This window comes from Eucalyptus grandis, chromosome 11 (genome assembly GCF_016545825.1).
Source record: "Eucalyptus grandis isolate ANBG69807.140 chromosome 11, ASM1654582v1, whole genome shotgun sequence".
Lineage (NCBI taxonomy): Eukaryota > Viridiplantae > Streptophyta > Magnoliopsida > Myrtales > Myrtaceae > Eucalyptus > Eucalyptus grandis.
Genome location: NC_052622.1, coordinates 11148996 through 11291149, shown reverse-complemented (window position 1 = coordinate 11291149; position 142154 = coordinate 11148996). Strand labels below are relative to the sequence as shown.

The window sequence follows — 142154 nt, the reverse complement described above, 5'->3', positions numbered from 1 at the left end:
GGAAACAGAAAGGAAGTATTGTGGGATTTGGAACTGTTAAAATTGGAAATCTCACAATAAGTAATGTTTCCTTAGTGGAAGGACTCAATTACAATCTTCTCAAAGATCACCAATTGTGTGATACTTGGTTTCAAGATCTTTTTCAAGAAGGAATATGTTCGAATCGAAAGACTCTACTCAGTCTTTCATGGGTCGTAGACATGGAAACATTTATCTTCCGGATGTGAAACCAAATGAATCGCAATGTTTTATCTCAATTCAAGACGAAGCAAGCTTATGGCACGAAAGCTTGGGCATGTCAACATGAAGCAATTAGCCAAAATCTCATCAAAGCAGCTTGTTCGAGGACTACCCAAATTACCTTATCAAAAGACTAATCCATGCACTCCATGTATTCGGGAAAGTAGGTAAGAAATTCATTCAAGCCAATAAATCATGTCTCTACTAATCATGTACTACGCTTGCTACATATGGATCTCTTCGGACCAACCGAACACGAGTAGTGGAGGTAAGAAATATTGCCTAGTAATTGTGGACGATTACTCCCGTTTTACTTGGGTATATTTCCTTGCAAGTAAGTCCGAAACCTTCTCGTATTTTGAAAAGTTTGCTAAAAAGGCTCAAAATGAAGGCTGTGTTATCTCTTGTATAAGAACAGATCATGGAGGTGAATTTGAAAATCAAGATTTTACAAAATTTTGTGATGAATCGCTTTAATCATGTGTTCTCCTCTCCATATACTCCTCAGCAAAATGGAGTTGTGGAAAGAAAGAACATATCCAAAACTCTTTTAATAGAAAGCAAGATTTCTTCACGATTTTGGGCTGAAGAAGATATCATCAATAGAGTCTTCTTAAGACCTATTCTAGAGAAAACCCCTTACGTTGTTCAAAGATAAAAAGCCTATTGTTTCATACTTTCATGTATTTGGTTGCAAATGTTTTATATTGAAAAATGCAAAAGATCTTGTTTGAAGAAATTGAACCAAAAAAGCATAGAAGAAGCAAATTTCAAGACTCAACACAAGATGAATCAAGTCGCTCATCAAGAAGAGTCCGAATCTGGATTGAAGCTATGCAAGAAAACCAGAGGATGTTCGTGAAGATTCAATCAAAGAGAGAGATCATCAAACAGAGACATATCAACAAGTAACCGGAAGCATAAGTCCAACAGTCATCCCAAAGATCTTATAATCGGCGAAATTAATGAAGGAATTCGCACCATCCAAAAGGCGATCCAAAAGGCGAATTAAGATCCAAAAAGGCGAAGAGTCTAGTGCCGTAGCTCTTGTTTCTGAAATTGAACCAAAAAGCATAGAAGAAGCTTTGTCAGATGAAATGATGTATGCAAGAAGAGCTCGGGAATTAATGATGTCATCCAAAACCAAAAGGTAAAACCGTTATTGGAGCTAAATGGGTGTTCGAAACAAGATGAATGAGAAAGGAAAAGTCGTACGAAACAAAGCAAGACTCGTGGCCAAGGGATATACGCAAGAAGAAGGAATAGACTATGATGAGACTTACGCTCCAAAGAGCAAGGTTAGAAGCTATTCGACTATTACTTGCGTTTGCTTGTTATAAGAATTTCAGGTTATTCCAAATGGACGTCAAAAGCGCCTTCCTAAATGGAGTCATCCAAGAGGAAGTTTATGTGGAACAACCACCGGGGTTTGAAGACCCAAAGAAGCCGACTCGCCTTCGGACCGAAGAAGGCTCGTATGGTTTAAAGCAAGCACCTCGAGCTTGGTACGACGATTAACTAAGTTTTTAATACAAAATGGTTTTGTCAAAGGTAAAGTGGATACAACTTTATTTATCAAAAAGGAGAACAAAAGTTTCTTACTTGTTCAAATATATGTGAACGACATTATTTTCGGATCTTCTAATGAAAATATGTGCAAGAAATTTTCTAAGTCTATGCAGGATGAATTTGAAATGAGTATGATGGGAGAGTTAACATTCTTTCTTGGTCTTCAAGTAAAACAATTGAAGGAAGGAACCTTTATTTATCAAGAAAAATATGTTAATGATCTTGTCAAAAGATTTGGACTGGAAAAATGCAAAAAGACCAACATACCGATGTCAAGTTCTTTGAAGATAGACAAAGATGAAGAAGGGAAGAAAGTTGATCAAAAGCTGTACAGAAGCATCATTGGTTCACTCCTTTATCTTACTGCTTCTAGACCTGACATCTTGTTGAGTGTTTGCATCTGTGCTAGGTTTCAATCAGATCCTAGAGAATCCCATCTCAATGCTGCTAAACGCATCATTAAATATGTTGCTTCATCATCAAGCATCGGTCTTTGGTATCCTAAGAAGGGAGACTTTAATCTTCTGGGATATTCAGACGCAGATCTGGCCGGTTGCAGAGTTGATAGAAAGAGTACTTTGGGAACTTGCCGGTTGCTTGGAAGGGGACGGTGTCTTGGTTTTCAAGGAAACAAAGCACTTTGTGTCTCTTTCAACAACGAAGCAGTATGTAGCCCGGGAAGCTGCTGTTCGCAAATTCTATGGATAAAACAACAGCTAAGAGACTTTGAAATTGAAAACTCATGCACCGAGATTAATTGCGACAACACCAGCGCTATCAACCTCACCAAAAATCCAATTCTCCACTCAAGAGCAAAGCACATAGAGATTAGACATCATTTTATAAGAGACCATGTTCAAAATGGAGATGTTTCAATTCAATTTGTTGACTCAAAGAATCAACTGGCAGATATATTCACAAAGCCTTTGGAGAAAAATCAATTTGAGTCTATACGCTCAAGACTCAACATTTTGAGGTATGAGGATATCAAAGTCTAAAGACTTTCAGACTCAAACTTACAAGACTTTATCTGAAAGACAGTCTTGGTACTTCCGTCAGACTGTAAGTCTTTCTCTCTTGAATCTCAACTTGGAAATGTACGATTGTCAGACTGTGTTTAAATTGTTGCTATATTTAATTAACAAAATATTGCATCGTTTCATTTTCGAAAGGGAAGTTATTTTTGAAATGGCTATTTTTGCGGAAAAAGACAATTATTTTGAAAAGGCATATTTTTATTTCCTTTATGATGGTTCGTTTATCCCTCTTTTAACCGATCTTGAACTGTCGATTCCTCTTCACTTTTCTCTAAAAAAAAAACCCTAGAAAGCATCGATCCTCCATTCCCGTTTGTCTTCTTTGCTCAATCCTCAAAAAGTTGTCATCTTTCCTGGGAAAGTCAAGTAAGGAATCTTCCAAAAACTGAGAAAGATGTCATCTTCAAGAAAGTCTTCGAGAATTGCAAGCAGGGGACCACGGCGGATGAGTGAGGGGCCTACGCACTTCGATCTTACTGAAGATGAAGTGACTCCAGATTAGCAAGCGAGCCCACAACATTCTCAACAGCGTCATTCTCCTCGATCTAGTCCTCAAGGCGTTGATCAACAACAACATGAAGAAATCATCGAGGATGCAGACCCTGTAAGAGTTCAAAAGCCCGCTTATATTTATCAGTTATATCGTGCCCTAAAAGGAATTTGTACCCCTTTGAACTACATTGATGATTTTCTTAAAGATAAAGGACATGGGAACGAATATATCTTTCTGAAAAAAATGGAAAGTTTGGGTATTGCTCGAAAAGGGGTGGCTGAGGAAACCCTTGCAAATATCCTAAGTGATCCTCGTGACTGGGGGCCGAATCCTGTAGATGGGAATGATGATGATAAATTGTACAGTCAATTCCAACCAAAAATGGGTGTTGCGGTTGATAACCAAGGAAAAAGGGAGATTTGTTCGAGATCAAAGGAGCAAAAGGATCTCGTACTCTAAATTGCTGAAGCGTGGGGTGATAAACCCTAGGAGCGTAGATTTTGATTTTCTGGATGCTTTGTGAATGTGAACTTGAGGGAAAAGTTCGGTTATCTTCAACTTGAAAAGTTCTCGCTCGACTCTACAGGGCCTATGCTTTAACTTGCATATTTCTATTCAAATCTAAGCTTTTGGATGCGAATAGATTCTCATTCAACGTTAAAGACCAAGATTATGTTGTGGATATGAATATGCTAGCAGATGTGTTAGAAGTCGAAAGAGGAAAATATCAGCCAATCAAAGTTTCTATTGCTCGGGCCACTCTTGAACTGGTGAAGGACAGAAGAACAGATGAAAAGATCACCTACTTAAGGATGGGTGCATTCAACATCTTGCTTCACAAGATTGTGATTAATTGCCTCCGACCGAAATCGACTTCCAAGACTGATGTTTCAAGTTCAGAGGCCAAATTGATGTATGCCATTCTCTTTGGAAAAAGGTTTTCTCTTCCTCACACTGTGATGTTTCACATGTATAGAGCAATGATGAAGGACAGAGGTCAACTCCCTTATCCAAGCCTTGTTACGAAGTTATTCAGACATCTGAATATTCAACCTCCACAAATCTTTTGTGTTCAACCATGCAATCATATGGTGGTAGGTCTGAAAATGGTGACCAAAATGCGTCTGAAGGAACTGAGCAAGGAGTTGGAGAAATTCAAGGAGAAGACTCATGCAAAATCTCATCAATTATCTTCTGCAGCTAAAAGAAAAAGGGAAGAAGCCCATGGTTGCTCCATCCAAGAGAAGAAGAGCTCTCCTTGTTGAGGATGAAGATGATGAGGAAGACGTCACCATCTCTGCATTGGCTTTGAAGAATTTAAGTCGTCTTGTTCCACAGAAAGAATCGGAGCAAATGACGAAAGAAGCAGAGGAGAAGGAAGAAGAAGAAATAGAAGCTGAAAAAGAAACAGAGGAGGAAAGACCTGAAGAAGAAAGAAGAGAAGAAGGAGAACTTGAAGAACACTCTTCTCCACCTGTAGGCATGGAAATAGGGGGAGATCAAGAGAAAGGAGTGAAGTCTTCATGTCCTGATGCAAGTGAAGGAGTCAGTCGCTCACCAGCAGACCCAGAAGATGTTTATGCATCTCAATTTCCAGAAGAAGGTCATGAAGTTTCATCGCCAAACCTGCAAGATTATGCTGATCTACCATCTTCTGCATTTACTCCATCAGATCGAGTCGAAGCAAGTACTCAAACTGATAATGGAGCAGATTTTCGCAGAATCATGGATATTCTTTTGGAGATGCGAGGTCAAATTTATGCCTTGGGATGCGAAGTTCAAAGCTTGAAGAATGAAGGTCAAGCTTCTTCCTGTTCATTGATGATAAAATGCAAGCCCTCTCTATTCAGAATCAGGCCAATGCCAAGAGTGAGGAGGTTGCACAGCTAAAGGAAGACTTTAAAAGGCCGGAAGGCATCGTTCGATCTATGGAAGATTTCCAGCTAGTCCGCGTTCCCAAGCAATCTTAACTTCATCTCATCCTTTTTAATGATGACAAAAGGGGGAGAGATGCAAGATTTGATCAAAAAACCTTTCATTCAACTTTTAATTGTTTTTGTTGGATTGTTTTGTGGTTTGAATCTGTTTGACTTTGGTTTGTGTCTGGATGAGAACTGAACTAGACTTGGACTTGACTACTTCTATTAAACTAATATTGATATCTTATGGATGGCTTCATCATATACTGGACTAACCTATTTTCTATGGTTGCAGATTCTAGTGTTATTCTGTTAAGACATTTACCTCTATAAGATATGCATATGTGTTTGAGAAATGTTTTGCGGAGTCAAAGATATCCAAATCTGCAGAAAGTTTTGTCACCATCAAAAAGGGGAGATTGTTGGAGAAATCTTCTTGAAGTGTTTTGAAGTTGACAAATCGTTTCTATCGCCTAGTCCGAAGGCTTGCGGACTCGCTATTTAAAGTTTGAAGACCTTGGGACAGCCCAGGACTCAAGACTCAAAGTCTATCTTCATTGACAGTCTCTAATCCGTTGAAGAAAGGTTATCCGAACCGGATGTTTCGTTGAGGATTTAACCTTATCAACGGAGAAGATCTCATGGTGGAGAAGACATAAACGGAGTCCTTTGATTGATCGAAGATTGATTCGATAAATTGAAGATTCGGTGATTGCCTAAATATTATTGGAAGGTTCTCGCTTATGGAAACCGAGATCCCGATTGTATGAGCGAACAGATTGATGGGCTATCAACACGTTCCATTTATAGCTTGGACAATCTTCCTAATTGATTCTGTCCAACGGGTAGATTGGAGGAATTCCTTTGGTAAGTGCCAACGGGTATGATGGCATAAAGGAGTATATAAGGAAGACTGTCTTAGTTGTTAAAGGTGTGCGCGATAGAAGAATTCCAAAGTCTGAAGCTCCTTTTTGTTTAGACAAATCTTTTGAGCGAATACTTATATACGAAAGAGAGAGTCTATATTTGTGAGAGACCTTGAGGAGGTGTGGTAGAACATCTACACTGTGGAATCAAGGCAAAGCTGTGCTGTAACTTCTCTTTTGATCATAGTGAAATCTAGCCGGTGGGCTGTCAGTGCGGAAGAGTGGACGTAGGCTTGGAATAAGCCGAACCACTATAAATCCTGTGTTCAATTTTCTCTTCCTTACTCTCTCTACCTCAATCGTATTTCATCTTGTTAATTAAGAGAGAATTTACTTTCTATTATATGCTAAGAATCGCTTCCGTATATCGATAAATTGTTTAGGCACCTATTCACCCCCCTCTAGGTACTCATACTAGCAATATCACATGCTAAAACGTGTCGGAGTGAAATTAACCATGAAATCGAACCTGAATTCAGAAAATTGAGAGTTCTGTCAAGTCACAATTCATTTTAAGAATGTCGACTCATCCTCAGAAGATTTTTCTACAAACCGAGATTTTTGGCAGAAAGGCAAAGTAAGGTCGTTTATGTTCGGGATTGTCAGAAGACCACTTTTAATTGAATCTTGAATATGCAAGTTGGATCATTTGATGGGGAAAAGTCGTAAGAAGGTTGAGGACACATGGGTTAATTTAATTGAACTTCAATTGGATGGAATTGATTGAGAATTGATTGAATTAAGTGTACAAGATTTTATGCCACGGCGGAAAAAGAAATTGGACCCATTGGACTAAGGTCATGGGAGATTGGAGATAGTGGAACATGACGTCATCAAGTGAGGTCATGGTGGGCCATCTTTGGGGGATTAAATAAAGAGAAAAAGAAAAAGAATGCCCCCCCTTTCTTCCTTCTCTCTCCTCCCTCTCTCTCTCCCGTGCGACCTCTTCGTCCATCTTCTTCATCTTCTTCTTCGAAACCCAGCAAGCGGAAGAACCAGCGAAGCCGAGCCAAGGTCGTCGTTGCCGCCTCACGCCACACGCTATCGCAGCTCTGCGACCGCCTGCACGCCCTCCGCCTTCCTCTCTCCCTTCTGCTGGCGTCGGCTTCTTCTTCTTCTTCTCCCTGGGTGCTGTTCGACGCCCCAGCAGATCTGGGATGGACGTCGCCGGAGCAGCCAGCGACTGCCGCGACGCCGCCGCCCTCCGCCATTCGCCACCGTGCTACCGCCCTCGCGCGTCGCTGCTAGCCGCCCGCCTTAACCGCCCTCTCGCCCAGCTCACTGTTCCAGAGCTGCTGTCCAGCTCCATTTGGCTAGCACAGGCCGCGGCTCAGCCCCTCCGGCCACCGTACACCCCCGCCTTAGCCCGCCAAGACTCCCTCAACCCTTCTCGGCCCTTGCATGCCTCGACCGGTGTCGGATCCGCCCCCGTCCAGCAGCGCACAGAGAGTGCAAAAATGGGTATGGCAGCGGCTTCGTGGCCCGTTTTGGCCGGCTTCCCGACCCCGGAAGCTAGGCCCACCTTGGAGACTATCGATCCTCGCGTCGTCCCCGTCGATTTGAGCCGCTCGGATCGCTAATCGGGTGAGTTTAACTCACTAATCCCTGCTTAGTAGGTTAATCACGTTTAAGGGTTGATTAGTTTTAATTAGTTAGGTTTAGGTGGTTAGATTAGTATGGATTAGTGTTTATTAGTCAATTGTGATGTAAATTAGACAAATTGATTGTGCAATTAGCAAGTAGACGTAGTCTACTATTTATTAAAAGCATCTCGGGATTTTTCCCGACCCTTAGTGGGTTTCAATTAGGCTTTTCGGGCCTAAGTGGAATTTTTGGTATTTAAATATTATTTTTCAGAATTAAATTAATTAATTAATTATTTTCCGAAAATTCAATTAAGATGGCTAGTGACTGGAATATTATGCTGATGACTGTGGTGAAGTCCGTTTATTTAATCGGGCTTTATTTTGAGCTAAATTGAAATTATTGTAATTATTTATTTTATTTTCCGAAAATTCAACTGGGATGGTTAGTGACCGAATTTTATGCCAATGATCGTGGTGAAGTCCATTTATTTAATTGAGCTCCAATTTGAGCTAAATTGAAATTATTGTAATTAATTATTAATTATCGAAATTAATTAATTAATTAATTAATTAATTAAATTTCGGAAATTAAGATTGAGGTGGCCGACGACCGAAATTCCGTGCTGATTGTCGTGGTGCAGTCCGTTTATTTATTTGAGCGTTAATTTGTGCTGAATCGAATTAATTGTGAATTTATGATTTATTCCTAAATTATCTGATTTTGGTTTATTGATGGAGAAATAACCGGGCGTCGGTTTATAGCGCCAAAAATATGTAATGGGCTGATGAAATTGGTGGGATATTTTAAAGTAAAATTTTTATATTTTGGCTAAGGCCAACCGTGTACCCACACACGGCTATTTATCGTGAATGATAAAAATGATGAATTTACTATATGGTTGGAGTGGTATACTATATCGGCCTTCGGGCGATATGTCAGCTTTGGGTGAGCAGTATACCGGTATACTATATTGACCTACGGACAATATGTCAGCTTTGGGTGAGCAGTATACCTTATTATCAGCTTTGGGCGAGCATATATATTATACTAAATTGAACTAGGAGCCATAATCTATCAGCTTTGGGCGAGCATATATAGTATACTAAATTGGCCTGGGGCCCTAATCTATCAGCTTTGGGCGAGCATATACATAGTATACTATATCTATCAGCTTTGGGCGAGCTATGCTATCTATTATCGCTTTGGGTGAGCAGTCCTAGACTATGGTCGGACTTTATAGATAGTATTGAATGTACCGACCGAGGAAAGGTCGTGGTGACATGTAATCGATTAAGTCGATTGATCGTTGAGTCGATCTGATTGGTGGAATGTAATTGTTTGCTGTAGTTATCGATATTATTAATTGAACTAAAGTGCAGGAAAGGAACTGATGCCAAGGTAAGCCCTTTGACCTGTGTTGTGCTTAGGCAGCCCTTATGGCGTATTGGCTTCCTAATTGGGTCTTAGTGGGGTAGAACTTGCTGAGACATAGTCTCATCTCGGTTTGGGGAAAAACATTTCAGGTCCCTAGATGACGATCGTGGAGGACCGGAAGTCCTGGAATTCGGAAGGTGGAGGCTGAAGAATCGGCAAAAATGGGTCTGACTAGTGGATGTTAAGACAGTCCCCTTTTTTATAAGCCGTTAATTTTGTAAACGGCCTAAGTTTGTAATCAACCAATTTGTCTATAAAGACTCGTCTTGGTTTGAAAAATATGATTCTACTTTTCTATCCCATTGTTTGATTGTCTGGGGATTTTATTAAGCTTCCGCATGCGTATATAAATGAATGGGTCGGCGACCTTCCTAGGACGTCGCAAATAAATCGACCAAGTAAGGGATGGGCACGCGCCCGAGGATCGGGGCGTGACAGGTACCATATTGAAACTATTTATGAGCAAGATAAGGAATATATTGACATTTCCTTTTATAAGATGGGCCTGAAGACCATCCATGAGAAGCTAGAAGCTTCTTCTATGAGTTTATATTGTGTCATGATTAAGGATGTTGAAACCTACGTCACCACATCTTGGAGATTGGTAAATCTTGATCAGTTTGGACTGTGGCATGATCGCCTTGGTCACCCTGACGCTTCAATGATGCGTAGAATAATTCAAAATATAAAATGGTACCCTTTAAAAGATATAAATGTATTATTGTCCAAAGATTATAATTGTGAGGCTTGTTCACAAGGAAGGCTCATTATCAAACCTTCTATCTTAAATCTCCTTTATTCTTGCAAAAAATTCAAAGTGATATTTGTGGACCAATACAACCACCAACTTGACCATTTCGATAATTTATGGTACTAGTGAATGCATCTTGTAAATGGTCCCATGTTTGCCTATTATCTACGCATAATGTCACATTTGCACATTTATTTGTGCGGATTATAAAGCTTCGAGCACAATTCCCTAATTATCCAATTAAGAGCATAAAGATGGATAATACTGGTGAATTTACATCAAAGAGTTTTGATACCTATTGTGCTTCATTTGAAATCGAGGTTGAGCACCCAGTTGCATATATTCATATTCAAAATGAATTGGCAGAATTCTTGATTAAACATATCCAAATTATTGTCCGTACTCTATTATTGAGAACAAATCTCAATGATACAGCATGGGGTCATGCAATTTTGCATGTGACAGCTTTAATAAGATTACGTCATATTGCTAGTTTTTAACAATCTTCCATTCAAGTGGTTCTTGGTTATGAACCAAATATTTCACATTTACGACTTTTGGTTGTGCAGTATAGGTGTTTGTAGAATCGCCAAAAAGAACGAAAATGGTCCCCACCGCCATTTGGGCATTTATGTTGGATTTAATTCACCGTCTATTATTAGGTTTTTGGAACCAACTACTGGTAATCTTTTTACCGCCGGATTTGTATATTGTCATTTTGATGAGACTAGGTTTTCATCAATTGGGATACATACAACTACCATGACTGCAAGACAAAAACCAATTAAGAATATTTTTTTTTTTCTGGAATGAGAAAAATTTATTTCAATTAGACCCAAGGACTTTTGAGTGTGAAAATGAGATGTAGCGCATAATCCATTTATAGGCTATGGCCAATAGACTTCCTGACGCATTTAATGATGCTACTAAGATAACAAAATCTCATATTCCAACTGTAAATGCTCCGGCTAGGATAGCTGGTCCCGAATGACAGGCTAAAATGGATCAAAATCCCCCACGCTTAAAGCGTGGTAAACCAATAGGATCAAAAGATACTGCTCATCGAAAACGAAGAGGTGTAAAACCCATGAAAGGAACACCTACCCCGGGAATACTGAGAATTCCATTACATATTGTAATGAAATTTGGGATCGAAATGAAATCATCATTGATGATACTTTTGCATTCTCAGTTACTCATAAAATTATGGATAATGATTGTGAGCCGCAATCTATTATTGAATGCCGTCAAAGGCAATATTGGCCTAAGTGGGATGAAGTAATTAAGGTTGAATTAGCTTTCCTATCTAAACGAGAGGTTTTTGGACTTGTAACTCGTATCCCTGATAATATAAACCCCGTTGGATATAAATGGGTATTTGTTGTTAGGTATAAAGCCCGACTCATTGCCCAATGATTCTCCTAGAGACCTGGGATTAATTATAATGGGATATATTCACATGTGATGGATATGATTACATTTCGTTTTCTCATTAGCTTAGTAATCTCTGAAAGATTGGAAATACGTCTTATGAACGTTGTGGCGGCATATTTATATGGCTCATTAAACTTTGATATTTATAAGAAAATTCCTGAGAAATTCAAAATGCCTGAAGCATGCACTCCCCGCAATTTATTCTCAATAATATTGCAAAGATTACGGGTCAAAGCAATCCGGTCGTATGTGGTATCAATGCTTAAGTGAGTACCTAATTAAGGAAATGTACAAGAATGATCTTATTTGCCCATGCGTGTTTATTAAGAAATCAAAAACCAGATTTGCTATTGTAGCAGTTTATGTCGACGATATAAATTTAATTGGAATTCTAAAAGAGTTAGCTAAAACTGTTGAGTATTTGAAAATAGAGCTTGAAGTTAAAGATTTGGGTAAAATCAAACTTTGTCTTGGTCTAGAGCTTGAGCATAAAGCAAATGGAATAATCATCCATCAATTAGCATGCGTTGAAAGATTGCTTAAACGCTTCAACACAGACAAAGTTCACCCATTGAGCACCCCTATGGTTGTAAGGTCTCTAGATCCCCAAAAGGACCCATTTCGTCCTAAAGAATTTGATGAAGAGATACTTGGTCCTAAAGTACCATATCTCAATGTATTTGGCATAATGTACGAGACTAGATATCGCTTTTGTGGTAAATTTATTGGCACGTTTTAGTTTTGAGCCAACTCGGAAACACTAGAATGGAGTTAAACATATTTTCCGTTATCTCTGAGGAACCATAGATTTGGGATTATATTATTCCAAGGATTCCACTAACTCTGGTTTAGTTGGATACATTGATGCTGGATATAGATCTGATCCACATAAAACTCGCTCTCAAACCGGTTATTTATTTTGTTATAACGGCATCGCTATTTCTTGACATTCTATGAAACAATTGTTAGTAGCTATATCCTCTAACCACTCTGAGATTATTATTTTATATGAAACTGGAAAAGAGTGTGTTTGGTTAAGATCCGTTATAATGCATATTCATAATTCCCGTTGTTTGATACCAGTTACAAATCCTCTCGCTATAATTTATGAAAATAATACTGCTTGTGTTGCACAAGTTAAGGGAGGATATATCAAAGGTAATAGGACCAAGCATATCTTGCCAAAAAATTTCTATACTCATGAACTCTAAGAAAATCGACAAATTGATATTAAACAGATTCGATCCATAAATAATATGGCAGATCTTTTTACTAAATCATTGCCAACATCAACTTTTGAGAAATTAGTATATAGCATTGGTATGCGGCGAGTTCACAAGAAGCCAGATTAATTAGCCTCAACAGTGGCTATATGGTTCAACTGAGGAGGATATATTATGAACTATGTATTGCACTCTTTTTTCTTTTTGTCTGGTTTTTTCCCACAGAGTTTTTTCATCTTAAAGTTTTTAACGAGGTAATTTAATACATCCATAAAAGGGAGAGATCATAAAATTTGTGCTCTGCACTCTTTTTCCCTTTTGTCCGGTTTTTGTCCTAGTGGATTTTTCCGGCTTAAGGTTTTTAATAAGACAGTATCATTCGATGCACATTCGTAATGAATACAGGGGAGTGTTATGAAATACATGAATGAATATTTATTATATTCATTTTATTTAATGTAATTATTATGGTACATTTGTATCATACATTCTAAGTGCATCTCCATATACAATGAATGTTCATCTCCCTATCCAATATATGTATTATTCAATGCATTGATATTAATGATAAGTATATTCTTGTTTTCCTATAAAAAGAAGCTTAATTTTTGTTGTAGACTTAAATAGTGATATACTGGAAATAAAATATTATCCTCTGACTTTCTCTACTATCTTTGGGGTTTACCTACTTTCTCTCCTCAATCTCTTTATTCTCTCTATTACATATTTGCAACGCAATATTTTACAACAAGAAGAATCATTGTAAGCTTATATATATATATTTTGTAACCGAGGATCCGCCGAAGCATGCCCTTTTCAGCTTACACCGATTCGGGGTCTCACGGGCCTTCGTGGTGGAGGCCCAACAATGATTATACTTCGGGGGAAGCTAGCCTAGCAACCCACCACTAGGGACCTCCACTTAAATCGCTAGTGCCGCGGGAATTCAAACTCTCAACTGCATCAAAGCAGAGAAGAACGAATACCAATGTAGCTGCCCACGGATGGGTTGGATATATTAGTTTGTTGATAAATGGATTATTTAAGACACTACAATTCAAATAGAGTTTGAATAGAATAAAAAGAGAATGTGGAGATTTACTATAGACCTTCAAAAGATTGGTTAAAAGTGATATTTTGAAGAACATGAACGTAAAATAGCGAAAATTATACTCTTAAAAAGGAAATAGAATTTAAATTTGTGAAGAAGCTAATAATTTTCAAAATCTTCTTTTTTGGATCCATTTACGACACATCTATTATGCAAACGTTGAATTTAAACTTTCAAGCCGCATTTTCTATTTTCAATCGAATAATGTCTTTTATTTGGTATTTCTTACCATCAGTGATTACAACCTTAAATAATATATACAAAAAAAAAATCACATTTAAAAGTAGATTATTGACATGCCCATACAAAGTGCGGGCCCCGCAACTAGCCAGTGTTATGGAGTTGGGGTAGACTTGGTTTTGAATCCTTGGCATTGGAAAAAAATGGTGTCATTGTCCAAGACAAGAACTTTTATTGTTTGCTCTGGGAGCGTCGCTCTCGCCACATCGGAGTCTTGTGCGTCAAATACAAGGTTTTCGAATTGTAGGAGCAATCCTCCTCAGCAAGTAAAAATTTACGCAAGCAGATATTATTTGCCTTAAAAATAATCATCGCACCTAGGTGAGACTAGAAGACAGAGGAGTCTACCTTCCCCCGAGGGCTCCCTGTTCCTAGGTGAATTTCGTCTTCCACCTAGGAAGAATACTTCCAAAATTTTACGTCACAAGTTCAGTTGAAGTAGTTTATAGATATACTTAGGTTCTTGTATGTGATAATTTACTCAACCAAATATAATTTGCCTTGAAAATAATTGCTGCATCCCAGTGAGACTAAGTGATGGGGGAATCTATCTTTCCCTTGAAAGCCCCCCTTGTTTCTAGGTGTTGACACCTAATTTTGGAAAAATAAAATTACATTTTGAACAAACAAAAAGAAAAAAAAAAGGAAAATGGGGGAAATTGATTTGATTGAATTATGCAAGGAAATATGGAATTCTGATGGATGTCCGGATTTTGTTAAATGCAGCAACAATTTTGAAATCAAGTGAAAAATGGGCAAGAATTGAGCTGATTGCCAAATTATACAGATTTGATTTAATGTGACAAGAAATGGTAACTCGAGAAATGCCATATAAAGAGACCGTTTCGAATTACTATAAAAGATAGGCTCATTTTTCATGACAAAGGGGGGATTTGAAAAATTCGAGAGGAAAATTTGTGCAAAAAAAAAAAAGAAAGGAAGAATCTCATGAAAAAGGAAAAAGTGGAGGAAGCCCCCTCCCCTCTTTCTTGTCCAAGGGAAGCTTTCGTCCCTTCCTTTCTGACAGGTTGCAAGGAACAGAAGAAAAAGTCAGCAACAGCAAAGGAAGAGACGTGTGATAGACCAGCAGTAGGGAGAGAGAGAAAAAGAAAAAAAAGAAAAAAACAAACAAGTTCTTCTTCGCGTGGGCATCCTCACCCACTGCTATTCCTCCTCCGATGACTCCCCCTGCTGCTCAAACTGCCGCATTTCGCCGCTGCTCCGGTGCCTGACACTCGCAACAGCAGCTCCGGCGACCCCCTTCGCAACCCAGGAGTGCCGCAGCACCAGATACCGGACCCCCCCCAACGTTAAGCTTGCGTCGCCCGCCGACGCCCGACACCTGTTGCGGCTGTGGCAACCCTAACGCTCACCACTACTGTTGTTGCTCTACACGACGCCTCCGCTGCTGCTGTTCTCCCTTCGCCGCCCATATTCACTCACCGGTCGCCGCGCCTCCGAAGTCAGCGTCCTGCTCGCCTCTACCTACCCCTTCTGCAGAAGCCCGTCGCCGACGCACCACTGCTGCAGCCTCGAGCGTCGACAACCGCACATCTCCCTCCACCTGAGTCCCGCTCCGAACGTGCTTCTACCGACGCCAGCACTGAGCATCACTTTGCCACCACTTGACGACCCGCGCGCCTCCAGCAAACCACGCAGCAGGCCGCCCGTCACCCTCCTCCTACCGACGAGCCTTGCACCAGCAGCCCGCAACTGCTCGAACGCCGCGCACCACCGCCGGACTGCAGCCCCTCGCTCGACGCTCACCTCAGCACAACGCTCCTCCTTTGGTGATCTGCACCTCCACTCGTCACCAACCCGCGATTCCTCCTCACCTGCGAAGCCCGTGCGATCTGCAGCCGCCGCGAACGCCGTCCTTGCCCAAACACCCGCTAGCGGCGAGCCACACCTCAATCCGCGTTGCCTCCGCTCCGCTCGAGCTTCACCCACTCACCGAAGCCATCGTGCGTCGCTGCTCTTTCCCTTGAGTCCCCATCTTAGGTGGTTTATTTTTTTATTCTATTTTTATTTATTTATTTAGTTTTTTAGTTTTGTTATTATTGCTTAAGTTGTAACATTGGGTGAGTGTTCATTTTATGCATATTTTGACATTATCCGCAGGGATTTTGTCCAAATTATTGTAATTATTAATTTGATCCGTAAGACGTCGAATCATTTTTTTTAATTATATTAATTTTTGAGCATTTGGTAGAATTTTAATTGTTAAATCATCATAATTATTAATTTGATCCGTAAGACTTTGAATCAGATTTTTAATTATTTTGATCTCTTTGTCATGATGATTAAGGTTAGAATAATCGTTAATTTGACTTGTGAGACAACAGGTTATTTTTTCGATTATTTTAATCCTTTATTTTGTTGATAGCTTAGATTTAATATTTATTTAATAATTAATTATCTTTTATAAAATAAAAAATAAAAAAATTAGAAAATCAAAAATCAAAAATTCTGCATGAGCATATAGGTTTAGTAAATCAGACATGTAGGTTTAATAAATTAGAATTTTCTTAGGATTACAATTTTAGGATTGCATTGGTAAAAATAAGTTAGGGTTGAACCTAAATAAATTTTTTTTTTAAAATAGGGTTTTAGATAATGTTCGCACATCTCAAATCTCATTTAAAAAAAAAAAAAAAAAAAAAAAAAAAATAGTTTTCTAAGATAGGATAGGGTTTAAGTCAAATTAATCCCTAGAATAAATTAGAAAATTATCCCTTTTTAGATAGTTTAATTAAGGTTTTTATTAATTCCGAATTTTAATAAATAAAAATACAAAAATACTAGGGGCATGTTAACTAGTTTGCATAATAGGATCATTTAATCACAATTTGTTCATTAGTGAAGTTAGGTCATGAGGTGCATAATAACTAGTTTGCATAATAGGCCCATTTAATTAGAATTTGCATATTAATAAGATTAAGTCATTTAGTTAAAAAAATGCATTTTTATAAAAGAATTCTAATTTTCAAGAAAACCCAAAAAATTGTTTGCTTTGTGTGATGCAATTTATTTATTGAATGTTTGAGCATCCATGTGGTCACTTTTTGCATGATAATAATTTAGGTTAAAATAAATCAACTGCTTGCAAAAAAACATTTTTGAAAATTAAAAATAAATTGTACCGAAAGGGCATTAGAGAGATCTAGTGTAACCAAGTCCATGTATCCTTAGTCTCTGGTTCGTAGGAATATAATAATTCTCTCATTATTTTACTTAGGTGTCTAATCGACCTACCGTAAACCGATTAGTGGCGACTTATAGATAATAATCTTTTGCATGTTAAAAAATTTGAACCTTAAGTCACGAATTGGTATGGGCTTGAGAGAGCTCTAGTTAAGTTAAAGACTTAGTAGTCAATTAACCTAGTTTTAGGTGGTGCACCCGAAATTTAGGTCGCGACAGCTTGGCGACTCCGCTGGGGACTTGTGTTAAAATACTTAGTGGACTTAGACTAATTTTTCTTTTTCTTTTAAAAATGTTTTTGTTTGGCAACGAGGACACCAGATACGTACCTAACATATCTAAGGTGTTAAATGTTTTTGCAGATGGGAGGTATAAGGGGAGGAGTTTATGCTAACCTTTGTCTTGCAGGTTGGAGTGTGGGATTAATGATTTATTTTTCCATGATTAGAAGTGTTGTTTGCATTTAAATTGTTGTGCATGTTTTATTATTTTTAGCACTACACTATTGCACACACAACCTGTGGTCGGACCTGGGCTGTGATAGGATTTCTAGGATGGTGTTGAGAAAAATACTTCCTCCAAAGCAAGACTGCTATGTAGAGGTTGACCTTCTCTTCTCCGAAAGTCTTTTCATGGTGTCGAATGTGTTTGTCCATATCCGCGAGACTGCGTGACTATTGGACATTCCATTCGACTGAGCCGAAGTTAGGGGGACCTGACACGTTAATGCGAGACAGCAACAGTCAGATCATCCTCTTAGCTCCACTTTGTTAAGCCGTCTAGATAGAAATCGAGCCTCACATTTCATGCGTATGTCTATGTGATTGTCATCCCTTTTCGGTGAAAGTAAGTTGTCTGGACTCTCACTTTACAATTCACTTACTTTGTTGCAATTTTTGTCGGTCCATGACAATGTTTCGTCCTTTGTCTTGTCTTATATGCTTTAGGGAAAATCGTCATACCATTCATTTCCACTTTTGGCGTTTCAAGATGATGTCATAAGGCCTTGAAAGAAGAGGTCAAAGCATTCGGGACCCTATCGAAGCCCCTCGGAGGTCCCGTTCTACTGAATTAGGGCACCGTGGAAAAGGTGGGGGAAGTTCTGAAGGACGAAGACAGGAAAGGCGGAACTCGCCACCTGACCAAGGGCGAGGGAGGCAAAACCCACTACCCCCGAGCATTCACGAGACATTCTCCGATCCTCCAAGAATGATGCAGGATGAAGCGGAAGTGATAGACACTCTGGGACAACCTAGTGGCAAGTTTGATTACCTGGTGAAGTATTCGGCCCCTCCCAGCTACTACATTGATCCTAGTGAGATAGTCCCAAATGGATGGGGAGGCATGGATGATCCGACACCTCCGAAGACAGAAAACCCAGATGATGCATTGGAAGGAATCACAAGCCTATTCAATGACCTCCCTATAAGCGCTGTTGACAAAGGACCATCAGAAGAAATGGGCTCTAGCCCACGAGAGTGACTCATTTATTGCTTTCACACACTCCCCTGTGTGGGAATTTTTATTGTTTTCTAAGAAATGTTTTCAATTCATTCTTTTTCGTTTTTCATTTAGGGATTGAGCATTGCATTTACTATTTAATAAATGTAATTCGATTGATGAATATCAATAAAATTACAAGTTTGAGGACATGATGGGGGTATACCAAACCAACCCGATGACGATATCCAACAATGAAAAGAAAATATCATCCAAGGAGAATTCTAAGGACTGGGCTTCTTCATGCTTCCTCATCTAAAAAAAAAAAAAAAAAAAAATCATTTTTGAAGCCATTTCCAAAAGCATGCATTAGGTTAGCCATGTTTAATTTTCTAACTCATTTACTTCATGTTTCACAGCATTACTTTTTCGGTCTGATGAGAAAACATCTGAAAAAAGTACAACAGGTTGCAATTGGCCCAACTGTCAATGACACATTTCTAAAGAGTTAATGTGACAGATTGGGAGCAAGACAGATTTTGGTAGTGAACCGACTGAGATAAAATCTCGACTCAAGCCAAAAATGGATATTCCATTTGTTTTTACTTTGATGTTGCATAGTATCATATTCATGCACGTTCTCTTGTGCAGTGGCAAAAGTGGATTTTCGGTCTTGAAAGATAGAGACAATCAAAAGACATCAACTGTTGAGGCAATCCCATTATAGAGGAATCCTTGAATGAATGCTTAAAATCATTTTGCAGCGTGGAAAACTGTTTGTTTTGAAGTTGGCAATTTTTCATGCCTAAAAAAGGATTTTGCATGATGACTCTTAGCCACCAATTCCACTAAAGAGCATCAAGATGGAGTAATTTAATGAATGATGTGGAATTAATTGAGCATACTATATAAGACGAGTTGGGATGATGAAAGGCAAATCTTATCCTATACACAGTCCCCTACTAATACACTTGTGAGATGAGTGTAGGAAGGTTCGTATACACAAGATAAAGAGTTCTCTCGCAAAAGGTATGGCAGCCTAAATGATGAGAGGCAATTCATTTCTCTATCCCAAACACTACAGATGACCCATTACTTAACCATTTTGAGCCCATACACTTATGGATATTCTTTTCAAATTACCCCTGTCAAGAATCACCCCACATCGGGGCAACTGGGAGATAAAATGGCATCATGAGGTGATGAAAATGAATTGAAATTTTCTTGCTCTCACTTGCATCAATCTTCAAGTCGTGCTATTGCATTGAATTCATGTGTTAATTTAAGTGCCTTAGGATGACGAATAGCATTTCTTTCTCTATCCTACATACTTATATCATTTGCATAGCCCACTTGAGCCTACAGTTTCATTTCTTTAAACCCAGTTGGTGATCATCCCCCACACTAGGGCAAGGCAAAAGGCAAATGAAGACCCTTGAAAGTTTGAGTGTCATTCAAAGTGTAATTCCTTGATGCATGCATTGTGTGCAAGAATTGAAATCAAAATAGAACTAAGGGGCATGAAAAAGCAGTGTGCCTAGTAAAAGCAAAGCCAATGCCCATGAAAAAGAAATGAAAAAAAATGCATGAAAACTAGGGGCATGAAAAAAAGTGATGTACCTAGTAGAAGTAATGCCAATGAAAATGAAAAATAAAAAGTCATGATAGGTGACTATCAATTGCAAAAGGTTGTATCTCAATGGAGCAGTACTCAAAGAGTCAAAATCAATGGTGCATTTCTAGCGAAAGAGAAGACTAGCGACAATGCCTAGATGATCATCAGCTTTGACCATTCACACATATTTTGAGCCTAATGATCCTTTCGTTTCTCAACCCATGAACCCAACATATGTTACGTCCCTTACAAAGTCTCTTCAGATTATGGCACTTGAATTAACGTAGGGGTTCATATGTTTATAAGCATCGCCCGAAGAAGTGCGAGCAAGATTATTTCTTTCTTATTTTGCAGGGTTCTTGACTTGTAAACCTGGAGATGATTGCGAAACTATTCTTTCAATAACCTTGACTCAAAGAGTCCATTTGTTAAGCCATTGACCAAGCCCACAATATGGTCCATGTTAAAGACCTCTCAAATTGGTAAGGTCGTATTGCTTGCGAGGATATTCGGACCCCTGTCAATATGGCGAGATGGAGTGATTCTCTTCTAAATGAGAATGAGTGAAAGTCCTTTCTAACCGAAAGTCTCTCATTTAGTATTCTTAATAAATCCATGTCATGAGTGAAAATTATCTTGAACGATAATTCTCTCTAGTGGAAATTTGGGTGATGCAAAGGTCATTATGCATGAACCCCGATTGAATTGATAAAAACTTCAATGGATTTTGAAATGTGCGTTCCAGAATAGCATTAATTGCTTATTTATTTGGTGAATGCATTTTTGCTCTAATCATGTCTGACAGATAATGTTTTCTCAAAGACCCAAGAGCTTTTGACATTCAGGAGATGAGAGGCCTCCACAGGATATTTAAGTTCCAAAGGACACATCCCCAAGAATCAAATATATCACCAAGTAAGTATATCTCTACCCATACTTTAAATATTTATCATTGTGCAGGTATTCTCTCCCAAGTGCATCAACACTTGACTCAATCAAGCTGTCTTCTATATTAACCCGGCGTGCTTTCGTAACCCGGTGTCCTTTATATTGACCTGGTGTGCTTCTGTAGCCTAGAGTCCATTTTATCGACCTGGTGTGCTTCCATAGCCCGGTGTCCTTTAAATTGACCTGGCGTGCTCAGCGTCCCTTTCATCGACCCGGCGTGCTTCCGTAACCCGGTGTCCTTTATATTAACCTGGCGTGCTTTCGTAGCCTAAAGTCCCTTTCATCGACCCGGCGTGCTTTCATAGCCCAGTGACCTTTATATTGACCTAGCGTGCTTTCGTAGCCCAGAGTTCCTTATATCGACCCGGCGTGCTTTTGTAGCTCGGTGTCATTTATATTGACCTAGCGTGCTTTCGTAGCCTAGAGTCCCTTTCATTGATTCAGTGTGCTTTCATGGCCCAGTGTCATATTTATTGACCCGGCGTACTTTCATAGCCCGGTGTCCCTTGATATGACATGGCGTGCTTCTATAGCCCAAAGTCCCCCTATCAAATCGGCGTGCTTCCGTAGCCCGATGTTCCCCTTCATCAACATGGTGTGCTTCCGTAGCCCAAAGTCATGTCATTAATTTAGGAGACATATCTTTAAGGATCAGAGATGCCACCAGGTATGTCTATCTCTATCCATACCTTAAATACTTGTCATTGTACATGTATTCCTTTTCAAGCATCGGCGCTCAATGGAGTCGCCCCCTAAAGATTTTTCCCAGATTCATCAAGCGACCGTAGAATGATACGGGTCCTGGAAAATGAATTCCAGTTTAGGCGACCATAGAATAGTACAGGTCCTAGACAGCATTCGAGCGACCGTAGAATGATACAGATCCTAAACAACCTCAGTTCGGGCGACCGTAGAATGGTACAGATCTTGGAAAACAGATCCCTGTTTAGGCGACCGTAGAATGGTATGGGTCTTAGACAACCTCAGTTCAGGCGATTGTAGAATAGTACGGGTCCTGGAAAATCATTTTTTCATTCAGGCGACCGTAGAATGGTACGAGTCCTGGAAAACCATTTTTTTTTTGTTTAGGCGACCGTAGAATAGTACAGGTCCTAGACACATCCAAACAATGCCATACTAGGCGATCGTAGAATGGTATGGGTCCTGGGAAAGCAGTCACTTTACGAAGTCACTATTTTGGGCGACCGTAAAATGGTACGGGTCCTGGACATGTAACACTAATCTATCTTGAGTTACTTTACCATCCCCGAAGGTGAGTAATTCCAGGTAAGTTCTTTTATCATTTGTATTAGCATTTCCATGCATCATATAAATTTCATTTCAAAATGGGATTCATTTTCCCAAAAAAAGAAAAAAAAACAAACAAAAACAAAGTCATTTAGTGCATGTGCATAATTAAAATTAGGTCTCAATTTGTCTTTGAAAGCAACCTCTACGAGCTCACCTTCAAAGAAGGGTAGCTGTTGACACCTAATTTTGGAAAAATAAAATTACATTTTGAACAAACAAAAAGAAAAAAAAATGAAAATGGGGGAAATTGATTTGATTGAATTATGCAAGGAAATATGGAATTCTGATGGATGTCCGGATTTTGTTAAATGCAGCAACGATTTTGAAATCAAGTGAAAAATGGGCAATAATTGAACTGATTGCCAAATCATACAGATTTGATTTAATGTGACAAGAAATGGTAACTCAGGAAATGCCATGTAAATAGACCGTTTCGAATCACTATAAAAGAGAGGCTCATTTTTCATGACAGAGGGGGGATTGGAAAAAATTCAAGAGGAAAATTTGTGCAAAAAAAGAAAAGAAAAGAAGAATTTCATGAAAAAGGAAAAAGAGGAGGAAGCCCCCTCCCCTCTTTCTTGTCCAAGGGAAGCTTTCATCCCTTCCTTTCTGATAGGCTACAAGGAACAGAAGAAAAAGTCAGCAACAGCAAAGGAAGAGACGTGCGATGACCAGTAGTAGGGAGAGAGAGAAATAGAAAAAAGAAAAAGAAAAAAGCAAACAGGTTCTTCTTCGTGTGGGCATCCTCGCCCACTACTATTCCTCCTCCGGTGACTCCCCCCGCTGCTCGAACTACCGCACGCTGCTGCTGCTCCGGTGCTTGACACCCGCAACAGCACCTCCGACGACCCCCTTTGCAACCCATGAGCGCTGCAACACCGGATACCGCACCCCTCCCCCGACGTTTAGCCTGTGTCGCCATTCAATCGACGCCCGACACCCGTTGCGCTTGTGACAACCCCGACGCTCACCACTACTACCGTTGCTCTGCACGACGCCTCTACTGTTGTTGTTCTCCCTTCGTTGCCCATATTCACTCACCGGTCGTCGTGCCGGCACCCCCGACGCTGCACTTGCACCTCCGACGCCACACCTCTGAAGCCCACGTCCTGCTTGCCTCTACCTGCCCCTTCTGCAAAAGCCCGTCGCCGACCCACCACTGCTGCAGCCCCGAGCGTCGATAACTGCACGTCTCCCTCCACCTGAGTCCCGCTCCAAACGTGCTTTTGCCGACGCTAGTGCCGAGCATCACTCGCCACCACTCAACGACCCGCACGCCTCCAAAGAAACCACGCAAAGAGGCCGCCCGTTGTCCTCCTCCCCGCCGGCGAGCCCCACACTAGGAGCCCGCAACTGCTCAAACGCCGCACACCACCGCTGGATTGTAGCCCCTCGCTCGGCGCTCACCTTAGCCCAGCACTCCTCTTTCGATGGTCTGCGCCTCCGCCCGTCACCAACCTGCGACTCCTCCTCACCTGCGAAGCCCGTGCGATCTGCAGCTACCGCGAACGCCGTCCTTGCCCAAACACCCGCTAGCAACGAGCCACACCTCAATCCGCGTTGCCTCCACTCCGCTCGCGCTTCACCCACTCACCGAAGCCATCGTGTGTCGCTGCTCTTTCCCTTGAGTCCCCATCTTAGGTGGTTTATTTTTTTATTCTATTTTTATTTATTTGTTTAGTTTTTTAGTTTTGTTATTATTGCTTAAGTTGTAACATTGGGTGAGTGTTCATTTTATGCATAATTTGACATTATCCATAGGGATTTTGTCCAAATTATTGTAATTATTAATTTGACCGTAAGACGTCGGATCATTTTTTTAATTATATTTATTTTGGGCATTTTGGTCGAATTTTAATTATTAAATCATTATAATTATTAATTTGATCCGTAAGACTTTGAATCAAATTTTTAATTATTTTTATCTCTTTGTCATGATGATTAGGTTAGAATAATCGTTAATTTGACCTGTGAGACAACAGTTATTTTTTCAATTATTTTAATCTTTTATTTTGTTGATAGCTTAGATTTAATATTTATTTAATAATTAATTATCTTTTATAAAAAAACTAAAAAAATCATAAAATAAAAAATAAAAAATTATGCATGAGCATATAGGTTTAGTAAATTAGACATGTAGATTTAATAAATTAGAATTTTCTTAGGATTGCATTTTTAGGATTGCATCGGTAAAAATAATTAGGGTTGAACCTATGTAACTTTTTTTTTTTTAAATAGGGTTTTAGATAATGTTCGCACATCTCAAATCTCATTTTTTTTTAAAAATAGTTTTCTAAGATAGGATAGGGTTTAAGTCAAATTAATCCCTAGAATAAATTAGAAAATTATCCCTTTTTAGATAGTTTAATTAGGGTTTTTATTAATTCCGAATTTCAATAAATAAAAATACAAAAATACTAGGGGCATGTTAACTAGTTTGCATAATAGGATCATTTAATCAGAATTTGTTCATTAGTGAAGTTAGGTCATGAGGTGCATAATAACTAGTTTGCATAATAGGCCCATTTAATTAGAATTTGCATATTAATAAGATTAAGCCATTTAGTTAAAAAAATGCACTTTTACAAAAGAATTCTAATTTTCAAGAAAACCTAAAAAATTGTTTGCTTTGTGTGATGCAATTTATTTATTGAATGTTTGAGCATCAATGTGGTCACTTTTTGCATGATAGTAATTTAGGTTAAAATAAATCAACTGCTTGCAAAAAAATATTTTTGAAAATTAAAAATAAATAGTACCGAAATGGCATTAGAGAGATCTAGTGTAACCAAGTCCCCGTACCCTTAGTCTCTAGTTCGTAGGAATAAAATAATTCTCCTATTATTTTACTTAGGTGTCTAATCGACCTACCGTAAACCGATTAGTGGCGACTCCTAGATAATAATCTTTTGCTGAGTTTTTCCCCAAGGGAGGGGATTCTTTTTCAGCATCGATTGCAAAGGAATCAGAAGCTTTGCAATATTTGGGACAAAATCCCTGAGATAATTGATTATCCCAAGAAATTGTTGAACTTGTTTTGTTGTGAAGTTGTATTCAGGAAACTTCAATAATTCTTTAGCAATATGTGGCCCTGGATAATATGTACCTTTGTTAAGGTGCATACCAAGAAAGTCAATTTGTGTCTGGGCAATATTCATTTTTCTTTGGGAAAGCATAATGCCATGCTTCTTTACGATGCGAATTGCTCAAGGAGTTGATAGTGTGACTGCTCGTCAGTACTGTATAACAGAATGTCGTCAATGTATACTGCTGCGCTTGACAAGATTGGTTGGAAAATACGACACATGGCCTTTTGAAAAAGGGATAGTGCTACCTTTAGGCCGAAAGGAAGAACTTTCCACTAGAAGTGCTGGTTTGGGATACATAATCCTGTTTTGGATCTGTCTTCAGGATGGATGTCCAATTGCCAAAATCCGGCTTTGAGGTCGAATTTGGAATATATGTGGGCCTTGGTTAGACTAGTAAAGAGAGAATCTTTGGATGGTAGAGGGAATTTATTATCTTGGAGAAAAAGGTTGAGAGGTTGATAGTTGATTACCAGTCTCATTTTTTGCCGGTTTTGCTCAGCACGCTTATTGACATAAAAGGCTTCACAAACCATTGAGAATCGGAGATTTCAATAAGGCATTGCTGCAATAGTTCTAAGCATTCCTTTTGAGCTAAAGCCAGATGTTCTGGCTTCATTCCCATGTGACTCGCCTTAGTTGGATTTATATCCTCATTCTTCTTAAAAGGAAGGCGAACAAAGAACTCTGGATTTTCCCATAAAGGATGGGAACACTTTTGAGCGAATTCCGAATGGGATTCTGAACAAGATTCTAACAATTTTTGCATGATTGGATCTAGTAGACTCATATGAATGGAAAAAAGTCTCTGAATATTGACAAACTCAGAAAATTGGTCCTTGTACCTAAGACCTTTTCCGGGAATGATACGAAGCTGAGAGATTTGAGTCATGATATCCCACCCAATTATCATATCTTTATTGGGGAGGTTTGATCCAAAGATTTTTGCTATTATGGAACACTGAGGAAAGAACTGAACAGTTACGGGAGTGGTTTTGACATTTGTGGAGAAAGTATCTCCAGAAGCAGAATTGAAATATCGGATATAGGGAGTCCAATATTCTTCAGGTAGTACTTTAGTATCTAAAATGGACCAACTTGCTCCAGTATCAATAAGAGCAATAACAGTGATTGGCTTGGCAAACTTTGAGGTGAGAATTTTCACTGGGAAATGGGGACAATGAGTTTGACCTGAGAAGATGTCAAGATTTGGTTCTTAAGATGTTGGGGAAATGTGAAAAATGTCTTCAGACTCTAAGTCTGACTCGGTCTCACTGGAAGTTTGGTACGAGGGAATGACACAAAGAGTTTGTTCAAATGGTTCTTCATCAGCAGAGAATAAGGATTCAATATCATCATTTTCAAGAGAAACGCCTGTTTCATTCTCAATGTGATGAATTAGATGATTCTAACATTTTCTCGCTTGAGGACAATTTTTGGCAAAATGTCCCTTCTGATTGCAGATGAAGCAACGGTTTGATTTCTTATGGCCTGTGCGATCTTTCCTTTTGCGTAGGTATCGCCATTTCTTCTTTTTCCGAAAATGTTTGGAGCCATGTTTGGATTTCTTCATCTAGAACTTCTTGAAATGTTTCTTTTTCCGAGAAAACTTACCACACGTACCATCACAGTCTTGCTTGGAGCATTTGATTTTTAACTTCTAGCGAGAACAAGCTGATTCGAGGCACTTGTCATCTGTGATGTAGGTACGGACCATCTGGCGTTTTAAGCATAATTCTTCAAGGCATAGATGGACTTCTTGTTGTATTTCTCCCAAGGGAATATCTTGTACTCTCCTTTGTTTTTCAAAGAACGATCTTTCAACCATCTAGGATAGTTCTTTAGGGATGGAAGTAAGGAAAACATGTTTCAGATTTGGATCTGCTCCGACTTGATAAAAGAGTTGAAGCATTAGTCGGTAATGCTTGTCAAGATGTTTTTTCTGGAAGGAGCAGCATATTCTTTCAAAAAATTCTCTCCTTTTCATTTCTATGAGATCAGTGGGTTTTCCCACAAAGACATGATATAAGAGGGTGATAGCATGGCCAAAATTTGGTGACATCAGAAAATGAATTTGGTCTTGTTCTGAAATTGATTTCCACCAAAATTTGAGGCTGCCTGTGAACCTCGTGACAAAATTGTAAAGAACATCATTCATATCATGGTTGGTGATAGATTGAGTATTCAACAAAGTATGAAAATCTTCAAGTCTTTCTGGCCATTTGTGATAAGGAATATCATCAATGGTGAAGAATTGTTTTGATGCTATGGACACATGCTATCCAGGATTGCTTGTCTGAATGTTTTCTGGTTCATAATAGTTTGATTCCATTTCATCATCTGGAAGATCGGCCATGAATATTGATGAAGTTACTAGCACAATAGGGGGGGAATCAACTATAGGAATTGAGAAGGATGAAGAGGAGGAAGGGGATACTTAATCTGATTCAGTATCATGAGAAGTTTGTTCGGCTGGGAACAGAGTCTGTTTCTCTAGAATGGCAAGATCGGGTTGTTGGATTACAGGGTCAGGTTCTTGAGTACCCAAATCCTTTAGAAAAGATTCTAATGGATTGGATAACATCATCCGATCTGGTCTTTCCCTTATAACAATCGAACTTGATTCTGTAGGCGGCATTTTCTCCTTTCCTTTGTCCTTCTGTTAGGCTTTGAAGCGATTTCGTATTTCTGCCATATTTGGTTCTTTTTTGAAAGGATCTTCTGGAATGGTGGCAAAAATAGACGGCTGAGATGATGGGGGTAAATACCCAGTTCTGACAGGAGATGCCAGTGGATCGAAAGGTCTAAACCTTCCTTCTTCAAGGAGTTGGATTTGCCTTTTGAGTTTTTCTATCTCTGGTTTTGGGCTTTCAAGATAATGATACCCAAGATGTTGACCTAATTCCAAGGCATGAAGCCTTTTTGGAACTTAAAAAGCATTTTTCTTTTTTGGTTTCATCGTACCTTCGAAGATCTTGTTGTACATTTCCAATCTTGGAATCAATTGCCTTGAAGGCATTGTTTTGTGCTAACAGAGTCTTTGATTGCCAATTTAGAATAGCTTCAACTGCAAGAGTCTTTCTTTGTCTCCCATGTTCATCCACATCAGTGGGGGTAGATATCTTAGGAACATGACGATATCTGCCTTGTGGATCAATGAATTCTTTTGAGGCAGGAAACGAGAGTTTAGAACTTTCTCTGATAAGAGGGGGAAAGTCAGTTTCTTGGAACATGGCGATAGAAGAAGTGGGTGGTGTTTCTGCTGGAGCCTCAAGTGGGTAAGAATGTTTCTTAGCCCATTTTAGGATTGGCTTGTAGAACGAGGAGAGAGCTTGCTTTTTCTAAGGAGGAGATGGTGGAGGAGATTTTGGTGGATCTGGTGAAACTTGGGTCGTAGTACTGAACTCTGGTGAAAGAGGTGGTGCATAGGAAACCATGAACTGGTATTTATCACACTCACCAAGAGTATCAACGGAGGGGTCTTCGTTTAAGTACCTTTGATATACCTTATCCTTTGGCTTTTTCCTTCGAGGTGGAGGTTTTGCAAAGGGATCTACCTCGTCAGGGGAATTTGTACAATAAGAACATTGGCAAAAAGGATCCCAAAAACAATGACCATAGTTGTCTTTGTAGTAATGGACAGGATGTCCATCACCGTTGAAGTGTCTAACAAGCTTTTTTGGATCTGGCTTGGAAATTGATTGAGGAACACATGGTTCGATCATGAAGAGGGTCTGGAAGATAGAAGGACTTTCTTCCTTTTCCTTGCCAAATTTGATGGAAACAGTTCCATCTTTTTTCCGGATGAATTCAAAGTCTGTAGACTGAAAAGGCTTGTTATGCTGATGTAGCTTTTCATAATTGGTAATCCAAGTCTCTAGAAGGAGCTTGGCCAACATATCATTCGGGATCTGTCTAGGAACATGGATACAGGATGCCTGGTCATTCTGCATAGAAATAAACAAAGCATCTTCATTACCATTGTTGAAGTTGAGATCAAGGGCATGGTTCTGCACTCGATAGACCATCTGGTAATGTAATGTTGCAGCTACAGAGTCAGCAGTTTGAGGAGCTCCAGTGAGCTGTACTTGGACTTTTAAGAAAGAAAGTAGTTGGGGGTCTGAAAGAGCGATGTTGAAGTTTGGATACAAAGTCACAAAGACTGTTCCGGCGTTTAGAGTAGTTTGAACAGTACCAATGCAAACATGCTGGTATTGTAAAAAGCTGGTATCCAACAAAGCAATTCTTGCCACAACTAGCAAACATTTACGGCCATGAAAGGTAAGAGCAAGACGAACAGCTCCATAATGGACATGAGTGTATCCCTGTTGAGCCCATTGTCTGGGAAATTCATGAGGGATTTGGAGAGTAACAAAGTACTCCTTTTCAGTAGCGGGAATAGGATGCTGGTCGAATTTGGAGGACTGGACGTACTCCTTTACTTGCTTTGGGGTTTGGTGAATAAGCTGGTGGATGGAGCGGATAGGTGAAAATGATGAGTTGGGTTTGGCAAAAGCAGAATAAGGGTTCATGAAAGGAAGTTGGGTTTCAGAAATCTTGGTTTCATCACTAAGAGAGACTTCATAAAGATAATCTATCTTAGAGGCATTGGACACACGAAACTCTAGGGGGGTTGAGGATGAAGGAGAAGGAGCAAGAGTGTTGACACCCGAAATTTTCATCGACATTTTAAATAAATAATTTGCAAAAATAAAAAAATTGAAATGAAAATAAAAAAAGAAAAGAAAAGGGAGAAAAGAGAGAAAAAGAATAAAGAGCCAAAAAGATTAAAAAATGATGAATGAATGAATGAAAACATAAAAAAGAAAAAGAAAACAAAAGAAAACAAAAAAAAAATGAAATGAAATGAAAAGAAAAAAAAGAAATAAGGAAAACGAAAAAAAAAAAGAGAAAAGGAGAGAAAAACGAAAAAAATATATATATAAAAGGGAGGCCTCTTTTCCTCGCTCGGGGAGGATGCTCTGGCGGAGGGGATCTCTCTCTCTCTCTCTCTCTCTCTCTCTCTCTCTCTCTCTGCTCTCTCTTTGGGGGTTTCGCACACGACGGACGCTCGGGGGAATTCTCTCGCTCACGGGACGCTCTCTCGCGAAGGAGGAAAAACGGACGGTCTTCATCTCTTGCTCGGCGGAGAGCTCATAGAGAGGAAAGAGAAGGGGGATCGAGGAGAGGAGGATCGATTGATCGCCATCGCCTTCCCCTGCTTTGCGTGCGACTCGAGTCGATAGGAACCATCGTCGGCGGCGACGACGACGACGACCAGTCGTGACAGCCGCTCTCGATCTGTATCTCTCTCTATTCTAGTTCAACGGTGGTGACAGCGACGAGGACGACACCAGCGATTCTGGTTCCGCCGGATCTGAGTCTCTCTCGGAGGACCTCCCTCGGTTTGTTGGTGCAGAGGCCCGTCCGACTCGAATCTCTCGGGATTGGGCTCACCGGATCGGTGAGTTCTCTTTCTATCACTCTCAATCCGTTAGGGTTTCGTTTGCGGTTTCAATCCGTTCAGGTTGTGGATTCTGAACTCCCTCCCTCGGTTCTATTTCGCTGTTCTTTCCCGAGCTCCGGTCGGAGGTAAAGGTTTTCCTCCATTGGTGAGCGATTGAAGATCAAGTGCCAGGCGGTTGAAAGTCGTGAGGACCTGATTTTGTCTCGGAGATCATACGCTTGCTTGCTCGATCGGTGCTTCTCTCTCTAGATCAGGTTATTTTTCCTTTTGGTCCAAAAGGGTCGCTATTCACAATTTTATTGAGCTGAAGATAAGTTTCTGTTCACATGATGGCCGTGACAAAGAAACTAGATGCTGAATTTCTGCTTTCGTTGCCATAGAGCTATAGAAAACTGTTCACTTGATGGTTCTGGACAAAGAAACTAGATGCTGAATTTCTACGTTCGTTGCCATAGAGCTGTAGAAAATTATTAGAGCTGATGGTTCTGGATGAACTTAAGTTTGATGCTTAACCCTGTCGGATTTTACCAAATTTTGAAACTGAGCATGATTCCTATTGTTTGCGTGATGAAGTGGATCCTACAAAGTAAGTATTACTCGAGGGAAGTAGAAATGGCTGTTCTAGTTGTGGTAATAGGAGTTGTTGTTTGCACTATTATGGACGTTAAAGTCAATGCCAAAAGTTTTATATGTGCTTGTGTGGCTGTCTTCTCCACATTGATGTAGCAAATTTCAATATGCTCCTTGCAAAAGAAATATTCGATTGGATCTTTTGAATTGCTGAGCAGGACAGCTCCAATTTAAGTTGTCTTTCTCCTTACTTTTGGCCCAAATGTTATATTGATTTCTTGATTTGAGATACTGCTGCTTGTAATATGTTGTTTTGCTTCTTTTTCTTCTGTGGCTAGCTGCTGTTAGTATTGAAATGGAATGGTCGATGTGTCGCGATTTCGTATGACTGATAGACTTTCTGTTTTGGCTTAAATGAATTAATAGATAAGGTTTTCTGGTCTTGAGCCCTTCTAGACACAAAAAATACACTTGTAGAGCTTCGATTTGATATGTCGCACGCCCTGAATAGACATCATCCGGTCATCGAAAAACACCTACAAAGTCTGTCAATTCTGCAGTAGTTTTTTAGGTTGATTTGCTGTTTTGACCTACTGCAATTTTCTGTTTTAACTGGAACGAGCTGGAAGATGATGTTATTAGGACTTAATGTCTTCTAGAGATTTGTAATAGGCTTCTCAAACTTTCCATTGACATATTATATGTGCGATTTGGTCATCATTTGTCCTGCCTTTCCTTTTTTCAAATCGAGCTTTGAAATCTGGAATTTGTCTTGAACTGCAATGCTGTCTTTTCTGTGGCTAGTTGTTGTTAGTCTTAAGATGAGATAGTAGATTTGTCCAAATTGTTTTCAATATGTTATGGAATGACGGTGTGACATGCTACTATGATCTATTCTTGATTGACTTGTTCATGTTCTTAATATTTTTAGAAATCCATGCGTTAGGAATCTTGAGGTACTTCCTTCATGGAATGACATCCTTTATCAATTGTCTACAAAACGGTTTTAGGTACCATGTGGGTTACACATTGATTGTTCCGTTTGCCTTAAATACATATGTTGAGTGAATTCAATGGTGCATGTTTTGGAATAAGTGATCTTTAGTTGGTTCATTCATTGTTTTGGGTTGATTGAGGATCAAGGTCATGTGGCTTGAATGTTTGTCATGTTATATGCTTTGTGTGTGATCGTTAGATAGATGATTTAGGTGTAATACATAATGATGCTAAATCTTGGGATTTCACTTAGAATTTGGTGTAAAGACTTCATGACTTTAGTCACCATTTTTTAACACTAATAATGTCTTGTTCTTTGATGTTTTGATATGTTTGTTTGTTTTCTTCCACTGCATATACCTAGTTATAGGTTTATTAGATTAGGTTTAGATTAGGATCCCGAAGATGGAGAAGGCGTGAAGATGGTGAAGGTCGATGTCCACTCGACTGTTATCATGTAATGCTCATTTTCCCGACATATGTCTCGGGTTTTATGCATTGTATAAAGCCCGACGAGTTGCGGGTTTCCTTTCTTTCTCGATTGTTTTCTCTTTTATATTCTTTAGAATTGCATGATTAGGTTTACTGTTTTATCTTGATTGTTTACTTCATGTCTTGCAATTTAATTTTCAATTTCATTGATTGTTTTCTTTTCTTTCATTTTTTTTAGAAATAGAATAGAATGAAAGTAATCCACCACGCATGATCACTTAGTCTAGGAATTGATGATCCTGAAAAATGTAAAAAGAAACGCATGGACATGTTAGGAAAAACACAACATACTGTTTAGGTACCGAAAGGGCGCTAATAGCAATATTAGCGTAACCCAAGTCCCCGAACGTAGATATCTGGTTGCGTAGGAATCGAGGGAACACTCCCGACCCTCGATTGGGTTTCTAGCCGACCCCCAAAGTTGAGGCTAGTGGCGACTCCTGTATATTCTTAGGTTGTTAAATACCTAGATCATATAAATAAATCCGCTGTCGCGTGGGGTATGAGCTTGGGAGAGCTTGTGATCTCGTGAGGAAACTCTCGAGATCAAATACCCCTAAATCCGACTTTTCCCCTCCTTGGATACCATTTCAAGGGGCGGCGAGATCGGGTCGCGACAAAGAGAAACGGGTGCTTCGAGGATTTCTGGTTCTGTAGACATGATATGAAGAGATCTTCTCAGCACTGGATTCACCTATCAAGCGCATGGAATGGATAATATTACAAACGAAACCATGGCTCTGATACCATGAATGGACCTAGACTTAGAACCAGGGAAGGAGAGTAAATTTCCTGCAGGTATGCGTCCCACGGTGGGCGAACAACCCGTTCAAGCCCTTCAGGGACAGCCTTTTAGTAGAAAACCACTCAGCCGTTTAGTTCAGAGCCTAGAGACACCCAGAGATGCCAGGATTGAAACATTTCTAACCTACCCAAGCTGCATTTCTTGGAGGATCCTACCAAGCTGGAGAAGAATAGGAGTTTAGAAAGCCATAGAGAGAGTTTTCATAAAACACTCACTTTACTTAAAAGGACTCTACCCAACACATTACACCATCCATGCCTTATATAGACAATATGAGGTCACAAAGCAACAAACAAGGACCAAGCTCATGGGTCCGGAAACAAACAGAGGCACCGGAAATTTCCGAGAGGGAATTATTCGCACACTATGAACAGTGATCATACTGTGAACAATACTTTCCCTAGCCTAGTGCTACAGTAAAAGTGAACATTGCTTTTGCTATAGTGAAATTGTACGGACTCAACGGTCTCGTCTGTCTTGAGCATTGTAGCTACAAACTGAGTCATCTAAGCTATCCTTTAGTAGATGTGCTTCATATTTTTGTTCAAGAGCTTCAAGATATTCAGGTGAGAGGATTTGGTTCAGCTGTCTTGATGAGGATGCTTCTACATGAGCCTAGTGGGATGCTTCTTCTCGAGCCCAGTCTGTATTGTCATGTACTACAGTGTCGGGAGGAATGCTTGGCTGGGCCAGTTGGATGGCTCTGCATAGAAAGATGTGTCCATGTTTTGGGATAAGGACGAAGGTCCTAGATCATAGGGGTCTTGAGAAAGAGGACCTCCCCATTGTGCATAGGGGTCCTGTGTGGATTGGACAATGTCATTTGTATTTGTCATTTCATTATCTTGGGATGACGCGGCTTGTCTGTTTTGCCTGAGTGCTTCCTTGGCTTCTGGTGCTAAGTCATAATGATCCCATGTAGTGGGTTCATTATAATTCTATGCTTCTTGAGGAATAGTTTTGTTTTCTTGACACAAAATTCTCTTGAGTTCTCGGTACTGGTGTTCACAAGATCTAACAGATCTTGGATAAGATTTGTGAATCCGAGCTTCTCTATCCAGGTGGGGCTTGTAGGATGTGGTTCCTATTTCCTGAGGGACATTAATGATGTGGCCATTATTTGTGAAAAAATACCATGGTCGTTGGAAGAACAAGATGGTATGGACTTCAGGATTTGGTGTTGTGGTTCTCAATTCTTTTTCCAAGAGGTATTTCCAATGGGTAGGAGGATAGAACCAATTGAGAAAGTCTAAAAGATTTCGATCACTTTCTCTTTCAACATTTCTTCCAAGTAAGAATATCCTGTTAAAAAATTTGAACCTTAAGTCACGAATTGGTATGGGCTTGGGAGAGCTCGAGCTAAGTTAAAGACTTAGTAGTCCATTAACCTAGTTTTAGGTGGTGCACCTGAAATTTAGGTCGCGACACTAGGTGAATTTTGTCTTCCACCTAGGAAGAATATTCCCGAAACTTTACGTCTTAGAGTTTAGATGAACTAGTTTACGAACATACTCAAGTCCATGCATGTAATAATTTACTCAACCAAATATTATTTGCTTTGAAAATAATCGGCCTCTAGTATTCAATGGCTATCATTATCTTTTGGGGTTTAGTTAAGATGTTTATCAGTATTGAACACCTTGAATCCATAATTTGAAAAATCAACTTCATTTAAAAATTAAAATGTGGTGATTTTTTTCATAATTTTGAAGAACTTAACATAATTTTTTAGACTAAAAAGATATAAATCCAACCGGGTTCCATTTTTTTTTCTTTTTAAGGAGTAAGCTTTCCTTTTATGAATATCTCAAGCTTTCCTTTTATGAATATCTCATTGATATCTCTAAGAAGTTAAAAGTCCAAATTATTTTCCTAATTCCATGGTTCAATTAAGTTGCCATACATATTGAATTTTGTTTATTTATTGGAATCAAAGACAAGTAATGATATTAGGAAATCTAATTTTATTCTAATTTGAAATTCACATTCAGACAAAACCTAATCTAAGGGATATTCTTCAAACTGACGGGCTTCCTGCAATTCTTGATGTCTTGAATTTTTTCTTTATAGGTGTAAAATGCATCCTTCTATTTCATTTAAGTAGGAAAAGAGAAGGAGCAGCCCAACTGAGCATCAGTACATATAGTATCCAAAAGGGACTACGGGGTTTGGAAACGCAGCAGCGAGGAAGAGACTTGCGGATTTGGGCTTTAGTGACTTCTGCTAGGCATCGCTCCGCAAGGAGTAGTTAACGGTTGCATTATCCTTTTGTAGGAAACTTTGGAACCAACATGCCGAGTGCTTCATGTATCGCTTCAGTTCATTCCCATAATCCACGAAAACGAGGCCATATCGGGTTGTATAACCCTCCACCCACTCGAAGTCGTCTAGGAAACTCCACGCAAAGTATCCTTTTACATTCACTCCTTCCCTGTCAACAACGAATTCGTGTGTATGGTACTTTTGATCAAATATCATTATTGTTTATCATCTATGCATACCCAATACTGATATCGAATTACTTACTCGATAGCCTTGGAGAGATTTGAGAGATGCAGCTGAAAGTAACTTATTCTCAATCTATCTGTAAGTGCATCTTCAAGCGGCAATGATTTGTTATTTGCATCTGCCATTCCTGTGGTTGGACAAAACAACGCATAGAAGGCAAATTACTAGGTGACCCGTCAACCCAAGCAAAGTCACCGTCAGTGACATAGATACATTTATTTACCATTTTCAGTCACATAAATGGTCGGATCCAAATAGTTTTTCTTCACGTAGTGCATCAACTCTCTGATACCCTTTGGGTATATGTACAGCCACTCCGCGGCAGTCTGCAATTTTGTTCAGTTGATATAAAAAAAAAAAAAAATCTATATTAGCATTATGCTTAGCATGTGATTAATGCGTGAACACTTGATTATGTATAAAATTCTTTCTCATGCTTGTGTAGACACATTACCGGTTGGCCGATTGGAATTCCATCTTTCTCAGCTGGTAGCATCACAGATAATAAACAAAGTTCGTTAGGGAATCAATTGAAGAACACTAGGGGTAAAATATTTGGGCAATGGTGGTGCATGCTTACCGGTCATATTACAATGACAATCGGTGGTGTAACTTAGATTGAGAGTGGTAAAAGGGGATGCGGATTCGTCCACGTATCTCGCCGTGTAATAATTTACCCCCATGTAGTCACGAGAACCCTTTAGCGCCTCTGACTGTGCTTTTGTGAATTTGGGTAACCGCTCGCCCACATATCTCCTCATTGACTTTGGGTAGTCACCATAGGTAATAGGATGGGCAAACCTTACATCATCAACGCGCAATGCACTTACTAATGGGACACACAAAATTGCTGAGGAACTCGTTTGTTGAGGTACAATTGCTAGATCAGTCGCTTCTGTGACTCGTTCATAATGCTTATCTAGCATCTCATAAGGCTACCTACTTTCTTATAAATAAAATACATACCATCCAAACTGAAAGTCAAAAGCTCTAGAGGCAGCCTTCCTACTGACGTTCGTTGAATACTTAGGGGTCATCCAGTAAGTTGCAATGACCATGCCTATTTTCCCATTTTGAGTAGCCTGATTGTGTATCAATACACGGAACAATTAGTCAAGTCCAAACATGCATATCCAACTGAGTAGTTTGCCCAAAGAATAAGGGGAATACACCGAGATAGGTGTCCATGTACCTGATAGTTGTCCCTGTACAGTTTCACTGCTGCTGCGTGAGAAAGAAGTAAATGGTGTGCAACGATGTAAGGTTCTGTTGCTGAATTTCCGGCTGTGCAGTTATTTATGTAACTAGAACATCGACCAGGTGCATAGATGCCCATTGCATACCCATACAACGTAAAGTAATTGGGCTCGTTTAGTGTCACCCAATGCTTCACTCTATCACCAAACTTTTGAAAGCAAAAGTTTACATAATCGATGTAGTCCTCCCTAGTAATAACCCAAATGATCCCGGTGTTACTTGATTAAGATTGGCAATTAGTTCAAGGGATGCGAGTACACACAATCTTTAGAATCTCCAAGTCAACAATATTTGAAGGCTTACACAATATTAATACTCAGGAACCCGCCGTACTCATCTTCAAGTGCTTGGGGAACATCCCAATGGAACAATGTCACAAAAGGTTGGATGCCTGCTCAAAGTTTAGTACACGTTGGAAAGAGCAATTCAGTGAGTCGTGAAGGACTAGACAGTAGGGGTTACCCTCAGCAAGTAGGCTGTCGATGAGATTGTTGTAAAAGGCGACACCTTGTTCATTGACTCCCTTGCTTATCTTCCCATCTAGTATACAAAAGATACCGTCCGAATGATTTAATTATACGCTTCATAGTGCATATACAAGAGCTGAGTACAGGGCAAAACCGTAGTTCATATTTGTTTCGGCATGACTAATTAAAAATGTAGAGAGACCAAAGAGAATATATAGTAATCTGATGTGAGCACAATGGTCAGGAAGGCACATAATTACATGTATCGAGTCATTAACGGTGTGTGAGTCTCGAACCAAATGGTGTTGGTCTACGTGGTGTACGAAGGATCATATTTTTCCTTGATGTTAACAGGAGGAGCCTAATTATGTTGGAATAAGACAAAAGGAGGGTGCATGAGAGTGAGCTTACGAGGTGCAATACGAGGCCACGAGATGGAGAATCTGAAGAAATCCCATCCCATTGCTTTCAACAAGTTTATGTCCTCCTATATATACAAAATTTACACCCATACATAACTTGTCAGGAAATTGGACATCCACATGACTGTTAAAGAACACACATGGAAGAAAATCAATTATTAAGCAACAACACATGACTTAATAGATTATTCTATAAACTACTTGTGGTGTCGATTGTTTTGGTTTGCAGCTAACAGTCGCTGTGGAAAGGAAATCAGGGCATGTATCACGTGCATTAAGTTAGAAGGGAGGGATAAGTGAAGCAAATGGAAAATATTAGTAAAGCCTCCATCGCTGTATACAAAGACGACGACCCAAATGTGGTCCCACACTGCAATACTCCATCTCGAAATGACTTCTTTAATTTTAGCGCACGTTACCTGGAACTGGTAGTAGAACTCATCAGCTATGAAACCGGAAGAGTGGTCGCTAATCTTATCTGGGGAAGAAGGGGAAACGACAATTACATTCACCAGTGCGTTGAAGGTAAAAAAAAAAAAAAAAAAACCGTATGTTCGTAGTGTGCATCTAACCTGGAAAGAGTTTGGTGAAGGTGTCCCAAATGCTCAAGCCTCTTCCCTGTTGGTCCGCTGCTCCTTCAGACTAGTTACGCAAAACCCGACAAATTAGAAGAAAGCATTTGATCCAGCAGTGCACGTGCGTGCAGTCTCAATGCATCAACATAGCATGCCTCGTCCATCTTCATGCTGATTACCTGGTAGGCGCTCGATCCCACTCCAAATACGAAATCAGATGGGAAGCTCGTCCGGTTGATGATCTTGTCATCGTCCCCATTGACTCCAGCCACACCAGGATCCTCACGACCACAACTGCAACCCAAGAAAGTGGCCGTGATCATCAACAAGCTGATGCACCAGGAGGCGGAGGCGCCGCCACGAGTGTTAGCATATAGATAACCGTGTGGATGCTGCTTCTTCAGCTCCATTTTCAGTATCCTTCATCCAAAGGTTGTCACGTTGGGGGACTCTCGACAATAAATAACATGAGTCGAGGGTGTTGGGGGAGTAGTTGGACCTTCACTTTCAAATCTCAACTAAAAGTCAGAGTGTGGTTTAGTTTTAGTAGATGAGCTGTTGAAGGCGTGGATTTTCTCCATCCTCCTCCCCTTTAATTCCCCCATTCTCTCCGTCTTCACTTATAATAAATGGAAAAGAAAAGAAGAATATAAGATGCCCAACTTCCAATGTGCAAGCACGACGAATCGGAACTGTTTTGAGTACCATCCAGTTGGTGACTCCGGTTATCCCGAATTTCGTCTTTTGACTCACATGGTTTTGTTACGTTTGTTTCAAATGAATCAATCACTAGTTTGGAGGACTGTCACTGGGTCTACGGAGATATCGTACTTATCACCAATGACATGTTACTCCCAGATGCCATGACAAGATAAATCAATGCAACAGGCTTACGGGGCCAGAGCCTAGACCGAGAGAGACGGAGAATCTGAAGGAGTCCAGTCCTGTCTTATTTCAGGCTGTATGTCCCCCTGCAATTCCATCAGAATGCAAAATTGAAGGAGAAACTTGGGCCGACATTCAGAATGGTCCATATTACTACAAGGCTTGAACATGATCAATAGCTGGAGAAATGTCTACGCGCGAGGCAACGCTCCGTCCAAAGGCATCAATTACTGATGACCTTATTGCAATGATAATAGTCATCCGCCACATCTCCAGTGCTTGCATCCTCTATTTTCTTCGCATTCCAGATTTCAGTAACATCTTATAATAATATTCCCTATCCAAAATGTTATTTACTGAAGAGATATATGGTAAAGAGAGTGAGCCTATATGTTATTAACCGTCTGCCCCTATTCCACTAGCACCATCAGTAAAGAAATTGGCCAAAATCCATCTAACAAACTTGTTTTGATTAGTTGGTAATGACTTATATGCAAAGGTTGAGGTTGTGGTTGATTGATGAGGAGTTTGAGAGGCTCAGAGGATTCTGCCAATGCAAAGATATCGACAAATTCGTCAGAAAGGCAAACGAATAACATTAAGCTTTGTTTTCTTGCTTAGAAACAATCACAAGCACGCAACAAAAATGAGTGCAATTAATGCTCTCTCTCCTCGTTATTTAATTCAGTTTCAAGCAGAGACGTGAAGCAGATCTACTTCTCAAGCACAGGCTTTTACTATTATAAATCTGACCAGGTAATCCTATGGAGCATCCAGAGGCCATAACATTAGAGAAATAATCCTGCTTTGTTTTTTTTTTTTTTTCCTATGTATGCTTCTTTGGGTTATCATATTGGGAACAGCTGTCGGTTCCTGTTAATAATAACAAGCAGTCTGCTCTCATCTGTTTAATGTTTCAAGCGAACCAAAGAGTCTAATAGGTGTTCTGAAAGTATGGCCTACTTTGTTCATATGCCTGCCCCGCGCTTACAACATTCAAAAGCTTTCTAAGCGGTTCAAAAATCTGAGATAAGCTGGCAGTTCGTGGGAAATGACAATTCGTCAAGTCATTGCCAAACGATGAAAATGTAATTTTTAGTCTAGATACTCAAGCTAAACGCTATTTACATTTTCGCAAATCTTTTCCAAATCATTCAGTGTTCACGCATTATCTTGAGTATCTAGACTAAAGATATAATAAAATCTTGAGTATCTAGACTAAAAATATAATAAAGTAGGCAAATTGTCTGTCTTAATAGACACTTTTCTCCGAATGATTATTGGGCTTTGGCTTTTGGGTGTACCATTGATCTGTCATCGTGTGGCGACCTTGGCCCTGATAATCTCCACTTGAAGTTCATCGCAGAACTCTCTTACTCCTGTTGATCAAGAAAGGCATTTTGTATGCCTCATGATCCCTAATGTCCAACAATTATAACTCTGTAGTTTTTTATTTCATTGTGCCTCTCATCCACCAATCCACTGCCGAGTTGAGTCTTGTGAACCATATTTTTCGCAGCATATGGTGATGAAGAAAGAAACCTCTGGCAGCAATAGCTCTAATATGAGCACCGCAAAAAGTAACGATCAAGAACAGAGCACCTGTACATCCTCTGAGCTTTGCTTTCATCAGTTTTGGCGTGGTCAGTCACCAGCGTCACAATTAGGATGCAGCCAAAGCTGTTTTGCCTCAAATCTGGGCAGAAGTGAACTCTATACAACGGACAAGTGAAGCAATAACACATCTTCTTCTTCTATTCCTACTGCAGTTACATGTTCCATTGGCCGTCCGCAAGTTGATTTAGATGCTTGTAACCTATTTACTTGTAATTTACAGCAGTCAAGATCAATAAATTGCGAATCATTGGTTTATGATCATTCAGAAGACCAGCAGTGCCTTGCTCCTCAGTCCCATGATGATCCTCGTGGAAACTCCATTTTACCAGCAGCTGCTATTTCTGGTAAAAGAAGAATTAGATAGACTCAGCATCTCCACAACCAATTCCATGAATGCGTAAATCGTCTGGGAGGAGCTGAAAGTAAGTAATGGATAGAGAATGTCACTTTCGAGTCAATGTCTATATTAACTTCAACTGACGTCCAAGTCATGATTTATTGGACAGGCACGGGAGCAAAACCAAAGTTAATTTTGAAGCTGATGGATGTCAAGGGGTTAACAATCTTTCATATTAAGAGTCACTTGCAGGTACTGCAACATAATGACTTTTCATCTATTAGCTGAAAATCAATGCCCATACTTAACATTTTGTCTCAGAAATTCAAACCAAAACTTTGTTTGTCTATTGCACTAAAGAAATGTCGCAGCGCGAAGCGCATTGCAGAATCTAAAGAAGGTTGTTCTTTGCATCCACTACGATGAGCACAAATGACCATTCCTTGCAAGAGACAGGAACTCTGTTATTATTGAAGACAAATCCAAGTGTAAACAGTCTTTGTTTGGCAATAGGACAGCTTATTTTATGTGCATGAATCATATTGTACATGCAGGAAAATCAGAGAAGAACAATTTTGACACAAAACCAGTGCACGACCTCAAAATGTAAGCTTTGACTTGTTTGTTGTTTATTAACTCAGTGTACAGACTTAAGAAGAGCACAAAATAAGCACTATTTATGAGAGGATTGCATCCTTCAAATGTCCACCATCTGCCTTAAAGTAGGAATTCATGATATGAGGAAACTAAGCCCATTGAATATTTGTTGGCAACTGAGGCAAGCTGATTGCAGAAGCTTATTATAGAATCTTGCAGATGCAGTTGAATGTACAAAAGCGACTACTTCAACAGTTGGAGGTTGCTATTCTGCAAAAGTCACCTTCTGTCACATTGACACATACACACACATCTGAACTTTCAGAAGTCTCCACAAGAAAACAATGATATGAAAGCAAGTTTTAATTTCATCCTCCTTAACCGTACAGATGCAGAGGAGTCTACAGATGAATATTGAAGAACAGGGAAGGCAACTGAAACACTTCTTAGAGCAGCGTCTTCACAATGAAAATTCAGCTCCTCACTCAGATCCCACTAAAACCTAGGACTTCTAATGTCTTATTTGAAGTACAAGCAAATATCTTCCTTTGCATCTGCCAACCTCAGTGCTCTTAGAGTCCAATATGTGCGGGATGCACAATAGAAGGAAGCATTAAACTCCGGAACGTTTGGCCTTGGTCTTACACTATCGTACTTTAAGGAGATCAGATTCGAAATTCTTATAGTCTTGACTAAGAGATTGAGTTCTATGGTCAAAACTTGCAGCTGTAATATTCCATCAACTATTGGTTAAGCTTGGAAATTAGATTGTACTTTTACTCAATCTTACTAGAGATAAATTTGATGAGAGGGGAGACTTCTATATTAATGCGTTGATCATGCTATGGAGATGGTATTTTGTTCATCGATTGTCTCATGTGGCAGTGACGAGTAAAGCACCAAGCTAATCAATGACAAGATTTGTCAAAATTTGTTGATAAAGGTCGTTAAGATTCATACTACGCAAGTATCGTGATTCGCTCGTCACACCACGTCAGCCGGGCAATTGATATGTAAAATAGTTTCTAAAGCACTGCGATTATGGACCATACAAGAAAAATGCTAGTTCAGGATAAAATCATGAAATGACTTGGATCAGTTGTTTGATCTGCTGTCGTCACGATTCACATCCTAATAGTCCTCTATGGAGTAAACGAAATGTGAAAATAGGTGGAACGACCTGAATTCATATTCATGACACAGAATACAAGAAGAAGATGAAATGAATGAATGCATCAGCTACAGCTTGAGGGTCTTGATGATAGGAACCACATCATCAAGCTTGCGGTTTTAGAAGCTTTGCAAGGTATTCATCAGAGTGCGAAAGGGTTTGGTAGAGAGGGGTGAGTCCAGTGGCGGCGAGGAGCTGTGGAGAAGATCCAACTGGAAGAGATGGGCTGGGATAGCAGAAGGTCACTATGGACGCCCTCTCCTTGATCCAGTGCTCTGTAAACCTCCCTGATTTGACCTAAATTCACGACAATGCTGCTAGGAACGGGTGGAAACGTGACCCAGCGGCCGTCCCTGCTGAGGACCTGAAGGCCAGGCATGTTGCCGCACTCCATCAACATGGTGATCCCTGAGTTGTCGGCATGTGGCGATAGGCCCATTACTCAGGTTCCGGGCATGGTGGGTAATAATTCATCCTGACCTCGTAACTCTCTTCTCGGAAACTTTTCATCAACTGCAGTTCTCCCTCATGAACCCCCGGTGCCATTCCAATGTACTTCACTACCGCCACTGCCGCTTTCCTCAACCTTCGCTGTACTTCTCTAGTGCTATCCCGATAGATTAGGTATTCGTAGTCAACATCATCTGTGCAATTTGTCTCCACTCTCTTTCTTCCATTCTTGCAAGAAAAAAAAAACCCCTTCTTGGATAGCCAGGGCTCCCGCTTGAAATGGCGAGAGGGCCCTGATCTGTTGTGCAAAGCCATCGAGAAGTTTTCCTGCAACATCACGCCACACGCCAGCCACTGCACTTGTTGTAGAACCGGCTATCAAGGCGGTGTCCACATTGAGCTTAAAGGCTTCCTTCTCCGGCGGCCTCCAGCCATGGCTCGTTCCTTCACGTGTCATGGACTTCACTTAAACCCCGCTTACAGAAAAATCATGATTGAGAGCCCTTCAAAAATTCCATTTAACGAGCTTTCTGGACCAATTGTACTGTCGTGACTTTTATGATCGACGAACTTATTAGATATTCTATCGAGTGAGCCTTACGAGTTTAATTGCAATGTCATGACCCGGATTGGACTATTAATATCTTTACCATCAAGCCCATTTTTAGGTCAGGTGTTAACAATCCCTTAATAAAAATGCAACTTTTTCTTTTTTGCTTAAAAATTGCAATTTTTTCATCACAGCTCTACAATGTTATTTATTTCAAATTCTGATAACTATAAAACGACTAATAAATGACGGTATCAAAATTACCGAATCCCCTTTCCGAAAAAGAAAGAAAAAAAATACTAAACTCGCATTTGATGTTGGCGACTAAGAAACACCGACACTCTCCGAGAGCCTTCGTATCGTGTCTAATACTCCGACATGTATTCGGCACAATTTGACACGCTTTGACACGCTTTGACAATTGTCAGAAAATCCGACACGTGGTCAACTCTTCCCAATACACTTCGACACGCGATTTCGACACATACGGGGTCAATTTTAAAAATTTTCAATACTTGCAGAGTCAAAATATAAATGTATGAAAAATAATGAAAATAACAAAAATAAATGGGAAGGAAGAAAATTCTCACTCTCAAAGTCAATTTTGTAATAAGAAGTCGTTACTAATTTATTGAAATAGGCTAGAAACTAAGATAGGTATGAAAATTTCACAATAACCCAACAGAATTGCAAAAAAAAAAAAAAAAAAATAAAAAATCTTTGAGTTCCGGTCTAGAAAACAACGTTTCAAGCGTTGAACTTAAAACACTCTTTAAGTCCCGTTTGGTTTAACATTTCCAAGGGCTTTGAGCCTCCAAAACCTCATGGAAAAAATATCAAGTGTTTGATTTAGCATTTTGATGTGTTATTTGCCCAACGCCAACATTTGGAACGTTGAAAGCCCAAAGCAAGTAGGGACCTATTTTGTGATTTCGGCATTTTCGGAATGCTAAATAAGAGTTTAATGATATTTTTCTTTCAATATTGCCTTCACTGATAATTAGGTTTTCCTCTTTTACCATAAAAAATTACTATTTATCGTCTTCCTCCTTAGGCTTGTTGCTCCACTAGTGAAGCTCAGCTGCGGGTTCGCTAGCTAGATCTGGTCATGAAGAAGGGTCGCCTGAGGTCAGGCAACCTCGGGCATCAACCCCATGTATCGGTGTCGCTTGGGCTATGCGACCTAGGCAACGGCAATGCGTCTCGCCTAGGTCACGCGACCCAAGCGACAGCTGCGCGTGGGTCGTGCGACCCATTGCCTCCCCACCACCACTGCCACCGTGCCTCCCCCATCACAACCACCAGCTCCGGTTGCCTCCGGAGCATCTCCTCCTTTTCTTTCCTTTACTTTTTTTCGTTTTTCTTTTCAACTTTGCAAAATGAGAGTATTCAAACACTCTTCCTTTCATCAAATGTTCATTTTTTTATTTTTTATGACAAGAGTATCCAAACACTGTTACCTTCATCAAATGCTCATTTTTTTTTTTTTATAATTCAAGATCACCCCGCGGGCTTAAGATCTCGTATGTCCCATGGGATTTGAACCCTTCCGTCCTGGTAAACTTCATGGGGTGCTCTTATTCAGTTAGGCCAAATGCTCATTCCTTTAAAGATACTCGAGGGGAAATGCGAAGCCATGCATTTCTCCAAAGTTAAACCAAACGGGAGTCTTTTGCAGGCTCTCTGTCTTATTAGTAAAATCCCTCCAAAACGATGCTCTCTCTTTAAACCCAACTTCTCTCTCTCTCTCTCTCTCTCTCTCAATTCTCTTCCCCGAATTCTTGTCAATCTGTACGGCCCCAGCAGGTTTCTCCCCGCCGATTCGCGCCCCACCGTCGCCTGATCGTCCGGCCGCTGCGACATTCTGCCGGAGACCGCCGGTGAGAGCTCGGTCGGAGCCTGTCGCCTCCTTCGATTCTGTTCCCTCTGTCTCACATCTGAGTTCTGAGCTAATTGACTCCCCGAATTGCTGCGGAGACGGAGAGACGGTGCGTCCAGTTTGAGGTGGGGCTTGCGGAGAGTTGGTTCGGCGGGGTGGCCCTCCGCGAAATTCAAGCGTCGCGCACAGCCACAGGGTTTGTCTTCTCCCATCCGCGAAATTCCCGTTATGAAAGGTTTTTAGAAAATCTGGAGTCGATGGCCATCGTTGCGATCCATTGAAACTATCTCGAGTTTTGTTGGGATCGGGAGCGGCGGGAGGTTGAAGATGGATCAAGCGAGGCAGGTCTTCTCGGTGGATCTCCTCGAGAGGTTCGCGGCCAAGGGGCGCGGCCTGATCACGTGCATGGCCGCCGGTAACGACGTGATCGTCCTGGGGACGAGCAAGGGATGGGTCATCCGCCACGACTTTGGCGTCGGAGATTCTCACGGTGAGGAAATTTTCTTCTTCTTTTTTTCTTTTTTTTCCCCAATCGATTCCTTCCTTCCTCCCTCCTTTGGCATTCTGGATTCCCGGTTTCGCGAGCTCGAGTTTTTGCGTGCGTTCTCCCCTTTTTCGTCGTTCGTTCGTTGGTCGAGCTGATTCGCAGCTTCGGTTTAGCTCGGAAGTTCAATTCGTTTGGAGCGGTGGTAGTTTGAAGAGATTGGGAAGCTCGTGGTCTCGTGCATCCTAGCTGGAAAGCTGGAGATGAGGAGGTTCCTTGATTGCCATTGCAGGGAAAAAAAAAAAAAAATCGAATTTTGCTTGGTTCGGCATCTCGAAATAATGTTAGTGGGTATGGTAGGGATAGAGAGCTATTTTATGACAGAATTGGGCAATATGAATTGTATTCTACGAGCAATGAAAGATCTTTTGCTCATCCCGTTAAGATATGGAGAAGGTAGATATGATTCTGCAGAATTGACCTGGGTTTAAGTAGTTTGTGTAGTTTGTTTGGCTGGTGTGCCAAGTCTTCATTCCTTCTGAAGCGATTGTGCTACGCGGCAATTGAATGGATATGTATTCTGAGTTGGGTCCTTTATGGCAACGAAGCAGGTCTAATGTCTTAGAAAATTATATCACACGAGTGTTGTTGGATTTGAATGACTTTAGCGTAACTAATGGACATGCCCTTGAACGTCCAGAATTTGATCTCACGGTGGGTCGTCCTGGGGAGCAATCTATCCACAGGGTTTTTGTTGATCCTGGAGGAAGCCACTGTATCGCCAGTGTAACTGGCAGTGGTGGTTCTGACACTTTCTATATCCATGCAAAGTGGAGCAAGCCCCGCATCCTAAGCAAATTAAAAGGTCTTGTAGTGAATGCGGTTGCATGGAATCGACAGCAGATAACAGAAGGTAAATGTTTGTTTCCTTGATGGATATCTCCAGTTTTTAAATCAAGATAGTGGCACTGTGATCCAGCTTTTCTCATTTGATTTGCTGTTGCGAAAGCAGCTTCTACCAAGGAAGTTATCCTGGGAATGGACAATGGCCAACTTCATGAGATTGCTGTGGATGAAAAGGACAAAAGGGAGAAATATATCAAATTCCTGTTCGAACTGTCAGAACTTCCAGAAGCATTCACTGGCTTGCAGGTATCCTTTTGTATGCTTCAGTGGAACTTGTTTCACTCACTTTTCACTGTTCGCTGAGCTAGTTGGTGTCCTTTGCTGACCATAAGGATGTTTATGCCTCTCCTTTCTGATCTCTGTCTCACTTCGAGGGATTACATCATGAGATTTTGTCTAATTTGATACTAAATAAACAGTCAGTGAAACAAAGGTCAGCTGTTGGTTTGTCAGATATTTGAAAGGTTACTTGATATTTTCATTGTCTTCATTGATGGTGACGTCAAGAAAAAACTGATGCTAAATAGTGGAACCCTCAATCTAATTATTTTAAGCATAAGAAACCTGAACATGGTCTAGTGCAGAAGGAAAGCTACGCTACTGCTTATTATATAAGCTATTTGCAGTTAGAATGTCACAAGAAAGCTAACACTGTAGAGTTATTGTTAAGCCCTCATTAGCTGACTCCATGTAGTGGGAGAAGCTTTGAGTGTTGTTGTAAGAAAGAACCTTGAGGCAGCTCTTGTAGCCAGTTCATGGATGTTGCTGCTGACTGTGAAAATGGCATAAGCAAGTGTTTGTTTGTTTGTTTTTTTTTTTTTTTTTTTTTTTTTTTTTTTTTTTGACAATGGCGAGCAATGGCATACTCCAAAAGGAATCCCAAGCATTGAATGCTGGCCCATGGTCAATGACATATTAGTCGCTAATGCAAAAGAGAGGTTCCCCTTTGAAGATTCAGAATGGAAAATTCTTTGGGTAGCTAGGCTTTAGTTGTGAAGAGGTACAGAAGAAGATGGTCACATCTTCAAGCATGATGCTTATCCTCATCTGAGATTCACAACTAGATTGTGTAAAGGAATAAAGGATAGAAATATTTGGGTAGCATGAACATCTATAATCTAATACAAGTTTTATAAAATTGAAATCCCCAAATGTTTCTAGTCTCAGATGTCAGGTGCTGGAAGCAGTTAAAATTTAAGTCAGGAAAAACAATGTTGACTGATTGCACTTTAAATTTCTGTTTTTTCTATTGATGCTAATGTCTGCTTTATAGATGATACTTGCCTTGGCCTTTGATGACTGAGACATTATTGGGATCTTTTTTATCTGTTTTCTACAGATGGAAACCGCTAGCGTAAGCACTGGAACTAGATATTATCTGATGGCTGTTACTCCAACACGACTCTATTCTTTCACTGGAATTGGATCACTGGAAGTAAGTGTAGAATAACAAATAAGTTCATTGAGTTTATTGCAATTAACAAGTGGAATACTCCACTCTCTTGCTCTAAATATTGACTGGGTAGTTATTTGACAATTACTTGATTGAAAGAAATTTCTACATGAACTTTGTAATAATGGCACATAAAATCAATAGTAAGCAATGCTGCTGGTTCCAGACTTGTTGATGGAAATTGAAAGTCCTTGAACTTTTCCACATTAACAGTTAGATAATGATGACATAGCTATATTTTGCTAAATGAAAATCAAATTTGTTTGCTGCTTATAATTGAAAGATAAGCCAGATGTTTTCTTTGCATGCATGCTATCACTACAAAAATGCCTTTTCGTGAGAGACCGTTTATTTCCACATTAAAGCTTCTGATGAAATCTTTTTGGGTGGTGATGCTATAACTTTCTTGATATAATCATTCTATTCAGTTTATGTTTTCTGCTTATCCTGTCTGCTTTAATGCATCTTCTCCTTGCCCTTGCTTTATCTAGGTATATCATCTGAGTAGGTACTCTTCTAGGCTTTATTACCACCATCTGATTAATCTTTTTCGTGGGCACACTCTAGGCTGTTTTTGCCAAATATTTAGATCGTGCTGTGCATTTCATGGAGCTTCCAGGCGAAATACCTAACAGGCAAGTGGGTTTTCCAATCCTTTCCCCCCTGGGCCTTTCCTTCTTTTTATGTTAGTTTCGCTACTTCTGTGTTCTTATCTTATAATTTTACTTGAATTACTTGTCTCAAGAAAAGGCCTAAATTGTGCCACAAGCCTGCAACATCAGAAGCATAAATATCCATTCCTTGGTCATGGATTGATTAGCATTCTTCTGCCCATGGACATGCTTCAAGCTTGCTCAGCCATAGTCTGATATGACCATCTCTTGCAACATAAAATGATAACTTCAGCACCAGTCATTTTCTGAATGTCACAGACACATTTTGTGGCGTAGTTAGCCAAGTACACATATATATAATAAGCCTCCAGTTCAAGATTTATTCAACTATGCAGACCTGTCAAATTTATTTGCTGAATATGAAGTTTTTGGCTTAAGCAGATGTAGTGTCTGGCTTCGAACACTGGGCCTTGGACCAATCCCTGATCTCCAGCCCCAAAAGGCCCCCATGGCGCAATGTTGAAAGGAGTTCATGTTGAACAGTGCTATAATAGATTGGAAGAAGATTCTAAATGACCCTAGAAGGAAGTAAATGTCTAATTAGAAACTGGAGTGGAAAAGAAAAAAATAAATGACCAACAATTAGTGGCGGAGTCAAAACTATAAAAGTGGTAATGCAAGTAGCAAAAACTATGGAAGTGGATGACATGGCATTGAGAGGGTGGATACGATATAATGGTGTCAAACAGAATGAAAATGAATCCCCTTATGCTCAATCTAAAATTTGGGTTGGATGTAAACATAGTTTTTGGGACAATATCAAAGCCAGATCTGTAGATTCTTAGTTGGTGATTCAGCTGACATTCATTCCTAGAGAGAATTATTATGAGTAATAGCCTTTCTGAAATGGTATTTCTCTCGTGTTTTTGCTTACTTTCAGTGAACTGCATTTCTTCATCAAGCAAAGAAGAGCTGTGCATTTTGCCTGGCTTTCTGGAGCTGGTATTTATCATGGTGGCTTAAATTTTGGTGCAACGCACAGGTATAGATGATGGCCTTCTGGTGGTTTAGTGGTAGATCGAGAGGCTACCCCTGAATTCATAGCGTCAGGCATCTTCTCTTTTGCAATTGGTTTTGTGAGGATTCACAATTCCCTTGCCTCCTGTTAGTGAAGTTTCTTTTACTAAAGCAGAAAGAAAAAAGTGAGGCTACCAGAGTTACTTTTGGTTGCCTTATTCATTTGTTTGTTGGTACTTGGAAGACTTGGTGCATTGGGTGCCATCCTCAATTTTGGTAGCATCATATGTTTGATATTGTACCATATTTTGGGTTGTAACATAATGCCATGCCAACCAAAACTTTCGCAATCTCTGTGTAGTTTTGCCGATGGAGACGAGAACTTTGTGGAGAATAAGGCACTTTTGGACTATTCAAGACTTTGTGAAGGGTCTGAGGCACTTAAACCAAGTTCTTTTGCAGTGTCTGAGTTTCATTTTTTGCTTCTTATCGCGAACAAAGTTAAGGTGTGTTTTTGTTGGTACTTTCTTTTTATCCTTTTAATATTTTTTTTCCCTCACGTCTGCATTTCAGTTTTCTGAAAAAAGGCCAGTTCTTGTTACACCTGACTGATATCTTTTCTAGGAGCTACCTTTCCAGTTGTTCTATCACGTTCTCCAGAGTGATGGTTAATAATTGCAGAGTAGGAAGAGTCTTGACCAAAAAGAAATCGATTGCTGCCTGGACAGATAGTTTTATTAGGCCCCTAAAAGACTGCTCTTATGGTGGGGAAGTCCCATTCTGTTTTGAAATATAAGCGGCTTCTTTAGCATTAATTGGAGGCAGAAAAAAGGAATCCTTAATTTATAAAAGCACCTTGTCAGGGTGTTCTAGGGGATTCATGGATGGAATGAAAAGATTGATTCTGAGTCTGGCCATTGCATGCTTTCTCTGAAATTTGGATTCTTGAATGACGATTAGATCTTATATGATAAATATCTCCAAATGTGAGCATAGCTCACTTATGAAAAGAAATATATATATATATAGTGGTGAATGCTCACATAAGAATATTAGGTGAGGAAAGTTTGTTGAATCCATGTTCATCTCTTGTGTGATTAGTCGCTTCACTATTCGCATTCACGAAAGGATAGTATATTGCATATTGCTCATTGTGATGATTAATTGGATGGAATTGTCCTTTATCTGAAGCGGATATGCCTAAATGACTTGTTCTATTATTAATTATTAGAAAGAATGGTTGATTGATACCTGATGGTATGACTATTAGTAGCGAGTGAGTGGGCAACATGGAGAAGGTTTAGATAGTTCCTTGCAATTGCCGAATTGGAAAATTATCGGTGACGCTGTAAGCTTCATTGTGCTTCATGGTTCTTGGCATTGACCGATCCAAGAGATTAGATTTTTGTTCTAGGTCCTTGCACTAAGAGACACATAAACATGATTAGTCATGAATATTTCCAAAAGAAAGTAAACAAAGGTGGCCGACAAGATAATTTGTGATGTTCACAATTTTCATTACTACCTTGCAACTCCTTTTTTCCTTAGAGAGAACATGTTCTCTCCCCTAAAAGTGTTTGGATTTTCATATCGCTTCTTTCATAAGAGTAATCAGTCAGTCAATCACCTTTCTCTTCTCAGAATATCAGCTCCTTTAAAGTTCTTCATGATTTCCTGGGTTTATGACTTAGGAGGTACAAACATGTCTGTGCTTGCACTACAAGCTCATAAACATGGATTGCACAATCAGTCCAAATCTCTCCATCCTGTTATTTTGCTTGTCAATGTCTATAGTTGTCTCTGTTCAATTCCATCGTGTTCTAGTCTTTAGAAGAGTTTCTCAGGATTTTTTTCTTTTTGTAGGTTGTAAACAGAATCAGTGAGCAGATAATCGAGGAACTTCAATTTGATCAGACATCAGAGTCACTTTCAAGAGGTATAATTGGATTATGCAGTGATGCCACTGCTGGGTTGTTTTATGCCTATGACCAGAATTCCATTTTCCAGGTTTGGTCTTTATGACAAGCTCATCTCTTTTATATCCGGCATCTGTGCCCTACTCTTCCATTTAGTTTCTGGGTATGAATCCAGGTGTCAGTTAATGATGAAGGGCGAGATATGTGGAAGGTGTATCTGGACATCAAGGATTATGCTGCGGCTTTAGTAAATTGTCGTGACCAGCTTCAACGCGACCAAGTTTATCTAGTTCAGGTCACACCTCATATTCTTGTTGTGATATATGTGATCGTTACATCCAAATATGAAGATAGAGTGTTAGCTGCTCTTCCTTTTCCAATAAATTTGGATAGTGTATGATCTCATGGGTCTGGTGCAGGCTGAAGCAGCATTTGCCTCCAGGGAGTTTCTCAGAGCAGCATCCTTCTTTGCAAAAGTAAGTTCCCTGATTCATGAAAGTATTTGAAGTCTGAAATACTTTATTTAATAAGGTTTTACTTGATCAATATCATAATCCACTTGGAATAATTCTGAACCATTTGTGTTGCATGAAATTCTCCGATAGATATCACAAGACTTTCCCTATGTAGCTATAATCTATACTCTCAACAGTACTTTAGTGGTTGCAGTGAACGTTTTCAATACATAGTACCTGCTGTACACAAAATTCTGGAAGTCGTCTTCTTTCAAGCATAGATAAATGGTATTCCATAGGAATTTAAACTGGTATATGGGAATCCCCAAGGTCATTGTGGTATCTGTCATATGCGTTTTAGTCATCCTTGTCTGGTTTATTCTGGAAAAGCCTGTCTAATGGACAAGTTGAGAACATTATGATGGAATACACTTGCGTATTCCTAAGAAAATACTGACAGGCAAATATTTTGCAGATAAACTACGTATTATCATTCGAGGAGATCACACTGAAATTTATTGGCGTTGGAGAACAGGTTATTGCTGGTGTCTGAACTGTGTATTACTATTTTGTCTCCAGTCATGGCAATGTCATGGAGTTTTTCTGGCTAATGAATTTATTCCTTTCTTGTCTGGTCTTCATTTTTTACTATGTTTCTTTCAGCTTGCATCAGACATTCTGTCTTCATCTTTTGCAGGATGCTCTGAGAACTTTTTTGTTAAGGAAGCTCGATAATCTTACCAAAGATGACAAGTGCCCAATCACCATGATTTCAACTTGGACTACTGAACTGTACTTGGACAAGGTTTTGCTTCTTTGCCTCAATTTTGTGATATCATCTCTTTCGGCTGTGCTTAGCCATTTGGAATTTTTCACTAGTCCATTGTGGAAAAGAATTATTCTGATATATTATTCTTCAATAGTAGCTATACTTTTTGAGCATCCATCCTCTGTGCTATGTTGATTAAAATTTAAGTGATTGATTTCATCAGTAATCTGTAATGAGGGCCTAACTTATTGAAAAGAATGGTAAAAAATACTTGACGACTTTATTAGTCAAGAATGCTATGTTCATGTAATACTTGGCGGTGTAAATTAAACAAAAGCTTCTCTAGAACTTCACTTTCTGCGGTCCCATATGAAGTTTGATCAGCAGCACAATGTTGGGAAACGATATTTAGAAGTTTCACCAAAGATCAAGTTCATTGCATATCTTCATCTAATCCATATTGCCAATCTACTACCAATATAATGGACAGTGTAGCAGCAATATTGCCATTATACTGCTCCAGACTTGCTGCTGCATAAATCTTCTTTTGAAATCTGTGTTTTGATTCCCACATTCCAATTTCATACTTCATGAATACTCCTTTCCTAATTGATGTCAAGGCATTAGCACTATACTTTTCTTTATTTTTGAAATTGAAATACCAGATATCTAATTGTTGGAGATTTCATCTGGTTATTTGTCAGATAAACCGGTTGCTCTTAGAAGATGATATGGCCTTGGAAAACCGTAATTCGGAGTGCTACACAATTATTAAAGAATTCCGTGCGTTTCTAAGTGACTGTAAGGATGTTTTGGATGAGGCAACAACGATGAAACTTCTGGAAAGGTTAGCCATTTGGAGGTGGAAAATATCTGCTGAGGATATATCTCATACATCTAATTAGGCTTCTTTCCTGTTGATTTCATTTTATCTTTTTTTGAGCTTTTGATGTGCTCAGAACTACCATTTGAACACATAGGCTTTCATCCTTAAACAAAAGATGATCATATCTTTTCTAGCACTGTGTTTTTACCTGCCTATGTACTACATGTCTAATTGGTTTAATTCTCTTAATGTTAATATGTTTTTCAGGCTTTGATATGCTCAGAATCATCATTTTGATATAAATATGATGTCCTATTTATGCAAAAAGATGAATGAACATTTCTTTTGTAGCACTGTCTTTGCCTGCCTGTTATATTCTTACACTTACTTCTCTTTCTGTATTTTGCCACTTCAGTTATGGTAGAGTTGAAGAGCTTGTGTATTTTGCCAGTCTGAAGGAGCAGTACGAGATTGTAGTTCATCATTACATACAGGTGAATTGCACTTTCCGTATTCGGTTTAATCACCAATGCATATAGTTATCCATGGGAGTATTATTTTTTTAAATTTCAATATACTGTCCATTACCATGAAAATAGCTTTCAATGCTTAATTTTAACCTCCTCAAGTGTCAGATGCAAATGTTCTCTGATCTCATAAAACTATTACATAACAATAGGGCAATTCTGACATACAAAGGAAGTTTTCTGAAGGGACGAACGTAAGCTTAGCTTTCTTTTAGATGAAAATTCAGATGTTCCTCCCATGTAACCAAATGGTTGCATAGTTTCAGAATTCTGTGGGTCCCAACAAGTACTTGATCTTTGTCATTGCGTATGAGAACATAGTAAACTGGAGTTGTGTCTGCTGGAGAATGAATGAGTTTATTATGTTAGGCAATCTTGATTGAGAAAAAATTAATTCTCGATGGAAGGCAGGAGATGACGTTACTTGTGGTGAAACTATAGAGAGCCGTATTACAGCCGTTATTGATGCTTGGTCCATTTTACTCTCTAGGAATATGCAAATGACAGTCATTTTTCTTTGTGGACAGAACGTAAGATGTGAATTTTGCAGGATAGGTAGCAAATTATGGACCTCTTATGGAAACACAATGCACTTTTCAACCACTCTCGTAATCTCATTCATTTTCATAACTGCGTGGTAATTGTTCTTTTTTTTTTTCTAATTTTCATTAAAGCAAGGAGAAGCCAAGAAAGCATTGGAAGTGCTCCAGAAACCTGCTGTTCCAATTGATCTTCAGGTAAAAATCAAATTACTGCTTGTAAACACATGATGGTGCTGCCAAATTGCTTTTTCCTTATTCTCTTATGGCAGTGACCTACTAAATTTTATGGAGACAAAGTCAGCAGATTCATGAAAATAATATGTTGTTTATTGCTCTATTTGCAGTATAAGTTCGCTCCAGACCTCATCATGCTTGATGCCTATGAAACTGTGGAGTCATGGATGACAAGAAAAGACCTAAATCCAAGGAAGCTTATCCCTGCAATGATGCGTTACTCAAATGAACCTCATGCAAAGTAAAACTTTTTTACCCTTTCTAAGCATATAATTTGGGCTGAATTTATTATGATAGTAAAATTCATTTTTGCGTATAATATGTGTAAATCAATACAAGCCTAATTATTTGTTCCACAGCAAACTCGGGGTAGCAGAAACGAGATTTAACTTATTGTATTTTTTTAGTGGCGCATTGAATACTGTACTTTGTCCTGGTCAATGGATACACTTGTAATTATGAAGACCATGTAACTTTGTTTTTTAAACTGTTGAAGCATATTTAGTACTTTAGGAATTAGTTACGGGTGATTATTAATTAAGGTAATTAGGGTTTTTGTGAGGTTTTCTCTATTTATTACGTGCATTGAGCAAAAATGACTTGTCCTGATGTTCCTCTCTTCCTCTTTCTAGTCGATCCTCTAATCTTAACATATGGTCTTAGAGCCAAGTCTTTTATTCATGTCCCGTTTAATATTTCGTGTTGTGCGTGGTTCCTGCATGTCCTATTACCCGTTCATCCCTTGTGCCATTCTTTATCTAGTTTGCATGTAAGAGGGGTTATCATATGAATAATACCAATTCAAATTGAATGAATTCCAATACGCGGTTATGCATAATTACGGATCACTATTCTCCTATCTTATCCTTAAATAATAGTTGATTACTTGAAGAGTATGTTTAGTTTTGCAAGTTACAAATATTTAGTTATAAGATCGCAATACAAGTTATTAAATAGTAAAATGAATAAAAAATCACAAATTAAGAGTTGTCCTTAAAGGGCCAATCAAGTTCCTAATTTAAGTATGGGATCCTTTTTAATTTTTTTTTTCCAATCACATTAAGATAATTTCCTAGTTTGACCAACTTACCTGTTGTGCGAATAAGATATGGACCCACTCTGTTAGTTACTATTAGGCCCCTACTTTGCTAATCTGCAGACCTCATTTATCTACAAGTTTGTCCAGGCCTTATATGCATGTAGCCTTCATCTGTCTAATACCTTAAAGTTTTTAAATTGGATTTTCTAACGCTGTCAAACTTCAACTTTATATTGGATTTTCTTGTATTATTAGCTTTTCTCTACATGCCTCTTCTTTTTGTTACCATTATCCCTTTATAAAAAAGATAGACAATCTGACATTAAATGGAGTTCTCTGTGAAGTCTTGTGTCATTTCTTGAGCAGCTGATGATATGATAATATGATTTATGAACTTCCATATCCGTTTTAGTGATTATTTGCTTCTTCCGCTGACAAGGGGGAAGTATGAGACAATTATATGATTCACAAATTCTTATCTTTATTTTTTGTTATTCCTGGCCATTAAGATCTTTTCTATCACCTGTTACTCCTTTTTGCATGTTAACGTGTAGGAACGAAACTCATGAAGTCATAAAATATTTGGAATTCTCTGTCCATCGTCTGCATAATGAGGATCCAGGCGTGCACAACTTACTTCTTTCCTTGTATGCTAAGCAGGTGACCCTTTTTCTGTTTTTCAGTTTAAGCTGCTTCGTAATGCTTTTCTTTTCACTGTGTCCCTGTCAATATCCCTCTTTTCTGGTGACAACTGTGTCGTGTTGCTGTAATCAGAATGACATCTTTTTCCCGTGTCTTTGCATTTGTTCCATTGTGGTCAGTTAAATAGGTACCAGGTAGTGATCAGTCGTAAACAATCAAATTGGTCTTTTCTTGTAGTAACTTTTAAGTAAAATGAATTTCTAAGCATATAATAAATCACTCCTGTTTCCGTTCCGATATCATTGATGAAGAAACAAGACCACCTGGTATCATGGTCTTTGTCATGACCTTGGACTTTTGTTTGCATGGATGCTGTCCACTTTTTGATGCCCAAGACCAAGGATAGAAAATAGTTAGGTTGCAATGCACATTTACAAGGAGCAGTGCTCCATTTATGAACAAACAGGAGACTGACAGTGATTGACCTGATTATTATTACTGTTTTTACCAAAAATAAATAAATAAATAACAGTGATTGACCTGATTATTGGCCTATAGGATGAGCGTTTGGTTTAATTAAGTAGTTGCCTACCTTCCATCCATTTTTTTTGTTTTGTAACTTCCTTCTGCATTGGTATTGTTTCTGCTTCTCAAGGCATCTTATGACGTGCATATCTCCTTTCTATGGTTTGGTCATGAATTAATTTTTAAATCAATGGACTAAGGACATAATTTATTTTCCAAGTCTTGTAAGTAACTGCTAACTAGTGAAGGTGAATGATCTTGCCATTTGAAGTTGCAATGAGAGTTTTCACTCGGTGTAGTGCCATGATATGTTTAAATGATGGAAGAATTAAGTATGACTATTGGTTTGCTTTATCATGATGATTAGGAAGATGATAGCGCCCTTCTGCGTTTTCTACAATGCAAATTTGGAAAAGGACGAGAAAATGGCCCAGAATTCTTTTATGATCCCAAGTATGCCTTGCGCCTTTGCCTCAAAGAAAAGCGAATGCGCGCCTGCATTCATATATACAGTATGATGTCTATGCATGAAGAAGCAGTTGCTCTTGCCCTGCAGGTATTTTTTGTTCCTAGTCATCATCTGACTTCAATTTTGCTTTTTCCCTGAGGGCTTTCAATAACTGGTTTGTAGCATTCTCTCACATTATCTGTTAGTTTTTTTCTTCTTTTGCCAAAAACTTTATGAGCATTACTCTCTTTTAAGCTGTGTGGATTTAATGTAATCCTTATTTTCCTGGTAGAAGGTTATCTGTCATCATTTTCTCCGAATTATCTTGTCTTTTGCAACATACGGGAATAAGTTGCTCCCAGAAATTTCTGTTTGGAAATATATCTTATGCTGGTGGCTCTTATAAGGTTTTATTACCTCGATTATGGTTCTTTCTGTGGTTTTCAGTTGGTTGATACAGATAGAACCCTGTGGAGGAAATCTTCATTAAATTGGCAGACAGCCTCTGATGCTGTTCCAATCAATGCTACTCTTAACATGTATCACAGAATTCCAAGAAGTTCTATGGTTTTCCATTTCTGTGAATACTTAGTTACTGTAACATTTTGGGCCTTTTTAAATAGCTCTTGGGACTATGGCAGGAACTCTCTTCATTTTCTCCTTGTCATCACATGCTCTTGCTATACTCTTCTATTTTACTGTCATTACCTCATCTTTTTATGCGGTGCAATCTCCTGAGTTTGCCAGAACGATCACAATTACTTGATTGTATAATATCTGCTATGGTTGCACTAATCTGTGCTGTTTTAGCAGACTTTTTGTCTCGTGAACCTTTTGGTGGCTGATCTTACTGCTTAAGCTCTTCAAGGATTTTATACTTCGATTGGTTAAGATGCTTCTTTGGTGAATCAGGTTGATCCTGAGCTTGCTATGGCTGAAGCTGACAAAGTTGAAGATGATGAAGATTTGAGAAAGAAGCTTTGGCTTATGGTTGCCAAGCATGTTGTTGAGCAGGAAAAAGGAGCAAAAAGGGAAAACATTCGGAGAGCAATAGCATTTCTCAAAGAAACAGATGGTCTTTTAAAGATAGAAGATATATTGCCATTTTTTCCAGACTTCGCCCTTATTGATGACTTCAAGGTATATATATGTTATCACAAACCCTTTTTCTGCTTCTTACACTAACTTTTTGCTGAAAGAATATGGTCTGTTACGTTTGCATCTGACACTTCATTCACCCTTGGAAAAGTAAACCAAAATGCTATTGAACCTACACTAGGTGTATGTCTAATGGCTTGTATGCGGCTCCCCTGTTACTTACATATTAATCTTTCGTCATGATTGAGACTTTTTTATCATGTGCTTAAACTGGCTTATCAATGCATGCCTATTCTAGAGTAATCACGTATATGCCTTCACACGTCTAATTTACTTTGGTCATCTTTAAGTTTTAATCTTATAAATGTATAGGAGGCAATATGTTCATCACTGGAGGATTACAACAAACAAATTGAACAGCTAAAACAGGAGATGAATGATGCAACGCATGGTGCAGACAATATCAGAAATGATATAAGCGCGCTTGCTCAGCGATATGCTGTCATTGAACGTGACGAGGAATGTGGGGTATGTATTTTATGATGTTCTTGAGGAGTTCACGTATTCATTGACTTCATATGAGGGAACATTTGATTTTTGTATATTCACTAGCCAGGGGGAAAGTTAATTGAAAGGAATTGATTGGATGAGATGAAGTCCTTCAAGATTGAAGTCTAACTTTTGGTTTGACAAATATTAAGACAGAGTAAAAGGAAATCGATGGGCCAGCGATTGAAAGTACATGAGAAATAGTCAAAAGTTACTAATATATTCTTGTGGAAAGAGCAAATTTTCAAAATTACTAATTATTTTCAACAAGAAGAAAATCTGTTAAAATCATCTATTTTAAGAAAATGATTCAGCAATGAGAATTGCATCTGGAGTATACACTCAACTTTTCACTTCAACTGAAGATAATTTATGTAGAAGAAAGGACAGAAAGACTTCCTACCATTGATGAGACACAGGGGAATGTGATGGGTCAAAGCTGAAAGAATATTTTTTTATTAAGTGGTTAGTTATATAAATGAACATGTGATGAGGATTCTATACTTGCCACAAAGAATAAACACTTGCAAAATTAGATGAAAGTTTGTGGATTGGAAGTTAGCTGCAGATAAAATGACGAAGATCTTATCTCTTCTTAAAACGAAGTATATGGCAATACTTGTACTCTAGAATTAGTTGAACTAAAACTTTTGTTGAATGAATAAGCAAACTCAACCTTAAGAGAGTACACAGAGGAGCAACTACAGTGCTTATGATGTTAGAGAGGTGGGACACAAGAGTGTAAAATAAGCAACAAGAGATCACTGGTTTATCTAGTTGCCATTTGTCTCAGGCTGTTATCAGCTCTTGTATTTGTTTTACGAGCTAGTTATCTCCTTTTACCTTGCGCTGTGAAGGCTTTATGTTGCATCAGTTTTTCCATTAACTTGGTTGATTATCTCTGTCATTTCATAGCCGCTTCAATCAGAGTTTTAAAGTTACTTTTGCCTGTCTTCATGTACTTGCTGATTATGACAAATCAATACAACTTACCAGGTTTGCCGACGTAAAATTCTGACTGTGAGCGGGGAGTATCGAATGACTCGGGGATATACATCAACTGGACCAATGGCTCCTTTTTATGTTTTTCCATGTGGACATGCTTTCCATGCGGAATGTTTGATAGCTCATGTCACACGCTGTACCAATGAAACCCAAGTAAGTTGACTAGGTTCTGCTTATTTTAACATTATATGCCAAATGAGTGCTCTTTCCAGTTATCTATCATTAACTTGACAAGGATGTTCGATATATGTAATGTAAAAAGATCATAGGATTGGATGGTCAAAGTGGAGTTGAAGTTGAAATAATCCTGTAGTCATTTATCTTAATTTAGCTTAAGTCGAAGTAGAGATGTTCCTTTTTGCAGTAATTGAAGATGGTATGTGTATCTTCCGAACTAGGAAATTGACAAATGTTATTAGGAGATTTTTCTTCCTCCTGTATCAAGAAAAAGTGAGTTTTATAAATGGACATGTCTTTCTTAATTAACTCTATCCACTGTGATCAAGATAGGATAAAGGCATAGTGAAGTTGGAAGTTAGACCTTATAGATAGTTCCTTAGAACTCTATGTTTTAATTTCCATCCGATGGTTAGCCTCTCATATTTTGTGATCCTCTTCAAAAAATTTGGTTTTAGAGCTTGTATTATATGGAATTTCGCCAATAATTTCATTGTTTTCAAACTATTATTTTCCAGGCAGAGTACATATTAGACCTGCAGAAGCAACTTACCCTATTGGGTAGTGAAACCCGGAGAGATCAAAATGGTGGCATAAATGAAGAATCCATCACAAGCGTGACCCCAGCAGAGAAGGTTTACTTTTGACTTATCATGGTGTTCATTTGACAAGCTTTAAAGGATTTTTCAGATTGAGAATTTATTATTATTTCTTATTGGCCATGATAGTTTTGGGTCTTTTGACAAATCTACAGTAACGAGTTCATTTGATCATTCTGTGTTTTGTTTTTAAATCTATAGCTGCGGTCACAGTTGGACGATGCCATTGCCAGTGAATGCCCTTTCTGTGGTGACTTGATGATCCGTGAGATTTCTTTGCCATTTATACTACCGGAAGAAGCACAACAGGTCACTTCGTGGGAAATAAAACCCAGTCTGGCAAATCAAAGGAGCCTCTCTTTACCTGTTTGAGATGACTCGGTGATTCCCAAGAATCTATTGTGCATCTGTATGTATGTATGTATCCTTGGTGCAGAGCTGGACTATATCGTGTAACTGTTGGCGTTTGACACGGATTTTGATTGTTCTTGACCTTTTTCAAATATGTTCCACCTTGACTCATCTATTCAATGAAAGGTTTTGTGTAAGCAGTCGAGTTACTCTGTTTCTTTTCAATATGTTCTTTGTGGGTCAAGTGTGAGGGAATTGAGTATACAAAAAAGCAACAAGATGAAGAGAATATTGGAAATTCTACGATCCACCGAAGTCAACGTCTTGATGGGATTACTATAATTATCCTTGACAGTATTGTGTAGGTAGCACAGCTGCAGAACCCGCCTATTGCTTTGATATTGTGAAGAACGTGTTCTGTTTTTCCCTTTGTAGAGGACTCTCGAGATAGAATTTCTCGTTCTCCTAAACACAAGTTCCTTAATGAAATGATTGCGATATGCAAGGTCCTTTGATTAAGTTCTGGCAGAGACTATTCTGCTGCAAACGATTTCGCAAGTATCAGTACAAGTTGTCCATCATGATACACCACTCACTTTATTGTTAACCAAAAACATGAACTCATTCTGGTATCATTGCTCTTGTGAAAAGCACCGTTTATGGGTAACTTCATTAGGATGTCATTAAAGCTACTTTAAAAAGTACCGCCACATTACCCATTCCAAATTCCTGCTCATTGAGAACTCTAGATGTATGAAGTACAGTCACAATTTGAGTTACGTTTTCAAACGGAAAAGGTATGCGAGACGAGTCATCGAGAGGCTTGACCTAGGTGAATGAGTTGGAAAAAGGCGCATGAAATGTATTGGAGATGATTCACCGCAAGCTCCCAATGGGCACGAGCTGGGGATAAAGGTAAAAAATTTACTAGGAGAGGAGGAGAGAACTGAACCATTGCCGAGGGGAAGCTCCATTTACCCACTTACATAGACATGCTTGGAGGACTCTCGAACTACCTGGACTCACCACCGAACCCAACTCCACCCAAATACTTCCTGGCAAAGAGATTGAAATATGCCAAGTTCACAACACTTAGGCCAGCAATGACATAGTAATAGTAGTCGAGCCTACTCTCGTTAAGGTCTCGGCCGCCTATCCATGATGTCTTCCCATTCATTCCGGTCAGGCTATGGATGGCACTCACGAGAGAAGATGTCAGATAGCTTGCAATCGATAATGAGAGAAAGAAAATCGCCCCACCTACAGTCCTCAAAGTCTCTGGCACGTGGGACGTGAGCAATTCCATCATTGCTATAGCTGCAAAAGCCTCTATCAACCCTGACAATGCAAATTGTGGCAAGAGGAATGCAGCACTTATCGGCGCAACAAAAGATCCTTTTTGCAAGGCCAAAGACCGCCGCCTATTCTCAACAACCCCAGCTACGATCATGCAGAGAATGGCCATTACGATGCCGATGTTGATTCTCTGTTCTATGGTCAGCCTTTTGCATCTTTTACCTGAGAATCTGAGTGAAGCCTTCGGCAACACAAACTCGTAGATGAAGATCCACACCGCGAGAACAATCATGGACGACACGGAAAACCAGCTTGGCGGGACCTGAAAATGAGGTCCCATTGATTGGTCCATTTGAAACACCTGCAGTACCCCATTTACACTTTGTTGGTCCATGGCTAGCATACAGACAATTCCCGATACCCATACAGGTGCAATTGCCACCAAAGACTTCAATATTTCCACTTGTTGTAAGCTACATAATCTCCAACCGTTCTTGGCTATTCCTTGATCGTTTAACTCACCTGGATTAGCGATCACAGCACCCCTATCAAGACACCTAAACCTATCCGTATGAGCAAGCTTTTTGACCTGTGGCACCGACTCATCGAGAGGAGGATCATAAAAGGGCATCCTGTGCTCATCTCCATGAGTTAAATGGCGCTTACCAAGAGCCGCCGCTATCACTTTGGCCATGTTGGAGTAGACACTTCCTTGAGGCCTAATCTTAATATATGTGTTGCGGCCGAGCAAGAAGATGAACACAGAAAGTGCAAGGCAAGTGGTAGGTATGGCAAAACCTACTGCCCAACTGATCTTGCTTTGGACATAGATGACGATCAAGAGTGCTACAATCAGTGTGGCGGTGAACGACAAGTACCACCAGTTGTAGAAGCTTTGCATCTGCTTTCTTCCTTTTTCGGTGGTGTCTGCAAACTGATCGGCTCCAAAGGCAATGCAACAAGGTCTGACGGCTCCAGCACCAATTGCAACCAATCCAAGAGAGGCAAATAGGAAGGTCAGGTCACCGGAATCTGGCTGTTGGCAATCAGTTTGAGAATTACAAGGGGAGGGTCTTAGTTGAGGTATAGATGCAGTTAATGTCATCATCCCCATTCCCTGGGAAAGCAAAGTAGTTAGGTAGGTCAGGATTGGATGGCCACTTATATGGTGCACTCGGTCCGCATGAAATTGGAACATATATAACATGACTTGCAGAAGCTATTGATTTATCCAGAAAAATGTTCTTCAAAGTATGCGAGGCAACTGAAACTTTTTAGGAACAATTAATGCTTCTAATTTTGATGAGATTTCAAAGCTGGTGGACTGAAAATATACCATGAAAGAAACCGTGCAGCCAAGCAGGAGAGTTCGGAACCGGCCCAGATACTTCTCAGCAACGAAAGCACCAACCAGAGGCAGTACATTGCAGCAACCAGACCATATACTGACCACGTTGATCAAGAACACTCCATACAAGTTGTACTTTGTCTTCAAATACACTGGCAGGTTCATCTGCAAGCTCATCGCAGCCAGCCTCTCAAAAGACTCATTCCCTACATCACCAAACCAAGACCAACCACAACAAGAAGAGTATCAGGATCGCATTCAAGAAACCATTCCCATAATCCTATAGCATGCTGATGATTTACCAATCGTAAAATGTGCAAACGCTCTTGAACATTACCTAGAATGTAAAATATGGCTCTCCACCCTCCTTTTGGTTTTTGGGGGAGGCAAGGTGGAAGGGTTTCGTGTTCTGATGAATCAGAATGAATGGCATTCTCCATATCATGTCCGACCATCTCTGTTTCTTTGTGCCCCTCCATGCCTTCCCGCCCTCGTCTCTCTTCCTCTTCTCGCTGTTCTCTTACTTCATCAAAATTTGTAGGCTTGGGTTTACTGTTCTATCAACGTTGATTGCCCCCCAAATCTAGGTAGCACCAGCGCATTTCGAAGCAAACTCCAGGTCTAATATGGGAAAAAGACGAAAATGGTTGCAAGAGCGTCGTTATACGGTTAAAAGAAGAGGACGGCTATAAAGGGCCCTTTCCAAAACTGCATTCGATGATTCGATGACCCGTCAGTCAGTTTTATTCTCTTTGCAATGCTGTCGCCTATCCTGTTTCATCTCTTCGGGAAGAATTAAATCATCCCACGAATGAGTATAAATATGGTCATCGGTCTTAAATAGAAAACAAGGGTTTTTTCTTTCGTACGGTGATCCCAGCGATAAGTTACTAGGAATGAAGTAGGGATGCATCATAAGAGCTACTAGAAAACATTCCGTGGAAACACGGTTATTCTAAGAAAAGTCAAAAGAACAAGGGTTTATAATGAAAATAGGCCATGCATCACCACCTATGAAATCCGGATAGCTCTGGAGTTCATACTTATCGGTGGCGTCGTTATCCCCAAATAAGGGAGACTTAGAAGCTAAGTGCTCGTTCTACAATGCAATTTGAACCAGTTAACTAAATAAAATCAATATCAACATGTGACACGCGACACGACACAATACGACACGCTGACACGTTATTTCTATAAAAAAAAAAAAAGAATTCCGATATATTGTGATACGTTGTATTTATATATACATGATAAATTATAATTTTTATAATTATTTTAATTAAATTAATTTGATTCAAATTCATAAAAAATAAATAATAAAAAGAGTTTAGAATGAATTTACATTAAAAACATCAATTCACTATTTGTTAATATCATTCATTATTTCAATTTGACAAAATCAACTTTTTACCAATAATTCATCAAACTTGAAGGGAAAAAAACAAGTAATTTACATTTTAAACTTGCACATCAGAGCATTTTGCAAGAGAAGAGAAAAATTAAATTTGGAGATGAATTATGTGTCATAAGAAGTGAGAGTCGGAAAAAAAAAAAAAAAAGAATCGTAGGCTTTTTTTCCCCTATTTATTATTTTTAATAATTTTTATTTTCTTATATATTTATATATGGACCCTTCATTATTGAAAAATTTTAAAATTGACTCCATGCATGTTAGAATTACGTGTTAAAATTTCAAGCTTGCATTGAAATTCCCAACCGAGTGTTGGAAAATATTAGGAGAATTAATCAAGTGTCGGATTTTTGTGTGTTTAGTGGCGGACACTCCAAAAGCTTTCAGAGAGTGTGTGAGTGCTTCTTAATTGGTCAGTGCAAGATGGCGATGAACTTCGACCAATCTTGGCCGGCATGCGGAGAGCCGATTTGCTGACTTTGAATGGCCGATCGAGCAACTGGAGCAGGATGGGGAGGTCATCTCCATGTTAGGGTTATACGTGAATATGATTTTTCAAAATTTTCGTCAATTTAATAAATTAAAATACCGGATCAGTGGCTTTCCATTTATGCAAATATCAAGTTAATGGAACGAGGCACGGAAAACTTATGCTCGTTCGAGATTTTATAAATATAAAAAAAAATCCCAATTTGATAAATTCAAAGGCTTTCTATGTACAAAAATTGAATCAATGAAACATCAAACAAAAAACTTATACTGATAAAAGTTTGACCAAATTTGTGTGAAAGACACAACAACAAGATGATTATGGCCACACTACAATACGGCTAAGTACCTGATGAAGCTAAGATAAGTTTTCCAAAAACGTTCACAATGAAAAATTTGGAATGTCATAAACATATCTCGGTGTAAAAGGCGCATGAGAGATTTCAAAAAGTAGGATAAATATCACACATAAAAGTTTATGGTTAGAATTTGCTAGCAGAAAAGTGCAAACAATATGTATAACAATTGGTTTTAAAGGGAAAATAAGTTTTTTTTTTCTTTTTTAACCTTGTCTAATGGTCCATTCTCCAGCACGGTAAGTTACTAGCAATGAACCGAAGACCACAAAGCATATCATAAAAGCCATTAGAAAACGTCTATGTGGAAACTAATTATCCTAAAAAAAATGAAATGAACTCGAGTTTATAACAAAAATAGGCCGTGCTAATTAACCACATGAATATGATTTTTCAAAATTTTCGCCAATTTAAAGAATTGAAAATATCAGATCATTGGTTTTTCGTAGATGCAAATATCAAGTTAATGGAATACCCCGCTAAAAACTCATGCTTTACCAAGATTTTCAAAAAAAAAAATCACAATTTGATGAATTCAAAATAACGAATTCCTTATCATCTGCAAGTGCAAAAATCGAGTTAATGAAATGTCGAACAAAAAATTATTCCAATGAAAATTTATCAAAGACACAACAACAACATGACAGTCATGGCCATAATATATAATACGGCTAAGTAGCCGACGAAGCAAATACAAGACAAGTTTCCGAAAAACGGTCTCAATGAAAAACTTGGAATGTAATAATCATATTTTGGTGCAAAAGGAGACATGAGAGAGACGAAGTGTGCTGTATAAACATCTCTCGCAATAATTTATGGTTAGAATTTGTTAGCAGAAATATGAAAAGAATGAATATAACAATTGATTTTAAAGGGAAAATAAGGCTTCTGTAGCCCATTCTCCGATTCATGGGCATGAGAGCAACTATTATTTTATTTTTCTATTTTCGAAAATGAGTTTAGAATATAAATTTTATTAGGTAAAGTAATTTCATTTTTCATTTCTGAGATGAATTTTAAGCTCAAAAATATGTTTGAAACATAAATAAAGAATAAAAAATTTCTACCCCATTATTTTTGAAAATGTAAAAATCTTACAACACTTGCCTGTATGATTTTCCCACAGACACTTTTAATTCAGGAATGTTTTATCTCATAAAAGAGTTAAGTACAGTAAATAGAAAAAAGCATGAGAGGAATAATTTTTTACAAAGGTGAATTTCTATTTGAGGAATCCGTATCATTAAACTAGTCAAAGGATTAAAATAGAAAAATGCCAAACATTAGTTTCAGAGAAAAAAGAAGGATTATCATTAGCGCACCCTTGGCTGTCGAAAATAAGAAAAACAGAGCACCCCGAATGTCCTGGGCTCAATTCAAAAGCTCTCAAATCACTCCATGGCACCCTTCATGAATTGTTCTAGATAGCATCTCAGTGCCATACGTACGAGACCATTAACTTGAGAGATTCTTTCCAATAATACTGGAGGATCGACAGCATCTCCTGGCTTTCATGTGTTGCTGATCAATAAAGTTTTAACCCTATACAAGATTGCTCGTTACTCAGATCTGCTCCCCTTCGTCCTGTTTTGCTCTCGACCGTCATAGCTCTCCTCAGAAACATTAGGTCGGAGCATGTAAACGATCCCAGGTAACAAACACTCCAAAAAGCAAGCAAAAACAGAGAGCAAATCACAGATATATTGAACCCCAAAGAGTCTCTTCTTCTTTTTTTAACTTTTCATTTCTCAAGATATATACAAACCACAAATTCACAACCCTCCACTTGGTTATGTAAAATCTAATCTTTCTTCCCCTTCCCACACCCCACCAAAGTCCGAATGTTTCATCGGCTCATCATCTACCAAACATCCCCACCACTCAAACCCGGTCAACCCCCGGGTCAACTCAGAGCCTCCCCCGCTTCGGTCCCATCATCCTCGGGGGGCTTCTCTGTTCATCATGGCATCTCCATAAACGGTATCAGTTCGCTTCCGCGAGAAATTTCGACAAGCTTCAGCTCTGGCCCCAGCAGTTCAGGTACATGACGTTCCGCAGCGACTCGTCCGCCTGCCGCCGCCTCTCGTCCCCGTCGGGGCCGCCCCTCGCGGCCGCCCCGTCGAGCTCCGACCCGACGGCCCCGGCGAGGGGTCGGACGTCCGCCGCCTCGACCCCGGAGAAGAGCCTCCTCTTCCCCTGGTGGATCGATTTCACGCCGTACTTCAGCCGCATGCCCTGGTCCGAGTGGCCCTGCACCGCCGCCACGCCGACCGCCACCCACGCCCTGTTCAAGTAACTCATCTTCTTCTTCTTCTTCCGCTGCTGCTGCTGCTGCTTCCTTCTGAGAGAAAAGGTGGGATCTTTATGGGTCTCCTGTGAAATTCAGAGGTTGGATACGAAGCAAAGGCTGGTTCTCGCAAGTGGGTGGTGGCGAGTGATGACGGATTTTCTCTCGATCGCGTTGCGTCGGTTTGGGTTGAGTTGGAGATGGAAGTGAAGCGAGGGGATGAGTTTACTTATAGAAGGGAAGGGAGCAGAGTGGTTTCCGGGATACCGGAAACCGGAGATGGGGAGAGGGCCGAGGGCGGTTTTGTCATTTTCCGATGTTTATCTGGATGCGAGCAATAATGTTCGCTAGCGTCCAAAACGAGAATTTCGGGGGAGAAATTCGATATATCGTGCCCCGGTTCAATTGGAAGAAGAATGCCCCACGGCCTCCATTGAGAATATTATTTTTGGTCGGAAGCCTCGATTTTTGAGTTATTTTTGTAATTAAGGGTATTTTTTCAAGGCCTGTTGTTCGCTGAAAATTAGGGGTGATCTAGTCCAGATTTGGCTGATCCATTCCCTAATCCTAAGACCAATCCATACAATATTAGTCCTCAATTTTTGGGATCGAGGATCGACCCGGTAAGTTCGGTCTGGTTCTAGGGTTAACTCGAGACCCACCGATAATTTTTATTTTATTTTTTTGTACTCTTTAAAAAAACGATTGAAGACTGAACTAACTTAATGAATTTAGTACGGTTCTAGGGTCAACATGAAATCAATTAATAATTTTTTATTTCATTTTTTGTACTCCTTAAAAGAACAACTGAGAATTGGATCGACCTAATGAATTTGATGACGAGCGAAGTTAGCTAAGAAAGAAAAGCGGTAAGAGTCGAGTGGGGTGAATATCGAACAGAGTGAGTATCGATTGTCAAGCGAGGAGAGTGAGCAACAAGTGTTGAGTAGGGAGTATCAAGCGGTGAGTGACACATGTGACCCAAAGCGATTGAGGCGAGTGTCGAGTGGCGAGTGGAGAAGTTATTTCTTTTGATTTTGGCAAATTGAAAATTAAGATGACAAATAAGGCAGAAGAAAATGAATACTATAAGAGCATGCTATGAGGAGTTGTTTATGCCATTTTAGACGCCATGATAACTCCTCACAAAAACATTTTCCTCATTCATAAATTTTAACTAGTGATGCCGTAAAAGACATTAAAAATCTAAGTTATTAGATAATAATATAAAATTAGTTGAATTCCTCATTAAAAACTTTTAATGTTATTGACATCGTTTATTATAAGGTTTTCTCCATATAAAAAATTATAAATAATATTTAGATATAATTTATATAAGGTTGGATCGACCCTAAACTCCTGGACCATGATCAATCCGCACAATCCTGGACCAAGAATCCTAAGACTAAGAACCGACCCAATCTTCCTAAGAATTGCACTTGGACCGGTCCAAGGTTGACCCTAAACCAATGCTCACCCCTACTGAAAATGATCGACAACCATGTTTTTAAAATTGATCGAAATAATTAATCAATAAAAATATTTTTATTATTGACAATAATTTATGTATATTTTTATTATTGACAACAATTTATGCATAAAACATTTTAGTAGAAGATGACCAAAATTTCATCCATCCATTTTCACAAGTGATATTTAAAAAAAAGAATTTATACCATGAAATACATCTAAATTAGTATATTAGTGATAAATCTACTCAAAAATGATTTTTCATTAAAAACCAAAACTGGTGCATTTATATTAAATTTACTTTTCGTTATTTCCATTTGAAGTGGATCAATATTACGAAAAATTATAAAATGGTATATCTATGACAACGAAATATAATTCTATATTGATATGGCCATCAACCGTCATGTGTTATTCAACTTGACAATTTAACAGTAAAACTTAATGAATATTAACGTAAAGTAAATTTATCATAGATATACTAATTTGAAATTTTTGATAGTCAAAAAATTAATTTGAAATAAATTTATCGTAAATGTATTAATTTAAAAATTTATAATAATAAACCCTTGAAAACATATTTTTCAAATTATGCCTAATTTTTCTCGAAGCAAACAAAACAAATTACCCACCTACTCGCTTCTTAGCCATCGAATCAGACTCAGAAGAGGTGTTCTCATCTTCACGAAAGGCGGAAGGTCTAGAATGTAAAATATCGCTACTTTTTTTTTTCTCAGTAAAATATCGCTACTTTATCGCGTACCATCTCGTGGGTTCGAGATTAAAATAATAGTAATAATAATGATTAAAAAGAAAAGTGCGCGAGAGGAAAAGAAAAAGCGGGGGACAGGTGGTGGCTTATCCGAAAGGACATGACATGACTCATCCCTCTGTTCCCCAACTCAGCGCGTGACAAGTTTCCCTTCCCGCGTGGGCCCCACCCCCACCCCCACTAGACCTGCATTTCCAGTTTTGTCCCTAGGCTAGATTCCGAATGCGGACCTTCCCCCCTCGACAGGGACACGTGGGAGGGCGAGGAGCCCCCATCCCTATCGCCTTCACGTGGGTCGTTGCCGACGTGGCGCCCTACGGTGCAGCTCCTACTTCTTCGCGAGACGACCTATCCAACGTTAAAAAAAAAACAAAAAACAAAAAAAAGGCAGAGTGAGAGAGAGAGAGGGACAGGACGCAAGAGCAAAATTTGATTTTTAGCGAAGGGACATTGACAGAAAAATTTAATAAAAAGCATGAAATTAAAAAGGGGAGGGAAGGAAATTGATTTTTCTTTTCTTTATTTTGCTGATTTTTTTATTTGATTCGGATTATTGCATTTGTGCTCTGCTCATTTTAAAAAGAAAGACAATGTAATTAAGGACTCAATATGTTTCTCTTTCACCAATAAGGACTTAGATTATTTGCAAGCGTTAAAGATTCTAACAAAAAGAAGACTCATGGCTTCATAGCAGGATTGCAAGGATTATATTCGTTCGTCACTTTATTTTAAATCCGAGAAATGGGGCCTAATCTTCTTCTTATCCCATTATCCCCCAGATTTCTTGTGAATGGTACTGTGAGACTTTGGTTAAGCAAGGTAGTGATTATAATTGGATAACTAGTTACTTAATTCGCCCTTAGACATATTTATGTACGTACTTTTTAATTATTTATAGTGTCATGCTTTATGAATGCTTGATATAAATATGCAATAGAGTAAAAATGATGCAATGCTAAGTCTCCCAAGAATATAAGAGACATAGATGCAGATGATTGTTTAGTGTACAATAAGGAAATCTATATTTGGAAAATGTTTGTTTAGAAAGTAAAATCTAAAAATAACAAAAATATAAATGACCCACTTTAGTTACATTGATCGTTGAGTGTGCGCATTCCGGAAATTTATATTTGGAATATGTTTGTTTAGAAAGTAAAGTGTAAAAATAAGTAAAATATAAATGACCCGTTTTTAACTACATTACAGTGTAGTCTTTTTTGGTTCCTTTTTTAATGTTGTTTCATGAGATAAGAGGCATGTTGAAAATTCTTTTGAAACATAATGAGAGACATTAATATCAATTTGAGAACATCAGGCAGCTTGCAACCACCCTAAAAATTTGAGGGCAAACAGTAAATTCCCATTATGTAGTGGAATGGGTATGATTACACACATTAAACGACGGGAAATTCATATATTATAGAATGGAATAAAGAAAGAGACTAGTTGCCAATCCTCCAAAAAGTCATTTAATTTTTTAATTATCTCTATGTGGACCGACCTAATTATTTAGTGAACAAAGGACACTTGGGTTTTTTTTAGAGCATAATAAAGTAGATATGATTTCATCTGCCCCTATAAATAAACCTGATAAAATCTAATTGAAAAGTAAATCTTGCCTATCCTTATCATAGATAGGGACCTAACGAAAAAGGACTAATCAGCGTCCTTTTACATTCAATACTCAATGCCAAATTGTCAATGTCATGAGCATCTTCCAGGATAAGATCTGCCCTCGCAATTATTCTTATAAAGTAAAACAGAAGATAAATAAAAGAAAGAAGAGTCTGGACCTTCAGTTGTTTCATAGAAAATGATAATATTTAAAAAGTATTTCCTTAAAACGATTGATTGTACTGCCACGGCGGCCTAAGCTTCGAAAGCGGCAAGTGCGGAATTAGGAGTGGATTTAGTGTGGTCTTTCAGTCATTTTCATTTCTTAAAATGTACATATAATTAAAATAGGAGTGGATTTAACGCAGCCGTCTTATAAAATCGCATGGGCATCATCAAATTGGTACAACATTATTCTTCATTTTTTTTTTTTTTTTCAGCTAAGCAACCGAGAACTTCTTGAACGATACTAAATTCTTTTGGTTCTATAACAATTATTTGTTCATCTTCCATTGATCTAACAAATTTATCCATAAGTCATTAGTTTAAACTTCTAGCCGGTCAAGGATTGACTTGCCAACTCCAATTGCAGTCTAGTAGTTTAATCTGTTGATACAGTTTGGTTTTTGCATCACAACTTAGATACAATCTGCATTCAAATTCAAGCATGACCAAAGGGAAACATTGGTGCCTGCACTGTATTGGTTCAACCGCAAAACCCGCTTCATCTAATCTCACTACAAATTCAAACTTTTTCACTGCCGAACTACTGCTATCAGTCACTTTTCATTGGTTTCACGTTGCCAGAAGATCTGTGAGACGGCACGTCGGCACTTTGGTCTCCTCGTGAAGAAGTCGCAAGCTTAGAATCAATCCATTTGAACCGAATCGACACCTTCAAGATGCTGCTGTGCCAGGTACCTTTCTCTTCTTTCCTTCTGCAGAGTTGAAAGGGTTATCGTGTGAGTGTCAAGAATATATACAGGACCAACATATACCGAACCCGGCTTTAGGATCGAATCGGTAAATAAATTAGCAATGACTCACCCATTCATCTATGACTCCTTCCTTGACAGGGCCAGTACCGGGCTCTTCTACAGGTTTCTTCTGTGTCTCGAGTGCGGCTTCGGCTTGGGCCAGTTGCCGCTTTAGTTTTTCCAGCAACTTCACAAGGAAGAGAAGCCACATTATTGATAAGAAATTAGTAAAAACACATCCTTTGTTGTCATGCATTTGTTATAATCCTATCCTGATGACTAGGCAGAGCAAGCAAGGAAGACGAATGTCAAGGGAGAGTTGAAGATACTCACATGACTTGGTTGCTTTGGATCGAGGAAAACCACCCGTAAAATTTTCTCAACCGTCACTTGATCCCTCTGTTCATCAAACTGCATAAAATTGTGACAGAAGAACAAGTTCAAAAGCCAAACCGGTCTAATTTTTGAGGAGTTCATTAGATTCAGGCAAGCATTTTGCTCAACCATTCATGCTGGTATTTTAATTACGACATGTAATCCAATTAGGATGCTATTGCGACCATTTGGCCACCCCAACAAGAATAGAAACGGGTAAAAAACATAATGTGTTTTTCAGAAAGATCACAGCATTTCATCCATCAGATACGTATTCACTTCTAGATGTATTTGAACGAACATGAAAGGGAATGAAGGCCTGTAATGCATACCAATTCGGGGACATAGTCCATTTGCCCATTTACTTTTAAGCTCATGATTTTGAACTTAACAAGGCTCTTCAAGATAGCTGGTTTGTCATCATTCTCGGGGGGCTCCACGAATTTGAACACTGCATCAGTCAATAGTTTGAAACAAGAACTGAACAACTTCCATTGGGGTATTGTGCATAAAGCGCTAGAGACATGCTGGTCAAAGTAAGAATACAATGAACTTCTGATTTTCTTGACGTCACTGATGAGGTAAGACACAATAGTTAAGTTTACCTGTTGCAATGAGATTCTCTCCGGGAGCGAGTACACTCCCTGGAGGCCGCATGTAGCAACTCTTGGGGGCAGTTGTTTGGAACTGAAAAAGGTAAAAGAAAGAGTCAAAACTTGTCAATTACATGTTCAAGCTACTTCAAATACTGAACAGTGCAACACTGAAAGCCCACAGGACATTCGCAAAGACGAAAGAGCCCTGCTTATGCAAGTTAAATTTAGAAAGCCAGACTCTCATCAAGCTAAAAGATTCAGCAAGTAAATGACAGAAACTTTCAACTTCTTCAAAGATGCTCTCATACATTTCTTTTCCATTTCCAGTATGCAAATGTCGCCTTCTTACCTTGAATGCTACATGAGTCTTGGACACGTTCTTGATCTCGATGGCACTCCTAACCTGCTTACCAGGTTCATCTTCGAGTTGAAAAATAAATAAAACAATTAATTAATAGAAACATCTAAACAACTCGCAATTAACTTAAATTCATAGGCAACTTCATATTGCATTGTCAGACATGATCAGCAAGCAATGCCTTTAGATAGCATAGAATTACTCAAAAAGGCTTAAATACTTCCAATCCGAGAGACCAAATTGACCATTATGCTATCTACGGACAAACTTAGGAACTTCAGCACCAACTATTTTGAAGACAGGGCAGCAAAAAAGAACTCAAGAAGAACATGCCCTGATGAAGAACAGAGAAACAAAGGAAAGAACATTATTTGGGAACAGAAGCATCACCAAACCAAATGCCACATCATGCAATACAACGAACGTATCTTTAATAATTAGACCCTTTTTTCCCGATAAAATTGTATGATACAATTATTGGGAAATATCAGCAAAGAGTGACGGGGACACCAACCAATTATTCCGAAATTTCAAATACTGACAATGTAATAGAATAAGGGAACACGTCCAGCTATGAGTGAGTGAGTGAGAGAGAGAGAGAGAGAGAGAGAGAGCTCAAAGCCCACCAAGCAAAGAAGCAATCTCACCTGTAGCATGAAAATGAACAACACCCCTTTGACTAAACAATAAGGAAATTCAGTGAAATACAAGGCAAGAAACAATTCGAGCTAGAGACCCGTCTCGGAGAAGAACCAAAATCACGTCATAGCCGAAACAGAGGCATGATTTTCACGTACTAATTGGACTGGTACAGGACCGGCACAACCAGCGAACGCAAAATTAAGCAAAAAACAAAGATCTTTGCAATGTTACATGGGGGAGAGAGAGAAAGAGAGAGAGAGAGAGAGAGAGAGAGAGTTACGTTGGAAAAAGAGCTTGTTCGGAGGATCAAGACGGAGCCTTCGCCTGGCGGGAAGCAGAGACTTCGCCATTGCAGCCACCCCGCTGGCAGAGTGATGATCACCGAGCTGGTGGTGATCGGGGTGGACGCTCTGGTTCTGCTGAAACGACGGCACAGAAGCCGACGACGAGGTCCCGGGCGACGGCGACGACGCGGTCGACTGCCAAAACGGCATCTTCAGGTGCGACCACAGCTTCTTGTGGTCGCCCTCCGCTCTCTCGTGATCGAGGGCCATCGGTCGCCGGCAGCACGCGGGTGTCGCCGGAGGAGAAAGCGGGGCAGATCTCTTCGCACGCGAGCGGAGATAGATTCGCGGGGGGCGTGTATTCTGGAGCCGAAGATATATGGCGAACCCGAAAGACTTCGTTTCGAGAAGAGGCGGGTGGTGAGTCGACACGGAACGGCTCAATCATGAGCGCGCATATGCTTTTCCTGAGGCTGTATCTGACGTTGTTTTCGCTGTACCAAGAAAGACGTGCCGGTCTGCCGAACCCATGTCTCGCAGCTGTTCGCTTTCGTGCGGTCAAAATGAGTCAGTGACACCTGCTTCTTTCTTTCCACTTCGCTTAATTCATGGCTTTTCTAGGCTGGCCACGGGACGTGAGGTTTTCGATACGAACTCCATCTCTGGAGTACGTACGTAAGGCATCTTCGGTTTAAACAGCGGTGGAGAGTATGCTCGGCGAGATGGACCGATGGTTCGAGGATCTACGATCGGCCGACGTCGACCTGGTGCGGTGCTTTCGATGCTCTCGGCTTTGGAGGAGGTGGTGGTGGGGCTGCTGGGATCGAATGCTTGTGCTTGAAAAGAATGGATAAAGGCAAATCCTACATTGAAATACTACAAACGAGCACGCCATGAAATGATGATGTGCAATGATTCTCGAATTTGTTCCTTTTTTCGCGGTGCTAAAACAGGAAAAATGAGATTGGATGCCCACCACCACCACCACCACCATCACCACCCGCTCTTTGCTACAGCCAATGGGGCCTCCGTTCTTTCATCAGCAGCAATGCTGAGAAAATCTAAAGAATTGCTTTACGTAGTCATTGGCTTTCGTCTTCCTCGATTAGGGTTTCGCCTATAATCTTTTATACTTAGTACGCTCCTCTTTGGAAATCCAATGACATGGTTTATAACAAGAAATGATTGCGTGACAATTTTTAATGTATTGTAAGAATAACAATTAATTATAAACCATAAAAAATCAAGTCATAATAATTATAAATTGTCGTAAGACCCACTTTTTCAAGAATTTATGGTTTACAATAGACTGTGCTTTGATGAAATGAAATGAAGATGGTTTAATAAGAAATAATTACGTAATTTGTTGGAGGAATTTCTCTATTTTGAAATATCTACCATCTTTAATTGGTGATACCTCATGCAAGGTGTATTTGATGTTGAAGAATTTTGTTAGATTGGGTTTGGGTTACAAATATGGGCATCGCCCATCTTTATTTTGAGTCGATTTGCAAATAGATAATGTCCATGTATCTATCGCTCAAATATGTGAAGAGATGGAGGATGATATGGCCCATTTCTTCATTTGTCGACCCAATGAAAGGTCTCTAATATGTGAAGAGTGGGGGATGATATGGCCCATTTCTTCATTTGTCAACCCAATTGAATTAGCACTTTGATCACCAACCTTTGAGCAAAGCGACTTGCCAACTATATCTCAAAACGCGGTCGATGGATGACGACAAATTCGTGAAATCATTACTTCAAAACTGATGATGACGTATTATGGGAATCTTGGACAAAATCGACCTATGCGTGCTAGAGAAATTGACGAAAAATCAACATGTGCCGAGGCGATCCGGCTTCAGATAATCGGAGAGCGATCACAAACTGCTTCGCGGGTACACATCCGAGCATGAAGTGTGCGAAGTTTAGATGGACTGGTGAAACTGCGATCCTACATTGAACAGCAACTCTAGGAAAAACGTGCGTTGAAAATGGGGTGCCACCAGGAAAAAACTGTGATCAAGTCACTCTTTCATGCGATTAACAAGTCCTGGAAATTAGCTTCTTCCCATAATGATTGGCGCGGACAGTAATCGAAAAGCAGTTGGATGCACAAGGCATGAACAAAAATTTCATTGCTAATTAATTTCGGGCGCAGCTGCGGGCTGCTTTATACAACTTTACAGTCATTTCGACTCCATACGATCCAGAAAAAAAGGGGGAAATTGCCGCAAAATCTTCATCAGTTAGGAGCCCAGCAGCTCAAGAACATGACTTTCCGCAGGGACTCCTCGGCCTGCTTCAACTTATCGTCCGGCGCGCTGGACATCAGGGGCAGCCTCCTCTGGGCCTGGTACAAGGACCGAACTTGGTTCCTGGCTTGCTGGTGCAGCGACCGGAGGGTGTAGTTCCACCGGCAGAAGCCCTGGTCCTTAAGCGCCTCCACGGCTCCCACGGCCGATGCCACCGCCCAAGCTCTTCTCGACGTGCACATCTTTCTCCCTTGCTCTTCTTTTGGGATTACTGAGTGATCACTGATAACACACTGGTGCTGCGTTTGAGGAGATGGGAGGGGTTCTTATATATTGATGTAGAAGATAAGATGAGATGAGAATAGACAGCGCAGCGCATGTACTAGATGCATGAATGGGGTGGCGCAAGAGGCCGAAACGAGTTCGGAAAAAACAAGGGGCAGTGGGCCAAGGAGCAAGTAGCGACAGATGTGTGACCGTAACCTGAGCGCCCCACTTGGAGTTGGATCGTGCAAGGAGCCCCCGGTTTTCTGAATTTTAAAATCCGACCACGCCCCAAGTTTTGGAGTCCCAAGCTACTTCTGATCTGGTCTTTCGCCTCTGGTGTTTTTGCGCTCTTGTGACGATGTCGTTTGCATCCCTGTCACTGCCGACAGCTATTTTTCGTTAATTTATTATTATAAACAATACGAAAACACTTTTCAAATCATTTATTCTTCATAAAATAAATGTACCCTTAATTTCATATGAAATGATTTAGGGTGAGATAATTTCCCATCCAGTTTTCATGGGAATGCACCTTTTAATTTGAAACGATCAAACTAATACTCAACGAAATAAAAGTAACACTCAAAAAAATTACTACTTTCCATTCAAAACAGGGTGGAAATTACCTCCAGCATGTGTCTTTTTCTTGATTAATCCATTGACCACTATAAGTGTTGGATTATAAAGGCGTGCTTCTATAAATATATGTTTTTTTTTTTTAAAACAAAGAGTCTGATTTCATTTATTAACCACTCTCCTAGTTGACTTTTCTACTGACCTCATGCATGAGAGCACGATTGCACTTTTTACTTTGAATCTGTCAATTCCAATCATACTATCATCTTCTCCGTCTATTTTATTTTCTCTCTCAGGTATTTCAATCTTTACTTTGTTTTTCAAATGAGTTTAACCATTTAAAAACGCATATTAATAATTATGTCAAGTATCTTTAATATTGCATGACACGACAAATTTGCCAGAAAATTCTCATTTGATTTAAATGTAGAATCAGAGAATTTTGATATATCGTGAATTTTTTTTTTTTTTGATCCTGTGGAGCTTTTTTTTTTTGTTTTTTTTTTTTTTTTGGGAGCTGGGGCCAGCCCCAACTCTAACCACCTAGGAAGCCCATAAACCCCACTCTCCATTACCGTGTGAGAATGATAGTCATTGAGGCAATTCTAATGATTGAAATGTCAAAGATTTAACATACAATCAATGATTTTTTTATTAACTTCTATGTGTGGTAGCTTCTAGCAAATACACACTTAATCTCAACAAGAATTTAATCAACTTTGTCTAAAATCAAGTTCATGTGAAAAATCACGCAAGCTCGCTTGAGAAAATGTAACAATAAATACATGCTTGGGTTGCTACATAACTTGGGATTGAATGGTGCAATATATTTAACTGAAAAGATTACAAGATTGTGCAATATATATATGCATTGGCATTTAAATTTGATTCCCCCTTTTTTCCCAGAATATCATTTAAATGAAACAAGCTTTTACGCCAACATCAATTTAGTGAAAATTTTATGTGTGCCATTATATATTCAGCATGATTTTATAACTAGTTCACATGATAACACGAATAAAGAAAAAATGTCTTGACGCAATATTTGGATGAAAACAACAACAAAAATCATCTTTTCTGATGGGAAAAAGAAAAACGACAGGACAACAGCACATTAGGAAACGAAAATGAAACCGTGAAGGAAATTGACAACTATAAAAAGAGAAGGGGAAGGCGAGATAAATATGGTCATAATGTATAATTTATTGCTTGATTCAATGGTTCCATTCAAAATTAGGGCGAGAATTGTTCCCCCGTGATATAAGCGCCAAAAATGTTATGAGACCTGATCTGTTCAGAGGCCCACTTAATTTACGATGGTGGAATTACTTAAAGAAATGAAATTAGCTTGTTTCGACCAACAAAAAAAAAATCACAATTTTGTATATGGTTCAAATCAATTTTATGCTTCGACCAAAAAAAATCAAATTTAGTCCGGTTTGTGCAGAGACGAACTGGGTTAATCAAAGCCGTGGATCAATTACCACTGAGTCGGGAACGAATGAATAAAGCCAGAGTGCAAATGGGGAAGTCCCCTTCCACGTAATATATATGATGCCTTGCTGTAATTTCAGCATATGTATTTACAAGTTACATCATTCTCAGCAACGAGCTTCGATTTCCCTTCTCGATCTAATCTACTACATATTCAGACAACCTTAGTTGGGACCCCAAGTGCTCAAGTACAGGACCTGCCGCATCGACTCCTCCGACCGCCTCGCCTCCGCTTCTCCCGCCAGCCTCCTCGAGGCCGCCACGGTCGACGACCGAGGAGATTGCTTTTTGCTGCTGTTGGCCTGGGAAAACGAGGACGCGGCCCGGTTCTTGGCGCGCTGGTGGATCGACCGGAGGGCGTAGTTCCACCGGCAGAAGCCTTGGTCCTTCAGGGCCTCCACGGCGGCGACGCTGGCCGCCACGACCCACGTTCTGCTCGTCGAGCTCATCTTCAGACTTTGATTCCGTTCGATCCCTGTGCTTCTGATGGTGTGCGTTTGAAGTCAAGTGATGATTGGATGGAGAAGAAGAGAGCGGGCAGGGAGCTCTTTTATAGGGGACGGCTTAATCCGGCGGCGACGAAACCAAGAGGCGGAGCCCAAAGTTTTTTCGGTTTGCATTCCGGGGAGCAAATGGTTTTGAGGGGGGCCGGGGCAGGTTGAGTGCTCGGAAGGACGCTTTTGCCCTTACTTCCGATGGCAATTCTGACCGTACGTGGTTATTTTATTTTATTTTCCTATTTCTTTTTTAATTTTTTGCTTTTAACGAAATTCAGCGGCGCTCGAGGATGAGGAAGAAAACCTACTTATATTCTCCTGCGCACGTCTGTTCCCAAATGGCAACTAGGTGCAACGTACGCTTCATTAGGAAAATTAAAAGAAGGCGAGAAGATAGACTTTGGGATATTTTACATATATATATTTTATTTTTTAATTAAAGAACCCAATTCAGTCGTTAATTGAGGTCCCTAAATCTTAACTTAGGTGACCTTCGCAACCCTTGCCTAGGCAAGCACAACTAAAGCAGCCCTCACTTAGGTGTCATGAGGGTCACCTGCTCAAGTGTCCACCAGCCCTTTGCTGGCCCTTTGCTGGCCGCCCTTGCATTAACAAGCTGGCCCCCTTTGCATTAAGAAGATGAACAGTTGTGAGGGGCAAAATCGAAAAACCAAAGATTTAGTAAGGGTAGTTTTGTAAGGAAAAGATATATTAATTCTAATTTCATCATTCTACAAATGCCACTTCGAATGGCTAGTGAGAATAGCGTTTGGTTTTCAACTATTTTAGAATGTTTATCAATCGCTCCAACATTTCTTCAATATCCCGAAAGCTATTTTAGGATATTTATCAAACACTCCAACATTTCTCCAAAAACCTTTGAAGGCTGAAAATTCCTTAGGAGAATTGAATCAAACGCACCTTACATATCCTTGCATGAATAACCCATTTTCCATCTCCGGCAGACTCCTTAGTCTCTGTCTCTTCAATGGCCGAGAGTCCTCCCTCATCATACTTACATTAGATTCTCAGTAGGAAAAAAGTACTTCCTTTAGAACCGTTGATCACAATAGATGTCTGCAAATAAGTACAGTATAACTCTATTTCAAACACAGATTTTTCCGTTACCAACCGCGTAAAAATCAACAATTTCTTGCATATCTATGGTTCGCTTATGACAGGGCGATATCTATGCGGCACCAGCCGAGTCGATGAAAGTCGTTGATTCTAAAATAGATGGATGACGAGTATTAGGAACGAGTGAATAAGCTTTGGTGCAAATGGGGAAGTCCTTTCACGTAATATATATATAAGCCTCGCTGTAATTTCAGCATGTATTTACAAATTACATCATCCTCCGCAACGAACTTCGATTTCCTTCTCGATCTACACTAATACTATTCAGAGAACCTCAGTAGGGACCCCAAGTGCTCAAGTACAGGACCTTCCGCATCGACTCCTCCGACCGCCTAGTCCCCGCTTCTCCCGCCAGCCTCCTCGAAGCCGCCGCCGCAGACGACGACTGAGGGGATCGCTTCTTGCTGCCGTTGTTGGCCTGAGAAAACGAGGACACGGCCCGGTTCTTGGCGCGCTGGTGGATCGACCGGAGGGTGTAGTTCCACCGGCAGAACCCTTGGTCCTTGAGGGCCTCCACGGCGGCGACGCTGGCCGCCACGACCCACGCTTTGCTCGTCGAGCTCATCTTCAGGCTTTGATTCCGTTCGATTAGTGTGCTTCTGATGGGTGTGAGTTGAGGAGTGAAGTGATGATTGGATGGAGGAGATGAGGGCGGTGGGGAGCTCTTTATACGGATGGTGAGGGCGACGGCGAAACAAGGGGCGAGCCCAAAACTTGTCGGGACTTGCGTTCCGGGCGCAAATGGTTTTGAGTGGGCGGAGAATCATTAAACCTGGGGGTGGTGGCGGGGTCCGCTGGCTTGGAGTTGGTGCTTTGGAGTGACCTTTTCTCTTTCTTTTAACTAAAATTCAACGGCGCCTGAATTGGAAGGAGAAAACCACTAGATATTCCCGTCCACGTGCGGACAAGGAATGAGCAAATCATGGGGCATCCGGAACTCAATTCCGGAATCCGTCTCCTGAACTGAAATACATTTTATAAACCAAAAAAATATGTCTTCTTGCAACTTAGCTTAGCAATCAGAATCCGTCCTAGAGCATTTACCGACCCATTTCATTGTCCTGTACTCGTGACATTTCGTAATTCATTTCATAAATCAATTTCAAATTATTCACAATATATCAAAGAGCAATAAATGTTCAATCCAATTTTAGTAACAAAAGATGTTATTTCATAACTCGTTATATATCTAATTTCCATCTTTTCAAGGCAAGAATTTACAAATTTTAAAAAGAGATAGCACTACTCATATGAAAATCCTAAAACCAAATTACGAAAGTTACTCGAGTCGACGAGCTCATATTCCTATCAATTGATTGAAAAACTAAATCAAAATCAAACAAAATGCTACCTTAATTACGATTCAACTTAACTAAACTTATTTGTTGATAAAACGATTTCCATGCACCAACGAAGAAATTGGCCGATAGCAAATACTCAAAGTTGTCCACTACATATAACTCACGCGTAAAATTTGAAAAATTCTTTTTGATCAAACCACCACCAGGTTTACGACATTCTAAATTATCATTTTCACATAATTGATAGTTCACAACTCCTAATTATGAAAATTATGCCCTAACTTTGAAAATACACTGGTCCAATGAATAAAAAGCTCGAATCCTTATTAGACCTCGTGAAATGAAGTCAATCCAACTTATCAAGAGTTTTGGAATATACATGTATGAAAACCCCTTAAAATAAAGATCTCTCTCTCAATCTAAAGAAGGCCACCGATATTTATAAGGTAAACTTCTTTAGTAGTGGAAGTACAATATGCTTACTCATACACCACCCACGTGTCCATTATAATCATTGACTAATTGTAAAAATATCATTAACCTACTTAAAGTTCAAACCATTAAATAAGGATGCATGATTTAATATTAAATTATTCCAATACACTTTTTCTCATGTGTAAGTGTAATTTGCCATACTATCGATCATTTTAAAAGCTTCAATATCTCAGGACAACACCATATAAAATGATAAACACTATCAGTCATTTTAATAGCTTTTTATTTGTGGAACACTGTCAATCATTTTAAATTTTTTTATTGAACCTCTCATCTTTCCGCAATCGAAAAGAATTCTAAGCTAGTTATCTATGTACTTACTGTCCGTACAATATAATTTTATTTCCAAAGGAAAATTATACTCTCTCCCATCCTTCGCTTAAAAAGTTTTCTGACCAAACTTCATTATTTTAAATCAAATTCACATGCGCTTCATTCACTTCATATCCTTGCATGAAAGACCTAATTTCCATCTCCAATGGACTCTCATGGTCTCTCTTGTGCACAAGAATCCTCCTTGATCATACTTACATCAGATTATCAGCAGAAAAAGGTTTTTCCTTTAGCACCATTGATCACAAGAGACATCCGCAAGTAAGTTTGGTAAATGAATCTCTGAACAATACGTGTTAAACATCTATTTCAAACACAGATTTATCCGTTAATAACCTAGTAAAAGGCCGATGTTTTCTCGCATGTCTGTGGTTCGCGTATGACAAAGTGATCGACCCGGATCTACGCGGCACGAGATGAAAGTCGTTGGATCATGTGAAGCCCATTCAAAAGACATGTATGACAAGAATTAGGAACGAGTGAATAAGCCATAGTGCAACTGCAAATGGGAAATTCCTTTCTCGTAATATATATAATGCCTTGCTGTAATTTCAGCATGTATTTACAGTCTAAATCATTCTCAGCAACCAACTTCGAGTTCCTTGTCGATCTATACTACTCAGAGATCCTCAATAAGGACCCCAAGAGCTCAAGTACAGGACCTTCCGCATCGACTCCTCCGACCGCCACGCCTCCGCTTCTCCCGCTAGCCTCCTCGAAGCCGCCGCCGCCGCGGACGACGACTGAGGAGATCGCTTCTTGCTGCCGTTGTTGGCCTGAGAAAACGAGGACATGGCCCGGTTCTTGGCGCGCTGGTGGATCGACCGGAGGGTGTAGTTCCACCGGCAGAACCCTTGGTCCTTGAGGGCCTCCACGGCGGCGACGCTGGCCGCCACGACCCACGCTTTGCTTGTCGAGCTCATCTTCAGACTTGATTCCGTTCGATTCGTGTGCTTCTGATGGGATTGCGTTGAGGAGTGAAGTGATGATTGGATGGAGATGATGAGGGCGGTGGGGAGCTCTTTATATGGATGGTGAGGGCGACGGCGAAACAAGGGGCGAGCCCAAAACTTGTCGGGGCTTTGCGTTCCGAGCGCAAATGGTTTTGATTTGAGTGGGAGGAGAATCCGGAAACCTTGGGGTGGTGGCGGGGTCCGCTGGCTTAGTGCTCTGGAGTGACCTTTTCTCTTTCTTTTTACTAAATTCAACGCGCCTGGGAGAAAACCACTATGATATTCCCGTGCCCGTGCGGACACGGAATGAGCAAATCATGGGGCATTCGGAAATCAAATCCGGAATCCGTCTCATAAATTGAAATACATTTTATAAACCAAAAAATGTCTTCTTGCAACTTAGCTTAACTGAACTTATTTGTTGATAAAATTATTTCCATGCACCAACGAAGAAACTGGCCGATAACAAATATTCAAAGTTGTCCACTACATATAACTCACATGTAAAGCTTGAAAAATTCTTTTTGATCAAACCACTGTCAGGTCCACGACATTCTAAACTATCATTTTCACGTAATTGATAGCTTACAACTCCTAATTTTGAAAATTATGCCCTAACTTTGAAAATACACTGGTCCAATGAATAAAGAGCTCGAATCCTTATTATACCTTGTGAAATGAAGTTAATCCAACTTATCGAGAGTTTCGATATATACATGTACGAAAACCCCTTAAAATAAGGATCTCTCTCCATCTCATGAAGGCCACCGATATTTATAAGGTAAACTTCTTTGATAATGGAAGTACAATATGCTTACTCGTACACCATGTGTCTATTGTAATCATCGACTAATTGTAAAAATCTCGTTAACCTACTAAAAGTTCAAACCATTAAACCATTAAATAATGATACATGGTTTAATATTTAATTATTTTAATACACTTTTTCTCATGCGTAAGATGTAGTTTGCCATAAAATTAAATATAAAATTACTTGGGATGATATATTCTCATACCATTTCGACATATTCTCATACCACATAAAATAGTGTGTGAACACTATCAGTCATTTTAAAAGCTTCTTATTCCAATATTGCCGGTGCCGAACCTCTCATCTTTCCGCAATTGAAAGAAATTCTAATTAGAGTTATCTATGTACTTACTCTCCGTACAATATAATTTTTTTTCCAAAGGAAAATTATACTCTCTCCCATATTTCGCTCAAAAAGTTTTCTGACCAAACTTCATTGTTTTAAATCAAATTCACATGTGCTTCATTCACTACATATCCTTGCACGAAAGACCTATTTTCCATCTCCAACGGACTCTCAAGTCTCTTTTGTGCACAAGAGTCCTCCTTGATCATACTTACATCAGATTATCAGCAGAAAAAAGTATTTCCTTTAGCACCATTGATCACAAGAGACATCCGCAAGTAAGTTTAGTAAATGAATCTCTGCACAATACGTGTTAAAACATCTATATCAAACACAGATTTATCCGTTAATAACCTAGTAAAAGGCCGATGTTTTCTCGCATGTCTGTGTTTCGCGTATGACAAAGTGATCGACCCGGATCTACGCGGTACGAGATGAAAGTCGTTGATCATGCGAAGCCCATTCAAATTACATGCACGACAGGAATTAGGAACGAGTGAATAAGCCATAGTGCAACTGCAAATGGGAAATTCGTTTCACGTAATATATATATAATGACTTGCTGTAATTTCAGCATGAATTTACAGTCTACATCATTCTCAGCAACCAACTTCGATTTCCTTGTCGATCTATATGCTATTCGGAGAACCCTAATAGGGACCCCAAGTGCTCAAGTACAGGACCTTCCTCATCGACTCCTCCGACCGCCGCGCCTCCGCTTCTCCCGCTAGCCTCCTCGAAGCCGCCGCGGCGGCCGACGACTGAGGAGATCGCTTGTTGCTGCCGTTGCCCTGAGAAAACGAGGACATGGCCCGGCTCTTGGCGCGCTGGTGGATCGACCGGAGGGCGTAGTTCCACCGGCAGAACCCTTGGTCCTTGAGGGCCTCCACGGCGGCGACGCTGGCCGCGACGACCCACGTTCTGCTGGTTGAGCTCATCTTTGAAACTTGATTCGGTAAGTTCGGTCGCGCGATTCTTTATGGCGTGCGCTGCACTGAAGTGATGATGGGATGGAGAAGATGAGAGCGGCGGGGAGTTCTCTTATAGGGGACGGCGGTATGGCGGCGACGAAACCGACGGAACCAAGGGGCGGAGCCCACGGTTTGTCGCGGTTTGCATCCTCGGGAGCAAATGGTTTGAGCGAGGGCGGCGGGGCCGGGCGGCGGGGGGACCACCGGGCTAAGTGCCGAAATGACACTTTTGCCCTCCCGTTCCCAGTGCAGCTGCCGACGGCAATTCTGGACCGCACGTGGTTTTGGATTTTCCTTTTCTTTTTACTTTTTATTTTTAACATATAAGCAAAATCCGAGAATCAAAAGAAGGAACAGAGAATGCAGTTTCACCAAACCCGAGAAATAAATTCCTTAAAAAAATAAAAATAAAAACGCCATGTTTGTGTTTCACCGGAAGGGAATTTCAACTGGAAAGTATCGTTTGACCAAAACAAAAAACAACTGGAAAATATTTCCGCGGAGAGTTGATTTTGATTTTTTTTTTTTTTTGGGGATAATGAGTTCCGAATTAATCTTGGACATGATTTTACCTGGCTTAAAATTGAAAAACGGATGAAAAATAAAATGCTTAAGAGTTTGAAGTACATGAAAAAGTGAAACGCAGTGCACAAAGTATATAGAAAGTTAAGTTTCATCCATTTGATGCCTTGTCTAAATAGATCCTCCTCTACGATACACACATCCAATATTTATAATTTATATAGTAACAGCAATAGATAAGTATAAGCCGTTACTTCATTTCCACACATCAGTCGGTCTTATCCATAAACAGTTACAATCCTCTGGCTCACTAGAGATGATTGCCGCTTGACATTAGTGCCACCATTTGGCATTCTTGGTCGATACAATCTCCGTACTCTCCCCGCCCACCATTTAGTAAAATTAAGGGATAACCAAAAAAAAGGTTCTTCGAGTTTTAATTTGTTTCATATGGTCTCTAAATTTTTGGTATTAAAAAAAAAATTGGTAAATGTTTAATGTTACCTTAAATTAAATAAAAATATCTAATGTTATTCTTCAATTAATTCAAATTTAGAGACAACATTAAACATTTTTATGTAACACATAGGCTAAATTGAATATATACAAAAAGTTCAAAAATTATATAAAATTAATTAAAAGTTCACCAACGAAGTTACAAAGTGACTAAAAATTCATGGTTAGCCATCTTTGGCAAGCATAGACGTCTGTGCCGATGAACCTCATCTTTCCGCAGTTCAAAGAAATTCCAACCAAGAAGACAATGAATATTATTTAAATTTGGCCAGAATGTGCACATGAATTTATTATTGAAAATAATTAATGGATCTAAGTTAAGGGGAGCCAAATTTGAGATTTAAGTGAAAATTGGTGATTTTTTGGAGATAATGTTTTGGTCAGGACCTAAAATTAATGTTTTTTTATGAGATAAATTTTTTTTAGGTAGATTTGTCACTTTACCTAAAGTTAGTACTTTTTTCTTTTTTTGAAATTCTGCCCACACAATATAAGAAAGTATTTTCTTTAGCACCGTTGATCACAAGAGACAATCTGCAAATAAGTTGAGTTCAGTGATTGAATCTCTGTACAACGCATGGTATGCATCGATTACGAACCCAAATTGATCCTTTAATAAACCTAATAATAGAAGTACGATTTTTCTCTCGCATATCCATTATTTGCTTATGGCAGGTCAATGGACCCATATAAAATTATAAATGCGACACAAGCCATGCGAAGCCCATTTAAAATAGATGTTTAACAAGAATTAGGAACGATCGAATAAGCTGCAAAGCAAATGGGAAAGAAAGTCCTTTCACGTAATATATTTAATGCCTTGCTGTAATTTCAGCATGTATTTACAAATTACATCATTCTCAGCAGCCAACTTCGATTTCCTTGTCGATCTATATGCTATTCGGAGAACCTTAGTAAGGACCCCAAGTGCTCAAGTACAGGACCTTCCTCATCGACTCCTCCGACCGCCTCGCCTCCGCTTCTCCCGCCAGCCTCCTCGAAGCCGCCGCCGCGGCCGACGACTGAGGAGATCGCTTCTTGCTGCTGCCGTTGGCCTGAGAGAACGAGGACATGGCCCGGTTCTTGGCGCGCTGGTGGATCGACCGGAGGGCGTAGTTCCAACGGCAGAACCCTTGGTCCTTGAGGGCCTCCACGGCGGCGACGCTGGCCGCGACGACCCACGTTCTGCTGGTTGAGCTCATCTTCAGACTTGATTCCGTTCGATTCGTATGCTTCTGATGGGTGTGTGTTAAAGTGAAGTGATGATGGGATGGAGAAGATGAGAGCAGTGGGGAGCTCTTTATATGGATGGTGAGGTGACGGCGAAACAAGGTGCGAGCCCAAAACTTGTCGGGGCTTGCGTTCCGAGCGCAAATGGTTTTGAGTGGGTGGAGAATCCGGAAACCTGGGGTGGTGGCGGGGTCCGCTGGCTTAGTGCTTTGGAATGACCTTTTCTCTTTTTATACTAAATTCAGCAGCGCTTGAATCAGAAGGAGAAAACCACTATCATATTCCCGTTCGCGTGCGGACACGGGATGAGTGAATCATGGGGCATTCGCTACATGTATATATCCGTTCCCAGATTGCAACTAGATGCAACGCACGTTTCCTAGGACCACACAACCTTCTTGATCTTCGGTCGGTTTCCTTGGCCGACCGCGTGATGAGCTTAAGGTACATGAGCAGAGTGTGCCTGAGGGCTGTCCAGGGTCTAATAAAGGACCGTCCTTGGAGCTCGAAGGCCATGTCTTTTGGAATCAAGCCATCCCAAACGAAAAACAACATGGAATCAGCTGGCAAGCCTTCTCAGTTCAGATGGGTTTCCGGCGGTGGAGACGCCACAAAGACAGCGGCCATGATGGAGAAAAGCCGCCAGCTCAGGGAGGCCGAGAAGGCCGACAAGGTCATGCACCTCGTGTTCTGGGGTCCTCATCTGGCTTAAGCTTTGTCTTGCCCGTGGTTTTCTTCGCTTAGTCTACTGCCGTATTCACCAACAGTTAGGCTTCTGTAATTTTCTTCTGCAGGCGCAACGAAACTTGTGCTATATATAGATATTCCATTTCGTATCTGTCGAATCTAGTTTTCAATCAGACTCGGTATTGCCCCCTTAACTTTGATCGAGTACATAGATACAAGGACCAGAACATGATCTCAAGATGAGGCGTTCTTCGTGAAACGAAAGCTCCAACAAAATGATAATGACATTTACTTGATACAGGGAAGAAGATTCAATGAAATCAGGATCAGAACACCACATGAGTCGGCTAGACGAACTTTACCTGGAGAGATCACACATGTACAGGCCACATGACTGAGAAATAGTAACGGCCTTCTAAATTTACAAACCATATGGCCGGATGTCATCGAGATAATTTATCGAGAGAAGAAAATATGAACACTGTCAATACAGATGTTTCCGACATACTAATTGCAAAGGTCTCCAGTTGCATATGTATGAATATTGAAATGAATTTAGCCCACGTCATTTATTCCCATGATCGATATTTAGAAAAAGAATCAAGGAGAAGGAAACTGAAGAGATCAACTAAGACGACTAATGTCAACCTCATCAGGGATTTTGAAAGTTTCAGCTGCCCCAAACTTCCTGAACTCCTCCCCTGAATCTTCTTTACCACTGTCATTGTCCTCGTCATCGTGGTGGCTTGGTGTGGATGGATCATGGACGCTCTTGGCCCGGCAACCGTGGGTGGCGAGCATGTTCACCTGACCAAGGTGAGAAATCTCCACCACAACAGTGTCATCTTTCAGGGGTAGTGGTTGCTTCCACGGTTCCCCGTCAATCCTCATAAATGTATGATCAGCTGCACCTTTGTGAAACTCAAACCTGATGCGGTGTGCCTAGTACAAATTGGGAAAAATAATTGAAGGACAGTATTTCTTTTTTATCCAACAGCGACACCAAAATAAAATCTTAGATTCTAGTCAACAAGAGTTGCTAATATCGAGACTCATCCAGTAAGAAAGCAAAAATCCCAGCTTGAGATTTTACCTGAGCAAGACGAGTCCCATGCCCATTTGGAGCAAGCAATACAAGACCGTGCCAGGCATCTCTAAAACCAACAATTTCGAGGTGACCATCATCAACATAAGGTGGGGTCAAGTCCCTCTGCAAATAATGGTTTAATTAGAATAGGTTATATCAATTGCAAAGGTAGCTTTTCCAATTACTGTTGGTTTAAATGGGCAAATATAGTTCTTTCACTCTGACAATGATGCAAGTCCGTACTAACCTCCCTACGTTTTGTGCTGTTTGGTGTCCCCCACGGATTAAGTCCACCAGAAAAGCTAGGCAAGTTGAGACAGACAATTGACCTAATGCTGAATAAGAAAGTGCAAGAAGTGTCAGTCTTTTGTACAGGATCCAAATATATCCATCGCGTACGACCAAAAAAAGGAAATAACTAATTAGTCACAGTTGTCATGAACGACAAACTCCTTGTCATGAGCATCAAAGCTTACCGAGAACTTTATAATGCATGGAGATGTCAAAAAAGGAATGCATACAGTGAAGGAAACAATTGATAGGACAAGTCTCCTAATGAATGCCTACACAGGCTGAATTTCATTTTTTGTTGCTACATAAACTGTGGCTTAGTTGATTCAATCAGGAAGAGGCGAGATTACCTGTGTGGTATGTGCAGATCTTGCCATTGACCATGTCTTTTCATAATCTTCACTTTTACAAGCTGAGCTATATTCCTGTGTCAAAAAGGTTATGCTACTTCACAACAACAACAAAGAGCTGACCATAACCAAAGTTTCTACCCGGAAGATGGGGAAAAGAAAAGAACTGTTGACTATTAGAAGCTCTTGAGCCTATCAAAGAGACAAAATTTCTAAATTGGTTAACCTACAGATTCCTGTAGGGTGACAATTAGAAGCTATTAAGCCTATCAAAGAGACAAAATTTCTAAACTGGTTGACCTACAGATTCCCATAGGCTATGGCCAAGGTGGAAAAAACCTATGCTATCTCAGCAATGACAATCTTCCTAATATATCTGGACAACAATCCAAATAATTTCGTCAGCTTCATTTATAATGTAAAGCCAAGTGGGGAAATTTCTCCTAACTAAAAGATCTCACAGGAAGATTCAACGGCCTAAAGTTTCTTGAATAGTAGCATACCCATGGAGATATACAATTTCATTTTGAATCCAAGTCTTCTCACAGAACTATCATCCATCCAAAGTTATAAACGACTTGCAACTACTCCAAAACAGCTGATGACCAAAATATCACCAGTAGAGTCAGCATTTGCACTGAGAAGCACGGAAAAATCATTGCATCTATATATTTACCATGAAGTAGGATGACCAAGAGAAGCAAGGAACCTTCCCCGAGTACACCCAAGCTTTGCATAAGTACTCTGCATGTGAAAATAGAGAAGTAAGAGTTACTGATCTCTGTATGATTTCATGCACTTACAGGGAAAAGAAGAGCAGATTTTATCACATTAATATACAGTAAAACCACTTTATCTGCATTATCCATCTAAATCAAGCAACAAACAAAAGCATCAATCCTTCCAACTTCTCCAAAATCAACCCTAGCAAGATATGAAGACAACAAAAGTACCTGATTTATAAACTGATTTTTGAATTTTTCAGGATGCGCCTTCCTCTCTAAATGAAATGCATAGGATATTTGAGCATCCATGCCTGTAGAAAGTGCTTCTTAAGTTTCTCTTGGATCGAAAAAGTGTTAGGGACAAAAATTATGCATCCACATTATCAGAAGGAGCAAAAGAAAGGAAAAAAAAAAAGACATACAGGAAAAACTATAAGATCTTACCCATGCTAAAGTAACTCCAGAATCCCCCACGAAATGTGTGGTATCCTTCCTGAAAGTGGTTCCAAGTTGTTACAAGAAAAGAGTGCTACCGAGAAATTTACAGTAATCAGAGAAAATGCAAAAGCAAAACATACAGAATTCCACATAAATTTTAGATTGTGGTAATGTTCCACCATGGACAGATTGTGAGTTTTTGCTGGGATTGCCCAATAGCTAATTAAGATTTTTCCGAGTCCTTATCCACTTTGAGATCTAAGGACTGGATGATATATCACATGGCAAAATGATATATATTAATGCACCTGATACAAGTTGAATTTATTCAAGAAAATTAAGTATTTTTACATGTCAATGGTACATTAGAAAAAGAACATCAAGATAGGATGATATGGAGAAGTTACTACATGCATAAAAAGTTTTATAATTCTTTTCTTGACAACCTGTTGTTGCTCTGAGTTCCAAAAGCCATGCAATCAGAAGTATATATTACTATGACACCAGCTGTCCTCCCTTTTCCCAATTCCCTCTATGATTTCATTGGCTCAAGGTCCTATAGGATAGCTCCTTTGCATTATCCATAGTACGATCAAGCTCGTGTTTGGAAGAGCTCATATGCTGTACACAGGTGCAGTCTCTTTGCTCGCCAAACGAATTTTGGCATTAGCATTTAGTTGACTCGGAAACAACAAAGGCTATCTTCATCCTAGAAGTGCCTACCAGAGTTGAAAGTTCTAGTTGAGAACATGAGACAAAGAACCACCTTGCATTCTAAGAAGATGCACATTCTTGATAGAGTACGCTTGAAGAATTAAAAACATACATAGATGGTGCACAGGCCATGGATAAGTTTACCATGTTCAGTTCATCCGTCGAAGAAACACGTCGGAAAGCATGGAGAGAATGTGGTAGTTCAAGGGGTGCAATGGGATGACAGGAACCTTCTTCGGGTGCACTCATCCTCATCAAAATATGCCAGCTGAATTGCAAGAAGCAGTTAGATATTTAATGACATAAATGAACAGAAAACAGGTGAATAGGGCTGTGTAATGCAACCAAAATTGCTATTTAGTTCAAGATCATTCTGAGACACTGACTTCATGGTTCACTCAGCAGCAGCTGTATGAATAGTAATACTTGTAACTGATTTCAGATTGATCAGCAGCAATTCCAGCATGTCATTTAGTACCTGTCGATTTTCATTTCCTTTGCCTCACTCACTTGCTTGAGGAATGACACAACTGATGAATGATCAGTCCCAGGATTCTTCTTACCCTACAACAAAAGCAAGGTCAATCTTTTACTTTTATACATCAACCTAATAGTTAAACATCGCATGTGACTGTATCATGGTCTAATCAAGAGCATAGATGTAAACCACTTCTCTTCACTTGTTAATTTGGCATGCATAATAACTTCAATAATGAAGTCGTGAACTCATTTTGACATTGCAGAGGAGAGAAACAGAAGGAAAGAAAGAATAACCGAGAGGAGCAGCCTCACTAACACAAACATTTAAGAATTTAATGGATGTGGCAAATAAATGAGGTAGTGATATCCATGTGCCTACCCATCCAAATGTGAAAGGGAGGTTGTTTCCATTACCCAAGGGCACCGTTGCAATTGCAGGAGGATGAGATAATTTGAGATCGCAGACAACTCCAAGAAGCCAACCCGCCGTCCCATCACCACCTGCTACCTAGTGTGCGGAAAAGAGTAAGCAAGTACTCAAATCCTTGAAATTGTAAGCTGAATGTGACTATTTGATGACATCTATTATGTAAGTCAAGACCTCAAGTATGTCATACTCACAATTATTTTTAATTGCTGCTGGATCCGAGGGGCAAGCGTGTCCCCGTTGGATCTCAGCTTTTCCAAATTTAAGTAGATTCTGCGCAAAACCTCATCTGGAGCCTCTTCTCCCAGATCAAAAACCTGAAGGAAGCGTTGTTCGTGATTTAAATCAAAGCGCAAATTGCAGAAGCATGACCAATTGCACGTGAAGTGCGAACGAAAGTACCTGGTGTTCACCAAGAAGAGAACGATATGTTATAAGGAGGTCACCTCCCAGCTGGCCGACACTTTTTGAGTTGACAAACACCAACACTGGCCACTGAGGTTCAACCGAATCATCCTTATCCTCTGAATCAGAGACAATAAGGTAACTGGGAATGCGGAAGTCATTTATAGAAAAGGATTCGAGTCTGGGTGTGCCATTGCTGCCTCTGACTGCAACTTGTGATATCAAACCAAAATACAAGCAACAAAATTAGAAAACTAGGGATACAGATAAACATATGTAGGTCCATCTGAAGGTAGTTGATAAATGAGGGGAAAGCAACAAAGCAAGTGCGTGCTAAATGCAGATTTTACATCAAATCTTTTGAAGGAGAGTCAGCAGTCAAAACATCAGGATTTACAATTAGAATCATTTCAAGGACCAACCAAAACACAGAATCATATTCTGCTGACAAAATCAACAAAAGGAACTCTGCTTTCTATTCGCTATTCCTTTAATTTGATCTGATTCGCATAGAGCTTATGGAAAGCAAAAACTAACATTTTTTTTTTCCTGCTGGGAATTCAGCAACAAGAAAAGCTTTGCGTTTACAAGCTAATCAGCTCTTTAACAGACGAAAGATACCTATAAATTCAAATTTTAACAAGTATATGAATTACCTGGAAGTTAGGGCTGGAAAATCAGGCAGCTGAGAGTTATCATCTTCAATTGAACTGGCGAAACTGGGGGATGAGAGATTGAATACCATGCTCAAATACTTGTATTCTTCATCAATAAAAAGGGATGGATAAGCTTGATAATTTCAGGAATTCCTATATGCCATCTCAATAATAAGCCCTGCTATTAGACATCTCCGAAAATACATGGGGGGCCAGATTTCAAATGGTTCATCAAAAATAGAGGAAAGGTCGAAATATGTCACTTCCAATCCCACATTTATACCTATCAAAATGAATGATCCAAATTTATTGGAATGAGTTAACATGGGTCGTTCAGATTTGAAGAGTCTCATGATAATAGGTTGCAAATTTAAAGTCTAAATTAAATGGTTTCCAATCCACTAGGCCTCTCCACCAAGCAATCTCGATCCCTCCTGTGCCGGTGATCCGTTCCAGGCCACTAGGGCCGGTTCTACAAAATGGAAACTGGGAACCGCCCACTGTTTTCTGGACACACCCCAGTCCGGTTCCTGGGTGAGTCTATGGAACCGGCCAGGAGTCCGCGAAGAAGCTCCGGGATCTCTTCAACGCCTTTTCTTGAGCCGGCGACGATGACGCACGGCATCCCGTGTCCGCCATGTCATCAACGTCCTCCGGTCGTTCGACAACACCCTGGCCCTGCTGAGCCGCGCCGAGCCTGACGAGGTCTCGGTCAAGGCCTGCGTCAAGTCCGAGGACTCCAAGGAGAGCAGCAAGACCTCGGTCCCGGGATATCGCCGCGGATGTTACAAAAGAAGGGAACTACAGGCAGACATTCGTGTTTTTCATGAAAGTGGACCTATCTCTTAGAACTTAAGAAGAAGAAATACATGAAAAGAGAGGGAGAGCAAGGGCGAGCGAGGGCGAGCCACGAGTGAGTAGAGGAACGAGGCCATCGGGGCTCAAAGAAGAGACGGTGAGTGTCGGCACAGAGAAGCAAAGTAAAAGCAAGAAACGGGCGAAGACGAGCTCCGTCAGTCGAGAAAAGAAGGAAGTGTCATCGAGGAACTTGAGGAGCTCACTTACCCGGACGCTAGTTGTAGTTTTCTGAGAAGACCCAGCCTCTGAATTCTCGCTTGGAACAGCTTTTCACCCTGTCCTCCTCCTCCTCCTCCTCCTACTTACAGAGAGTTTCAAGTAACGCTCGGATCTCCGCCGAAGGACTCTCTCTCTCTCTCTCCTCTTTGGATTTTTATGCTTGTTGACGTTGACGTTGACTTGGTCAATGAATTATTATTAAATATATTCCGATCACATTATTGAGAATTGCTAACTATGGGTGAGCATGGTCCCGGTTGGTCCCCCCTAACCCTAAGACCATGCACAAATGTCGGTTATCAATTTTTGGGACCAGGACCGACCTATTGAGCGCGGGCCAAAGGGAGGACCGAACCTAATCTAACTCGGTTCGGTTGCCTGGCAAAGGCTCCACTCGAGATCGATCGATAATTTTTTTCGTTTTATTTTTTATACTCCCTAAAAAAGCAAACTTACAAATTCAAATTACACATCCATCGACAATGCGATATTGTGCAACTAAATTATAAATACCAATACATATTTAACAAATTTAAAATTACACAATAATAGAAATTTTGTACCTGCTAACCGCTCATCGAGATATGGGATAAGATGGAAAGTTCTTGTAATCATTTATCTTTAATATTCATAACACCATATGCAAAAGCGTTTTCCTGCATTTGATCATGCATAGTCCACTTAACCAAAAAATGAGCTACACACCACTTTTTTTTTTTTTGGTTGAAAGCTTCACACCACTTGACTAGCATTTGATCATGTAGAGTCTACTCAACCAAAAAATAAGCTTCACACCGCTTGACTAGCAAATCACCATAGCAATTGCAGTACTACTCTACTCTTCAAAAACTTTTACCATTTGACACAAATTGAAAAGCAAAGTGTAGCCGAAATTCATTAGTAAAATACAATTAAACCATAAAAAGTTCAAAAATACTTAATATAAACCATGAATATATAACTTCACATCTTGTTAATTCACTTGAACTTCTAAACACCTGAAAATAAAACAAACGACACATAATTAATATTCAACAAAAGTTTTAAATTGAAATTACTATTAGTGCTAATATAATATAATATAATAGCAATTTTACTTAGGTTTGAATATATAAAAGAATTATAAATAATATAATATAATATACGGGGTTAGTCCGGGGTTGGACCGATCCAAAACTCTTAGACCGAAGACCAACTGCCGCCGGTGTTGGTCCCGAAATTTCGTGGACCAAGGGACCACCTGTCCCCTTGGAACCGGACCAAGACCGGCGGGGTTGGGCGGTCCGAGTGTCGATCCGGTGGTCGACCCTAGACCGCTCACCCCTATTGCTAACAGGAATGGTTCATTCAACTGGTAAAAAAAAAAACATAAAAACGGGCCAAGATAAACCATATTTTAGCATATCGAACGATCAAAGCTACAGGTTGATCTGAGGAGGGAAATATCTAGTATAGCCATGGCCCGCGGTCCATTCTCATTGATATTTATCTCGATCTGAGGCGCATTTATCTCGCGTGAAATATTTAATTTTGAAAATATTTTCTTAAAAGATGATCTTTTATATCGCTTAAAATAATTAATTTATAAAAAGTTTTTTTATTGACTAACAATTTATGTCTTAATATTTTCACAAAAAACAAGAATACTTTTCATTCATTTATCTTTACAACTGATATGAAAATGTTTAAATATAAATTGCTATCGATAATGAAAGCATTTTTCATCAATTAGTTATATGAAGTGATACAAATGATTATTTTTAAAAAATGTTTTTTAAATTATTCATTTTAAAAAGAAGCAAATGGAGTCTTTAAATTTCCCGTTGACTCCTTTTCTTCCATCTTCGGCAGACTCTTTTAAGTCTCTTTTGCATACAAGAGTCCTTGATCATACTTAACAATAGATTCTCAGTACAAAAAATGTACTTCTTTACAATTTACATCGTTCTCAGCAACGAACTTCGATTTCCTTCTTGATCTACTGCTGTACAGAGAACCTCGATGAGGACCCCAAGAGCTCGAGGACAGGACCTTCCTTTTTAAGTGGGAGGAGAATCCGAAAGCCTGGGGTGGTGGCGGGGTCCGCTGGCTTTAGTGCTTTGGAATGACCTTTTCTTTTTACACTAAATTCAGCAGTGCTTGAATCAGAAGGAGAAAACCGCTATTATATTACCTTTCACGCGCGGACACGGGATGAGCAAATCATGGGGCATTCGCTTCCTAGGACCACACAACCTTCTTGATCTTCGGTCGGTTTCCTCGGCCGACCGCGTGATGAGCTTAAGGTACATGAGCAGAGTGTGCCTGAGGGCCGTCCAGGGTCTAATAAAGGACCGTCCTTGGAGCTCGAAGGCCATGTCTTTCGGAATCAAAGCCATCCCAAACGAAAAACAACATGGAATCAGCTGGCAAGCCTTCTCAGTTCAGATGGGTTTCCAGCGGTGGAGACGCCACAAAGACAGCGGCCCTGATGGAGAAAAGCCGCCAGCTCAGGGAGGCCGAGAAGGCCGACAAGATCATGCACCTCGTCTGCTGGGGTCCTCATCTGGTTTAAGCCTTGTCTTGCCCGTGGTTTTCTTCGCTTAGTCTACTGCCGTATTCACCAATAGTTAGGCTTCTGTAATTTTCTTATGCAAGCGCAACGAAACTTGTGCTATATATAGATATTCCATTTCGTATCTGTCGAATCTAATTTTCAATCAGACTCGGTTTTGCCACCTTAACTTTGATCGAGTACATAGATACAAGGACCTGAACATGATCTCAAGATGAGGCGTTCTTCATGAAACGAAGCTCCAACAAAATGATAATGACATTACTTTGATACAGGGAAGAAGATTCAATGAAATCAGCATCAGAACACCACATGAGTCGGCTAGACGAACTTTACCTGGAGAGATCACACATGTACAGGCCACATGACTGAGAAATAGTAACGGCCTTCTAAATTTACAAACCATATGGCCGGATGTCATTGAGATAATTTATCGAGAGAAGAAAATATGAACACTGTCAATTCAGATGTTTCCAACATACTAATCGCAAAAGGTCTCCAGTTGCTTATGTATGAATATTGAAATGAATTACCCAACATCATTTATTCCCATGATCGATATTTAGAAAAAGATTCAAGGAGAAGGAAACTGAAGAGATCAACTAAGACGACTAATGTCAACCTCATTAGGGATTTTGAAAGTTTCAGCTGCCCCAAACTTCCTGAACTCCTCCCCTGAATCTTCTTCACCACTGTCATTGTCCTCGTCATCGTGGTGGCTTGGTGTGGACGGATCATGGATGCTCTTGGCCCGGCAACCGTGGGTGGCAAGCATGTTCACCTGACCAAGGTGAGAAATCTCCACCACAACAGTGTCATCGTCCAGGGGTAGCGGTTGCTTCCACGGTTCCCCGTCAACCCTCATAAATGTATGATCAGCTGCACCTTTGTGAAACTCAAACTTGATGCGGTGTGCCTAGTACAAATTGGGAAAAATAATTGGAGGACAGTATTTCTTTTTTATCCAACAGCGATACCAAATAAAATCTTAGATTCTAGTCAACAAGAGTTGCTAATATCGAGACTCATCCAGTAAGAAAGCAAAAATCCCAGCTTGAGATTTTACCTGAGCAAGACGAGTCCCATGCCCATTTGGGGCAAGCAATACAAGACCGTGCCAGGCATCTCTAAAACCAACAATCTCGAGGTGACCATCATCAACATAAGGTGGGGTCAAGTCCCTCTGCAAATAATGGTTTAATTAGAATAGGTTATAGCAATTGCAAAGGTAGCTTTTCCAATTACTGTTGGTTTAAATGGACAAATGTAGCTCTTTCACTCTGCCAATGATGCAAGTCCGTACTAACCTGACTCCGTTTTGTGCTGTTTGGTGTCCCCCACGGATTAAGTCCACCAGAAAAGCTGGGCAAGTTGAGACAGACAATTGACCTAATGCTGAATAAGAAAGTGCAAGAAGTGTCAGTCTTTTGTACAGGATCCAAATATATCCATCGCGTACAACCAAAAAAATGGAAATAACTAATTAGTCACAGTTATCATGATGGACAAACTCCTTGTCATGAGCATCAAAGCTTACCGAGAACTTTATAATGCATGGAGATGTCAAAAAAGGAATGCACACATTGAAGGAACCAATTGATAGGACAAGTCTCCTAATGAATGCCTACATACGCTGAATTTCTTTTTTGTTGATACATAAATGGTGGCTCAGTTGATACAATCAGGAAGAGGCGAGATTACCTGTGTGGTATGTGGAGATCTTGCCATTGGCCATGCCTTTTCATAATCTTCACTTTGGCCAGCTGAGCTATATTCCTGTACTGAAAAGGTTATGCTACTTTCACAACAACAACAAAGAGCTGACCATAACCAAAGTTTCTACCCGGAAGATGGGGAAAAGAAAAGAACTGTAACAATTAGAAGCTATTAAGCCTATCAAAGAGACGGAATTTCTAACTGGTTAGCCTACAGATTCCTATAGGCTACGGAGAAGGCCGAAAAAAACTATGCTATATCAGCAATGACAATCTTCCTAATATATCTGGACAACAATCCAAGCAATTTCGTCAGCTTCCTTATAATGTGAAGCCAAGTGGAGAAATTTCTCCTAACCAAAAGATCTCACAAGAAGATTCAATGGCCTAAAATTTCTTGAATAGTAGCGTACCCATGGAGATGAACAATTTCATTAAACCAAGTCTCCTCACAGGACTATCATCCATCCAAAGTTATAAACCACTTGCAACTACTCCGAAACAGCTGATGACCAAAATGTCACCAGTAGAGACAGCATTTGCACTGGGAAACACAGAAAACATCATTGCATCTATATATTTACCGTGAAGAAGGATGAAAAAGAGAAGCAAAGAACCATCCTTGAGTACACCCAAGCTTTGCATAAGTACTCTGCAAGTAGAAATAGAGAAGTCAGAGTTACCGATCTCTGTTAAGTTACGTGCACTGACAGGGAAAAGAAGAGCTGATTTTATCACATTAATATGCAGTAAGACCATTTTATCTGCAATATCCATTTAATTCAAGCAACAAACAAAAGCATCAATCCTTCCAACTTCTCCAAAATCCATCCCAGCAAGTGATGAAGACAACAAAAGTACCTGATTAATCAACTGATTTTTGAATTTTTCAGGATGCGCCTTCCTCTCTGAATGAAATGCATAGGATATTTGAGCATCCATGCCTGTAGAAAGTGCTTTTTAAGTTTCTCTTGGATCGAAAAAGTGTTAGGGACAAAAATTACGCATCCACATTATCAGAAGGAGCAAAAGAAAGGGGGAAAAATTATATATTTACACACACACATATATATACTGGCAAAGCTATAAGATCTTACCCATGCTAAAGTAATTCCAGAATCCCCCGCGAAATGTGTGGCGACCTTCCTGAAAGTGGTTCCAAGTTGTTTACAAGAAAAAGAGCATTACCGAGAAAATTATAGTAATCAGAGAAAATGCAAAAGCAAAAGATACAGAATTCCACATAAATTTTAGATTCCGGTAATCTTCCACCATGGACAGATTGTGAGTTTTTGCTGGGATTGTCCAATAACTAATTAAGATTTTTCCGAGTCCTTGTCCACTTTGAGATCTAAGGACTGGATTATATATCACATGGCAAAATGATATATATTAATGCACCTGATATAAGTTGAATCCATTCAAGAAAATTAAGTATTTTTACATGTCAATGGTACATTAGAAAAAGAACATCAAGGAAGGATGATATGGAGATGTTACTACATGCATAAAAAGTTCTATAATTCTTTTCTTGACAACCTGTTGTTGCTCTGAGTTCCAAAAGACATGCAAAAGCTTTATAATCTAAAATTTAGCTACTTTCAGAAGTATATATTACTATGACACCAGCTTTCCTCCCTTTTCCCAATTCCCTCAATAATTTCATTAACTCAAGGTCCTATAGGATAGCTCCTTTGCATTATCCATAGTACGATCAAGCTCGCATTTGGAAGAGCTCATATGCTGTACACAGGTGCAGTCTCTTTGCTTGCGAAACGAATTTTGGCATTGGCATTTAGTTGACTCGGAAACAACATAGGCTATCTTCATCCTAAAAGTGCTTACTAGAGTTGAAAGTTCTAGTTGAGAACACTAGACAAAGAACCACCTTGCATTCTAAGAAGATGCACATTCTTGATAGAGTACGCTTGAAGAATTAAAAACATACAGAGGTGGTGCACAAGGCATGGATAAGTTTACCATGTTCAGTTCATCTGTCGAAGAAACACGTTGGAAAGCATGCAGAGAATGCGGTAGTTCAAGGGGTGCAATGGGATCACAGGAACCTTCTTTGGGTGCTTTCATCCTCATCAAAATATGCCAGCTGAATTGCAAGAAGCAGTTTGATATTTAATGACATAAATTGACAGAAAAGAGGTGAAAGACAATATTCATCATTAACAGGCCCCTGTTCCCGAAAAGGGCTGCATAATTCAACCAAAATTGCTATTCAGTTCAAGATCATTCTGATACACTGACTTCATGGTTCATTCAGCAGCAGCTGTACGAGTAGTAATACTTGTAACTGATTTCAGATTGATCAGCAGCAATTCCAGCATGGCATTTAGTACCTGTCGATTTTCATCTCCTTTGCCTCACTCACTTGCTTGAGGAACGACACAACTGATGAATGATCAGTCCCAGGATTCTTCTTACCCTGTGACAAAAGCAAGGTCAATCTTCTACTTTTATACATCAACCTTATAGTTAAACATTTCATGCGACTGTATCATGGTTTAATCAAGAACATAGATGTAAACCACTTCTCTTCACTTGTTAATTTGGCATGCATAATAACTTCAATAATAAAGTCGTGAACTCATTTTGACATTGCAGAGGAAAAAAACAGAAGGAAAGAAAGAATGGCCAAGAGGAGCAGCCTCCTTAACAAAAACATTTAGGAACCTAATGGATGTGGCAAATAAATGAGGTAGTGATATCAATGTGCCTACCCATCCAAATGAGAAAGGGAGGTTGTTTCCAGTACCCAAGGGCACCGTTGCAATCGCAGGAGGATGAGATAATTTGAGATCACTGACAACTCCAAGAAGCCAACCTGCTGTCCCATCGCCTCCTGCTACCTAGAGTGCAGAAAAGAGTAAGCAAGTACTCAAATCCTTGAAATCATAAGCTGAATGTGACTGTTTGATGAAATCTATAATGCAAGTTAAGAACTCAAGTATATCATACTCACGATTATTTTTAATTGCTGCTGGATCCGAAGGGCAAGCGTGTCCCCGTTTGATCTCAGCTTTTCCAAATTTAAGTAGATTCTGCGCAAAACCTCGTCTGGAGCCTCTTCTCCCAGATCATAAACCTGAAGGAAGCGTTGTTCATGATTTAAATCAAAGCGCAAATTGCAAAAGCATGACCAATTGCATGTGAAGTGCGAATGAAAGTACCTGGTGTTCACCAAGAAGAGAACGATATGTTACGAGGAGGTCACCTCCCAGCTGGCCGCCGCTTTTCGAGTTGACAAACACCAACACTGGCCACTGAGGTTCAACCGAATCATCCTTATCCTCTGAATCGGGGACAATAAGGTAACTGGGAATGCGGAAGTCATTTGGAGAAAAGGATTCGGAGTCTGGGTTTGCCATTGCTGCCTTGACTGCAAATTTTGAGATAGCATCAAACCGAAACACAGGGAACAAATATAACAAGCCATGGATATAGATATAAACACACGTAGGTCCATGTTGAAGGTAGTTGATCAATGAGGGGAAAGCGACAAAGAAAGCGTGCCAAATACAGATCATACATCGCCAAGTCCATCGAATTAAGAATATCCTCATCAGTCACGACATTAAGATTCACAATTAGAATCATTACAACGACCAATCAAGACACAGAATTCCCCCCCAAAAAAATAATAAATAAATGGCTCGAAAGTCCATTTTCTAATAAATCAATATTCCATATTCTAATAAGCCATACCAACGAAAGGAACTCTGGGTTCTGTTCGCTATTCCTTTTAATTTGATCCGAATTTCGCATCGACCGTAGGGAAAGCAAAAGAACACAACTTTTTCTGCCGGGAATTCAGCAACGACAAAAGCTTGTGATCGGCTCTTTAGCAGACGAAAGATACCTGGGAATTCAAGCTCTGACGAGTACGGGGAATCACATGGAAATGGGTTCTTGGCGAATCAGATTGCCGAGAGTCCCGATCTCCGAAAAGTTCAAGATTCGCTCCGCTAACGCAACCCACCAAGCGAACGCTGCTGCTTTCGCCGTCTGATCAAAAACCAGAGACGCTGACTGAAGGCGAGAGGGATTTCTGTTACGAACAGCGCGAAAAGCTTCGAGCTCACGACATGCGAAGGTGGGAAGCCGCGTGGGGGAACAGAGAAAGGCAAGGGAGATCATTCGCGCTGGCTCGTTGCCATTTCTCGCACGGGGTTCGTTGGCGAGATTCGATAAAGGAGGGCGCTTTTCGGGGAACTTTCCCTCGCTTCTCCCGTGGTCCGCATTGATAGGCAGTCGTGGGTTCTCACGAAAGGCCAGATCTTTGTCAATTACCGGGGTTATACGGATGCATGGTACGACCCAAGATGAACATCAAACACGGCTAAAATAAGGATAACGTCCGAATTTTTTATTTTATTTTTGGACAAGAAAGGATAACGTCCGAATTACGAGCGGGAAGATTGCGCATCCGAACGTGGTAACTCCGACAGGGCAAGTGGGTGGGGGCCACAAAGAAAACAAGATGGGATGTTGTGCTTTAGTCAAGGGGAGATAATGGCGATAGCCGCCATAATTATGGAAAAAATAGTAGGCGGAGGATTTTAGCTTGGGGATGTGTTATTTTTTGGGTGGCCATAACTACTGGATAATGATGTAACTTCGTTTATTTATTTATTTATTTATTTGGGGGAATAGGCTGATTTGGTAGTACAACCGAAAATTCAACTTAATTATAGGGTTGGTTGCAATTTGAATAGGGCTATTATTGTCAACATGAAGAGGCCTTGCAGGTGAGATGAATCCCTAGATCAGATACAAGTCTACTTAACAAAACCACTTCACTAGCGACTGCAGACATAGCCCACTGCCTCTGCATTGGATTTGGATGGATCTCAATGGCGAAATCCTTAAATTCTGAGAGTGGGGCCTTGGAATTTGCATCAAGGGAAGTCTGTTTTAATCGTTATGTCCACCGGCGAGGGTTCTAGATAAGGAAGACTACATTTTCAGCTCGAGTTTTTGTCATTTAATTTTTCTTTTTTTGTAATTTAGGCCTTTATTTTTTATTTTTACATAGTCACGTTTCTTTTTCTTAAAATATCTTATCAATTCTATTAACATTTTCATCAATTTATAATTTCTAATATTATATTTGATTTTTAATATTTTGATCTTACTATTTTTATCAATTGTTTCTCCATTTTTGTTAATTTTTCAATTTTTTTTTCACAGAAATCAAGTTCACAAGAGAGATTTCTATTAATAAAATTAGATGAATATACACATTTACCCCTTAAAAGTCATGTGCAATTTATGAGTTGGAGATATATTTCCACGGCTTAATAGCATTGCCAAGTAAAAGTTCATGAAAATAATGTGGAGAAATTAAAAGTTTAGGGGCAAGCATGTAAATTCCCCCCCTTTTTAACTTTAAGCTTTGCAAATTTGGATTTTTTTTTTTGTAGTTTTTAATGCTTTAAAACTAAACATGTATAGACGGAGAAAATATAAAATATAATTTATAAACCATGTAAATCAAATTCTTCATCTTAACATTGATCGTGTGAGATTATTTCACAATTTTTTATGATAAAATTTAGATGTTTAACTTCAGTAGGACATTCAAATAAGAACCTTTTGATAATTGTTAAAAACTTCTAAATCGGTCCAACCCGATTTTGGTGACAGTCTTATTTTTCGCAACCATTTGGGCAAAAGTTTTGTTCCAATATATTTCGCACTTTATGAGCAGGCACTGAACTGTTGAACATGGCTCCAATGCCTTTTTGACTTTGAACACGAATGTTTTGGATCTCTATCTATATAATTCACTCCGCTAACGCAACCCACTCAGTGAACGCGCTGCTTTCGCCGTCTGATCCAAAAACCAGAGACGTTGACTGAAGCCGAGAGAGATTTCTGTTACGAACAGGGCGAAAAGCTTCGAGCTCACGAAATGCGAAGGTGGGAAGCCGCGTGGGGGAACAGAGAAAGGCGCGGGAGATCGTCGCGCTGGCTCGTTGCCATTTCTCGCACGGAATTCGGTGGCGACATTCGATAAAGGAGGACGCCTTTCGGGGATCTTTCCCTCGTTTCTCTCGTGGTCCGTATTGATTGGCAGTCGCGGGTTCTCACAAAAGGCGAGATCTTTATCAATTACGGAGCAGATCAGTTCTAAGTGGATAGAATTTAGACCTCAACTCTGTATCCGATTCCATTATAACCGTTTCTCTTTTTCTGAACTTTACACCAGATCCTATTTGCATTGGACCTTGTACCAGAACTATTATGTTTTTCCGGTTCGGTTCCAAAGTCAATCTTATTCTCACTTAAACCTATTTTGCAATCGTCCGATATCTTATACAGTTTTGAATTTTATATTAATACACGAGAACATTTCAAGAGGAGATTGAGGTCGACACCAAATTCTTGAATGGTTGAGTAAAAATTCACCAATTGATAAAATAATCAATAGGAAGAATCCATATAACGCGTGCTAATGGCGCATTTGTACAAAATAGCCTAACAAGTTTGAGATTAAAAAAAAAAAAGATTTAAAATTTCCTAATCTTAATAAAATTGGTGAACTTGCTATCTTTGTTGACGACCAACCGATGAACCTAGGAATCCATCAAACATGCACATAAGACAAGACAAAGATTAGAGCCAAGTAAAATGCTAATTCGGCCACGATAAATGTGGAACAAGTAGAAAATCAAGTGAACGGGGAGCTACCTCGTACTTGAGCTTGTGCTTCTCGGAGTCCTCGAGGGAGATGTAGTACTTGGCGAGGTAGGTCTTATCCCATTGGTTCTGCAACAGTATGAATCGGATCATAGGAATATGGCAACGACGGGTAACGTCCATTGAACGGTGCGAGAGAGAGCCAACAATGGATAGCGTGACGGTCAGCCGGTGATGGACAGTGCAATGGTGGGCTGGCGAGGGAGGGAAGCGAGCGAGGAAGAGGAACAACGAAGGAGGAGTGCTATGCGCGTTTGAGAGAGTCGAGAGGAAGAAATGCTGTGCGATTGCAGGAAAAGAAATGAAATCATGGAAAAAAATAGAGTTTTGGAACCGACTCCCAAACCATTTTCAAAACCAGTCTAGGAACCGGTTCTCGGACCGGTTCAAATCAATTTCGACTTTGGAAAATCAGTTTTAATAGGAACTTATTTCTAACCTTATTTTTCGAGTGGGCCAATCCGGTTTTTGAGTATATTCGGTAGGTTGCACATCTCCATTACTGAGGTTGTACAGAGGCATGGTACGACTCAGGTGAACATCAAACCCGGTTAAAGTAAGGATAACGTCCGAATTACGAGCGGGAAGATTGCTCATCGGAACGTGGCAACTCCGACTGGGCAAGTGGGCAGGGGCCACAAAGAAAACAAGATGGGATGTTGCGCTTTAGTCAAGGGGAGATAATGACGATAGCCGCCATAATTATTGAAAAAATATTAGGTGGAGGATTTTAGCTTGGGGATGTGTTATTTTGGGTGACAGTCTTATTTTTCGCGACCATTGGGCAAAAGTTTTGTTCCCATATATTTCGCACTCTATGAGCAGGCATTGGACTGTTGAACATGGCTCCGAGGCCCTTTTGACTTTCGACACGAATGTTTTGGATCCCTATCTATATAAGAAAAGGGTGGACGGGGTTGATAGTGGGAGGGACGTCTTTTCAAATGGAAATGATATCATATAACGTGAATCACGGGGATGGGTACTCTACGAGACAACGGACCCACCATTTTGCAGTGGATAATTATGCAAGAATAAAAAGAGAAAAGTGGCCCCACCTTGTTCGTGAAAAGAATGAGCACAGGTACTGCCGTAAACTTAAGAAAAATTAAGCTACTGCAGGTGTCGTGGCTTATATATGAACCTTATTTTAGTATAATTTCATAGCTCCCCTCTTTTGGAGAGTATTCGCTACCGGTCACGAAGCTAATTCAGGAGATGTCTATCAAACATATTTAGTGCAAAATAAAGATTTAAACAAAAGGTATTTGGACGAAAAAAATCAATTAATATTAATTAATTACCAAAATTAAATGATTTTGAATCAAATTCATTGCCAAATTTAAAATATAACCTTTAAAAATACTAAGGATATGACATTTTCTCATATAAACTAGCAGAGCGCTTAGGTCCATTCATCTTCAGCACAAGAACGCTAAGTTACTTTTTTTTTTTTTTTTTTTTTGGTAAGATAAGTTACTTTATTTTTTCAATCACTTAAATGTCATAACGTTTAAAAACCATTTACTTGAGTATTATAACTTTCAATTGACCACTTAAGTGTCAAAATATTGACACTTGTAGTGAATTCGGGCCTTAGTGGCCTAAGCACGTACCCAATTTCATAATATGAACTAGATAACTGTAATAGGAAAGTTTGTGGAAATAACTAATCGTTTTTTATATGTTGACATCTTGAAAAATGAATGTAAAGGTTGTGAGATTAAACCAACATAATCCATAAGTCAAGTATATCTACCATGCAAGAATTCAAAAATAGCATTTGAAAATGTCTAAAACCAAATGCACAAAAAAAAAATAAAGTATGGTTGAAATTGTAAAAGAGGTAAATCAATTTCCATTTTTTTCGGAGGACATATTTGGTTGATGTAACTATAGCTTTTAATGGAGAAATGATTGTATGATGGTTTTTAATCTAATGAGAGAAAAACAATCTATTTTGAATTTCAAAATCGATAATAAATTATAAATTATTGCGATATCTACTCTGTTGAGAATTTGTGACTTATAATAAGTTATTATTCTCACAGTAGTCAAAAGATTGTTAATTTCTTTTTAATATTGGGGTTAACAAAAAATAATAATGTTAATTTGGTGAGATTAAAACGATCAAAATCCATCAATCAAGCTTTACCAAAAAAAAAAAAAAAATCCATCAATCAAGTTTCTTTGCCTTGCACACGAGGAACACGAGTTGTTGTGACAGGCCAAGCTTTCGTGTGATTGAAAGCCCCTCATTTTCAGATGCAACTCAATTCTTCATCCATCTTATGTACTGGAGTGCGTCTGCATTATCAGCCTCTCTTTTATAGCTTACTCGCCACAAGAAAAATTCCTCCACCAACGGACGAGATGATGAAGATCAAGATCCTCCACCGTTACGACATCTCGCCGCCCGCGAACTCAGTCCCGACGACCACTCTCCCTCTCACCTTCTTTGACATCCCGTGGCTTCTCTTCTCCCCCATGCGACGCCTCTTCTTCTACGACTTCCCTCAATCCCCTGAATCCTTCACTCAGACCACCCTCCCGCTCCTGGTCCGCTCTCTCTCCCTCTGTCTCTGCCGCTTCTTCCCCTTTGCCAGCAGCCTCGTCCTCCCCCTGGCGCCGCCCCAGAAGCCCTACATCCTCTACTCTGACGGCGACTCCCTCTCCTTGACTGTCGCCGAGTCTGCCGCCGACTTCACTGACCTCTTTAGCAATGAGCCGCATGACGCCACGCTAATACACCCTCTGGTGCCTCAGCTCCCACCGCCGCGTGCATCCGATGGCGCACGTGTGGGGCCCCTTATGGCGATTCAGGTCAGTTGTCGATGGTCTGGCTCTTCCGTGATCGTGTTCCTTTCTACTAGCTTTAATTCTCATTATTTGGTTTTAGTATCAACATTTTTTGAGCTGATCGATGCTTCTTTTCGAAAGGTCTGTTTGGAATATTTACGAATTCAGTATAATAATATGCTATGCTATAACTTGAGCTCATTTGGCAACAACATATGTTTTCTTGTTGCAACACAAAGTTAGTGCAATTTGAGAAGAATTACCAAAAAGACCATAAATTTATTGTAATTATGTTAATTTAGTCTATATGGCCAATTTTGGAAGGGCGGTGTTAACATGAACACTGATGGGCATCGACTGTCCAACCAACATGCTGATGTGGATAATTTTTTCGTAATATTTTTTTTCAAAATTTTAATTAATTTTATTCTTTTTTGTCCTCCTCCTTCCTCCAGAGGGGAGGTGAGGCTCAACCTTGATAGAGGTTGGAAGATTGCCCTCACTAGTGACAGGCAAGGTCAATAGGGGCGGACAAAAAGAAATAAACAACTTGAAAAAATTAAAACATTATTAACAATTATCTACGTCATGGTCAATTAGATGGCTAGCATACACGTCAGTGCCGAGTAGTCAAAATTAGCTGGATGGACCAAATTAACACAAATGTAAAATATTTAATAATTGAATTGGAAAAAAAAAACACAAACATTTAGTATTGAATTTGCACAATTGTAATAGGTTTTTGACATTTTTGGTAATTATACTATGCAATTTGGGAGTCCGACAACAAAAATAGAATACAAGCGAGAAAGTTATATCATATAGACATAAATAAAAGGTAGATATTGGATTCAAGAGTGACTTAAGTTTTTGCAACATTTACAAAGATATAAAAAAAAAAATGAAAAGAGTCCAAGGTTTACATAGGATCTCATTGTTTAGAAATAGATTAGGCATTGTGTTGATATACACAAACTAACATTAAAACGCATTCTCATATTTGAGCTTTTCGGTTGAAATGATACTTAGAGATGAAACTGTTAAATAAGAAGTTGAGAACAAGTGATGTGTTCAGGAGGATCGGTGGGATTATGATAAAGATTTCATGAACATATTCCTTTGGGGCACTTGTTCAACGTTCTTATAAAACGAATTTTGTGATTTTCAATGTACTATCTTCTTTGATTATGTGTAATCAATATGCAAGGCTGATAAATATACGTCCAACTCAAAATACTAGTTGTATAAATAAAAATTGAACTAGAAACTTATCGTCGTTTTGTTGGCTAATGATTTAGGTAACTCTGTTCCGAAATAAGGGCATTTGCATTGGGGTCCAATTCCTCCATGTGGTAGCAGATGGGAGGTCCTTCACTCACTTCATGAAATCGTGGGCGTCCATTCATAGGTCCGGAGGGGACCCCACTTGCATTGAGTCAGACGACTTGAGTCCTTTTCACGATCGAGGAGTGATCAAAGACTTGAATGGGCTCGAGCCCATACTCTTGAAAGATTGCTGGAGTTGCGTTGGCCCAAGCTCGAGCCTGAGCCCCAGCCCGAGCCCAAGCCCGAGCCCGATTCTTCACATTGTTGCGAACAAGGTAAGAGCAATGTTTATCCTTCAAAAAGCTCACATCGACAGGCTAAAAGCACAAATCTTAAGCCAACTCAAGAACGACGGCCTTGACTCGGAGTCGGATCCAATCCACTTGTCCACGTTCGTGGTAACGTGTGCATTCATATGGGTATGCATCGTCAAATCAAGAGACGAAGAACACCAGTGTCGTGACCAATCATCGCCGGAAAGGGGTAATGATGAATTTTGTCATTTCGTCTTTGTTGCGGATTGTAGAGACCGACTCAAATACTCGATACCCTTGACATACTTCGGGAACTGCCTGGTCGCATGTTATCTCTCAGAGAAGAGAAATACGCTGTTGGGAAAAAGTGGAATTTTGCATGCCACAAGGACTATAGGGAGAAGAGTCAAGGAAATAGGGACAGGTGGAGCATTAAGAGGGATGGAGGGATGGATAAGGAACTTTAATATGATTAAAGACGGGGATGTAGTGTCCGTGGCTGGGTCACCGAGACACAAGGTGTACGACACGGACTTCGCATGGGGGAGGCTAAGGAAGAGCCACGTGGTGCACATTGATGCATCAAGGTCAATCTCTCTCACAGAGAGTAGGGATGGAGATGGTGGTGTGGAGGTCGGGTTGGCATTGACTACAGTTTGCATGGAGAAGTTCATTTCTTTGTTTGAAAAGGGATTGAAATCATTTATGTCACCTTAGTATATGTTTGGTCCGTATAATGCCATGCCAATTTCTATTAAATAACAAGGGTCTTTGTATCTTAATTTATTGACAAATGTAAGGACTGACAACCACATTTCGAGCACCAAATTACGGGGGAATCTCAAGGATTCACCATTAGGCCAAAAGGAAATAAATACTTGTTAGAATGTTGCCCATCTCTTGCTGACTACATGTAAAATTGGGCAAGAATGTCCACCTCACTTCCCCAAATCAATGGTATGTATCATGTATAAATTCCTCAAAACAAGGCAAAAGAAAGTTAAGCATTGACTCCTGCGAAAAACTTACAGAATTATAAATCCCACAAGAAAATAATAAATCTTCTCAACTTGCTATAATCATTTGCCAATTTGAGATAAAACCATAGTTTTTCCAATACCGGCAATAATTGCCCAAGCATGTAACCGGTGTTATGATATAAACTAAAAGGATAAGCACAGTAGAAGTCATAAAACGTGTTGTGAAAGTGTAATTGAATCATAAAATTTTCAAAAAATAAAATCAAGACCTAAAACTTATCATGAAAATACAATTGAATCCTAAAAATTTTCAAAAAATATAATCAAATTCTAAAACTTGCCACAAAAGTCTAATTGAGTTCTTTAACTCTCGAAAAGTGGAATCAAGTCCTAAAACTTGATTTTCAAAAAGCATAGTTAATTCCTAAAACTCGACGAACTATCATTTATGAGTTATCGGTATGAATAGTAAGTGCTTGTGAAGTGAATGCGTTTGATTGAAACAAATTGGGTTAGAAGTCATGTGATTACAACAGGTGGAATTAAAGAACCATCAATCAAAATTACTTGAAATGACAGATACAAATTGGGTTAGAAGTCATGTGATTACAACAGGTGGAATTAAAGAACCATCAATCAAAATTACTTGAAATGACAGATAGAGATAGAGTAAAAGTGCATGGTATTAAGGAGCTAGAAGTGCTAGATTCTCAAAAAATCAAACGAAAATTCTATAGAGTAACAAATGAGCTACTGAGGGAATCCTCAATGGTAGCAGTAGTGGTGGATTCACATGCAAGTGGATTTCTATATTGAGATTGGTTATTTGTCCCTAGGTTACAATCAATGGCAATTGGATCCAAGATGACCATGTCGGCAATAGTACATACAATAGCATTCTCAAGATGAGGAAGAAGCAAAAGCGACAAGCACCGCATCTGTAGAATTGGACAAAGTAGTGCGTTGCTCCTTCAAAATAGGAGCTCAAATCTCTTCGGTCAACAACTCCGATATCATTGCCTCAAATGATAACAAATCTCAATGTAGAAGTGAAGATCACACCAGTTCAAACTTCTCATTAAGTGCCACTAGAAATTGCGCAAAATGCATATGTCACGGATCGATCAATCTAGCAATGCGATTTTAAGATTTCTCCCAAGTCAATCTTATTTACACTTGACTCACAATGATATCTACAGAGAGAAGTTTTGGATTTGTATTCTACTTGTAAATAAAATAATACAAATGAGGGGGAGGAGGAGGCCCTTGTATATATAAGTACAAGACTAACCGTAATCGTAGATCTCTTCTTACTCTAACAGTGAAGATTAGGCCCGGTTTGGTAACCATTCAAACAGGGCCAAATTCTAATTCTTTGTTCCCAAGAGTAGTTTGGGAACAGAATCGCATTTGGTAAAAATTTTGTTCCCGGAAACAGATTTGGAGTAAAATCAAGAATTAAAAAAAAAATTGATTCTTGTTCCGAGAATAAAAAAAAGAATAAAAAAGTTGGAACCTTTATCTCCTCATTTGCCACCGCTCATTGCCGCCGTTCGTTGGTCATCGATAACTAGTTTGGCGAGCTTGCCAAAGACTCGCCAGGCTAGGGCGAGGTCCGGCGAGCTTGTTGGAGGCAAGCCCAGCCATCGGTGAGGCTGGGCGAGCCTAGCCAGTGGCCAGGCGGGCCTCGCCCCAGTGAGGCTCGCCCAATCCTACCGGTGGCCAAACAAGGCTTGCCTTGCCTCGGCGAGAGCCGGGTTGAGCCTTGCCCAACCGTCGGCGAAGCTCGGCCGATGAGGGCTAGCAATGCTCCGGTGAGATCGTCGGCCCTAGTCCGGCCAATCGCCGGTTCTTGCGATCGGCCCGAAGAAGAAGAAGAATAGAAGAAAAAGAAAAAAAGAAAAAAAGGAAAAAAGTATAAAAATTATTGAAAATTAAAAGAAATTGATTTGGAACATAATCAATTAGTACGATACCAAACACAATTCTATTCCAAAATGAAAAATTTTGGACAGTTATCAAACGGTTTAAAATGCTTAAAATTTGTTCCCGGGAACAAAATAAAAAAAAAATTATTTATGATCAGAATTTACTCTCGAGAACGGAATCATTATCAAACGCACTCTAGAACTCCCCAACTACTACCTACTCGTATGTATTATAGAAGTGTATAATTACCATATCGCCCCTCAAGAGTATTCCAGAATACTCAAGAAAATCTTATAATTCCAGGAGATAGGTTGAGGGTTGCTCGCTCGTGGATCAATCAGGGCCTTCATTTAGAAAACCTCTAGGACGTCTCGATTCATCGGGCTGTGACACATACACTCGCGATATTCAACAAATTTGTGAGCATCATAGTTTGCTTCCCATTGTGGCTCAGATTAGGATAGTTGATCCCTTAAAGCATGTGTGGAGGATAAACAATCATTAACAAATTAACCGGTGTCCTAATGCATGCAGTGCATATTTCCTAACAACTGATACGTGTAATACTAGTTGGCAAGGAATCTTAGGCTTCCTTTGCCATATTGAGGTGAACAAACCTAATAAATGAAATTGAAGTGTTTCAAAACCACGTTAGATTTTGATGATTCTAGCTATCCCACCTCTCCAAACATCCAATGAATTTATCTAGAGCTTCATCAGTAGTCTCAGTAGGTGTCACAACCTTATCTCGAAGAGGGTTAGAACCACTTAGGATTTGGCTAATGGATCATTTAGCCTAGACTTAACTTGGACTCTCTTAAGCTTATACCAATTTCCGACTTAAAGTTCAAGTTCTTTACCTGCAAATGATTTTTATCTATGAGTCGCCATTAACATATATACGATTGGTCGATTAGAAATCTAAGTATAGTAATGGGACGTTTACGTCACTTTTACGAACTGGAGATTAAATAAGTTTGAGAATTTGATTACACTAGATTTCTTTAATGTCACTTTAGTACCTTTTCTCTTTTTTATTTATTTAAAAAAAACATATATTTATCAAGCAGCTTGGATTAATTTTATTACTGCCTAACATGTGACTAACATGTGAGGTAATTAGGCGGGTATGGAACCATTATTTAACACTCAATAATCTAAATAAATTGAACAGGGAGGAAATACTTACCTCGAAGCTACAAAAACATTTGCAACGTTAGTTAGAAAATCACGTTGGCAATCATAGATATGATTTCTAATTAACACACGTAATTAATCAAATTTTTTGGGTCTTCACTTATTTAAATTAATGTTAATTTACGTGCAGTGCATTGCAATGACATACAAAAATGCCTAACTAAAATGACATGCAACATGCTATTTCTTATTGAATGAGTCTAATATGCAAACTATATAACATGTAGATGAATAATAATATGACATCATCTAAGCTACGTAATATGCATGTGATATTTTTTTGTGTATTTCCATGAAAATTCAAAATTAGAAAGTAACCAAAATAAATTACCTAGTTCTAGATATCATCCAAGTCAATTTGAGTATTAAACTAGTCTGAATCCTAAATTAAAATGGAACGTTATCTTAACTAGATAATTCCTAATCTAGAATGCAATCTATCTAGAAAGAGTTGTCTAAACTTATTCCTATTAATTTTTAGAAAGACTATATACAATCAAATTAAATATGCAATCTTATCCTAATATGCAATATTACCAATTAAAATTCTCATCTTTTTGTGATTTTCTTTTTTAGATAAAAATTGAAATAAAATCAAGCAATGAATAACATTCACCATCCAAGATATCATCCATATCTATCTAAATTTGGAAATAAATAAAATCGATGAATCGTATAAAGATCTTGAAATCGGATTGGCCAATTTTATGCAATCACAAACCGTATTTTAGGTATGAGATCGGATTGATGATTTTTCATGAGATCGTGAGTCATATTGCGAGCATGAAATTGGACTTTCCATCGTATGCACTTTGTTAAATTAGGAAAATTTCCAAATTCACGGGAATTCAAAAAGTTTCTTTAAGATATGACAATATCGAACGAAAATTCAAACAAGATCACAATTTTATAAATTAGGCAGCAATACATGGAAAAATCGAATTAATCAAGATTCTTATCCAATTGACGAAATGTGGTGGTTCCAAATTCGAATGGACAATGGATCGCAGGAATGGCGGTGGGTGATCGGCTCACAGCAGCGGCTGGTGTTGGTGTGGACTTCTCAGTGGTCGTCCGTGGTATAGGATGGCTGCCTGTGATGCCGTCTCAGCCAAGGATTCTCGGTTCACGACCAATGATGGATTCAGTAGGGCTCGTGAATTGAAGCGGTGAAGCTCGCGACTTGAGTATGTGGGGCGCTCGGGAACTACAAGGGAAAAGGGTCTCCACGTTGCCACGCGTCCCCCAACTTCCCACGATCTCTTCCTCCTTTTGTCTCGTAGCTTTGAAGAAATTTTGCTCTTGTTGAACTTGACTGCGAGTGGGTGTTTGACCGAATTGTGAAACTGCACTCTTGAACATCACTGCTGGATCACCATCTTCAATCTACAAAGGCACTGCAATATTTCTTTCTTGACTCCCACTCACGATTTTTCTTTATGTTTCTTTGCATATCACTCGCGAATCAAACTAGCATTTTTTAAGACAACATGGATTAATATTGAACCAAAGAACAGCCTGCAGAAGAAAACTAAGGCTCGGCAAACGTTGGCTATGCCTTGCAGCGTGACTCGAGGACAGGTGGTACAGCACCGGTGGTGCAGGCGGCGAGATCAGCAACTCAGCGTTGTCATGGAGTGGACAGCAGCTTCGTCGTCAACGTGGTGAGACTAGAGCTGCAGCATCGTCAAGGTTGAGGACAGCGAGCTCGGCACAGCAGGGCTTGCGGCTTGTTGGCAAGTTGTCATGGATGATGAGAGCGCTGCGGCGGCGGTGGCAGGGTCTCGGCAAAAGCTTGGCCAAGAGAACTCACGTTCTCCCCTCTCTCTTTTCTCACATATATCTCTATATGTGGCCGCATATTGAATTGTGTGGCCTCCTCTTCATGTCCGCGTTTTGGACATGTGTCGAAGTTTCAGACATGACACGGAAACTTTTGAAAAGTGTTAATGCTTTCTTAGCTTGCCCCACCTCTTAAACCACCGAGCCCAGGCCTTTGGGAGCTATTTCTTCCATTTTTGTCACTCTTTTCCATCTATGACCACCACCGTCAGCCTCCTGAAGCTCTGACAAATTTGCCCAAACTCAATTGCGTTGCGACCAACCGATGCACGCCCTTCCATGCGCCACCTCTGCTACACGCCAAAAGACGGGAGGGCACTACGACATTGCTGACGTCATCCGTGATGTCAGCTTACCGGTCTAACCCGCTAACCATCATTGACCAGATTGCTTCAGTCGGATTTCATACGGCCCTATTCCGACAGTATTTCCAACAGATTTGATGCTTTTTTGATGGTTTAGGCACTTTGCAACCCATTAGATCAATTCCCATGGTATTTTGACGTGCTGAGTCCACCATTTTAGCTCTTCAGGTATAGGTTTCTTCACATTCGTCGTCCAATCTACCGTGTTGAAACTAGTAAAATGTATATTATGGACAAATAAGAAATTTCAATGTCCAATTGCCATCAATTACGACCTAAGCAACCTATCAGGCATGATAATTAATCTCGAATCCGAGGTTCATGTGCACATCCATTGGTTAATGTTGCTATTGTAGAGGCTTCTTCCAATGGATTATTTGTGACCTTCTCATTAGAGAATTTTCATTCCATTTTTCGAGAATCCGGTACTTCTAAATCCTTTGTCTTTTATGCAATGTCCGTAGCTTCTAGTAATTCTAAATCATGGTATTTTGACTTCGCTTGTTGCAATCATATGACATCAAATTCTAATTTGTTTAAGTCAAGATTCTTTCCTTCACATGCACCTTTCATTCACATTCTAAGTCATCCATACATGACGTCTACATTGTCTTTACCTAACACCTTTATGGTTCCCTCTTGTTTTAGTTGGACAATTGCGTGAACATGGTTTTGATGTTCACTTCTCTTCTCATGGTTGTCGTGTGTAGGATTCATGAGTGACATTGCTTCTTCGGCCCCAACCAAGGAGTGGGACAGACCACTGGAACCAGCCGCTCCTATTCGAACCAACTCCTTTGAGTGAGACGGCCACAATATCATTTGAAACTTGGCAATCTTGGTTAGGTCATCATCTACTTTTAGATTACAATCTTTTATTTCAAGTGGTCAGTTAGGTTCTATTGATGACAAACCTATTGATTGCTTGTCTTACAATTAAAAAAAAAACATCATGCATTGTCATTTGGTGTTAGTGAATCTATCTCTCATGTTTCTTTGATTTGATTCACTATGATATTTGGGGACCTTCTCTAACATCCACAATGAGAGTTCTTGCTATTTTGTCATTTTTGTTGATGATTATTCTTGTTATACCTAACTTTATCCTATGAAAAATTGATTTAAACTTACTCGTATTTATGGTGATTTTGTTTCCATAATAAAAACACAATTTTCTAATAATATCAAAGTTTTTTTTTTTTTTTTGTGTGCAGATAATACCACTGAATATTTGAGATATGAAATTTCTTAGAATTCTCTTCCAACTTGGTGCCATTATTCACTGTTCGTGTCCAGGCACTTCTCAACAAAATGGTCATGCATCACATATTCATAGACATATCTTAGGTGTTAAATGAACTCTTTTAATCTCTATCTCTTATCCAAAAGACTTTTGGGGGTAAGTTTTCTCATTGTTGTTTATACTATTAATCGTACCCTATCCCTTATCATAGGCAATATTTTTGCTTGTGAGCACTTATCTAATATAAAATCTATTTGCTACACACTTCAATTAATTTGTGCTCTATTCGCCATTCTAGAAGCTTATCAATAACTACACCTTTTTGAGACCCTTTGGCCTCAACGATTGCTCACTGCCCACACCAACTCATAAGAGGAAATTATTGTTAGAAATATAAGCTGATTTTTTGAAATTAGGGGAGTACGATAGCAGGGTTAATAGCGCTGGAATTTTTTAAATAAAAGGTGCTAGCGTTTTCAGGACAAATAGTCACTTTTTTGCCCAAAAAGAATTCATGTCGAGCATGTGTGTGAGACTTGGTGAACAAGTCTGTAATTTGAAGGTCGGACGAATTAAAGGACTGTCTTTTAATCCAAGCACTTCTCGCAAGTGAAGCGCCCTAAATGAGTAAGGCCACTTCATTTATTATTGGTACGCTCATTAAATATAGGGTTGGTTGCAATTTGAATAGGGCCATTGTTGTCACAATGAAGAGGCCTCGCAGCAGTGAGATGAATCCCTAGATTAGATAGAAGTCTGCATAATCAAACCACTTCACTAGTGGCTCGGCTCCTCTAAAAAGACGTGTTACCTAACCCACTATCGCACATGTTTAGTGCCAAGTGATAATGCCTTCTGGATTTGGATAGATCTCAATAGCAAAATCCTTGATTTCTGAGAGTGGGGCCTTCGAATTTGCATTGGGGGAAGTTTATTTTAATCGTTATCTCCATGGGTGTGGGTTCTAGACAAGGAAGACTACGGCCCTGTTTGGCAACCGGTCAAACAGTACCAAATTCTGATTTTTGTTCCCAGAATCGCTTGGGACGAGAATCGCGTTTGGTAAATTTTTTTTGTTCCCTGAACAGCTTTTAGACAAGTTTTTAGAATAAAAAATTTGATTCTCTGCCAAGAATAAAAAAAAAGAATCCAAATCTTACGTCCTCTGCTCCTCTGCTCAACGGTCTCTCGTCCTCTCATCTCCTCTCGCTCACGCGCTCACTCTCCTCTCGCTCATCTCACTCTCTCATCCTCTCATCTCCTCTACTCGCCTCACTCTCTCCTCCTCAAGAACGGCGACGGCGACGGTGACGGCGAGCTCCTCAAGAACGGCGACGCCGACCGCCGCTAGCCGCTCGTTCAAGGTGAGTTCCTTTTTGCGGTGGTTCTTCGTCCGCGTCGGTTAGCGGAGCGACCCCGGGCCCGACTTGGCGGGCGCCGCGCCGAGCTAGCCGAGGGCCGCTCGCGGGCGCCCCGCCGATTCTAGCCGAGGGGCCGCTCGCGAGCGGCCTCGGGCCCGACTCGGCGGGCGCTCGTCCGAGCTAGCCAAGGGGGTCGCCGGCGGCGCCTGCGATTCCCGCCGAGGGGTCGCTCGGTGAGCGGCCCTGCCCACTCCGCGGGCGCCCTCGCCGAGCCGGCCGAGGGTTGCTCGGCGAGCGGCCCCGGCTCGACTCGGCGGGTGCCGCGTCGAGCTAGCCGAGGGCCGCTCGCGGCGCCCGCCGATTCCCGGTTGAGGGTCGCTGGCGCGAGCGGCCCCTGTGCTCGACTCGGCGTGTGCCCTCGCCGAGCCGCCGAGGGTCGCTCGGCGAGCGGCCCCGGCTCGACTCGGCGGGCGCCCTCGCCGAGCTAGCCGAGGGTCGCCGGCAGCGCCCCGCCGATTCTCGCCGAGGGGTCGCTGGCGAGCCGCCCCCGGCCCGACTCGGCGGGCGCCCTTGCCGAGCCGGTCGAGGGGCTGCTTGGCGGGCGCCCTCGTCGAGCCAGCCAAGGGTCGCCGGTGGGCGCCGCCGAGCCGGCCGAGGGCAAGTGATGCCGAGGGACCACGCGCCCGACTCGGCAGTGCCTTCGCCGAGCCGGGCCGACGGTGAGCGACGCCGAGTGGCCCAGCGTCGGTCGCCCTGGGCCCGACTCCAGGCACCCTCGCCGAGCTGGCAAAGGGCAAGCGACCCCTCAGCCAGCTCGGCGAGGGCACCCGTTGAGTCGCGCTATTGCCGCTTCTTTTGCGCGGAGAGCTTATTGTTGTTTTGATGTCGTGCGGATTCCACGCTCCGCTTCGTAGACTTCCTTTTGAAGCCGAGTTGGTTCGTGCTATTGTGGACTCAGCTGAGCACCCATCTAAAGGCAAACTTCATACTCATTGAACTTCTTTTGATGTTTATGTATCGGTCGTCGTCGACCGGATCATTTACGTGTTGTATGTGTGTCTTTCTTTGTTTTATCGGTTCTATATATTTGGATAAGATATTGTGGAAGCAAAGAGCAGATGATGGCAGATGGAGGGAAGGAAAAAGAAATAGAGCGTGACGGGTCATAGTTGAGAGTGACAATTCTAATGTCCTTGAATGCCGTAAATGGGTTGAAAGGTCAATTGCAATTCATGTTCATGTATTGGTTTTTGTTGTGATCCGCCCGCTCAATTCGGATTGGGAGTTATGATTGTGATGAGGCGCGAATAGACAAAGGCTCTAGTGCTGAGTACATCGGTTTTGAGCTTGGGGAAGTGATATTTGTATTGTGAAGTTGGCTGATTAGGCATTTCAGGGTTGGGGGAAGTCGTAGACTATGTTGTGCAGCTGTAGTGCCTGGTTCAATGGGGCAAACTATACCTGAATGATCCCTCTCATGTGTACATTTGGATGTTTTCAAAGTATATAACCGACAGTATTGTGTTGTTTTCTGGTTAGTTTTGTTAAGCTAATGAACTGTAGGTTGTAGGTTTCCATGGAGTAGCTTTATGCAAAAGAGGAGGCTCATGTTGTTTACTTATTCCCTTTTCATCACATTGCATTAAATATATATATCTTTTTAAGTTCACTTAGGATGTTAGAAATGTACTGAAATATTGTTTTGAGTTGTTTCCTCAAAGTGTTCCTCTCATTTGATTTTTTCCAGGCTGTTGATTCATTTTTCAGGTTAGCTGGAAGTTGTTGGTTTGAAGTTGTGGGTTTGCATCTCAACAAGAAGCCATATCGAGTGAGTTTCATTGGAGCCTCTTTTTTGTTTTTTCCCTACTTACCCAGTTACACTTTATCTTCCATGATAGTTTTAAGTGTCATCTCAATTAATTTATATGATGCTCAATCAAAGTAAAATGGCATCCCGTAAAGATGTGTTCAATGCAAAATGGACTCGAGCCTTTAACCAACTTGTTTGTAAGATTGTTGGTTGAGGAGGTTCAAAAGGAAATCGCACGACTTCTACTTTTAACAAAGTAAGATGGAATAACATACGAGCTGAATTCAATAAATGTCAGATACCAATATAACCTATTGCAGTTGAAGAATAAAGTGAACAAACTGAAAAGGCAGTATGGTAGTTTTAAGAAGCTCCTTTCACAATCTGGTTTTGGCTGGGATAATGTGAATGGCACAGTTGTTGTTGATGATCCAAGTATTTGGGACTCTCACATCAAGGTATGTTTTAAGTTTCGATCATTTTGATATTATAATAAATGTAAGTTTTAGAAGATTTGATTATGTTATTGACATATGTCATTATTGTTACAATTGCAGGATAATAATGACTGGGCAAAATTTAAAAAGGATGGATTTCCTCAATATTCTGAACTGTGCATTGTATTTGGTGATACATATGCTACTGGAGAGCATGCCACAGGAAATGCCGAAGATGTGACGTTGTCAGAGGATGGTGGCAATGGTGGTGGCAATGCAACTGGTGATCCAGAGGACTTAGCTAATCACCAAATTGATGAGGACATTTTTACATCCCAATATGCTTCCACTTCCATTCATAACAAGCACAAAGTTGGATAGGACTCCAAATGTCAAGAGGAGAAGAAATAGTCCTCATTTGATATTGCAGACACATGCAAAGCTATCCAAGACATGCTCAAAGCTAGATCAAGTCAATCTGTGAGTGGATCTGTTAGCTCACAAGTCACACCACCACCACCACCACCTGAAGACCCCTACTCCATATCAGTGTCATTGATATTCTGGTTAATATGAATGACTTGGACTAAGATATGTACAACAAAGCAAAGGGAACGAGCATGTGGTTGTGCTGTATGGAGACAAGCTTTCATCAAAACACCAGAAAGGAGACATGGACTTCTTCAATATCTATTGTAGATGTTGAGATGTGTTTTATGGATTGCATGTGCTTTCACTTATCTATGTGATGAAGTTGTTCAAACTCTTTTGTGTTGTTGTATGGATAATATGGATTATGTGAGATTTTTATATTTGATCTACTTCTACTTTAGAACTTAAATTGTTATGAGCGTGTTTGGATTTTTTTTTTTCATATTTCTTTATTAATGTTATTATATTTGTGTGATGATATAGGTACTATGGAAGATGGATCAAATAGTATATCTAATGAGCAAGTACAATCAGTTGACCAAATCTTGGATGACGGTAATCTTGACCTATTGATAAAATGGTTATGCTTGGTTGCGATGGATATGTCCGTGCATACGAAAGAACCTATTAGGGACAGTAATCTATCGGGACCGGAATGGATGAGAGAGCTTATTTGTGGGCATTCAGATAGAATATATGAAGCCTTCAGGATGGAGAGGCATGTTTTTCTTAACCTATGTGATTTGATGAGGATAAGAGGTTGGTTGAAAGATAGTCGGTATGTTAGGATAGATGAACAAGTTGGGATCTTCTTATCTTTGGTTGGTCATAATAACTCAACTAGAGATTTATGTAAGAGATTTCAACGTTCAGGACATACAATCAAAGCACGTATTTTAATTTAGTGTTGAAAGCAGCTTCAAACTTGCTAAAGAGATTATCAAATCACCATCATTTGATGTTGTTCCACCGGAAATTCTTATGAATCCTAACCATGCACGATATTTCAAGGTATAGTTTTCATATCAATTGTGGATCATCAAATATATGTAGTTGATAATTTTTGAATTTTCATATATTCACATGATTTTTTTTTTTCGAAATAAATTCACAGATTGCGCAGTGCTATTGATGGCACCCATGTAAATGTTACCGCTCCCGCATCTCAAAAATCCCATATAGAGGCGTAAGAGGAAATACCACTCAGAATGTGTTATGTGTTTGTTCGTTTGATATGAAATTTACTTTCGTATATTTTGGGTGGGAAGGATCTGCCAACGATTGTCGAGTGCTTTCGACAGCACTTGCGACTCCTCAATTGCAATTTCCTCGACCACCACCAGGTATATGATTTGATTATAAGGAAAGATTCATTTTATGATTGTTTCATCATTGTATATCATAATTAATTTATATATATTATAGGCAAATACTACGTGGTAGATTATGGTTATGCAGCACAGCCGGGATTTTTAACTCCATTTAGACGTGAACGGTATCATCTGAACGATTATAGGGGGAGTGGAAGACGGCCAAGGACAGTAAGAGAATTATTCATCTATAGACATTCTTCTTTAAGAAATGTCATTGAGAGGTCATTTGGGGCATTAAAGAATCGCTTCACCATTTTGAGACACATGCCTCCATTTACAATGAAAAAGCAAGCACTTATTGTAATTGCATGTTGTGCTTTTCATAATTATATTCGTGATCAAGACAGGATGGACAAAAACTTTTCCCAATATGGAGATCCAGAGTACCCATATGGAACTACAGAAGTGGATATTGTAGATGATACATCAAATGAGGAAGCAATGGAGATAAACATACTTCGGACAAGTATTGCAAATCAAATGGCAAGGGATTATAATATGCCGGAGATTTAATAACTTCATGCTTCCGATCTTTGTAATATTGTTTTTAATTATTGACTTATTAAAGCCAATATTCAAAGTTGAACAATGGACTACGTTACTTTATTATTCATTTATGGATTGTAATGATGAGTTTCTCGTTAAAGTCTTTTCTTTGTTTCAAAGAGTCCTATTAGTTTGAAGAGTTTTATCTTCTTAAACATTGAGTGTTCGGTTTTGGGGAAGGGAATATATATATATATATATATATATATATAGAGAGAGAGAGAGAGAGAGAGAGAGAGAGAGAGAGAGAGAGAGAGAGAGAGAGAGAGAGAGAGAGAAGTATATTGGCTAAATTAAAATTAACATGGAGTACCTTTATGAAATTTAAATGGATTAGATATTTAATCATATAAAAGTAACTATTAATTGATAATGAGAAATCACCATGATAAAAAGAAAACTCTGATTTAAATATAAATAATATTGAAATTCTAAGAAAACCAAATTTAAAATAACAACAATTTTTCATTTTATTTTTATCTATTTTTTATTTGTATATTTTATTTTAATTTCTTCCTATTCTGAAATATATATTTAATTTTATATTATAATTTAGTATTTATATTTATTACATATTTTAGGGATATTAGTATAGTTTATACTATGGTTTATTATTTACTATTTAATAAAAATTTATTATTTAATATTTTTATTACTTACTATAAAAATATAATTGATCAATGAATGATTTATGAAAATTCAATATCAAAGTTACATTCATCTAAAAAGGTAATTAAAAAGAATTAGAATATAAATTTTATTCCGTAATCAGAAATTTTATTTGTTACCAAACACATTGCTTTTTTCTATTCCAAAATCAGAAATTTTATTCGTTACCAAATAGCTTAAAATGTTTAGAATCGCCTTCCTGAAATGAATAAAAAGAATCGCCCGATCGAATCGCCTCCCGGGAATCGTTTACCAAACGCGCCCTACATTTTCGGCTCAAGTTTTTGTCATTTAATTTTTTTTTTTTTGTAATTTGGGACTTTATTTATTTTTACATAGTCATGTTTCTTTTTCTTAAAATATCTTATCAATTCGATTAACATTTTCATCAATTTCTAATTTCTAATATTATAGTTGATTTATAATATTTTGATCTTACTATTTTTATCAATTGTTTCTCTATTTTCGTTAATTTTTATTTTTTTTTTCACAGAAATCAAGCTCAAAAGAGAGATTTCTATTAATAAAATTAGATGAATATACATATTTACCCCTTAAAAGTCATGTGCAATTTGCGAGTTGGAGATATATTTCCGCGGGTTAACAGCATTGCCAAGTAAAAGTTCATGAAAATAATGTGGAGCAATTAAAAATTTAGGGGCAAGCATGTAAATTTCCCCCCTTTTTAACTTTAAGCTTTGCAAATTTGGATATTTTTGTAGTATTTAATGCTTTGAAACTAAACATGTATAGACGGAGAAAATATAAAATATAATTTATTAACCATGTAAATCAAATTCTCATCTTAACATTGATCACGTGAGATTATTTTGCAGTTTTTTATGGTAAAATTTAGATGTTTAACTTCAATAGGACATTCAAATAAGAACCTTTTGATAATTGTTAAAAACTTCTAAATTGGTCCAACCCAATATTGGTGACAGTCTTATGTTTCGCGACCATTGGGCAAAAGTTTTGTTCCGATATATTTCGCACTTCATGAGCATGCATTTAACTGTTGAACATGGCTCCGAGGCCTTTTTTGACTTTGAACGCGAATGTTTTGATCTCTATCTATATAAGAAAAGGGTGGATTGGGGTGATAGTGGGAGGGACATCTTTTCAAATGGAAATGATATCATATAACGTTAAATCATGGGGATGGGTAATCTTCAAGACAACGGACCCACCATTTTGTAGTGGATAATTATGCAACAATAAAAAGAGAAAAGTGGCCCCACCTCGTTCGAGAAAAGAATTAGCACAGTTACTGCTGTAAACTTAACAAAAATTAAGGTACTGCAAATGTCGTAACTTATATATGAAGCTTATTTTAGTATAATTTCATAGCTTTCTTTTTTGGAGAGTATTCACTACCGGTCACGAAGCTAATTCAGGAGATGTCTATCAAACATATTTAGTGCAAAATAAAGATTTAAACAAAAGGTATTTGGACAAAAAAAATCGATTAATATTAATTAATTACAAAAATTAAATGATTTTGAATCAAATTCATTGCCAAATTTAAAATATAACCTTTAAAAATACTAACGATATGACATTTTCTCATATAAATTAGTAAATCGCTTAGGCCCGTTCATCTTCAGCACAAGAACGCAAAGCTACTTTGTTTTTTCAATCACTTAAATGTCATAACGTTTAAAAACCATTTACTTGAATATTATAACTTTCAATTGACCACTTAAGTGTCAAAATATTAAAACTTGTAGTGAATTCGGGCCTTCGTGGCCTAAGCATGTACCCAATTTTATAATATAAACTAGATAATTGTAATAGGAAAGTTTGTGGAAATAACTAATTGGTTTCAAAAATAGCATTTGAAAATGTCTAAAACCAGATGCACAGAAAAAATAAAGTATGGTTGAAATTGTAAAAGAGGTAAATCAATTTCCATTTTTTTTCGGAGGACATATTTGGTTGATGCAACTATAGCTTTTAATAGATAAATGATTGTATGATGGTTTTGAATTGTGAGAAAAACAGTATATTTTGGATTTCAAAATTAGATAATAAATAATTATAAATTATTGCGGGGTCTACTTTGTTAAGAATTTGTGACTCATAATAAATTTTTATTCTCATAGTAGTCAAATGATTGTTAATTTCTTTTTAATATTGGGGTGACCAAAAAAATTAATGTTGATTCGGTGAGATTAAAAAGATCAAAATCGATCAATCAAGTTTCTTTGCCTTGTGCACGAGGAACACTAGTTGGGGGGCGCAGGCGACTGACCAAGCTTTTGTATGATTGAAAGCACCTCATTTTCAGATGTTTGATCAATCAAGTTTCTTTGCCTTGCACACGAGGAACACGAGTTGAGGGGCCCTGGTGACAAACCAAGCTTTTGTATGACTAAAGCACCTCATTCAATTAAGTCAATTAACCTTCATAAATGTGTTTTACGAGTCTTCTATTGGCTTAATTGAACGATTGTTATGAAAAACAATTGACCAAAATAATGGGTACTTACGATTGATCTTAAAAGGCTGAAATGAATAATTTTGCAATTCATTGGATAAAACTGCAAATTGAAGTTGAGTCCAACTAATATTGCAATTGCCCTATCAAACTAACCACCCATGTGTAAGATTACATATTGTATTCAAATTGGCCTTGAATTGAAGTGTCCAAGCTTAGGTCGAAAATGAACCTAGGCTTAATATTAAAATCGGACCTAGATTTATAAAATTGAACCATAGCCTTGAATGGGTCAACTTGAATTTCTTCAATTGAAACTTAATTGCTAGATTTTCTTATATCAAAGAGATTAAAATTCCTCAAATCAAGGAGTTCTAATGTGAATTTCTCAAAATTGATCATAAATTTGGACTTATCTTAAGAAAATTAGTGGTGTGAAATCATCGTCCGTTCACAAGTCATGAAAAATTGATTTTCACCTCTAACTAGAGCTTAAAACGGCAATTTGTCTTCCGATATGGTAATTCAAAAATTGAATGAACGAATGGATTTAAAATAGTCCCTCGATCAAATGTCATAAAAGGAATTACACCTAATTGTGATTAAAATGAAAGTAATTTTATTTTTGGTCGATTTAGAATTTAAAATCGAAAAATTTGAAAAACAATGTTCTCCATTGAATTTTATGAAACTTTTGACACACAAATCAAATTGACACTAAAATAAGTATTTTTTTGGATTTATTATTTTTTTTTTTTCAATTTTGTTGTCAAAGGTTTAACTAAAAGTCAATCATTTAGTTGACTTTTTTTCTAAAAGTTGATTTCTCCATCAAATTTTTGAATTTTTAAGAAATTGATTTGACAAAAGTGAAATTGAAGATAAATGGCATATTTTTTTGGGTGAAAAGCCAACTTTTGACTCGAAATTGACTTTTGGTCAAACGGATGACCAAAAAGTCAACCTGAAAGTCAATCATTTGATTTTTTGAATTTTTCTTGAAATGAATTAGAAATCGCTTAAAAACAACAATAAACAAAGGACAACACTTTTGGCCTAGAAACAGGATTTGTTGTGATTAGAAGCCCAAATATCGATTTTGTACTTTTTTTGACGTGTCGACTAAAAATCAAATGTTAACAAGGATAAAAAATAATTAAAAACTAACCTTTCTCTTAATCGCATATTTCTAACAAATGATACCAATGGGTTAATGTCTGAGGTGAAATACAACTGCAAGGAGATCCCAAGCTTCCTTTGGTTTATTGAGGCAATCAAACTAAAGTCCAATAGATGGAACTAAAATGTTTCAAAACTACATTAGAGTTTGATGATTCTTACTATTCCACCCCTCCAAATATTCAATAGATTTATCCATAGCTCAGTAGCTGCATATTTATAGCGCTAATGCTTGAGTCCTCTCAAAAAACTTGGTATTTAATTTGATATTTGTTGAGCCCATAAAATAGAATTTGAACCATTCATAATGGTCTCAATGGATAAGGAATCCATAATATATACTTAATCGGTGAATAGAGTAGAATGGATTAAAAATATGAAGAGACCGGCACCTTGGAGGATAGAAATAGTGAAACTAAAGTCATAAACAAAATTAGCACATCGAAAAACCTGAGGAAAGTCTAAAGTCTTCAAGAACTACTTGAAAATCAATCAAATTGGACGTAAATAAAAGAGAACAGGTTTGGTCTTATGTTCCGAATCAATTTCGGTATGCTCGATTGAACAATTCGGTCTATAGAGGAAGTACCGGCTAACTATGCAAGCCAACCAACTGGGCCGAAGTAACGAGGACGTGTCATGCTGATGTGACTATTGACGTGGCACATGATGCTTCACTGACATGGCAGACAATGTGAAAGTGAGGTCAGCATGCTTACAAGAGTTGTTATTGTGTGGATCCAAAGGACAGTGGCACATGGTGATAGCCTGATAGGTATGAGCATGTGCAGTGGCAGATCGCAACAAAATTTTAGAATCTAGCTCTTCTAGGGGTAGCAAATCTGATGTCGGTGTTGGTTTTTTTTATTTTATTTATACAAGCAGCAAAAAGTGTCAGAACAACACTCGAGGTGGGTGGTTTCCTCAGACAACAAGAGCTCTGTTAATGTTGCTACAAAAATGTATAATTTGATGGGCACTTCCTCACATAACGAAAGCTCTAATATTATGTTAAAATGCTCAATTCAAAAATTTGAGTTGATAGATAGAGGGAGACTGTATGTATATAAAAAATATATAAATCTTGTAGTTAAGTAATGAGATATTTTAACACACATTCTCATGTGCAAGCTAGGTTATTAATCACATGTGGAATTTGACGAATATAGGGGACACGCGTGAAATAACAAGAGCGGAATCAAATTGTGAAATCAAGATAAGAACAATGCGGAAGAGAAAATCATATAATTTCTGCATATTTCTCTGTGAATTTTAATGAAACGTACATTAGCTTTATATATAAAAGGAAAACCCGAAAAATCTCTTGATATTTCTAACAAGAAGGTTGCGACAAGCTTTTCCACTCCGGCTTCAACGCAGATTGTAGGGCTGAGGATGGGTTCTAAAGGCTGGATTCCGATGGAGAGGGTCACTTCTTCATTTGAACGAGGATTGGAATTAGGGCCGAGGCTTTGAGCTTTTTTGCCTTCCTCCCTTTTTCGCTGCTCAAGATTAATTTTACATGCCATGATTTTTACACTGCACAAGAAGCTTTAAGATTTTGTAAGTTACGACACTTTATAGAGAAAAATGCGAATGATGGTGGTTTAGCATGAAAGAATCCGTTTCTTAGACTATAGAACCGTCCATCTACATGGAGCCCGTCGACATAGACTTGCGACACCATGGTTGCACCTTTTCTTCACCTGCTTTGGGCCCTATCTCATCCAAGTCTTGCCTCACTATGGTGTCCCAGCGGAAGAAAGAAGCTTTTGCTTTGCAGCCTGATTTGATTACATTTATTAACGTTTGTATCTAGAAATCATTGACCTTTTAGCCTTTGGCGTGTTGTGCTTTTTTCTCAGGCTGTGATGTCGGACACGAGCTCTTTACATCGCCTTTAAACCAGGACGAAAACCTATCATCGGCGTGTCCATATAGCTTCCTTCCCTTATTATGAAAAATTCCCCTTCCCCGTCGGACGAGATGTTGAAGGTCAAGATCCTCCACCGTTACGACATCTCGCCGCCGCCGGACTCAGTCCCGGCAACCACTCTCCCTCTTGCCTTCTTGGACATCCCATGGCTTCTCTGCTGCCCCATGCAACGCCTCTTCTTCTACGACTTCCCTGAATCCCCTTCCTCTTTCGCTCAGACCACACTCCCGCTCCTGGTCCGCTCTCTCTCCCTCTGTCTCCGCCACTTCTTCCCCTTCGCCGCCAGCCTCGTCCTCCCACTGGCTCCGCCCCAGAAACCCCACATCCTCTACTCCAATGGCGACTCCCTCTCCTTCACCGTCGCCGAGTCCGCCGCCAACTTCGCGGAGCTAATCAGTGACGAGCTGCACGGCGCCACGCTGATACACCCTCTGGTGCCTCAGCTCGCACCGCCGTGTGCATCCGACGGGGCACGGATTGGGCCCGTTATGGCGATTCAGGTCAGTTGATGATGGTCTGGCTCTCCCGTGTTCCTTTTCAGTTGTTTTTAATTCTCATTATTTGGTTTTAGTATCAATATCATTTGAGCTGATCAAAGTTTCTTTTTCGGAAGATCTGTTTGAAATATTTACGAATTCAGTATAATAATGCTATGCTATAACTTGAGCTCACTTGGCAACACAAAGTTGATGCAACTCAATGAGTCAGAAAACAAAGATAGAATACCAGCGAGTAAGTTATACCATACAGACATAAATAAAAGGCAGATATTGGATTGGAGTTTATGTAACGTGTACAAAGATAAAAAGAAAATGAAGAGAGTCCAAGGTTTACAGCAGGATCTCGTCGTTTAGATTTAATACATATCACAAAAAGTATAGATTAAGCATTATGTTGATGTGTGCAAATTAACATTAAAATGCAGTTTGAGCTTTTCGGTAGAAATGATACTTAGAGATGAAACTGTGAAATAAGAAATTGAGAACGAGTGATGTGTTTAGGAGAACCGGCAGATTTATGATAAAGATTTTGTTAACAAATGTCTCTAGGGCACTCGTTTAACATTCATATAAAGAAATTGTCATTTTCAATATATTATCTTCTGCGACTATGTGTAATCAATATGCGAGAGCGATAAACATACATCCAACTCAAAATACCAGCTGTATAAATAAAAATTGATCTCGAAACTTACTGCCAATTTTGTTGGATAATGATTTAGGTGACTCTGTTTTCAAACAAGGGCATTTGTATTGGGGTCCAATTCCTCCACGTGGTAGCAGATGGGAGGTCCTTCACTCACTTCATGAATTCGTGGGCATCCATTCACAGGTCCGGAGGGGACCCCACTTGCATTGACTCAGACGACCTGAGTCCTTTCCACGACCGAGGAGTGATCAAAGACCCGAATGGGCTCGAGCCTATACTCTTGAAAGACTGGTGGAGTTTGTGGGCCCAAGCCCAAGCTTGAGCCCGAGCCCGAGCCCAACTCCTTTCACTGTTGCGGACAAGGTGAGAGCAACGTTTGTCCTCCGGAAAGCTCACATTGACATGCTAAAAGCGCAAATCTTGAGCCAACTCAAGAGCGGCAGCCTTGACTCGGAATCAGATCCAATCCACTTATCCACGTTCGTGGTGACTTGTGCATTCATATGGGTATGCATCATCAAATCAAAAGACAAACAAAACCAGTGTCATGACCAATCGTCATCGGAGAGTGGCAATGATGAATTTTGTTATTTCGTCTTTGTCGCGGATTGTAGGGATCGACTCGGATACTCCATACCCTTGACATACTTCGGGAACTGTCTAGACATATGCTTTATCTCGGAAAAGAGAAGTTCACTCTTGGGCAAAAGTGGACTTCCCCTAGCGGCGAGGGCTATAGGGAGGAAAGCCAAGGAAGTAGGGACAGGTGGAGCATTGAGAGGGGTAGAGAGATGGATCAAGGACCTTAAAATAGCTAACGATGAGGGCTTAGTCGCGGTGGCCGGTTCGCCGAGACAGAAAGTGTACGACACGAACTTTGGGTGGGGAAGGTTGAGGAAGAGCCACATGGTGCATATCGATGTATCAAGGGCGATCTCTCTCGCAGAGAGCAAGGATGGGGATGGTGGTGTGGAGGTCGGGTTGGCATTAACGAGGGTTTGCATGGACCATTTCATTTCTTTGTTTGAAAAGGGACTGAAGTCATTTATGCCGCCTTAAAGACATTGGCTCATATGGTGCCATGTCAATGTTATTGCACATCTTTTGTCGACTTAAGGTGCAAAATGAGTTAGGATGTCTAGGTAATTGTCACATGATTTTCTCTATCCCTAATAATCACACTTTATTAGCCACTTTTCACTAATTTAATTGCCACATTCCTTGGTTTATTATGTACTTTCTTATCTATAAATTACATAACTCCTTACATCACTTCTTTTTAACTTTAGTCCGTTTACGCTCTTTAAGCTTTGCAAGTCAAGAGTACTCATTCATTGTCCACATCTCCCTCATTTTCAACCATAATTTAATCTATAGATTTACATCATGCATGACCCCACCATTTTGCTTTAATAATTACAAACCAAATAATGATTCTTATTTTATCCATTTATTTGGGCTATCTTATCTTCTCTCTCATTCTCCACCAAGTGTTTTAAATCCCAATGTCATCATGTTCTCCTTGGTCATGTGCTTTCATTCCTAGGTACTTCAAGTCATCATTGTTTTGTTAACTTTGGTTAATGAATCTTTGTCCCTTTTTAACTCTTGTAAACTCTAGCACATCTCCCTTCTTTGCTCGTAAGAGCCACTCCAATTATTTAAAAAAATCAACTCATTCTTACAAAGAAAGAAAAAAAAAAAAGCTCCATGTCTCTTTCCTTTCCCTTTCCTGTCACGCTAATTTGAAAAAAGGCTGAAAGCCTCACGTTTATATTTCTAAAGTTTCTAATTTAACCAATTTAAGTGTTTACAAGGTAAATTATTGGGTTTCTCATCATCTTATCAAAATAGATTTGTTGTTTATCTTGATTTCAATGTGATTAAAGCTCTGAGTTATCCAAGTTTTGCTCAAGGTAAATAAATATTCTAGGGACTAAGTTAAATTGATCTACTTAGTATTCTTGACTTGGTTGTTTAATATTTGTTAGTTTAGTTTAAATTTGATCTTAAGTGCAAGTTCCAAAATTGACATATCGAGTTATGGTGAATCCTTGCCTAAATTGAAATCTTTAATACATGCCCAGAAAGTGTTTGATAGAAAACTCAAATAGTTTTGTTGCACCTTAGATGGGAAAGACTGAGAAAAAGGTAAAAATAGACATAAAAAAGGGGTATCTTGGTAAATTTTTGACAAGGTTAGGGACAATTTCAAAATTTGCAGAAGTTCGGGGCTGTGAATAGGGTTATTTTATGATTTTTAATATTAATTAGTGGGTTATTAAGTGATATTAATTAAAAGCTTTGATATCATGTTCAATTCAAAATGTCAACCGGACAGGTGGATAAAGATTGCATGCATATAAAGAGAATATAAAGCTTGTAATTAATTAATGTGAGATATATTAACTCCCTTCTCACGTGCAAGCCAAATTAGCAATCACACATGAAATGTAATGAATATAGGGGAGACACATGTGAGACAAGAGCAGAATTTAACTTTCATATCAATATAAAAATAACACGGAAGAGAAAATAATGTAATTTTTGTATATCTTTCTATAAATTTTAGTGAAGAGCACATGAGTCTTTTAATCAAGGAAAACCTAGAAAATCTCCTAGTATCTCTAACCTAAGTAACACCAATACCGATATACGATACGACACGACACAACACAACACGTCGATATGTCGTTTTTCAAAAAACAGAGAATTCTGACATGTTGGAACACGTTATATATTAAATGTATATTTTATAAGAGAAAGGCCAGAACATATGATGCTATCAAATCCATTAGAAATTTTTCTAAAGGATTTAGGCACCCAGAACCTGACTCGTCATCCAACAGCCTGAACAACCTGATCCTCCGAAAAACCAGACTTTGCTCTCAATAAAGCAAACTTCTCAGGATACTGAAACAGAATCTTCAATATCCCTTTCTTCTTCATCATCATTCTCAATTCCTACGCCGATACCCTCCCTATTGCACCAATTACTTCATCAATATTCATGGCTGACTCTCTAAGCGATGATATGGAATCAGATTATTCTAACCTTGAAATGGGCCAGACAAGCAAGCCTACTCATCAGGTGTCTACTGCATCAAAACAATTCTTCACCATTGATGATATTCCTTATCAAAAATGGCCGATAAGGCTTGAAGAATTTCACACTTGGATGAATACGCAGTCTATCACCAACCATGATATGAATGATGTATTGTACAACTTTGTTACAAGATTCACGGGAAGCTTGAAGCACCGTGGCAATCCCTTGCGTAACAAGATCGATCCATTTTCTAATGTCACCCACTTTCAGCCATGCGATTACTCTCTTATATCATGTCTTTGTGGGAAAACCTGGTGATCTCATAGAGATAAAAAAAAGAGTTCTTCGAAAGACGATGCTGCCCCTCCGAAGAAACATCTTGATAAGCATTTTAAGTTAATGCTTCAAACCTTTTATCGATTGGAGCGTAACCAAATCAAGCATGTTTTCCTTACTTCCATTCCAAAAGAACTATCCCAGATGGTGGAAAGATCATTTTTTGGAAAACAAAGGCAGGTACAAGATATTCCCTTGGGAGAAATACAGCAGGAAATCCATCTATGCCTAGAAGAATTATGCTTAAAGCGCAAGATGGTGCAAACATACATCACAGAAGACAAACAGGGACCTAGCTCACGGGTCCGGGAACAAACAGGGGCACCGAAAGGGAATTATTCGAACACTATGAACAGTAACTGTACTGTGAACAATACTTTCCCTAGCCTAGTGCTACAGTAAAAGTGAACAGTGATTTGCTACAGTAGAAATGTACGGACTCAACGGTCTCGTCCGTTTCGAGCATTGTAGCTGCAAACTGAATCATCTGAGTTTTCTTCTAGGAGATGTGCCTCGTATTTTTGTTCAAGGGCTTCAAGGTCTTCTGGTGAGAGAATTTGATTCAGCCTTCGTGATGAGGATGCTTGTTCATGAGCCCAATGCGATGCTTCTTCTTCAGCCCAGTTTGTATCTTCATCTTGCTGAAGGTCAATAATTCTTGGCTGAGGCCAGTTGGATGGTTCTGCATAAAAAGATGTGTCCATGCTTTGGAATTGTTCGTAGGGATCCTGGGACAGAGGTCCTCCAAAGCGTGCATAGGGGTCTTAGGTGGATTAGACAATGTCATCTTCGCTTGTCATTTCAGGCTCTTGGGATATTTTCCATATATCACCATCATCTGTTCTGGCCTTTCTCTTATAATAATGGAACTTGATCCTGTGGGTGGTGTATAAGAAACCAGGAATTGGTATTTGTCGCTTTCACTAAGAGTATCGATGGATGAATCTCCATCTAAGTACCTTTGACACATCTTATCCTTTGGCCTTTTCCGTCGAGGTGGATGTTTTTAAAACTGGGTATTTACCTCCACCACCGAAAACATTCATTTTCGCCACTATCCCAACATATCCTTACAGAAGAGAACCGGATATGGCAGATTTACGAAATCGCCTCAAAACCCTACAGAAAGAAAAGGGAAAAGAAAAAACACCACCCACAGGATCAAGTTCCATTATTATAAGAGAAAGGCCAGAACAGATGATGGTGATATATGGAAAATATCTTCAGACTCTGAGTTTGACCCAGTTTCACTGGAAGTTTGGTAGGAGGGAATGGCACAAAGAGTTTGTTCAGATGGTTCTTCATCAACAGAGAACAAGGATTCAATATCATCATTTTCAAGAGAAATACCTATTTCGCTTTCAGTATGATGGATGAGATGATTCTGACCTTTTCTCGCTTGAGGACAACTTTTGGCGAAATGTCCTTTCTGATTGCAAATGTAGCAACGATTTGATTTTTTGTGGCTTGTGCGATCCTTTCTCTTGCGTAGGTATCGCCATTTCTTCTTTTTCCGGAAATGCTTGGAGCTATGTTTGGATTTCTTGAATAATCTCCTGGGGGTATTTCCAGCTTTGTGAATCTTTGATGTTCTCAATTTTGTATTTTACTCCATGGTTGAGCATATGGAAAGCAGGCCTTTTGATATACATGTTGATCTCGGCTGGTGCCTTTGGCCTTGACAAGAAATCAGCAAGTACATTCTTCTTTCCAGGAATATGCTTAGTTTCAAAGGAGTATTTTGAAAACCATTCAGCCCATCGAAGCAGCTTGGGAATTTGGAATCTCGTTCGTTTAAACTTGGTCATCCGAGGGAAAGATGCCATGTCTAATTCTACCGTAAAGTGGTGGACGATATTTTTATGATTATTTCAATCAAATTAATTTGATTCAAATTCACAAATAAATAGATAATAAAAAATCCTAGAATGAATTTACACTAAAAATATTAACCTACAATTTATTAATATCCTTCATTGTTTCAATTTGAAAATTCAAATTCATTTCAATAAATCTATAAAACTTGAAGGGAAAAAAAAAGTAATTCACATTCTAGACTTGCATGTCAAAATAAAAAAGAAAAAAATTGGGGGTAAATTATGTATTACGAAAAGTGATAATAAAAAAGAAGAAAAGAAAAATCAAGTTTTTTTTCCTAATTTATTATTATTATGATTATTTTATTATTTTCACACATATATTTTGACTATTCATTTATTGAAATTTTTTTAAAATTGACCTCGTATGTTAAAATCGTATATCGGAAATTCACATGTTAAAATTTCAACTTGAGTGTCAGGAAAGTTAACCAAGTATCGACTTTCGACACGTGTTGACCAAGTGTCAAATGGTATCCGAAAGTGTTAGACACGTGTCGAAATATTCGACATGACACGAAGGCTCTCAAAGAGTGTTGATGCTTCCTAATCTCTAACAAGATGGTTGCAACAAGCTTTCCCACTTCGGCTTCATTGCAGATTGTAGGGCTGGGGAATGGTGGTCTAAAGATGGGTTCACATGGAGAGGGTCACTTCTTCACTTGAACAAGGATTGGAATAAGGGCTGATAGTTTTGAGCCATTTTACCTTCCCCTTTTTTAGCCGCTTGGGATAAATTTTACAAGCCATGAATCTAAACTGCACAAGAAGCTTTAAGATTTTATAAGTTATGACATTTTGTATAGAAAAATGTGAATTATGGCAGTTTAGCATGAAAAAAATCCGTTTCTTAGACTATAGAACTGTCCATCCAGATTGAGCCTGTGAACGGAGACTTGTGACACCATGGTTGCAACTTTTCTTTATCTACTCTCGGCCTTATCTTATCCTGCGTCTTGCCTCACTATTGCATCCCGTTAGCTTTTGGTGTGCATACATACGCGTAACTCCAAACTAAGCCATCGATCTTCCCAGCGTGCTGAGAGACCACAGCATAGCAAGGTCGCAGAGGGGAAAAACTCTTGGGAAAGCGAGATTGTTTTTTGGACCGCCGGGGAGGAAGGGTTGATTTTGGCTTCTTTTTTTTTTTTGGGGGGTTGATGTGCGTGTGTGGTGGAGAGAGGATTTTGTTTTGATTCACCTTTTAGCTTTGGCAGTATGAGTTCTAACTTCCAATCCACTTGATATTTGAAATTGGCCCATTTAAATTAGACTCACTTTTTTGACCCATTTTTAGTTAGGTTTTTAAAAGTCTCTAACCTATATACAACCAATATAACTAAAATATGAGTCTAAAAATGGGTCAATGACCCATTTTGACACCTCTACTCTTGTCTAATACCAAGTGTTGAAAATTTAATTGAGGAGGTAAATAGGGGGGCTTGGTAATATTTGAATTCAAGACTTTCAGTTCTGATATCATATGAGATTTTGTGAGACTATTGTAAACTATTCTAAAAACTAAAACTATTAGATGAATGTCTGAATTAATATTTAATTATTTCAATACTCTCGCTCCTCGTCCACTCTCTCCCTCTGTCTCCGCCACTTCTTCCCCTTTGCCGATAGCCTCGTCCTTCCCCTGGCACCGCTGGAGAAGCCCGACATTCTCTAGTTCGATGGCGACTCCCTCTCCTTGACTGTCGCCTAGTCATTGCTGACTTTGCCGAGCTCATCAGCGACAAGGCCTGCAACGTCGCGTTGATACACCCTCTGTTGCCTCAGCTCCCGCTGCTATATGCGCCCATCGGCGCACATTTGTGGCCCCTTATGACGATGGTCTATATGGTCAATGAATTCGGTATAATCATGCTATTCCATGCTATAACTCGAGCTGATTTGCCAACAACATATGCTATGCAATCGGTAGTTTGGAAAACAAAGATACAACATGTGCGAGAAATTAGATATTGGCTATATCGTAGTTTGAGTTTATAGAACAAGTAATAACATTAAAAAAAAAAAAATTGAAAGAGTAGGAATTTTATGAAGGGGGTCTGAGGTTTAAAGTAGGATCTTGTCGTCTAGATTTAGTACATATCACAAGAAACATAGATTATTAATCGTGTTGGCGTGCGAAAATTGACATTGAAATGTTGGGTCTAATTTGAAATTCCGATTAAAATGATAATGGTTTAGGTGACCCTATTCCCAAATAAGAGCATTTGCATTGGGGTCCACTGTCTCCACGTAGCAATAGATGGGATGTCCTTCAATCACTTCATGAAATTGTCGATGTCCATTCATAGGTCCAAAGGAGATAGGTCCGAACGAGACTCGCCTTGCATTGACTCAAACGGCCTGAGTCCTTTCCACGACCGAGAAGAGATCAGGGACTTGGATAGGCTCGAGCCCATATTGTTTAAAGACTGGTGGAGTTGTGGGCTCTAGACTAAGCCCAAGCCCGAGCCCAAGCAAGAGTGAAGCTCTTCTCATTGTTGCGGACAAGGTAAGAGTAGACCCGTTAAACGGGT

The 142154-nt window shown here is 39.4% G+C and overlaps 13 protein-coding genes and 1 long non-coding RNA gene across 16 annotated transcripts; 3 read left to right on the top strand and 11 right to left on the bottom strand.

The window, feature by feature from the left end:
* Nucleotides 1–35969: 35969 nt before the first annotated feature.
* Nucleotides 35970–39592, bottom strand: LOC104424849 (beta-glucosidase 17). The gene is made up of 13 exons (XM_010037362.3): nucleotides 39307–39592; nucleotides 39125–39194; nucleotides 38972–39030; nucleotides 38542–38617; nucleotides 38126–38203; nucleotides 37967–38054; nucleotides 37599–37851; nucleotides 37373–37488; nucleotides 36987–37207; nucleotides 36861–36892; nucleotides 36630–36732; nucleotides 36425–36533; nucleotides 35970–36329 (listed from the first exon to the last, which is right to left on the bottom strand). Exons 1-13 carry the CDS (start codon nucleotides 39535–39537, stop codon nucleotides 36122–36124), a joined length of 1644 nt encoding a protein of 547 aa, XP_010035664.1. The 5' UTR covers nucleotides 39538–39592; the 3' UTR covers nucleotides 35970–36121.
* Nucleotides 39593–46353: 6761 nt separating this feature from the next.
* Nucleotides 46354–62994, top strand: LOC104424848 (vacuolar sorting protein 18). The gene is made up of 23 exons (XM_010037361.3): nucleotides 46354–47103; nucleotides 47798–48010; nucleotides 48110–48249; nucleotides 49343–49438; nucleotides 50024–50091; nucleotides 51011–51112; nucleotides 51449–51593; nucleotides 52951–53094; nucleotides 53179–53298; nucleotides 53423–53479; nucleotides 53934–53993; nucleotides 54156–54263; nucleotides 54932–55074; nucleotides 55469–55547; nucleotides 56255–56317; nucleotides 56467–56597; nucleotides 57950–58055; nucleotides 58930–59118; nucleotides 59923–60150; nucleotides 60481–60636; nucleotides 61654–61815; nucleotides 62358–62474; nucleotides 62640–62994. Exons 1-23 carry the CDS (start codon nucleotides 46941–46943, stop codon nucleotides 62808–62810), a joined length of 2961 nt encoding a protein of 986 aa, XP_010035663.1. The 5' UTR covers nucleotides 46354–46940; the 3' UTR covers nucleotides 62811–62994.
* A 174-nt stretch (nucleotides 62995–63168) lies between these two features.
* Nucleotides 63169–65941, bottom strand: LOC104427210 (protein NRT1/ PTR FAMILY 2.8). Its single transcript, XM_010040338.3, has 3 exons — nucleotides 65771–65941; nucleotides 65422–65639; nucleotides 63169–65202 (listed from the first exon to the last, which is right to left on the bottom strand). Exons 1-3 carry the CDS (start codon nucleotides 65910–65912, stop codon nucleotides 63802–63804), a joined length of 1761 nt encoding a protein of 586 aa, XP_010038640.2. The 5' UTR covers nucleotides 65913–65941; the 3' UTR covers nucleotides 63169–63801.
* A 3431-nt stretch (nucleotides 65942–69372) lies between these two features.
* Nucleotides 69373–70194, bottom strand: LOC104424847. Its single transcript, XM_010037360.3, has one exon. It carries the CDS (start codon nucleotides 69988–69990, stop codon nucleotides 69706–69708), a length of 285 nt encoding a protein of 94 aa, XP_010035662.1. The 5' UTR covers nucleotides 69991–70194; the 3' UTR covers nucleotides 69373–69705.
* A 4178-nt stretch (nucleotides 70195–74372) lies between these two features.
* LOC104424846 (vesicle-associated protein 4-2) lies at nucleotides 74373–77898 on the bottom strand. The gene is made up of 7 exons (XM_010037358.3): nucleotides 77061–77898; nucleotides 76130–76200; nucleotides 75790–75871; nucleotides 75517–75635; nucleotides 75143–75220; nucleotides 74880–74996; nucleotides 74373–74770 (listed from the first exon to the last, which is right to left on the bottom strand). Exons 1-7 carry the CDS (start codon nucleotides 77332–77334, stop codon nucleotides 74702–74704), a joined length of 810 nt encoding a protein of 269 aa, XP_010035660.1. The 5' UTR covers nucleotides 77335–77898; the 3' UTR covers nucleotides 74373–74701.
* Nucleotides 77899–79174: 1276 nt separating this feature from the next.
* Nucleotides 79175–79643, bottom strand: LOC120289504. The gene has a single exon (XM_039304500.1). It carries the CDS (start codon nucleotides 79562–79564, stop codon nucleotides 79313–79315), a length of 252 nt encoding a protein of 83 aa, XP_039160434.1. The 5' UTR covers nucleotides 79565–79643; the 3' UTR covers nucleotides 79175–79312.
* A 3783-nt stretch (nucleotides 79644–83426) lies between these two features.
* On the bottom strand, nucleotides 83427–83945 carry LOC104424844. The gene has a single exon (XR_001982079.2). It is a non-coding gene; the product is annotated as an uncharacterized LOC104424844 (long non-coding RNA).
* A 1971-nt stretch (nucleotides 83946–85916) lies between these two features.
* On the bottom strand, nucleotides 85917–86436 carry LOC104424843. The gene has a single exon (XM_010037355.3). The coding sequence runs from the start codon at nucleotides 86343–86345 to the stop codon at nucleotides 86052–86054; it is 294 nt and encodes a 97-aa protein (XP_010035657.2). The 5' UTR covers nucleotides 86346–86436; the 3' UTR covers nucleotides 85917–86051.
* A 1598-nt stretch (nucleotides 86437–88034) lies between these two features.
* Nucleotides 88035–90982, bottom strand: LOC104424842. Its single transcript, XM_018865038.2, has 2 exons — nucleotides 90744–90982; nucleotides 88035–88470 (listed from the first exon to the last, which is right to left on the bottom strand). The coding sequence occupies exon 2, from the start codon at nucleotides 88468–88470 to the stop codon at nucleotides 88183–88185; it is 288 nt and encodes a 95-aa protein (XP_018720583.1). The 5' UTR covers nucleotides 90744–90982; the 3' UTR covers nucleotides 88035–88182.
* On the bottom strand, nucleotides 90308–90804 carry LOC120289533. Its single transcript, XM_039304579.1, has one exon. The coding sequence runs from the start codon at nucleotides 90741–90743 to the stop codon at nucleotides 90453–90455; it is 291 nt and encodes a 96-aa protein (XP_039160513.1). The 5' UTR covers nucleotides 90744–90804; the 3' UTR covers nucleotides 90308–90452.
* An 817-nt stretch (nucleotides 90983–91799) lies between the features above and the next one.
* LOC120289724 (diacylglycerol kinase 5-like) lies at nucleotides 91800–100465 on the bottom strand. Its single transcript, XM_039305055.1, has 14 exons — nucleotides 100282–100465; nucleotides 97652–97750; nucleotides 96373–96581; nucleotides 96165–96287; nucleotides 95923–96051; nucleotides 95542–95627; nucleotides 95208–95331; nucleotides 94356–94404; nucleotides 94140–94222; nucleotides 93863–93930; nucleotides 93187–93261; nucleotides 92793–92880; nucleotides 92552–92668; nucleotides 91800–92400 (listed from the first exon to the last, which is right to left on the bottom strand). The coding sequence occupies exons 1-14, from the start codon at nucleotides 100463–100465 to the stop codon at nucleotides 92083–92085; spliced, it is 1752 nt and encodes a 583-aa protein (XP_039160989.1). The 3' UTR covers nucleotides 91800–92082.
* Nucleotides 100466–100977: 512 nt separating this feature from the next.
* LOC104424841 (diacylglycerol kinase 5) lies at nucleotides 100978–106686 on the bottom strand. The gene is made up of 13 exons (XM_010037353.3): nucleotides 106249–106686; nucleotides 105560–105768; nucleotides 105352–105474; nucleotides 105110–105238; nucleotides 104729–104814; nucleotides 104358–104481; nucleotides 103475–103523; nucleotides 103239–103321; nucleotides 102962–103029; nucleotides 102364–102438; nucleotides 101970–102057; nucleotides 101729–101845; nucleotides 100978–101578 (listed from the first exon to the last, which is right to left on the bottom strand). Exons 2-13 carry the CDS (start codon nucleotides 105755–105757, stop codon nucleotides 101261–101263), a joined length of 1458 nt encoding a protein of 485 aa, XP_010035655.2. The 5' UTR covers nucleotides 105758–105768; nucleotides 106249–106686; the 3' UTR covers nucleotides 100978–101260.
* Nucleotides 106687–111350: 4664 nt separating this feature from the next.
* On the top strand, nucleotides 111351–114366 carry LOC104424840 (coumaroyl-CoA:anthocyanidin 3-O-glucoside-6''-O-coumaroyltransferase 1). Its single transcript, XM_010037352.3, has 2 exons — nucleotides 111351–111914; nucleotides 113189–114366. The coding sequence occupies exons 1-2, from the start codon at nucleotides 111357–111359 to the stop codon at nucleotides 114185–114187; spliced, it is 1557 nt and encodes a 518-aa protein (XP_010035654.2). The 5' UTR covers nucleotides 111351–111356; the 3' UTR covers nucleotides 114188–114366.
* Nucleotides 114367–133196: 18830 nt separating this feature from the next.
* On the top strand, nucleotides 133197–134707 carry LOC104424839 (coumaroyl-CoA:anthocyanidin 3-O-glucoside-6''-O-coumaroyltransferase 1). Of its 3 annotated transcripts, none has more exons than XM_039304514.1 (2): nucleotides 133197–133709; nucleotides 134453–134707. In XM_039304514.1, the coding sequence occupies exons 1-2, from the start codon at nucleotides 133230–133232 to the stop codon at nucleotides 134678–134680; spliced, it is 708 nt and encodes a 235-aa protein (XP_039160448.1). In that variant the 5' UTR covers nucleotides 133197–133229; the 3' UTR covers nucleotides 134681–134707. The 3 variants fall into 3 exon arrangements, with proteins under 3 accessions (XP_039160448.1, XP_018720913.2, XP_039160449.1); XM_018865368.2 differs by having other exon boundaries at nucleotides 134432–134707; XM_039304515.1 differs by having other exon boundaries at nucleotides 134542–134617.
* The last annotated feature ends 7447 nt before the right edge of the window (nucleotides 134708–142154 follow it).

Coding starts and splice junctions, on each gene's coding strand:
- LOC104424841 (XM_010037353.3), bottom strand. CDS start 105,757: ATGGCAAACCCAGACTCCGAATCCTTTTCTCCAAATGACTTCCGCATT. Junction 104,482..104,728: donor AAGGAGATGAAAATCGACAG/GTACTAAATGCC, acceptor CTTGCAATTCAG/CTGGCATATTTTGATGAGGA. Junction 102,439..102,961: donor CTTTTTCATCCTTCTTCACG/GTAAATATATAG, acceptor TTTTCAGTACAG/GAATATAGCTCAGCTGGCCA.
- LOC104424842 (XM_018865038.2), bottom strand. CDS start 88,470: ATGAGCTCAACCAGCAGAACGTGGGTCGTCGCGGCCAGCGTCGCCGCC.
- LOC104424848 (XM_010037361.3), top strand. CDS start 46,941: ATGGATCAAGCGAGGCAGGTCTTCTCGGTGGATCTCCTCGAGAGGTTC. Junction 48,011..48,109: donor TCGACAGCAGATAACAGAAG/GTAAATGTTTGT, acceptor TTGCGAAAGCAG/CTTCTACCAAGGAAGTTATC. Junction 53,480..53,933: donor CAGCATCCTTCTTTGCAAAA/GTAAGTTCCCTG, acceptor AATATTTTGCAG/ATAAACTACGTATTATCATT.
- LOC104424843 (XM_010037355.3), bottom strand. CDS start 86,345: ATGAGCTCGACAAGCAAAGCGTGGGTCGTGGCGGCCAGCGTCGCCGCC.
- LOC120289504 (XM_039304500.1), bottom strand. CDS start 79,564: ATGTGCACGTCGAGAAGAGCTTGGGCGGTGGCATCGGCCGTGGGAGCC.
- LOC120289533 (XM_039304579.1), bottom strand. CDS start 90,743: ATGAGCTCAACCAGCAGAACGTGGGTCGTCGCGGCCAGCGTCGCCGCC.
- LOC104424840 (XM_010037352.3), top strand. CDS start 111,357: ATGCAACTCAATTCTTCATCCATCTTATGTACTGGAGTGCGTCTGCAT. Junction 111,915..113,188: donor GGCCCCTTATGGCGATTCAG/GTCAGTTGTCGA, acceptor CTAATGATTTAG/GTAACTCTGTTCCGAAATAA.
- LOC104424839 (XM_018865368.2), top strand. CDS start 133,230: ATGAAAAATTCCCCTTCCCCGTCGGACGAGATGTTGAAGGTCAAGATC. Junction 133,710..134,431: donor GGCCCGTTATGGCGATTCAG/GTCAGTTGATGA, acceptor ATAATGATTTAG/GTGACTCTGTTTTCAAACAA.
- LOC104424849 (XM_010037362.3), bottom strand. CDS start 39,537: ATGGAGCTGAAGAAGCAGCATCCACACGGTTATCTATATGCTAACACT. Junction 37,489..37,598: donor TGTACAGGGACAACTATCAG/GTACATGGACAC, acceptor ATACACAATCAG/GCTACTCAAAATGGGAAAAT. Junction 37,208..37,372: donor TTTGACTTTCAGTTTGGATG/GTATGTATTTTA, acceptor TGATGATGTAAG/GTTTGCCCATCCTATTACCT.
- LOC104424847 (XM_010037360.3), bottom strand. CDS start 69,990: ATGAGTTACTTGAACAGGGCGTGGGTGGCGGTCGGCGTGGCGGCGGTG.
- LOC120289724 (XM_039305055.1), bottom strand. CDS start 100,465: ATGGCCTTCGAGCTCCAAGGACGGTCCTTTATTAGACCCTGGACGGCC. Junction 94,405..95,207: donor CGACGGATGAACTGAACATG/GTAAACTTATCC, acceptor AACCACTTTCAG/GAAGGATACCACACATTTCG. Junction 93,931..94,139: donor AAAATCAGTTTATAAATCAG/GTACTTTTGTTG, acceptor TTTCACATGCAG/AGTACTTATGCAAAGCTTGG.
- LOC104424846 (XM_010037358.3), bottom strand. CDS start 77,334: ATGGCCCTCGATCACGAGAGAGCGGAGGGCGACCACAAGAAGCTGTGG. Junction 75,872..76,129: donor AGACTCATGTAGCATTCAAG/GTAAGAAGGCGA, acceptor TACCTTTTTCAG/TTCCAAACAACTGCCCCCAA. Junction 74,771..74,879: donor AAGGAGTCATAGATGAATGG/GTGAGTCATTGC, acceptor TCAACTCTGCAG/AAGGAAAGAAGAGAAAGGTA.
- LOC104427210 (XM_010040338.3), bottom strand. CDS start 65,912: ATGGAGGGGCACAAAGAAACAGAGATGGTCGGACATGATATGGAGAAT. Junction 65,640..65,770: donor AGCCATATTTTACATTCTAG/GTAATGTTCAAG, acceptor TTGGTGATGTAG/GGAATGAGTCTTTTGAGAGG. Junction 65,203..65,421: donor GCTGCACGGTTTCTTTCATG/GTATATTTTCAG, acceptor TTGCTTTCCCAG/GGAATGGGGATGATGACATT.